The sequence below is a fragment of the Hypomesus nipponensis genome, chromosome 26 (genome assembly GCF_054491055.1).
Source record: "Hypomesus nipponensis isolate SF chromosome 26, ASM5449105v1, whole genome shotgun sequence".
Lineage (NCBI taxonomy): Eukaryota > Metazoa > Chordata > Actinopteri > Osmeriformes > Osmeridae > Hypomesus > Hypomesus nipponensis.
Window position 1 is genome coordinate 7,659,539 of NC_140386.1, and position 138,522 is coordinate 7,798,060.

General features: G+C 51.6%; 10 protein-coding genes and 1 long non-coding RNA gene across 17 annotated transcripts in view; 5 read left to right on the forward strand and 6 right to left on the reverse strand.

Annotated features, from left to right (window-relative positions):
- The window catches only part of LOC146221269 (uncharacterized), a 67,361-nt gene extending 64,751 nt beyond the window's left edge, over positions 1-2,610 (reverse strand). The window contains exons 1-2 of the long non-coding RNA XR_014750771.1: positions 2,550-2,610; positions 1,270-1,390 (exon numbers count right to left, since the gene is read on the reverse strand). This is a non-coding gene — a long non-coding RNA (uncharacterized LOC146221269). The remainder of the gene's footprint in view (positions 1-1,269; positions 1,391-2,549) is intronic.
- Positions 2,611-42,254: 39,644 nt separating this feature from the next.
- Positions 42,255-44,519, reverse strand: foxd2 (forkhead box D2). The gene has a single exon (XM_084693149.1). The coding sequence runs from the start codon at positions 44,089-44,091 to the stop codon at positions 43,015-43,017; it is 1,077 nt and encodes a 358-aa protein (XP_084549275.1). The 5' UTR covers positions 44,092-44,519; the 3' UTR covers positions 42,255-43,014.
- Positions 44,520-48,218: 3,699 nt separating this feature from the next.
- foxe3 (forkhead box E3) lies at positions 48,219-49,545 on the reverse strand. The gene has a single exon (XM_084692878.1). It carries the CDS (start codon positions 49,543-49,545, stop codon positions 48,283-48,285), a length of 1,263 nt encoding a protein of 420 aa, XP_084549004.1. The 3' UTR covers positions 48,219-48,282.
- Positions 49,546-57,309: 7,764 nt separating this feature from the next.
- haus8 (HAUS augmin like complex subunit 8) lies at positions 57,310-60,514 on the forward strand. The gene is made up of 10 exons (XM_084692908.1): positions 57,310-57,458; positions 57,765-57,820; positions 57,901-57,962; positions 58,118-58,244; positions 58,381-58,491; positions 58,781-58,884; positions 59,202-59,360; positions 59,674-59,815; positions 59,934-60,075; positions 60,256-60,514. Exons 1-10 carry the CDS (start codon positions 57,394-57,396, stop codon positions 60,380-60,382), a joined length of 1,095 nt encoding a protein of 364 aa, XP_084549034.1. The 5' UTR covers positions 57,310-57,393; the 3' UTR covers positions 60,383-60,514.
- A 140-nt stretch (positions 60,515-60,654) lies between these two features.
- Positions 60,655-63,061, forward strand: sac3d1 (SAC3 domain containing 1). Of its 2 annotated transcripts, none has more exons than XM_084692884.1 (4): positions 60,655-60,718; positions 61,092-61,479; positions 61,605-61,881; positions 62,339-63,061. In XM_084692884.1, exons 1-4 carry the CDS (start codon positions 60,690-60,692, stop codon positions 62,800-62,802), a joined length of 1,158 nt encoding a protein of 385 aa, XP_084549010.1. In that variant the 5' UTR covers positions 60,655-60,689; the 3' UTR covers positions 62,803-63,061. The 2 variants fall into 2 exon arrangements, with proteins under 2 accessions (XP_084549010.1, XP_084549009.1); XM_084692883.1 differs by lacking the exon at positions 60,655-60,718 and adding an exon at positions 60,732-60,979.
- A 523-nt stretch (positions 63,062-63,584) lies between these two features.
- On the forward strand, positions 63,585-92,686 carry cpamd8 (C3 and PZP like alpha-2-macroglobulin domain containing 8). Its single transcript, XM_084693039.1, has 43 exons — positions 63,585-64,077; positions 65,689-65,840; positions 66,403-66,425; positions 67,217-67,382; positions 67,509-67,561; positions 68,069-68,086; positions 68,224-68,278; positions 68,374-68,487; positions 68,608-68,692; positions 68,790-68,898; positions 69,025-69,252; positions 69,380-69,550; positions 70,127-70,255; positions 70,449-70,635; positions 70,805-70,971; positions 71,109-71,258; positions 71,398-71,559; positions 71,663-71,805; positions 71,893-71,955; positions 73,043-73,274; positions 74,453-74,606; positions 75,189-75,328; positions 75,447-75,498; positions 75,653-75,951; positions 76,880-77,105; positions 77,256-77,432; positions 77,536-77,617; positions 80,473-80,629; positions 80,717-80,791; positions 82,427-82,592; positions 83,026-83,112; positions 83,246-83,382; positions 83,979-84,134; positions 84,847-84,909; positions 85,370-85,617; positions 85,931-86,018; positions 87,909-87,983; positions 88,124-88,229; positions 88,389-88,499; positions 89,190-89,402; positions 90,065-90,139; positions 91,514-91,702; positions 91,814-92,686. Exons 1-42 carry the CDS (start codon positions 63,992-63,994, stop codon positions 91,660-91,662), a joined length of 5,529 nt encoding a protein of 1,842 aa, XP_084549165.1. The 5' UTR covers positions 63,585-63,991; the 3' UTR covers positions 91,663-91,702; positions 91,814-92,686.
- Positions 92,687-93,812: 1,126 nt separating this feature from the next.
- cimap1d (CIMAP1 family member D) lies at positions 93,813-96,012 on the forward strand. 2 transcript variants are annotated; one of them, XM_084693072.1, is made up of 4 exons: positions 93,813-94,094; positions 94,701-94,811; positions 95,055-95,168; positions 95,260-96,012. In XM_084693072.1, exons 1-4 carry the CDS (start codon positions 94,046-94,048, stop codon positions 95,745-95,747), a joined length of 762 nt encoding a protein of 253 aa, XP_084549198.1. In that variant the 5' UTR covers positions 93,813-94,045; the 3' UTR covers positions 95,748-96,012. The 2 variants fall into 2 exon arrangements, with proteins under 2 accessions (XP_084549198.1, XP_084549199.1); XM_084693073.1 differs by having other exon boundaries at positions 94,034-94,094; positions 94,421-94,811; positions 95,260-96,008.
- cks2 (CDC28 protein kinase regulatory subunit 2) lies at positions 95,941-97,623 on the reverse strand. The gene is made up of 3 exons (XM_084693074.1): positions 97,377-97,623; positions 96,740-96,867; positions 95,941-96,490 (listed from the first exon to the last, which is right to left on the reverse strand). Exons 1-3 carry the CDS (start codon positions 97,433-97,435, stop codon positions 96,447-96,449), a joined length of 231 nt encoding a protein of 76 aa, XP_084549200.1. The 5' UTR covers positions 97,436-97,623; the 3' UTR covers positions 95,941-96,446.
- A 703-nt stretch (positions 97,624-98,326) lies between these two features.
- On the forward strand, positions 98,327-112,221 carry shc2 (SHC (Src homology 2 domain containing) transforming protein 2). 4 transcript variants are annotated; one of them, XM_084693080.1, is made up of 13 exons: positions 98,327-98,584; positions 101,105-101,365; positions 104,895-104,965; positions 107,038-107,098; positions 107,259-107,378; positions 107,561-107,614; positions 107,779-107,830; positions 107,948-108,074; positions 108,559-108,736; positions 109,139-109,232; positions 109,511-109,672; positions 109,793-110,151; positions 110,309-112,221. In XM_084693080.1, the coding sequence occupies exons 2-13, from the start codon at positions 101,222-101,224 to the stop codon at positions 110,435-110,437; spliced, it is 1,551 nt and encodes a 516-aa protein (XP_084549206.1). In that variant the 5' UTR covers positions 98,327-98,584; positions 101,105-101,221; the 3' UTR covers positions 110,438-112,221. The 4 variants fall into 4 exon arrangements, with proteins under 4 accessions (XP_084549206.1, XP_084549208.1, XP_084549207.1 ...); XM_084693082.1 differs by having other exon boundaries at positions 98,327-98,580; XM_084693081.1 differs by lacking the exon at positions 98,327-98,584 and adding an exon at positions 99,430-99,820.
- A 122-nt stretch (positions 112,222-112,343) lies between these two features.
- ankrd24 (ankyrin repeat domain 24) lies at positions 112,344-120,824 on the reverse strand. Its single transcript, XM_084693188.1, is given in 22 exon segments — positions 112,344-112,769; positions 112,893-112,958; positions 113,308-113,475; positions 113,821-113,997; positions 114,121-114,354; positions 114,481-114,812; positions 114,969-115,461; positions 115,463-115,664; positions 115,833-115,999; positions 116,490-116,665; positions 116,848-116,977; positions 117,084-117,203; positions 117,473-117,544; positions 117,546-117,565; positions 117,726-117,840; positions 118,984-119,176; positions 119,367-119,473; positions 119,612-119,682; positions 119,828-119,885; positions 119,982-120,046; positions 120,385-120,473; positions 120,567-120,824. Coding segments are annotated over 22 exon segments (3,285 nt in total). The 5' UTR covers positions 120,722-120,824; the 3' UTR covers positions 112,344-112,694.
- A 7,349-nt stretch (positions 120,825-128,173) lies between these two features.
- Positions 128,174-138,522, reverse strand: part of shdb (Src homology 2 domain containing transforming protein D, b) — a 20,667-nt gene continuing 10,318 nt past the window's right edge. Inside the window, exons 5-8 of one of the 2 annotated variants that reach the window (XM_084692964.1) lie at positions 133,124-133,201; positions 132,271-132,442; positions 131,618-131,737; positions 128,174-129,350 (exon numbers count right to left, since the gene is read on the reverse strand). In XM_084692964.1, the coding sequence (XP_084549090.1) occupies positions 129,164-129,350; positions 131,618-131,737; positions 132,271-132,442; positions 133,124-133,201 (557 nt within the window). In that variant the 3' untranslated portion in view covers positions 128,174-129,163. The remainder of the gene's footprint in view (positions 129,351-131,617; positions 131,738-132,270; positions 132,443-133,123; positions 133,202-138,522) is intronic. The other variant, XM_084692963.1, reaches the window with a different exon arrangement.

The following is a 138,522-nucleotide window of genomic DNA, read 5'->3' on the forward strand; positions in this document are numbered from 1 at the left end:
AGAGTCTAACGGGTCACATAATCCACTTGTATTCGGGAATATGATTCTATATGCCTAGAAAAGATGAAGAAGGAAGACTGCAGGATGGCGCTACGCAGAGAGGGAGCGAGGGAGGAGCGAGAGAGGAGCGAGAGAGAGAGAGAAAAAGAGAGAGAGAGAGAGAGAGAGAGAGAGAAGGGGGGGGTTGGGGGGAAACACTCCAGACATATGGATGTGTTTAAGGACCACCAAGGAAGGGAAACTTGTGCATTTTCGCATAAACCCAGATAAACTCCAGATATGTAATTACACGGGGTTTAGGGTTTGTCTGTTGCCGATTCATTCAGGAATTTCTGGTCATGTATTTGAGTGGGGAGAGAACGAAGCGTTTCAACATTCTCGAGTGGAGGATCTAGAAGGTTCTGAGCATCTTAGGTTTGTCCACACACTCGGGGGGGGGGGGGGGGGGGGGGACACCATTGTCGTCCCCCCTCGTTTACAAGGCTGCCCGTGAAAGGAGGGAGGGATGGAGAGAAATACCTCCAGCTACATCAAAAGGAGAAATGATGGCGACTCTCGTAAACTACCTGCAGCACATTTTAAAACTTTCATCGCGTCCAGTATTTATAGTTCTTCGATACCATGTCAGTGTTTGTAGCCAATTTGTTGTGCTCCAATAAACATACCGGCCTATTTATCAGCTGAGCACATGGCAGCCATTTATGGCGTCTAACAAGAGTCAGATGTGTTTGGTGTGTGTTTTCACATGCAGGACGGACGCGTTGACAGAGAAGGACTGATAGCTGGGATGGACAACCCCAGTCTTGACTCCCTGCATTAGCTGTAAACACTTACAGTGATCAGAGCTGAACAAAGAAATCTGGACTTTCCCTCTCTCCCTCTCCCTCTCACAAATGTCACTTATGTAATCCATACTGTGCAAAAACAAAGATGTACAACATTTTTTATAGGGTTTTCGAAATGTTGAACTTTTTGGAGTTTCAGCGTCTCTCTCGTAAAGTGTGTGTTGTTTCTGTATGGGTCATACAGCAAATATACACACACACACACACACACAGAGGAGAGGAGAGGAGAGGAGAGGAGAGGAGAGGAGAGGAGAGGAGAGGAGAGGAGAGGAGAGGAGAGGAGAGGAGAGGAGAGGAGAGGAGAGGAGAGGAGAGGAGAGGAGAGGAGAGGAGAGGAGAGGAGAGAGAGAAAGTGTGTTGAGGACTTTGTGTGAGAGCGAATGTTTCTGTGTCTGTATACATACATGTGTGTGTTGCCAATTACCTCGGCTATAAATACAAGAGCCCCATCCGTCAGAGTGTTTCTGGGTGGTTGCAACGGAGCGCCCTAATTGGTTTCAGCTGGTCCCCACATCCCCGGCCCTCCAGCACGGCCGTCACACAGCCTGTGTGAGAAGAGCCCGCGGGGGAAAGCCAGGCGGGAAGAGAGGAGGGAGAAAAGAAATGAGTGACAGGACAGAAGTAAATACAGAGATAGAGAGAGGGCGGTGGAGGGAGAGGGGGAGAGAGAGAGAGGGAGAGAGAAGGGGAGAGGGACAGAAAGAGAGAGGGGGAGAAAAGAGATGAGTGACAGGACAGAAGTAAATACAGAGAGAGAGAGAGAGAGAGAGAGAGAGAGAGAGAGAGAGAGAGAGAGAGAGAGAGGAGAGAGAGAGAGAAGGTATAAACAAGCAGACACTTAATGTTTCATTTGTTCTGTTTCTAATTCGTTTTTAGAAGAGTGAGGGTGATGATGATTGAGGGGAACTATTGTCAGATTGTTTTTAACAGTTGGAAAACCTTTGGGCCTATCTGTCAAACATTTTCAACAGTTTTTAATGTAATGTTTAATCAACAAAGGAAAAGGGGATTTGCTGAAAAATTATATTATAATCGAATTTAAATGTTTATTTATAATATTTGTTTTAAATATTGTTTTATAATATTTAGTTATATAACCATTTACATTTTATTTTTGAAATTTAATATGAAAACTTAATTTATGTAATTGTATATATCCACTTTGTTATCAATGAGCATAATGATATAGTCAGTCACTATTGGTCCAGAATACAACTGGCATTCTGACCAAGAGGAAGTTTGGCAATGTAAAGATTTTTCTTCAACATTTACTTCTTTTTTTTTCTTTTTCGAGTAGAGATAATTTCCTTGTGAATTTATTTTAGTTTCAGTTTAAGACGACCAACACCGCTGTTTGGCCCACGGGCATAGTTCGGCCCAGGGGACAGGTGATCAATGCTCGTATTACCACCTAATTAGTATTGATCACGGATGGATAGGGCACGATGTCGGGGCATTTGGATTCTACGCTACACACATCTTTAAAAAATCAAAATACAAAAAAAGATCATCGTGAATGTTTTAATGAATTCATACTCGGTTATGTGTGCCTGATCTTAGGTTGGGGTAAATAAGAGTATGAGCGCTGGGGAAACACCTGTAGGCTTACACGAGGCTAGGTCTGACCATGAACTGCCTCTCTGTCTCTCTGCCTCCCTGCCTCTCTGCCTCTATTCAGAAGGTGGGTGTGACGTGGAGGCTTACCAATTAGGGAAGTCTTTGACGAGGCGAGCAGCCCTGCGGAAATTTGCAATCCTAAACTTCTATAAATCCAGTAAATCCCTCTCATTAGAGCACGAGCCTCATTACTGCTTGCCGGGAGGAGGAGGAGCGCGCACGCTGTTTCTCAGCATGCCCTCGGTCGCCTTGCCCTCGTGCACCCTAGCCGCCTGCAGCCATTAGCGCATGCTGTGGCGGTAATTGCGTTACCTTGTTGACAGAAAATCTGAATAAACACCGGATGCTCATTTTAACGCTCAAATAACTCTTTCGGTTTTATAGCCATCCAACATTTTGGAGTTGTATTCACCTATGCGCGTGGTAGCTGTAGCCAATTAAATAAATACATTGATTTGAAAAAAATATATTAAAATTCGAAGTGATTACACACACATTAGCACAGAGGGCACGGCCCCTAGCCTACCGGAATGATTTGTCTTTCCAGTGCAATTACAAATTATTTTCAGGTGTTTAAACGAATTATAGTACAATTGTCTGTCACACATACTAAAAGAGAGGTTTTAACTGACAAAGCAGCGGTCTGCAGATAGCCGTCGGCCAACAACAATCATAAGCACTGGAATCTTTATCAGACTTGCCCACGCAAACACAAGTCAAGAATAGTTTTTTTTTTTTTTTACAGTATTTACCATATTATTAAATTTCCCACAATATTTATGAGGGATATTCATGGTTTTATTATTCATATGTAAGGAATGTACAGGAAGCTAAAATAACACAACAAATGTTTTAACTTTATTGCATATCATACTAGCCTGCTGGAGAACTCCGGTTCACTGTTTAGGAAAAGTGAGTTGTTTCCATAATCTGCTTCCCAACTTGATTTATTGACATATTCATAAATCATTGCGACATGTTAACTTTGTCAGCTGAATCCTATTTATCACGGTACACTCTATACTCTTGGTTGATATGTTGTGTCCAATGTATGCTAGTTTTAGAACCAAGATCAGTCCCTGATGCAAAACAACTTGAGGAGAGAGAAGCAAGCAAAGAGAGGTAGAGAGAGAGAGAGCGAGCGAGAGAGAGTGAAAAGGGGTGAGGAGGGGCAGAGAAATTGAGAGGTGGATGAGCAGAAGAAAGGAGGAGTTCAAGGGAGCACATATAAAAGAGAAGAATAGAGGGTATGAAGATGGGTTTGGAGAGGGGAGACATCAGGCCTGGGAGATCGAGCGAGCGGAGGAGGAAGAGGAGGAAGGATGGAGGAGGATGGAGAGGTGAAAGAGAGGACTGCAGGCACTCCGCTGGAGAGCAGAGAGGGTCTGACGGCTGCCCAGTGGAGAGCAGGTCCTTGTGTAAATGGAGATGTACTAAACCTTTGCTAACCTGTATCCCCCAAGATAAAATATTTATATATGCCATTGTCTAATGGAGCCCTGCCAGAGCACTGCCTTAATTTGTTTTCCTGCCGGGTAAATTAATTCCCTCCCCGTCATCAGCCGGGGTACTGATAGTAATTACAGCCTTCTCTCTTTGGCCTCCTGATATAACAAGCTCTCGAGATGTTTAAATGGTCAAAGTCCACCTTACAATTACGCTTCATCTGAGCCATACATTTCCATAGATTAAAGGTGAAGCGGGAACACTTGAGCTTCACCCGGCCTCTCTTTTTTTATTTTATCTTTCCACATTCGATATACCTCACTTCGGTCTCCTCCTTCATCTTGTTTTCATTTAATTCATCGTCTTGGCTTTGTTCGACGCCATATGTATACGCGTTTAAGGGCCGTAAAACAAAACATTATGATGATTCGTCGACAGTGCATCGCCGATCCGACGACAACAGTTGTTTACCCTTAGATGTATGGGAAACGTTATTTCCCTCGCGTTCGCCGCGAACCCTGAATAGAACATCCACTTCGGGAGGGACGATAAAATGGACGACTACTTTGACAAAGCAGGCTTAGCGGTGCCATACCACGCTCTGTCCAAACAGTATGTAAAACACACAATGACATGAGGCACAAGGAGGCAACTACATCCGTATCCAACACAGATTGACACTGATTGTCATGCCATTACAGACAAATGGCCGCACTCAGGTCAGACTTCGACAGGGATAATCAGGATGGAGTAACCCTGCCGGGGAGAGGGACTGAGGACGGAGATGGGGTGGGGAGAGGGTGGAGGGGTGCCTCTGGCTGGTCCCCTGGCCTGGTTGGAGAGGAGGAGGTGGAGCGCGGTGATAAAGGAGATGGATGTCACTCAGAGCTCAGGGAAGAACTACTTTTTCACCTCATTGAGGCCAATCATGTTGACTTCTACATGTGCATTATTCCAAACTGCCAATCCATCTGTCCTGTTGAAGAGAGACAGAGAGATAGATGGATGAACCTGAGGACTGGAAATCAGAGGCATGTGAGTGTGGTGTTGACAACAGTAGCAGATTATTACCCTTCCATTACCACGGGTGGGTGTCACGGTAAAAGTAATTGCGTTTCCACAATAACCTGTGTGATAGACTGACTTAGTTAACATAGGAAGTCTCCATAACAGAGGAGAGAAATAATAAGCTTTCTCAAAAAACTGATATGAGAATTAAACACTGAGCCAGACTCCGTTGAATTGGACTTAACTGGACACATCGAAAAACAACTTCAAGATTCCACAGGAAGTTGCCAAATGCGAGACACGAAATCTCATACGGAGCACTAAATAATAAACCGAGACTTATATAGCTGGACCATTCCACCTGAACATAAAAACTAATATTGACATGTTATCCGTTCATTCAAAGCGACACAAAAATAGAACACACAGAAAGGGCACGCGAGTCTTTCATCATTTCCTACAGTCCAGTTCCTGGGCACACGTGACTGAGACGTCCTGGACCACAGCCCATCCTTCTCTGGCCTGTCTGCCCCGCGTCCCCGTTCCCCGTCCCCGGAGCAGGGCGTCGAAGACACGGTGTTAAAGGGGCAGGAGGCATCGTTCCTTCCAGCCTGTCTCATAGCATATGCATCCCACGTAGGGTTAGAAGAAGGAGAGGGCTTCATTACCGCAACCTGAGCTCCCCTCTAAATAAACGGAGAGAACCTGTGATGGAAAATCCCTCGATCCCCTTCCTCATCTCTCCGGAGTCGCTCGGCAGATCAAACCCGCCAAGCTTCTGAGCCGCGCTCTGGCCGACGCCCCCGTTTCTTTAATCTTTCAATTATTGTTACTGTTGTTATTCGGCATATTTTCCTAAGGAAATTTTAGAAGTGCCGCTGATGGGGTTTTTCTGTGTGTGAGAGTGTGGATGAATGACCTAATTGATTCATCGTGACACCGATACAGGGGCAAACAGGGGCTGACACCAAGAGTACAGTTAAGGGATACGTGTTTTTTTTTTTTTTTTACCGTTGTCTGGCTCTCTGGCCTTTCAACCCTGCCTCTCTGCATCCACGTCGATCTCTCCCACTCCGTGTCGTTTCATTCCTTTGCTATTCTTGGCTTCGCTGTGCTTCGCTAATCTCTCCTAGCGCTGTCAGGCAATAGACAGAGTGCAAGCTGCTTCCTTCCACGTGAACTCCTGTTATTTTGACGGGCTCCTGAGTCTCTCCCATCGCCGTTGCAGAACTCAGGGGACAGGCTGTTAGCAGGAGAAGTGCACCACGAGCTGTAATGGCCTGGCGGGGCCCATACGATTCGACGTAGACACACAGAGGAACCCCGGCAAACACGTCTCAAAACTCTATATTTCTGCTCTCTCACGGGGCGAGAGTGTATGATGGGGGCATGCGGATGGAGTCTGAAAGGTGTGTGTGTGTGTGTGGGGGGGGGGGGGGGGTGCGGGGGGGGGGGGGGGGGGGGTAAAGAAGAGTGCTGGTGTTATTCCCCGGCAGGGGTTGGTGGGAGTTGGAGAGAATGTAATAGGAAACAGTGAGGATCGCCCCCCTCTCTTGTGTTTTTGCCCCGGCTGCCTATCAAAAACTAATATCCTCAAATTTGACGCTTGTGTTGTCCTTTGAAATGAGAAAGAATCTGTGTCTAATGCTATAAGCCAAACCTGGCTGCCCCCGAACTCCCCCCTCCTCCCCCTCCCTCTGCCCCCCCCCCCTCTCTTCTTCTCCCTTCTCTGTGCTCCCTCTCTCCTCTCCCCTTGGATTCTCTGTCCAGTCTGCAGCTCTGAGACCCCAGGATTTAAAGACCTACAGCAGACCCTCCTAACCTGATGCCCCCCTCCTCCACCTCTCCTCCCAAATCCCCCCCATACCACTCACTCTCTCTACCTTCCCCCTGTGCCCTTTCCCTTTCCCTCTCTTCTGCTCTCCAGTCATTTTTAAATACAGTAACACAATCTGAGGGAAAACTGATATAATCTTTTCAAAACTATAAAAGTCAGTCACCCAGAGAAACATCTGCACGGTCAAATTTAAAACAAACTGTCAGGGGGTCGGGTAACCCATAAAGAGAGCAGAGGAAAGAAGTGAGAGAGGAGAGGGAGTGAAGGAAAGGAAAACAGAATGGGAGAGAGTGAAAGAAAGAGAGAGGGAGTGAGGGGGGGGGGGGGGGAGGTAGAGGAGGAGTTTCAGCTTCACCGAAATTACCTCAGCCCAAACGCAGCCGCGATGCTATAGCTTCTCTGTTTACCCTTTCGAAACTTCCTCACAGCACGCCGGTATAGTTTGCACAACTTTCCCCGACCGCGCCGACATAATTTGGCGAGTTTGACATTCGTGACAAACAATTTGATTCCTGAACACTGAGCACTGCGCCTGCTTTGTCGCAGTCTGTTGTGAGGCTGGCGTTGGGATGGGGTCTAATTGATTTAATGGAGAGAGATTGCGGGATCGGTCACTGGTGGAGAGGTGGGCAGGATGCTTCAGTCAAGTCAAGTGTGTTAGCGGCACCTCAACTCAATCTTAGACGGAGGGTGTCACAGCATGCAATCCACTGACATCAATGATACACACTGGGAAAAGCTCACACACACAAACACACGCATATCAGTATGTATATATACCCGCACACACACGTGCTGTATACACTCATACACGCAAATACACACACCCTCCCTCTAGGACACCATGCTCCCTGCTAATGGTTTGATTAACACCCAAAGGGTTGTGTTGAAGCTGCAGAGGGGGGAGGGGGGGGGGGGGTGTAGGAGGCCGGGGGAAGGGGGGCCTATGTGTGGTGGTTGGAGGGGTGGGGGGGGGGGGGGGTAGTGGCAGTGGATCCTGCTAATGCCACCCTGAATGGCATCTCTAATTACTTGGCCAGGGAGATAGCTTTTAGCTAAATCACACGCCTCGTGAAGAGCCTGTATCAACAGAGACAAGGGCCTGAACAATTACATTAGGCCTGTCCCCATCCCTGGGTCCAGCACTAACAATCACCCTGATTTCCAGGCTTTTCATTGTTATCATCTTTCCGTGACAATGATGTTTTCCCTGTGATTTGGTGTCAGGGCTGGGATGATGGTGGCAGAGAAGAGCCAGGAAGAGCGAGCGAGAGAGAGAGAGACTTGGAGGGGTGAGAGGGGGGCGTCGCTGGAGGGCTTTACTTATGTTAATGTTTTCCCTGTTGGTGAGATCGCTCCGGTGGAGAGCGGGTAAACTGGGTGGGTGCTGAGTGTGGAGTGGGCTGCAGGCTTTAATTGATACTGGAGAGGGGTCGCGGGATTGGTCCACGGCCCACTGCGCTGGCACACGCACACGCACTGAGACACTCACAGGCGCACACACGCACACACACACACATGTACACGTGTACACACCGTCTCTCTCACACACTCTCTCTCTGTCTCTCTCTCTGTCAATCTCTCCCCCCTCTCTTTCTGTCTCCCTCTGTCTCTCTCGTTCACTCTGCATATTTGTCTCTCCCTCCTTCCCCTCCCTCCCCCCCACACTCACCTTCCTTCTCCTCTCCATTTCTCTCTTTCCTCGACTCGCACCCTCCCACACTCTGACACTCACACAACCAAGATAACAGAATGGACTTCAACCCACCTCTTTGCCATTCATTTTTTATATCATTTTACACAACAGCTGTCAAGTCACCGTAAAACACAACATGTGTTTCGAACGTTCCACAGAGATTGGCCAGCCTCGGTAAACAGGAAGCAAGGTTCCTCGCGGAACCCCTCGGCAACCCCTCGGCGGCTCCTGACGACCGCTCCAGAACAGCACACACTGAGGAGAACGTGACGGTGTCTGATTTAGGGTCCTGAAGTGCCACAGGAACACCTAGAACCAGAACACCCATCCCCTCCCCGATGATGACCGAAATGCAGCGTTGTGGTGGTCAGGAGAGGGTAGGACGAGAGAGAGATGCCAGGACGCCAAAAGTGTTTGCCAAATACTGGTAGTTGTAGGTCCAGATTGGAGGAGAGGCTGCTGCCAAATAGGGAGAGGGGACAAGGGAGATTGAGAGGGGGACAAAAAACAGACAGAGAGAGACTATAAGTGGGATATAGAGAGTATATCTGGGGGTGGGGGAAGTGGAGCTAAGTGGGGTTGGATCACTCGACAGCCTGCCCCACCTTATTACCCCCCCCAACTTCCCAACCCCCCCCCCCGCAGCAGGATTTCTATGGGTTTGCCCCACCAGTCAGATACCACTGACACCAGCACTGGTTCGACCCACTCACCCTGGGGGAGGGTGGTGGAAAGAGGGGGGGGGGGAAGGGCAGATTGAGAGGAAGGCTGGTTGGGCCCTCTTCAGCTGAAGGGCCCTGCAATCACTGTGCATATTTTATGGTGGACCGTTCCAGCGTATCAGCCCACGGCTCCCTGTTTCCAGAGGCAAATGTGTGCACATGTTATTGTCCTGGTAAGTGCTAACTGATTCCAGAGGGGGAGGTGGCCACCATCGCTGACACACACACACACGCACACACACACATGCACACACACACATTCATCTCTCAATGGCAAGCGACACCGTTGGGCTGTAACCATGTCAGGGAGAACCCTCAACCACAGCAGAGAGACAGAGAGGGAGAGAGAGAGAAAGTGTGTTGAGGACTGTGTGTGTGTGTGTGTGTGTGTGTGGGGGGGGGGGTCACAGGGTCTCCCTACATTAAGAGGAGGGTTCCCAAAGGTCTAAGACAATGACACCAGTCAACAACCGGACTGGCCTCTCTCTCCCTCTCTTTATCCCTCTCTCCCTCTCTTTATCCCTCTCTCTCCCCTCCACTCTCCTCTTCTAAACAAAGGCTTGTTGGGGGGGATCGCCCAGCAGATTGTGAGAGAACGACATGGCACTTTAATGGAAGACCAGGGGGATGACAGAGAGAGAGAGAGAGAGAGAGAGAGAGAGAGGGGGAGAGAGAGAGAGACAGAGACAGAGAGAGAGCACAGGGGGATGACGGAGAGAGAGAGAGAGAGAGAGAGAGAGAGAGAGCACAGGGGGATGACAGAGAGAGATAGAGAGAGAGAGAGAGAGAGAGAGAGAGAGAGAGAGAGAGAGAGAGAGAGCACAGGGGGATGACAGAGAGAGAGAGAGAGAGAGCACAGGGGGATGACAGAGAGAGAGAGAGAGCACAGGGGCACCAGACAGAGCATCGGTGGTGGAGCGATTCGAGGGGGAAGGGGTGGCTGAATGGTTGCCCTCAATTAGATCCCTGTTCAGAGTAGGTGAGAATGTGCTGGAGAGAGAGGCTGGGGGACAGGGAGAGAGGCTGGAGGAGGGAGGGAGGCTCGGGGACAGGGAGAGAGGCTGGAGGAGGGAGGGAGGCTGGGGGACAGGGAGAGAGGCTGGAGGAGGGAGGGAGGCTGGGGGACAGGGAGAGAGGCTGGAGGAGGGAGGGAGGCTGGGGGACAGGGAGAGAGGCTGGAGGAGGGAGGGAGGGAGGCTGGGGGACAGGCAGAGAGGTTGGAGGAGGGAGGGAGGCTGGGGAACATGGAGAGAGAGGTTGGAGGGAGAGGCTGGGAGAAGAGAGGCTGGAGAAGAAAGGCTCTAAGACCTTTACCATGAGAATAACATTCCGTACCACCAAAGTATATTGTTTACTTTATTGTTGTCTTTAATCACTGTTAGTCTAAACTGAACTGTAATTTTCCACTCTTCACACACACATACAGTAAAGCCACTCTGAAATTACGCTTCAATTAGAGGTAATACCGTAACCACTTCCTGACCAATCACCTGCTAGCACAGGCTGAGTCACCCGGTGACCCTACCCCATAGTTATTTGTTTACAAAGTTGGAAAGTCAGTCTTTCTTTCTTTCTTTCTTCCTTTCATTCTTTCTTTCTTTTCTTTCGTGCTTTCTTGTCAGGTGGGCTTAGGAGAAAATTGTGTCTTTTTATGTCGATGAATGTTAGCTCTTTTGCGGCATTTCCACTAAACAGTAACTGGTGTGGAGACATGCTGTTTCCTGGTAGAACTGAAATAACCCTTCACACACACACCACACACACACACATATACACACACACACACACACACACACACACACACACACACACAGCCACACTATATCACGGCTGAATGAGAGAATACAGTCTCTCCACTGCATAGTGGCCACACGGGGTATAGACTCACTTTATCTTTCCCTCCTGTTTCTCCCCTTCCAACCGACTGTATCCCAGCATGCTTAGCGAGGTCCGCGCAAAGCCCAGGCTGGTATTAGGTCACAGAGGAATGTGCTGGCAGCTCACTTCGCAAGTGAAGCACTCCGAGGTTATCCATTATTGATTTAAAGCTCGAACGGTACACAAAGATGGGCAGGACCGGCCGAGATGGTCTGTCGGGGGGGGCGAGATTTTATGCCGTTAAATCGTCAAAAAAACGGTTGCCTTCATGAGAATCCAGAAATCGGGCCTCGTCGCCTACCTCGGCGGAGGCGACGTGCGACGCGTCGCCCCGAGAGTGTCGGACCTCGCGCCTGCGAGGATCAGCGCCGCTTTCCATCCAAAACATTAGCGGATTGACACTATCACACTGGCAATCCGGCAGAGCCCTTTTTCACACACAATTACCAGCTCTCATTTCCCCCCTCAGAGGGAACAGGTGCAGAGGGAGGGGGGGAAAGAGAATACCCCCGGCCCACTGTCTCCCCCCGGCCCACTGTCTCCCTGGGCTTAGGCCCTCTTCCTGGCTCTGAGAGGGCTGTATTGACGTAGACAGACGGTGAGAGGACGCCAGGCCTCAATAAATCACTGTGAACGTGTAAATGCCACTGCGCCGCATTCCTCCCAAGAACAGGAGGCCAAACTGCTACAAGTTCCTTTCTCTTTCTATTGGTGTTGTTTTAAGGGGTCCACCCCCAGCCTAACCCCCCCCCCCACCCCCCCCCCTGGCCGCACCACCCTCCCACACACACAATCCATGCTTGTTTTCTTTTCTCCCGGCTCTCTCTCACCTCCCGTCCCTCTCTCTCTCTCTCTCTCTCTCTCTCTCTCTCTCTCTCTCTCTCTCTCTCTCTCTCCCTCTCTCCCTCTCTCCCTCTCTCGCTCTCTCTCTCCCTCTCTCTCTCTCTCTCTCTCTCTCTCTCTCTCTCTCTCTCTCTCTCTCTCTCTCTCTCTCTCTCTCTCTCTCTCTCTCTCTCTCTCTCTCTCTCTCTCTCTCTCTCTCTCTCTCTCTCTCTCTCTCTCTCATTCTCTCTCTCTCTCTCTCTCTCTCTCTCTCTCTCTCTCTCTCTCTCTCTCTCTCTCTCTCTCTCTCTCTCTCTCCCTCCCTCCGTCTCCCAGCTCCCCCAAGAAGCTAATAGCTTAATGTGAGGAAGAATGTTCCGGGTTTCCTGTGAATTCCGCCATTAGTCATCGAAATGACCTCTCTGTTTCTCTCCTTTCCCTTCCCTGTCACAAACGGTGTGCACCCTGGAACAACGGCTGCCCTGGGAAGAGGAGGTGAGGAGGGGGTGAGGAGGGAGGGAGAAGGGGAGAAGGGGAGGAGGACAAATAAGAACCAGAGGTGAGGGTTTGGGGGGGTGGTTCATCTGGAAGCCTCTCCACTCAGCAGGGTGCAGGGGTAGAGCCCTGGTACTTAGCCCCTGACACGGAGCGGTTGACTGGGAGGGGGGGGGGGGGTAGGGAGGGGAAAGGGGAGTAGGGAAGGGGGGGGAGGAGGGGGGTAAGTAGGGAGATTCAGTGTCACAAGCAACTGTGGAGCTGGAATACTTGTTTGTTTTCCTTTCAGCACAAATAACCACAGTAATCATTTGCTTTCACAGTACAGTAACCAGCACGGCTATGTCAATAAAGTTTCTCTGAATTGATTAGACATACAGACATGGAATAAGAGGCTGTAATGTCATCGCAGTTGCTACAAATTACTCGCGTAAACATTGTTATCTGGGAAAAGTTGGCCTTTGTGGTGGGGAGCAATTAGCTGCTTTGGGGGAGTGAGAGAGAGGTCACGGTTTGTTTGAAAAACGAAAACAGAAATAGACACATTTAGATCAGAGTGGAGTCATATTATTGGATCCAGGAATAGATTTGGGAATTGCAATTTCCCTTTTATTTGGTTTTAGCCGAGTGGGAACAAAGGGGGCCCTGGTGTTTCTGTAGCTTGGTGACGTTCTCACAGTCCTGGTTATCCTCTCAGGTCTGTTGTGGTGTTCCCGGAGCTCGGACGCCCCACCACCCACAAACCCCCCAGCATGGCCTCGATCGTCTGATCTCCAACCCAGCTGAAATGGCTGGGGCGGGGGCCCATGCTCGCGGTCGCCCCCCTCCAAGCGGAGAGCCGAGAAGGTCTCATGGATGGGACCACACTTAGGCTGGATGAGCGGGGTGAAAAAAAAAGACCTGAAAGGGTTAGAGTTAGGCCCTATCCACTGAAACCACGGAGGAACTTCGTCATTCATCGTTAGCGATTGCGTCTTAACTGAGTCAGCCAGTGATTGTGTGTGTGTGTGTGTGCTCCAGTGGGGTGGAACAGGCTCCTCAGTGGCCCTAGTGAGGTTTTACCTCACTAAACTCCCCCTCAACTCCCCCCCCGGCAACCCCCCCCCCCCACCCCAACCACCATCAAAGACCATCAATCTCCCACAGTACAGGGGGAAAAGCAAATATTTAGAGAAGGACTGAGCCCCCATAAATCTGTTGTGGGAGAGAGAGAGAGGGAGAGCGAGAACATGATACCCCCTACCCTCCCTCCCTCCCCTCCCTCTCTCTCCCCCCCCCCCCCCCACCAACGCATCCCCGCACCCCCGTCCGGCGCCGTCCCCCCCTCCCCCAAGTCCCATGGCAGCCCTTGGAGCTGACATGAGGAGGAAGTGGAGAGGAAGGAGAGAGGAAGGAGAGAGGAAAGAGAAAGGCTCTCTGTGCCAACACCAACGAGGAAGAGGACCGACCCCCCCCCCCCGCCCCCCCCTCCGACGGGCCGTGGACAAAGTGCCCTTCCCAACGCTGAACACACACTCCTGTACAAGCTGCAGCCCACACAAACACACACACCTCTCTCTTACACAGACACACACACCTCTCTCTTACACAGACACACACACCTCTCCCACTCGCACACCAAACACTCCACGCACACACAATACTCGACACATTCTCCACACACACACATGAACACACCTCTCTCTCTCTTATACAGACACACACACACACCTCTCTCTCCCTCTCGACACATTCTCCGCACACACACACACATAAACATGGTGTGGTTGAGACTACCGTCTTGGCCTTTGATTTACTATAACAACTCTCGGTTCCGCTTCAGTTAGACTCCAGAATATTCCAAGAGTATTTATGTCCTTTTTCATCTGAAAACAATATGGCTTTGGGTAATGAAGACAGGAACGCTGAGCTGACAGGTCAGAGGTGAGAGGTCGTAGGGAGAGTAAATTGAGGGCAGATGAGATGCTGAACAAAGCAAGGCCGACGCGCCAGAGAGAGAGAGAGAGAGAGAGAGAGAGAGAGAGAGAGAGAGAGAGAGAGAGAGAGAGAGAGAGAGAGAGAGAGAGAGAGAGAGAGAGAGAGAGAGAGAGAGAGAGAGAGAGAAAGGAGGACCGCTGACACTCTGCCAGTTTCGAACCGGGCTGAACGAAACCTTCACACAGAAACGTGAGGCAGGAAAGCGATTAAAAAAAAAAAAGAAAAGGCAAAGAGAGAGAAAAAACAACAACGAGGAGACAGTAGCTAAATCCTGTCAATAATTGACCACAGAAGCATTGTCTTCATCTCATACACACGTGCACACACACACACACCTACATTCATCTGTCAGGGTGGTGTGAGGGATTTGTGGGGATTTGAAAAGGCTCTGGACACCTCTGTCGGCTGGGGGAGAGGCCCCCAGGGGATTGTGGGATTGATCCCTGAGCGTGGTGGGTCCAGGGAGGGGACGTCCTGACAGACTGCTGGATTGACTGGCCAGGCCCCTCTGAGGGCCACTGGGCCACATTGAGACATGCCTTAACACCAGGGGGAGGATGGGCCGTGCACACACACACACACACACAGGCATGCACACGCACACAAAGGCATGCACACACACATTCACACACACATACACACAGGCATACGCTTAGACAGGCTGTTACACACACACACACACACACACAGAGAGAGAGATAGGCAATGGCACACGAACATGAGCAGCTGCACACACACACGCACACTCGTGCGTACACACACACACCTTCATCCCCACAGCTGCTGTATTCATGAGTGTGAGCGAGGAGGACTGCTACATTTCCATGGGCCTGATCCAGCCTTTGTTCCTGTGCTCGGTTGGCATTCCTCCCCGGCTCCCTCCAAGAAATGTCACGTCCCCGAAGACTCCTGTGTTTTGAGCATCAGTGTAAATAATTAGGAATACGAGACCAAAGCAAGCCAGAGTCAGACTCTTTGCACAAGACCCGCGTTGGTGACTTTATTCTTCACCCCCCCCAAGTCCCCCCCCCTGTCCCCCCCCACACCCCCCTGCCCCAGCCCCTGATCTATCTGGTCCAGAACGAATACCAAACACCAGCAAACCCCATTTGGTTTTGGATTCTGCTTTGGAATCGAGCACGCGTTCAGTGGCCTCCTCTCTCTTCCTCCTCTCTCTTCATCCTCTCTCTTCCTCCTCTCTCTTCCTCCTCTCTTCCTCCTTGATACCTTTGTCATACGCAAGCAGGTACGCCACTGTGTCAAAGTCTCAGGCACACACATTCTGTTTTACATGGATATTGTCTTCAATATTGTTTTGTCTTCTGCAATGTTTTGTTCAGTGTTTTTTTTGTGTGCAATACTTTTGGGCTGGACGGTAAAAACGGTACATATATTGTATATATTTATTCTATACATTTAGTTTATAAAAAATTATATTTTAATATTTTCTATATTTAATTTAGCATCATATTTTCCCTGTCCTGAGGTCATCATGTACTCTGTGGTTGTCCCCTGCTTCTCCATTACAAGCCTCTATACTAACGTGTGTGTGTATGTGTGTGTGTGTGTGTGTGTGTGGAGAGGGGGTGCAGGAGAGAGAAGGGGGCGCAGATCCTTAATTGCTTCATACTGATCCTAATGGCACATCAGAGGGGCGGCTCTTCAGCGGACCTCCGGAGAGATCCGCCAGGTTAGGGAGGTTCATTACCTCCATGACCGCCCAGCTCGCACCCCTCACACACACACACACACACACACACATCATCTCCACACAGACATACACACACACACACACAGAGCATCTCCACACACGCACACACAACATCTCCACACACAAACAGCTCTCTCTCTCTCTCTCTCTACACACACACACACACACACACCTCCTTCCAACCGGCTCCTTCCCCCAGGTCATTGTCTCCGGGGTTTAATTGGAGCGATGTTCCCCATTGTGCGCGTGCTCAATGGCGGTGGAGGGCTCCATTGTGGGCCTGAAAGGGGGCAGGAGTGTTCATTAGGTGGGGCTCTGAATGGAGTCTTCTGGGGTGAGGCACTGAGAGCCAGGGCCCCTCCAGGGACTTCCAGGAGGGGAGACGCTGCACCCTGTCCCCCTCCCCGGGCTCTCCTCAGCGGTCTGACGCTTGGCCCTGAAAGGGGGCCGGCTGCGTTTGTTGGGGGGCCCGGAGGCGCCTTTGTCCAGGCGGGGAGGATGAATCGGAGGAGGGAAAGGGAGGGGGGGGGGGGGGGTGGATCAAAGGATGGGGAGGAGGAGGGGAGATGAGAGGAAGACTCCTCTCTCCAGAGCGAGGGAGGTGTGGGCTGGTACTGTACCTGAGAGGGAGGGGCATTCCTGGGCTGCTGGGGAGTTAGGTCACCAACCCCCCCCCCTGTGCGCTCGTCGCCGGTGGTCGCCTGCTGCACCACTCGTGAGCTCATGAATTCGAAAGCGACGCTTTCGCTCACTCGCACACACCGCCACACGCACAGGGACGCGCACAGACACACAGATACACACACACACACATGGAAGCACACGGGGTTGGACTGGAGGGGATGTGCCATGGGCAAATAGCACTGAATGACTGGGAAGACCGTAGCTATTCAGTTTTGGAGAAGCAAGCTGGGCTCTGGAACCTCACGGCTGGGGAGAAGGAGAGGGTTGAGCCCCAGGTTCAGGCCGAGCTGGAGGGAGTCTGTCCTCTGAACAGTGCATAAGCTTCTGGTTTTAATACATATATATCATGTGGAGGGGAAGAAACAGCTGTGCGTTTATACACACACACAACCCCCGCCCCCCCCCCCCCCCCCCTCCACACACATACACACACACACTCAACCTGGCACGCCTCCAGGATGGCCTGTCGAACCCGAGCCGTCAGACAGGCCAGATGAGTAGATTGCAGATGAAATAGGGCATTCACTGCGATTCAATCACACAAATTGAGCTAATTGCAACAAATCAGTGTTCCTTTCACGAGGCTCTGCCGCCCTGCACGCCCGGCAGCACGTCTGAGGCGGAGGGGGAAGGACTCTCTCCCCGGCTCCTCCGCGTCACAGGAAACTCCTTCTCATGCCTGCGTCGTCTCATGCCCACAGTGTTATGGTGAAACCTTTAAGCTGTTGTTGAGCTGAAAGCGTTTTGGCAGTTGGGCGTGCGACGCTTCCCCCCCGAGCACTGCCAGGCCGCCTCGGCTCCGTCAGCGTGGCGTGCGGTCTGCGTGTGACAGGCCCCGGCTCACACTGACCAGAGCTCCTGGTGCTGCCCGCCGGCCAGCCGCTGCTGTCATCTGCCTCTGCCACACACACTCACATATGCTCTCTCTCTCTCTCTCTCTCTCTCTCTCTCTCTCTCTCTCTCTCTCTCTCTCTCTCTCTCTCTCTCTCTCTCTCTCTCTCTGTCTCTCTCTCTCTCTCTGTGTCTCTCTCTCCCTCTCTTTCTCTCTCTCTCCCTCTCTCTCTCTCTCTCTCTCTCTCTCTCTCTCTCTCTCTCTCTCTCTCTCTCTCTGTCTCTCTCTCTCTCTCTGTGTCTCTCTCTCCCTCTCTTTCTCTCTCCCTCTCTCTCTCTCTCTCTCTCTCTCTCTCTCTCTCTCTCTCTCTCTCTCTCTCTCTCTCTCTGTGTGTCTCTCTCTCCCTCTCCCTCTCTCTCTCTCTCTCTCTGTGCCACAACCTTCCGCTGTTTATAATTCCTTCAGCATCCAAAAACAATGCCAGACATCTTGCTTGCAGTGAGTTCACGCACACACACACACACACACACGAATGGACACACGCATGCACGGGGCGAACACACACGGATGCACACAGCCACACATCACACACACACACACGTAAAAACATACCCTGCTTAATGCTAATCTGACATCATCAGTGAGGTGTCTCCAGTTCCAGCCCTGTGTGTGCACAGGACCCTGTCTGTGGACTGTGTTATTGCCACCACACACAAACACATTATAGCTCTCTAACAAGGCCCCGTTTAGGTTTCAGAGAAGAGATGATTCATCTGTCTACCAGCTCGGAGTTGGAGCTCCCTGACTTCAAACAGACCTATTTTCCTTCCTCCTACCTCTCTCTCTCTCTCTCTCTCTCTCTGACACACACACACACAGTGTTTATTTTTCCGTCTGCACAGCTCAAATAAAGCTTGTGGACAGGACCACGTCTGCCCTCTGCCTGTGCTGAACTGTGTAAAACACGTACACACACACACACACAGACACACACACAGACACACACACCGTAATGAATTATTCAGTGAATGATTCCGTATTCTTTTTTGTTTCTTATTTTTCATGTAATAATGACAAAACTGAGTGAGAGGGCCTCAGTGGTGGGTCCCTGGCAGGTCGGTCCCCTGTGACGATCTCCCGTCCCTTCCTGTTTAGCCTGGGCGTCTGCGGGCTGTAAACACACAGGGGGCCGGGGGCCCCGCCCCAGGCTCCAGGACGGGATGAGCTCCACCACCCCCCCACCCCTCGTCACCCCAACACCTGAGAAAGCCTCCCCAGGAAGGAGGACAGAGGACAGAGGGGCTTTGTTGGTGGCCCCCCGCCCCCCCTGCCCCCCGTCTCTCCCCCCCCCCACGCCCTGTTCTCTGTCTCCTCGCTCACAGTAGATCACAGGAAATGGCTCGCCGTGATAATGAAGTCAAGAGCACCGGTCCACTGGACCCACTGTTTGGCTGTCAGGATGAGGTAAGGGTAGCAGAGAGGGAGGGTGGTTCAGAAGCAGGGAGGTAGGGTGGGGTAGAGAGGCAGGGAGGTAGGGTGGGGTAGAGAGGCAAGGAGGTAGGATGGGGTAGAGAGGCAAGGAGGTAGGGTGGGATAGAGAGGCAAGGAGGTAGGCTGGGGTAGAGAGGCAGGGAGGTAGGGTGGGGTAGAGAGGCAGGGAGGTAGGTTGGGGTAGAGAGGCAGGGAGGTAGGGTGGGGTAGAGAGGCAGGGAGGGGTAGAGAGGCAGGGAGGTAGGGTGGGGTAGAGAGGCAGGGAGGTAGGGTGGGGTAGAGAGGCAGGGAGGGGTAGAGAGGCAGGGAGGTAGGGTGGGGTAGAGAGGCAGGGAGGTAGGGTGGAGTAGAGAGGCAGGGAGGTAGGGTGGGGTAGAGAGGCAGGGAGGTAGGGTGGGGTAGAGAGGCAGGGAGGTATGGTGGGGTAGAGAGGCAGGGAGGTAGGGTGGGATAGAGAGGCAGGGAGGTAGGGTGGGGTAGAGAGGCAGGGAGGTAGGGTGGTGTTGGACAGTGGGAGAGTCTGGGAAGCCGTGGTTGTCTTCCACACCGACCCACCACAGACAGCAGTGATTATAGCAGCTCTGGGGAGGCTGATGTGTGAACGGACAGGCTGGGGGTGGGGGGGGGGCAGGGGGGGGGGCTGGGGGTGGTCGGGGGGCCCTGGGGCCAAGGCTCAGCAGAGGGCCGGCAACAGAGAGGTCTTCTCTGTTCCCTCCCGTTCTCCACTGCTCTCTCTCTCTCTCTCTCTCTCTCTCTCTCTCTGTCTCTCTCTCTCTCTCTCTCTGTCTCTCTCTCTCTCTCTCTCTCTCTCTCTCTCTCTCTCTCTCTCTGTCTCTCTCTCTCTCTCTCTCTGTCTCTCTCTCTCTCTCTGTCTCTCTCTCTCTTCCTCAGGCGGCCATATCCTGACTGCAGCCACATCACACGGGCCCGGGTCATTATACAGGAAGTGGCGCGGGACCCTGGATGCCTTCCTCTGAAGAGCACGGAGGGAGGGAGGGAGCAGGGGGAGGGGGAGTGGATGAATGAATGGCGGAGAGACAGCGAGAGAGAGGGAGACAGAGAGAGAGAGGGAGAGAGAGAGAGAGAGGGAGAGAGAGAGACAGCGAGAGAGAGGGAGACAGAGAGAGAGAGGGAGAGAGAGAGACAAAGAGAGAGAGAGAGAGAGGCAGGAGGGGACATGGAGCGAGCCATCTGGGGCTGAGTGCTGAGAGGGAGAGGAGGAAGGCCAGAGAAAGAAGAGAGGAGGAGGAGGACGATGAGGAGAGGAGGAGAGGAGGAGAGGAGGAGAGGAGGAGAGGAAGAGAGGAGGAGAGGAGGAGAGGAGGAGGAGAGAAGGACGAGGGAAGGAGGAGGAGAGGAGGAGAGGAAGAGAGGAAGAGAGGAGGAGGAGAGGAGAGGAGAAGGACGAGGGAAGGAGGAGGAGAGGAGGAGAGGAAGAGAGGAAGAGAGGAGGAGGAAAGGAGAAGGACGAGGGAAGGAGGAGAGGAGAAGGACGAGGGAAGGAGGAGGAGAGGAGGAGAGGAGGAGGAGAGAAGGACGATGAGGAAAGGAGGAGGAGAGGAGGAGAGGAAGAGAGGAGGAGGAGAGGAGAAGGACGAGGAAAGGAGGAGGAGAGGAGGAGAGGAGGAGGAGAGGAGGAGGAGAGGAGGCCGTGGGCCCGGGGAGAAGGTGGAGTCCAGCTGTGTCCCATTAGGACCCGACCACATGTGCCCCGCGGGGGGCGACGGGCGGGCGGGCGGGGGGCAGGGGGGCAGCGGGGAGGAAGTGCTGAGAGCGATGGACCCAGACCCTGTGAGGCTTTATTAGTCCGGCTGCTCCTCTCGCCGGGGCCCCCCCCTCCTCCTCCGCGCCCCTCTTGCCCTCGGGCACAGCCAGGGCAGAGCGGTATAAAACTATTAGAGAGGCAGAGGCAGGACCGGACCACCCAGAGATCCTCTCCATAATGGCTACCAGGAGGAGGGTCCTACAGGACTGCTGCAGCTGGAGGTGTACACACACACGCACACACACACACACATACACACATACACTCACACACACAGACAAATATACACACACACACACAGACAAATGGACACATACATAGACAAATGGACACGCATATATGGAGACAAACGCACCAACACACACAGACGCAGTAAGAGAAGTAGACAATCACACATGCACCTATACACACACTGTGTGTGTGTGTGTGTGCAGGGAGGCGACGGAGGCGTGGTCGGAGTTGACATGCCTGTAGGGTCTGCTGTCTGTGTCCAGCGCCGCGCCACCGAGAAAGAGGAGGAGGAGGAGGAGGAGGAAACCTCGTCTGGCATCTGAACGCTTCCTGCCGCCCAGCACTGCTTAGCCGCGGGATCTGAAGGCTCCGTCCGAGGGATGATTACCGTCACCGGCTCCCCAGCAGACACATCATGAGCTCTGTGATGTGGAGGGAGGGAGGGAGGGAGGGAGGGAGAGAGGGAGAGAGGGAGAGAGGGAGGGAGGGAGAGAGGGAGAGAGGGAGAGAGGGAGAGAGGGAGGGAGGGAGAGAGAGAGAGAGAGAGAGAGAGAGAGAGAGAGAGAGAGAGAGAGAGAGAGAGAGAGAGAGAGAGAGAGGGGCTGGCGTGTCGGTATTAGCATACCTGGCCTACAGTAGACCAACTGTGTGTGTGTGTGTGTGCGCTGGGACGATGGACGGGGGATGTGTGCGGGCGGAACATAACTGTGCTCCTCTCAGCCTGCCCAGGGCTCAGTGATGTGTCATGTGCCACAGCTGACACCCAATCACCATGGGACACTGTGTGACTCCTTCTCTCCCATCGTAGATAACAGAGGATCTCTTGACATGTGTCGTGTTGTAGTTAACAGTTAGCTGTAACTTTTAGACATCTGATATTGCACTTTTTTACCCTGATAAGCACACAACAGAGATTCCGTTTTTTTTTATGGTTACACCTACCCTGAGTGTGACACGTGGCAATATTTGACCAGTGTTGATGATATGGCCCGCTTCAGAGAATCTGCTTATAATTCATACCAGCATAAAGTACAGTTCACTGTGTGTCAAAGCGTGAAAAGTAGTCATTCACAGGTCATTATCAAACAGAGCAATCCACTCCAACATAAAGATTTACTGAGGTCAGGGTCTCTGCCAAGGTGGAATTGTGTGTGTGGAGATGTGTGTGTGCGTGCGGGTGTTGGACGCGCGTGTGGGTGCAGAGTAAATTTGCCGTTCCCCACACTGTCACACTGAAAAAACTGAGCTGTTTTTCTCCTCCTCCAACCCGGGTCAAGACCACATGCCCCAGAGAAAGACAGAAGTTATGAGATTTAATACCTCAGCCATTCAATCATTAAGGTGTTTTATACAGCCAGTCCCCGGACCTTTCTCACTCGTAAAAAATAATATTTGTCTTTCCAACTGCACTGTGAACCACAAAGTCCTTATGTTTTATTTTAGTCGTCCCAGTAAAACCCTGTTCAAGCTCCCCTCCAGATCCCTGCCATGGGCCATTACCGTGTTCTGTAACAGTACTATGGTGTGAACGTGTGTGTGTGTTCAGAGAGAGAGAGAGAGAGAGAGAGAGAGAGAGAGAGAGAGAGAGAGAGAGAGAGAGAGAGAGAGAGAGATGTGAGAGTGGGGATGTGTGTGCTGTGTGTGTGTTCTGGGCAGCAGGGAAGCAAAGCCCGGGGTGGAGGTCAAGGCTGCTTGAGATTGCAAGCGCAGGTTTTTATGCTCTTTAATTTCCCTGTCGGTCTTGAGGAGAGGAGAGGAAAGGACAGCAGAGGAAAGGAAAAGAAAGGAGAGGAGAGGAGAGGAGAGGAAGGGAGAGGAGAGGAAAGGAGAGGAGAGGAAAGGAAAGGAAAGGAGAGGAGAGGAGAGGAGAGGAGAGGAGAGGAGAGGAGAGGAGAGGAAGGGAGAGGAGAGGAAGGGAGAGGAGAGGAAAGGAAAGGAGAGAGAGGAGAGGAGAGGAGAGGAGAGGAGAGGAGAGGAGAGGAGAGGAGAGGAAAGGAGAGGAAAGGAGAGGAGAGGAGAGGAGAGATTAGAGGAGAGGAGAGGAGAGGAGAGGAGAGGAGAGGAGAGGAAAGGAGAGGAGAGGAGAGATTAGAGGAGAGAGAGGAGAGGAGAGGAGAGGAGAGATTAGAGGAGAGGATAGGAGAGGAGAGGAGAGGAAAGGAGAGGAGAGATTAGAGGAGAGGATAGGAGAGGAGAGGAGAGGAAAGGAGAGGAGAGATTAGAGGAGAGGATAGGAGAGGAGAGGAAAGGAGAGATTAGAGGAGAGGATAGGAGAGGAGAGGAGATTACAGGAGAGGAGAGTGACTGTCTCCACAGGGCTCCAGCCGACCACAGAAGTCCTTGTCCCACACAACCACAAGGAAGCTCCTTCCAGGGTCTGAAGTGTGGGCTGATCAGAGCGTGTGGCCGTCAGGATGACCAGAGGACGGGGGGGGGGGAGCGTAGACATCCAGAGGTGTTGGACTGGAGGGCAGGCCTGGATCTGTGGAGAAGCCTGAGGATCCCCAGAAAGAGAGAGAGAGAGAGAGAGAGAGAGAGAGAGAGAGAGAGAGAGAGAGAGAGAGAGAGAGAGAGAGAGAGAGAGAGAGAGAGAGAGAGAGAGAGAGAGAGAGAGAGAGAGAGAGAGAGAGAGAGAGAGAGAGAGAGAGAGAGAGAGAGAGAGGGAGAGCCACACTGCTGAGTCACAGGACACAGGACAACACAGCGATTCTGCTCCCTCTCGTCGTGACAACACAGGGTCTCAACCCAGAGACCCTCCATGTGCACTACGCCCAACAAAACCCTCAGCAGCCTTCATCCAAAGTGACATACAAACGGCGCGGCAAAAACACTGTGAAAACGTCACATTGGTCCGGCACCCAGCGGCGCAAACGATCGGTCGTCGGTTGTGTTTTGCTGGCAGCGGCAGATACAGTAGCCGTGAAATGGCCTAGAGGGTTATAAGACGGAAGACAAGTGTCCTTTGTCTTTTATGTTTGAAAAGCAAACATTGTGCAGGATGTTTGTGCTGCGTGTGTGACTTTCACAGCGAAGAGACGCTGTAACCGCAGAGGGAAACCGTCGACTCCCGGGTTTCCTCATGCAGTTCTGATTAAACATTAACCCCTGTCCTCATCCCTTCTCGTTTTACTGCCGCGTTCGGGGTGGTAAAAATACCTTCCCTGGCCATGTCTGCCTCCCCTCCTCTCTCGTACCCTCTCTTCCTTCTTCTCCTCCAGGGGATTAGGGTTTGGCTCGGCGGTCAGAGGCTTCGGCCGCGGATCGAGGGGTCACAGGTTCGAACACCCCCCCCCCGTGTTCGTCTGTCGAATGGATGCGTGACTTTGTGACCCTTTGCCGTCCGCCTCTCTGTGGCTGTGACAGGCTGTGGTTCTGCCTGGGACAGAGATAGAGGTGTTGCCTTATCTGACAATGACACTACAAAGAACATCGGATTGCAGCTACTGGGCCATGCCAGGCTGGCAGAGTCAACAGGTTTATCTTGAATGCCGCCTGAACACGCCTACCAGTAAATCAAGAATGTGACTGGGGTTACATTTAGTCATTTAGCAGACGCTCTTATCCAGAGCGACTTACAGTAAGCACAGGGACATTACCTCCGAGGCAAGTAGGGTGAAGTGCCTTGCCCAAGGACACAATGTCATTTTTGGCCCGCCCGGCCGGGAATCGAACAAGCGACCTTCTGATTACTAGCCCGATTCCTTAACTGCTCAGCCACCGGATTACACGGGTTGGCGAGATGTCCCCTGCATGATTGTCCCATGGATAGAGTTGTGTAACAGACCCAGGTCAAGGGTCAGAACGACAGGAATGGAATTCTTCTCTGAACTGAAGACTGTGTTCACCTGTGACGTTCCTGTCACAGAGGAATCTCTCTCTCTCTCTCTCTCTCTCTCTCTCTCTCTCTCTCTCTCTCTCTCTCTCTCTCTCTCTCTCTCTCTCTCTCTATCTCTCTCTCTTCTCTATCTCTCTCTTCTCTATCTCTCTCTCTTCTCTCTCTCTCTCTTTTCTTCTCTCTTATTCTCCTCCCCTCTCTTCCTCTATCTCGACCTCTTTCTTCCTCTCTATCACTCTTCCCTGGCTTGCTCTTTTTCTCCTGCCCTCCCTCTCTCACATGGACAGACAGGGCGATATTCAGTGTCAGGGTTAGGTTTCAGCGCTCAGCGTTGTCAACACTTTCGCTCGTCTCCCTGGCCCCGGCCTTGGCATTGGCTGAGACTGGGAGGTGGGGGGGGGGGTCGGGGGAGGTTCAATGGGGGGGGGCTACAGAATGAGGCCCTCCAGGATTGGGGGTTTACCATCCGAACAGGAGCTGAAGCGGTCCGATGCCAAAACCACTCTGACTCTGCAACACATGGACCTGTGAACACGACACCGGGAGCTGGTGGAAAACAACATGCAGGACCAATTCTGTCACGCCTCCCCCCCCCCGGACCATCTGAAGCGAATGTTCTCGCTCGCCGTAGCCTGACGCTGTTATCCTGCACCCGGGCCCGTCTCCTTTCAGGTTAGAGTTTCCTACGCATTCCTCCGGATGAAAGACACGCTTCCTTGGAACACATTCGAGAAACGTAAATAAACTCCCCCCCCCCCCCCCTCCACCCCGGAATCAAGTTTGGCCAAATTCAATCGATTCCCGGGCCGGTTGTAGAGCAGATGATCTGCGAGGAGCGCGGAGGTGGGGGGGGGGGGGGGTACCCGCCTGGCGTCTCCCAGACGATGACAGCCGGCTCCTCTGGATCGTGGCGGGACGCCGGCCGCAACGCCGCCAGCCCCCGACGTGACTCTCTGGTCTCTGCAAATGCTGCACACTCCCATCTGAGTCAGACCAGGCTCTCCAAAAAAAAAACCCACAACAGCCTGAGCGAACCATGGATGATTCGGTCAATCTGAATGAATTCTGAATGACTCAGGAAGAGAGTGGCCACACTCCATGAATGAATCACTGTTTACTCCGTAAGACGGCGGCTTTGCGTTGGTGAATGAATCCTGGCTGACTCCGTAAGAAGACGGCAGCCACGCACATGTAAATGAATCGCAGTTGACTCCGTAAGAGAAGACCAACACGCAAGTGAACGAATCTCTTTTGACTCGAAGTGAGAGCGATTGAATCATTTATGACTCCTCAACAAATGACCACAAACTACTGACTAACAGAAAAACACATTTCACTGTGGTCAGCGAGAGAAACATGTAGAACTCCTTTGCTTTGGACTAAAAGGAGTCCTATGCGAGGCAACACACACTAAGTATGTAGTGTGTGTGGCGCTTACGTGTGCTGGAGGAGTTATGGTTATGGAAGAATGAAGTGTATTGGCTGAAAACAATCTGTTGTTTTAGGATCAGATGAGCGACTTGATTAAAACAGTCGTTTGGGGCACCAAGTTCTCTCTGCAGTCCATAAAACAAAAACCACAGCAAATGTGCAAATGTTAGCTCTGTGAAGAATAACAATGAACCAAGAATAGAATCAGTGTGTTTCATGAAGAAGAAAAAAAAGGATCGAAATGGAGGATGAAACAGCTTTAAGGGGAACACGAGATCCTTCTGATTATCCCCACAGGTCCACCAGGGGTGTTCTACGCTCTTTCTCTCTCTCTCTCTCTCTCTCTCTCTCTCTCTCTCTCTCTCTCTCTCTCTCTCTCTCTCTCTCTCTCTCTCTCTCTCTCTCTCTCTGTCTCTCTCTCTCTCTCTGTCTCACTCTCTCTCTCTCTCTCTCTCTCTCTCTCTCTCTCTCTCTCTCTCTCTCTCTCTCTCTCTCTCTCTCTCTCTGTCTCACTCTCTCTCTCTCTCTGTCTCACTCTCTCTCTCTCTCTCTCTGTCTCACTCTCTCTCTCTCTCTCTGTCTCGCTCTCTCCGCACATCCTCATCTCTGACCACCCAGCCACTGCCCCCTGCCCCTCACCCCACTCAGGGGCGCTAGAGCTGGGGAAAACTACACCGCTCACTTCCTTTCCCTCCCTCCCTCCCTCCCCCCCCTCCACTCCCCCCCTCCCTCCCTCAGCTCCTCCACTCCCTCCCTCTCTCCACCACCTCCCCCTCCCCCCTCCCCTGCTCCCACTCATGTTGTAACATCTCGTAAAGGAGCGAGACTTTGACCCTCGTTGTAAAACGCCCCCCTCGGCTCCTGCGACGCGGCCGCAGAGATTTTAGCGAGGATTCTCCTCAGATCAGGAATTCATTATCATCTAACTGCAGATCACTACACCCCCCAACGACACCCCCCCCCCCTCCCCCTCCCTCCCGCCCCCACCCCCCAGGGCTAATCTACATCACGTGTGGAGCTGATCCTGGTCCAGTTGGACAGGGATGCAGTCAGAGAGGGCTGGCCGGTTATCTGGATGATCCTGGATAGTCACCAATAAAGATCTGTCCTGTGACTAGTAAACTCGTGTCATCCAGGCTGGTTTTCAGTGGCCCACACACACACATACTCACACACACACACAATCTCATGTTCCTGCGCACAAAACACCCCCACACACACAATCACAAAGCCACATTGTTGTGTCACAAATAAACATTTCCGAAACAATTCCACAGACGCAATCTTATAATAGATTCATGTCCCCAACTGGGCGTCAGACACGCTGATCACAGGGGCGAGTGACTGTGTCTTCAGCCTGGTCGGGTCGCCTATCTGCCAGGTGTTTGTGTAGTGCCGGTCCTGGGGATCTGCTCTGGAGGGGATGCTGCACACAGGGAGAGAGACATGTGTAATGCTGGAGAGAGAGAGAGAGAGAGAGAGAGAGAGAGAGAGATGTGTAGATGCTGGAGAGAGAGAGAGAGAGAGAGAGAGAGAGAGAGAGAGAGAGAGAGAGAGAGAGAGAAAGACATGTGTGCAGCAGTAGCAGGCACAGCGGAGGGGGGGTCGAAGGTCATCCAGGGTTTGGGTTTCCCGCTCTCAGACTGGTGGAGTCCGGTCAGAACCCCTCCGCCCGGCCCATTCCCCCTGCTCCTTCCTCTGGAACAGTAACACTGCAGAAGCAGTATAGGGATGGGGGGTGGGGTGAGGGGGGGAGATAGAGGGGGAAAGGAGGAGATAGAGGGAGAGAGAGCAGCAGAGAGGGCAGAGAGAGGGTGAGAGTGGGAGAGGGGGGGTGTGGGGGGTAGAGAGAGGGGTGGAGGGGGAGGTATGGAGAGGTGGAGAGAAGGAGAGAGAGAGAGGAGGGCGAAAGAGAGAATGAGAGAGAGAGAGAGAGAGAGAGAGAGAGAGAGAGAGAGAGAGAGAGAGAGAGAGAGAGAGAGAGAGAGAGAGAGGGGCTGTGATCGTGTTACAGGGTTCCAGAGAGGCGAGACGCGCCCGCTCACATGTTCACTACTGGACATGCAGGAGCTGCAGCGGACACACACGAACAGACATCTGTGGAGAAGACATGTGAGAGAGCCAGCATCTGTCTATGTATGTTGGTGTATGTGGAGAGAGAGAGAGAGAGAGAGAGAGAGAGAGAGAGAGAGAGAGAGAGAGACAGAGAGAGAGAGAGAGAGAGAGAGAGAGAGAGAGAGAGAGAGAGAGAGAGAGAGAGAGAGAGAGAGAGAGAGAGAGAGAGAGAGAGAGAGAGAGAGACAGAGAGAGAGACAGAGAGAGACAGAGAGAGAGAGGGAGAGAGAGAGACAGAGACAGAGAGAGAGAGAGAGAGAGAGTGTAAAGTGGTGAAGGGCCTATGCTCCCACAGCTGAGCTCTTTATAAACACATCAGTTGGGCTGACAGCACGCAGCAGGGGGGGGCTGAGGGGGGGCTGAGCGCTGGAGAGGGCCAGGACACAGGCCTCATAAAAAATCACTTCTAATTTATTTCCCCCCAAATTGGAAAGTGCACGCTCACACCTGACTAAATCATCATGTGTCGACTGGAGACGACCCCCCACTGCACGCCGAGGAAACCCGATCCCAGCTTTGCAGCCGGGTCCTGAGCCAGCGAGGCAGGGAACACACAGACACGCCGCACCCCCCTTAATGGCTTCTGCAGATGTGCCGGTTCTGATAGTCCACCTCTCCCGACCGGGCCCCCAATATTCAACTGGGCTTTATCACATTTGTCATCCCCTCCTTTTTTTTTTGTGTGTGGCTTGTGTGGCCCCGGCATGCCCCCTCCCTCCCTCTCTCTCTCTCTCTCTCTCTCTCTCTCTCTCTCTCTCTCTCTCCTCCTGTCTTTCTGCTCCTCTCACAGTTATTTCACCCTCCCTCCCTCCTTCGCCCTCCCCTGGTTCTATCTTCATTCCTGCTTCCATCTCCTCTGTCTCTCCCTGCCTCCGTTGTCTGGGAGGCGGGAAGTCTGTGTTCTGCATACCTCTGGAGGAGGAGGAACAAACTCTCTCCCTCCCTCTCTCTCTCTCTCTCTCTCTCTCTCTTTCTCTATCTCACTGTCCCTCTCACTCTTTCTCTCTCTTTCTGCCTCCCCTCCCCACCCCCCTCTCCTTTCCATCTCACCAGTTCTGTCTCTCTGGGGCACCGCCCACGAGCTGTAATGTGGAACACACATGTTATTATTGGGCATTAGACACGGCTATCATAAACTTGACAAACACTAAACAAACAGCGCAGGTGGCCGGCTTGGCCTGGGAGTTTGAGGAGGCTGGGGCCAGAGGGGGCTGGGGGCCAGGGGGGCAGAGGGGGCTAGGGGCCAGGGGGCCAGAGCCCGGGGGCTGGGGGCCAGGGGGCCAGAGGGGGCTGGGGGCCAGGGGGCCAGAGGGGGCTAGGGGCCAGGGGGCCAGAGGGGGCTGGGGGCCAGGGGGCCAGAGGGGGCTGGGGGCCAGGGGGGCAGAGGGGGCTGGGGGCCAGGGGGGCAGAGGGGGCTGGGGGCCAGGGGGCCAGAGGGGGCTGGGGGCCAGGGGGGCAGAGGGGGCTGGGGGCCAGGGGGGCAGAGGGGGCTGGTCTGGCCTGGGTGTCTGTGGAGGCTTGGGGGCGGGGGGTGGGGGGCGGGGGGGGGGGGAGAAGGCTCCCTGGGTTATTATGAGCCCCAGGGGGAAAGTGAGCAGAGTACAGGAACGCCCAACCTCGCCAAGCCCCGGCACAGTTGTATACAGAAGCACAACAGCACAGACAAAGCACTGTCAACCACAGGCTGACAAACGCTGCTGCGGTCCCAGCACACGAGCTCAGCCGAGGAACATGTCCGCACGTCTTCACGCGGCAGAGCAGATCCGCTTCCGCTGAGTTCGCGAGACGTTCTTGACCTTTGCTGACTCACCAAGGGCCTGACCGGCCAGGCGTGCGACGCCCAAACACGTCCCCTCGTCGTCTAATGAAAACCTAGGTGGGGCTTCTAGGAGGGAAACAACACGCAAACATCAACACTCGCACATACGCTGAACCACTATGTGCTGGTCAAACAAAAAACTGAGGAGGGGGGCGGGGGGGGGGGGGGGCGGGGGGGGGGGGGGGTGACGCAGAAGCAGCCACTCGTGCACGAACGGCACGCTCTCACATACACACACGCGCGCACACGCACTCACACACAGGAATCCTCGCAGACCGACAGTGTTCAGTCTTCCCGCTGAGGCGCGAGGAGATCCGAAAACCACGACTCGGACGAGAACCAGAGGGAGGCGCATGGAGCATGGCGTCGAGACAGAGACGACAGCTGCTGAGGTACTTTTTATGTGTATTTTGGAACAGCGCGATCCCAAAGTCATCTGTGTATCGTAATAGACTTCCATATGCAGCTCATAGTTCACCGAGTCGGAGGGGTCCGATCTCAAGATGCCATGTTGGGTGGGGGAGGGGGGTGTTTTATGGCAGGTAGGTGAGATGGAGGGTGAAGGGTGTGTGGGGGGTTGGCGGCGGGGGGGGGAGAGGAGAGATGCCGGGGTCATGTTTGGCTTTCAAAACCCATCCTCCCCATATTTCTGGCTTGAGTAACTCCATCTCCCTGGGTCCTCCCCAGATGTTCAACTCTATGTAACCCACAGCCCGCTAATCCAGACAGGTCCCTCAGCCAGTATCTCCCCTGGCTCCCCTCCCTGGCACATCCACCTCCCACACGAGCCTGCGTGGGGCCCGCCTGCTGTTCCATGCCCTGCAGATAGAGGGCGACGGGGCCTGGAGGGCGACGGGGGGGTGGACACGGATGCAATGCAGAGCCAGCAGCCGTATTCCCTGAGCAGTCGTTTCTGCGTGGAGGTTGTGGCCTGGGGTCTGGGGCCTGGCAGGTGATGCCCTGAGGAGGAGGGGAAGACATCCATCAAGGGATTTCTCTGGGATGGTACTGAACTCTGAACCCGCTGGATGATAGCTCAAGTTAGCGAGGCCGACAGGGAAGTTAGTTGGTGTTTACCCATCATCCTAAATCATCTTGAGGGGGGGGGGGGGGGGGGATCAAATCCCTCTTGTGGTCTGGGGCCTCGGGAAAACGATTCATCATGGCGACAAATTGTTTACAAAGTAAACAATGAAGAAGCCGTCCGCCAAACAAACCCACAAATAAACAAACAAACAAACAGACAGTCAGTTAGCCAGTCCGTCAGCCAGTCAGTCAAGCAAACAGACAGCTTATTCAGCTGGGCGGCTGGCAATGCAGTGATCAATCAGGGTATAGGACGGGGAGAGTGATCGGCGATCGGACGCGGGGTGTGGTGGTGGTGGGGGGGGGGGGGTGGTGGTTGGATAGGGGATGAGAGGTCCGCCATGTCCCCTGGTCAGAGTATGGTTGCTGGCGGGCGTAACCAGAGATGTTGCTGCACACCACGCTCCTCTGTTCAAAGGCCTGTTTGTGTTGTTACAGCTTGCTCAGCTGCCCTGAGCAGACAAACAAGCCCTCGGACCCCCCAGCACACCAAAATATCCCCGGACCCGGAGAGAGACCCTGGACAGCCCCTTAACAGCTGGCCAGGAACACACACACTCACACAGAGAAACAAGTGTCGGTTCAAAAAAGCAGGGAAATTGTGTTTTGCATCCAGTTGTAGCAGATTTCATCTTTCATATATTTTCTGGTAAACGTCTGTGTTTGAAATGGTCTTCTGGTCACACCTCCAAACCGGCTCGTGCCCCAGAGGGCCTGTGCCACACATGCAGAGGTGAGGAGGAGGATGAGGACAGGAAGTGGGCTGTGCTCGACTGCACACACAGCCACACTCACATCCCTCCACCCGCAGTCACACCAGCAAGACCTCCTTACACTCTCCCCTCATACGAACATGGAAATTGTCATCTGAAAAAAGCTCATTTTATCACCTCTCCAACTCTTCCCCCTTTCTGTTACTCTCACTCCCTCTATGCGTCTCAATCTCTCGATCTCAGGTTCTCTCCTGATTCTCTCTCCCTCTCTCTTTCTCTGTCCCTCCTTTCCCACCTCGCTCTCTCTACCTCCCTCTCTGTCCCTCTCTATCTCTCTCTCTCCCTCTATCTCTCACTCTATCTCTCACTCTCCCTCTCTCCCTCTCTCTCTCTCTCTCCCTCTCTCACTCTATCTCTCACTCTCCCTCTCTCCCTCTCTCTCTCTCTCTCTCTCTCTCTCTCTCTCTCTCTCTCTCTCTCTCTCTCTCTCTCTCTCTCTCTCTCTCTCTCTCTCCCTCTCCTCCTTCTCCTCGACTTCTCCTCGTCCCAGCGTGCCTGTATGTAACATCAGTAAAGCTGTCAGCCGGTCCAGCCAAGGTAAACAGCCCAGTGCTAGGTTCAGGGGTGACGGAGGGCTGAGCTGTTTTTCCTAAGGAACCCGGGGACCCCTGGAGGCTCTTGGCCGGGGCCAGGGAGGGGTCGAGGGGGGAAGACGATCCCCTCAATTGCCCCCCACACTAACACTCTGGTCATTCTCTCCCTGCAACTGCATCTGTGTACACAAACCCCCTCTCTGCAGGATCCCTGCGCACGTACACACACACTCACTCATTCATTCACTTACAGGCCTTTTACACACTCACTCATTCATTCACTTACAGGCCTTTCTCCCTAAATCAGCCCCGGCTTCAACACACACGGCACAACACGCACGTGCGCGCGCGCATTGTCATGCGCCGTGGTGAATGTGGCAGAAGGGGTTTCGATGCAAGGCTTCCCGTCTGCTTCACGCGGGCTGATCCTGGTCTGATGTTGTCGTTTGTTGTTTTTCCACAGGTAAGCTGCACACTGGGCTGTCTGGAGGAGGAAGGAGAGAGAGAGAGAGAGAGAGAGAGAGAGAGAGAGAGAGAGAGACAGAGACAGAGACAGAGACAGAGACAGAGACAGAGACAGAGACAGAGACAGAGACAGACAGAGAGAGAGAAAGACAGAGAGAGAGAGAGAGAGAGAGAGAGAGAGAGAGAGAGAGAGAGACAGAGAGAGAGAGGAGAGAGAGAGAGAGAGAGAGAGAGAGAGAGAGAGAGAGAGAGAGAGAGAGAGAGAGAGAGAGAGAGAGAGAGAGAGAGAGAGAGAGAGAGAGAGAGAGAGAGAGAGATATCACTCACCCAGGAGTGACCCCTATCAGCCGCAAAGAGCAGCTCCCTCAGAGGCAGCAGAGAGAGAGAGAGAGAGGGAGAGAGGGAGAACATCCAGGGGCTGCAAATCAGAGGCAGCACTAAAACAACCGCGGGAAAATAGAGAGAGAGATAGATGAAGGGGAGAGGAGACAGAGAGAGAGAAGAAGAGCGGTGAGAAAGAAAGAAAGAAAGAAAGAAAGAGAAGGAGTTGTAGAGAGCGGCGGAGCGAGGTGGGACCTCGGAGAAGAAAAGGAAGAAAGGACCGAGAGACTGGAAAGAAAGAGTTTACAAGAAGAAGGACTGGGCCTGGCCATGCCAAGAAAAGCATGTTGAATTGAATTAGGGGAGAGAGGAAGGGAGCAGCGTGAGGAGGAAGAGGGGGACCATTACCTTCTCCACATCACCCGTTACATCCCCTGAGAAAGTTCAATCTGTTAGAGGGGGGGGAGAGAGAGAGAGAGAGAGAGAGAGAGAGAAATAGAAAAAGAGAGAGAGAAAAAGAGCCTGCACACACAATTTACCCTCCCCAACTACATATATTCTTCCTTACAAATAGAAAAGAAATCCTTAGATGTATCATGAAACTCTCTCACACAGAGAGAGAGAGAGAGAGAGAGAGAGAGAGAGAGAGAGAGAGAGAGAGAGAGAGAGAGAGATTTTATGGAAAAATGATGACTTTCAAATATTCCCAAGCCAATGTTGTAGTCATGAGCTTCCCACCTCAACCCAAGAGCCGACTGAACAGTGAGTAATCAAGCTTCTCTCCATCTGTTTGTCGAAAATGAGCCCGAATCCCATTTTCTCCCTGATGTCTGGTCTGGGGTCTCGGGTACAAGTGGTCAGAGAGAGGAGGACAGGCGCCCCTCCCTTCTCCACCTGCCCAGGAGCTCACTTCCTCTTCCTGTTCCTGTTTTAAGCCCTGGACTTCCTGTACCAGTGCCTCATCAATCCTGCTCCGCCACAATGGTCTGTGACATCGCCGTCGCCATGGCCACGCTAGCCAGACAGGGCTCTCTGGAGGAGGACAAACAGCCACAGACACGCAGCACCCCCCCCCCCCCCCACCACCCACCCACCCAAACACACACCTCCCCTGTCCAGCCATCACCATCCGTCAACCATCACGCTAGCCCCCCCTCCTCTCCCCCCTCTCTCCGCTTCCTCCCCACACACACAGCTCCTGGACAAACTTCCTGTCCCGACCCCAAACACCAGGCCTGCTTTGGAGAGACAGAGAGAGCAAAGTGTGTTGGAGGGAGATAGGAGAGAGAGAAGCGGTGTAGGGGGACCACCTTGGGTGGGCAGAGTTGTCGATCACTGAGAGAAAGAGTTGGAACGCACACGAACACACACACACACACACACACACAGTGGCCAGAGAACAAGGACCATCATAGCAGCCCCGGACTCCATTATCTACCCTGTTCTATCAGACTTTCACATCTTTAATTTAAGTAATCATTGTTCCCCTAACATTCAAAGATCAATCATGCAGCTCTGTGATGTGTCTGTGTGTGTGTGTGTGTGCGCGCGCGTGCGTGCATGTGTCACCACTCAGCATCTGCAGCATCTAAACACCTCCTCTTAACCTCACTTTCTCTACTTACCCCCCCTCCCACACTATCCACCCATCCATTCATCCGTGCCTATGAAATGACTGGGCATCAATAATGAAAAACATTATGACCCCTTCGCCCCCCCCCCCCCCACGCTCACCCGCCCCCCCTCCCTCTCCCGCTCCTGTCAGAGGCCCCCTCCACAAAGCTACTCTTGCTGCAATCTCAAGCCACTTCACCTTGCATCAGCCACTCACAGCTCAAGCCATTGTTTTCTCCCTGGCCTCCATTTCTTTATCTGTAACATTTCTCTCTAGTTAAGTAGCATTAAGGGGGTCCTATTAAGAGGTCTTATCATCATTGCCTCTTTTTCACTCTGCTTTAGCTTTGAACTTGCGGATCTTAGCATCGCAACCCTCATTTACCAGGTGTAATGCTCACACACACACACACACACACAATTTACCCTCCCCAACTCCATATATTCTTCCTTACAAATAGAAAATAAATCCTTAGATGTATCATGAAACTCTCACACACACACACACATAATGGTTTTTCATTTGGCGCCACAGTTATCATTGTGTGCCATATATATTTATATATATCAGTGCAAGATCAATACCAGGTTATTTTGTGTGTGAAGGCTTTAGAGATAATACCACAGAAGAAGCCCCACCCACCTCTATATCCTCCAACTGCCAAGACAAATGGTCGACAAGAATATAGTTCGATCAGACATACAAAAACATTAGATATTGATCCGTGTGTGTGTGTGTGTGTAAGGGTGGCCTGTACTACGATAACTCACACAGGAGTATAATAAGTTGAGCTGAGTTGGATGAAAATTCCACAGGAATACCCTTTCATAAGTTGTTAGAGGTGTTTTGTCTGAATGTATTTTATTTGGTATTCCTCCCAGGTGTTGAACCGCAAAACAGCAGGGAGAGCAAGTCAACACTGAAGATAGAGTGTCATGTGGATCTGCAAGTTTTTCACTTAAGTACATCAGATCTCATCACAAGAGGATTCTGGGCTATTGAGTTATTAATGAGTGTCTCTCTGTTTTGGCCGACCCCCTCCTCTCCCCTCTCCCCTTTTCTCTCCTCTCATTACCTCACCCAAACGCCTCCCATTGAACCGTGCAAGCGGGGGGAGTTCAGTGGAAAGGGGAAAGGTTCTCGAGCGCGGTGGAACATTAAGAGTCTTGAGTCGCTCCGGAGAACTCAACTTCCCTTTGTGCTGTGTGCAGAGGTTCAGGTTGAGCAAGTGCACCCTGGCCGGGCTGCCATGAGAATATGGGGCTGGGGGGAGGGAGGCAGGGAGGCAGGGAGGCAGGGAGGCAGGGAGGCAGGGAGGCAGGGAGGCAGGGAGGCAGGGAGGCAGGGAGGGAGGGAGGCAGGCAGGGATGCAGGGAGGCAGGGAGGCAGGGAGGGAGGGAGGCAGAGAGGGAGGGAGGCAGGGAGGGGAGATGGAGGGAGGGAGGGAGGGAGGGAGGGAGGGAGGGAGGGAGGGAGGGAGGGAGGGAGGGAGGGAGGGAGGGAGGGAGGGAGGGAGGGAGGGAGGGAGGGAGGGAGGGAGGGAGGGAGGGAGGGAGGGAGGGAGGGAGGGAGGGAGGGAGGGAGGGAGGGAGGGAGGGAGGGAGGGTCGCTGTGGACTCTGGGCACAGCCTTCTCCAGCAGGGCACCACGGGCCTCTTCACACGAGAGGCCGAGCCTGTCTGGGCCAGCTGCTGAGCTTGTCCCTGGCTGTCACGTGACATGGGTTCACGTGGAGACAGGTTTACCAACTGCAGAGCTGACAGCGTTGCACGGCTGCCATCTTTGAGAGGCCGTGGGAGGATACAAGTTAAGTCTGTCACAAAGGATGGCGAACATGTTGCAAATGGTATTGGCCTCAACCACAGTAATCATAAATTTAAGCAGAATATTGAATTTAAACAATGTATCATAGTATTGTACTGCAGCTCCAAGCGAACCTCCCTCCCAAACATTATTATATGAAGTTCATCACTGGTATTTTTTTTTTTTTTTATCCAAATATTATATTTTACATGGAGAGAGGGCACGCTGTATATTAAAATAGGTCTGTGTGTGTGTGTGTGTGTGTGTGTGTGTGCTTTCTTCCAGACTAAGGTCCATGTCGGTGGCGAGGTGTGGGCGGTCGAGGGCGCTGGAGGAAAGGGGGGCAAGCATACGTGGAGACGGAGACGGAGCCGTATAGGACAGGGTCTCTGAGATAGACATGGACCACTCGGACACTGTGTCCGATCGCGATTCCAGCTGAGAAAACAAAAATACCATGAACACCACAAATCTGAGGGTGTGGAAAATGTGCGGGTCTCGTGAGGGGTCAGATTCCCCACCGTATCAAATTCAATTTCACAAACTGTATCAAAAATAAATATATAAATAAACACGCAGGGCTCAATGCAATGGCGCGCTCGACGCGTTTCTCACGTGGAATGTGCCTGAACGTTCCGGAAGACCTGACTTGCATGAAAACGAGTCAATCATTTTATCGTTAAGTTGATCGAAAAACATGTGTTTATTGTAACATTTTGCAACGGCAGTCCACGGGCAACTGCGACACAGTAAGCTTCAAGCAGGCGGTAGGTCTGGTCAGCTCTGGTTAAGCGATTAGAGCAGCATTCTAGGGAACGGGGACTAGCATAGACAGCGCTCACTTCTCTAAATAAACATTAGTCTTAAAAAGTTTGGCCCCTCGACCTCAGCATGATCGCATTTCACTCTGGATAGTAAACTTCAATTTTATCGTGAGGTTTATCTCTTCTTTCCGAAAACATACTGTCCAAAAATATATTAATTCACACATAAGCTACTTATGTTCTATACTTTTGTTGAACATTCATACCGAATATAAACCGTTAAAGTGAGTTTGCATTATAGTGGCTAGTAAATGTTAAATATTTGTGTAATAAAAGTAATATATTCGCCATGATTTAAAATCAAAATTGCACTTCAAAAGGTTGAAACAGATATTGGCCATGGCAGATTTGCCTACTGTGCAAAAAAAAAAAAATGGTCAAGATAGTGCTATCATTGTGTAATTTCATAAAACACACATCTTAGATGTAGGGTAAATATTAGGCCTATGTGAATAAGACAATATTTTGCTTTATTGTGAAAAAAAGCCATAAGGGGTTATCCCATTGTTGTAGGCCTATAGAATAGCCTATAGAATTGTAGTTCCAGTAGCCTAAAGAAACAACACTGTAGCGGCAATTAATTTATAACATATTACAATGGTATTTAAAATTAAATCGATTCCCAGAACACACAAATGTACATCAGGCGTAATTTTATGTCTTAAAATCATGCGTTAAACAGTAGGCTCTGAGTATAGGCAACAATAATTTAGCCATCTTCACCCTGGAATAGTCCACGTCTGCTGCGGCGTGTGATAAAGAAGTCTTCCAAAGAAGTATCTAGAATCTCAAGTCAAACCGTGAAGCCAAGATGGGCCCGCTAACTGCCAGTGTCAGACTTCAAACAGATGTGCCTCTCAATCAAAGCCCCATAGCAGGACCGTCACGTGTCAAACCGGTGGGCTACGTTATCAAGCCGCAACTATTCAGAGAAGCCTATTTGGATGAGCAAGGTGGTTGAGAGACCTTATTAGAAACACAAGCCTACCTACATTTATTACACCTTGAGCTCTCAGCGATTTTCAGCGCGGCCCACATACACGACTGATGCACATCACTTGTTTTGTTCGGTAATCAATGCGAAGTTTAATATCCACTGTAATTAATACCCGTTCATTTGTTCTGTGTGTGTGGGATGCCGCCACGGCACCAGGTGTCAGTTAGCGTGTCACACTTTGTCAAAGTCGATGAGGCGAGCACTTCCAAAGTTAATATTTTGCTTCCAGAGATGAGGGGAGTTCACTGTCTCTGCTGTATTTACACATTCTAAATTAATTAAGCCGAGGATTCCTCTGCCCGCTGCAAAAACACGGGGTGAGCGATTTGAAGTGGGGGTCTTGATTTAAGCTTCTGAGTCAGCGCAGGTCAATGTGTTCTCCACGCCAAGGTTCCAATGGACCCAGCAAACGCATTCCACCACTACGTGGGCGCGAGAAGCTCTCATCTTGCTCATCCTACTGTCTCACACTTGATTATGAAAAACAAAAAACTGGAGCTGTGATTAAGTTCAGTTGAAGGACCTCGTGACCTGGTGAACAGTCTCAGACAGGAGATGGGCTAAACCTCGAGCCTAATAGTTTATAATACAGCTTTAAACATTGGTAGGGCGACCTACTAAGTTCAATATAAAGTTTAATGGCAATTTGCAACAAAATCACATTTGTCAAAATGGCTCAATAATAGCCATATTGTGCTCGTGATTCTGCTAAGACTACAAATAACATAGGCTATCTTGTAATAAAAACATCTATACTGATAATTATGATCATTATTATTTATTAGTATTGTGTTTTCTTGTTTTGTTATAAAGGTTGTTATTATTATTTGAAATATGGATATTTACGTTGCAAGCATGGTGGTCAACAAACCAAAAGACTAACAGAACCCATGCAGTCCAGCGCGTGCTGTTGTGATGTGCCCAGGAACGTGCTCAGACTCCATGAAATATAGCTCATTACAGTGGGACGGTCAAAAAAATAACATTTACATTAAGTTAGGATTTTTTTTCAGTGCGGTGAGAGCCTAATTGGCTGTCTCAAATAGCAGGGCCCGTCTTTAAGCTCTCTCTCGCTCTCTCCCCCCCCCCCCCCTCTCTCTCTACCTCTCTCTCTCTCGAGATATCGGATCTTGCAGTGGGCTTCCTGGGGATCCTGATTAAGAAGTCGTTAGTGTCCTTCAAGTCACAACTAGGGACACATTGATTGGCGATACAATTAGCATTTCGTTGGAAGTTGGATGCAGTTTAAGTCTGAACGATTTCATGTAATCCTTGACCACACACTGAGCCAAGTTGAGGTCGTGTTGATTTGTTACAAGGTGACACGATCACAATGTGAAAGATGACTGATTTAAGAGGTTAAAAAAGAAAAGCGTCTTTTCCCAAACTGTTTCTGAGACGCTTAAAATGAAAGCTATTAACTTCAAATTGGTGGTCTTATTTAAAGTGTGCTTCATGACGATTAAGGCTATTCCACCGATGTATCAAATTCTCCCAAACAACTGGTCTAAAATAACTTTGAAGAGGCCTAAATTAAGCCAACCGTTAGGCCCCTTGTTTTGAAATTATGCTCATGTGAACTCATGTTTTGATTGTTTTGTCGTCTTGTTATTAAGTCACTTTGACTCAAAAAAAAATCAACGTATTGTTGTGAACAGTGAAAAACTCTGAGGACAAAACGCGCAGAGGCATATCCAGTCACTTTGGACCAGAGTATGGGTGGTCCACTGGTCCTTGTGTGACAACCACACTGCATGTAAAAAGAAATGCTAGAGGAATGAACGTACCATTATAAACCCCAAGCTATGATAACCCGATAAGTAGTGCATTACAAATTAAAGGGTGTTTGAAAGATTTGTAACATACAACGACCTCTAATTATCTTTGCATGTTGGCTGTTTCGAACAGGGTTTGGACTGATTTTCAAAGCCAGACTTTTTTTTATACGGGCTGTCTCTAAAACCAATCAAATGTGGGATATTCATGATTTAATATGCTGTTTGTTGTATAATTTATATGGTAGCATATTCTTTCATCTTCTACATTTGATATTCAAAAGTAAGAATATTACACGCGAGATCTCACAAGACTGAGGCGGCCTGTTGAATGAAGTCTTATTAAACACACGCCCCATTCAAAGCTGCACACAGTCACACATTTTACGTGAAATTCAAGTTTATAGCCTTTTCTTCGTGTAGGTTACATGCCCTATACTACTCTGCAAAATAATAATACAAATTTCAATTGGGGGATACTCACTTCGTCCATAACGCAATTGAAGATGATCAAGCCTTGCATTCGTGAATGTTCATGAGCATTTGCTTAAGGAAATGTTGGAAGAGACTAATTGCAAATCATAAAGGGAAAAAAAAAGATTGTAAGCAAAACTGTCTGCATTTTCCCAAAAACGATGGGGCCTTCGACTGTGGACAGACACACGCACCCTATCGCGAGACTCGACAAACATCCACATAATTACATCATTTAACAAACAGATAAGGGACTTGTTGACATGTATAAACATGATTCGCCTCACAGGGTCTGAGAAAGTGGAGGGGGGAAAGTGGAGCCGAGTCAGGCCTCCCACCCAGTATCCTTAATAATCATCTGTCAAAACACCCCGCGAAGTAATTCAACTATCAGTTCACATCTACTAAATAAAAGAGGCTTTACACCCCGTCTGCTCGGAACATGTGCTTGGGCAGCCCTGAAACGGGTCTGTTCTCTACGCTATATGATGCGTCCCGCTGTCTCTTTGTATGCGTCCCGGTACAACACAAATGACATGAAAGCGGACAAAACGAGCGCCTTTTGAGAAGATTTCTTTTGAGAGGCAAATATGTGTGTCATGTCTCCCAAGGGGACGGCTTGCTGTGTGCGCATTCAGATCGTGGGCATAGGGTCCTCGGTGACAACATCAACAAACGGGCAAGAAGCCGCATTATAGTGGATTAGGACCCCGATGAAAAATGCTGCTACAAATTAGCAAAGAAACCCCAAGAGATTCTGGGTATCCATGTAGAACGTTCACATTCAATTAAAGGCCTCCAAACAGCGATGTTCCCATTCATTTTGGGCCTTTGTAATCTGCCGGAAAATAGCCCTTGAAAAAAAAAAACATGAACCACACATGGAGAACACAGGTCTCGTGCCTGATCGGATATTTCTGCAGACGTAGAATGTTAAATATTTTGTTCACTTCTCTAACAAGATATCAACTTAAATCGGTAACCCATTACACAATATAAATAGGCTCTTATTATATAGCCTATGCCAGACTTGAATGGATGAATTCCCATGACAAAAATAGTGTCCCCAGCCGTTTAAGAAAGTGCTTCAGAGAATCAACTTCAAAGGGAGCTGTCTAAGTTCAAGCTTGACCTACACACATGGCCAAAGACTGCAGTTTGACCTTGGGTCAACGCAAGATGAATTAAATAAATAGACGTTCAAAGAAGCCACACGTTTTAAAGTGGTGATTGTACATTTTTTACAAGCTGCCAGGGCTTAATATTTGGAGAGATGTCAAATCTAAGGTAGGCCTGAGTGTCGTGAAAAAAAATTACAAGTTAACGAAAAGTGTTTTCAATTTCACAAACATTTATTATTCTTGCCATTACAACAAAATGACCTATGGACATTTAAGTGTCTCTGTCTAAACACATAACATACGTTTCACAGATGTATCTCAGTGAAATAGATAGGAACGTGAGCACGACAGTTAAACAGAGTGAGAGAGGTACTGAGCTTTACACCAAACCACATAGGCTACTTGTCCACTAACAACATGAAATTATTTAATCACAAATTCATCACGATACCGCAGGATCGAAGCCTAGTGGAAAAGGTTATTACCCCTTCTTTGTCTTCATGTGCTTGCTAATATTAAAACCTGAGTTTGCGGTCTCGGTAGCCTATAAACAGTGCTTTATCTCACAACGCACAAAAATATAAAACATTATTAATCATAATAAAATCTCAATTGTAGTTAAGAAAAAAGGAAAAATCGTCCCAACAAGGTAGGTGATAATTAACTTAGGCTATGTGACACGTGTATCTTTTGCTCAAACGGCGGTAGGCCACAAGTCAATGCAGGCCGACAAATATACACGCAGCATTGGATTAGAATCTTTCTGTATTACTTCACGTCTTTTTCATTTATTGTATACATATTTACAAGTCATAAATATACATGTCCTTTCTCAACCAGAAGAAGCAGAGAGAAAAGCAACACAAGATCTTCTTTCACAAAGAATATACTTCGCCTACCTTCACATAAGACGACAGAATCGTAACGGTTTTAAAAGATTTTGTTTTTGACATTGTTTTTTCTTGCCAGTTTAGAAATGGCAGCTGGTAATAGTAGCAGGTTTGCCAGAGAATGTCTGCACCCCAGGTATTATGCTTTCCTGTGAGAGGTTCAAGTGGTTTGAGGCGGAGGCGAGTGCAGGGGTCAACATGGCTAAAATCTGAGCCTGGTTTCCTGCCTGACTGTACGGCGATGCCGTGGAATTGGCAGCACCAATTATATTGTCTATGGAGAAAGAAGGCCGATTTGAAGTGCTGGTGTCCGTCTTCATAGGTGCCAGGCCAGGCAAGGTCGGGCTTAGTTGAGGATAAAATGGCTTTCTCAAATCTGCCCCTAGAAGAGTGGGCAGGGGATGCGGTGTGGGGAATATGGAGGCTGGTGAAGGAAGCGTACAAGGTGTGTTTTGAAAGGGGAACGCGCTGCCCGGGTGATGCGGATGATAAGGGTTGTGTGCGTGAAAGTTCTGCAGTTGGAGGCCGTAGTTGTACCCATAAGGGCCGTATCCGAATCCGGGCAGAAATCCTCCAGTGTCCCTGAGGATCTCGTTGGTTTGATGTCTCTTAAAACGCTTCCTCCTGCGTAAAAAACTCCCATTGTCGAACATGTCGGCGGACTCTGGGTCGAGGGTCCAATAGTTGCCTTTTCCAGGGTTTCCAGGCTCACGTGGTATTTTGACAAAGCAGTCATTCAAAGAGAGATTGTGGCGAATTGAATTTTGCCACGCGGGAAATTTCTCTCTGTAGTACGGGAACCTGTTGCTGATAAACTCACAGATCTCACTGAGAGTGAGGCGTTTCTTGGGACTCTGAAGAATCGCCATAGTTATCAGAGCTATGTAGGAGTAAGGGGGTTTTACGAGTGCGTTTTTGCTAGGCTTGTCTCCTATACTCCCTGCCTCTCCTCCAGCCTGATCGGAGCTGGTGAGACCGGGAGAGGAAACCCTCTCACCCGCATTCTGAGACAAATTATCGTCCGAGTCATTGTCCAAGTGGAACTCGTGATGAAGATATTTCCCGTCTTTGCCGACGGAGAGGTCTCCCCCGACCACATCTATGTCCACATCATCGGACAAAGCAGAGCTGTCGGACATATCCGTCCCAAGTGTCATCCTTGGAGAGACGTTTTCTCGTCCCCTCTCACGTTCCGTGTCGAGTCAGCTTTAGCTCCTACGCCTAGTGAACGCAGTGAGTGCCCAAAGCACTCTCCAGCTCCTTCGAACACCACACCAGACTTTTGTTTACCTCCAAATGCAGCATGGAAACATTATTGTTTATTATAAAATAGAAGAAAAACGCTTTGACCTGTTGAAGGCTCCAAAGCTGGTAGGGCTGAAGACTCTCAACGAGGAAAGAAATTCTTCTGAATTCAAGCGCAGAAATGACTTCGAGCGGTCAGTTATAAATCTTTCCCACAACACCACTAACTTTGCCTCTCTACTCTGCTCTCTTTTCCATTATGTATTCGTGTTTAAGGTCACCCACATACTTCAGAATATCTTTATGAACATCTTTACGCACGGGCACGGCGCAAGTATCCTCTGAGAGACTCATACTACCCCCTTCATTGCTCTCAAAAGCTATTTATTCAGACGTGGATATCACGTGGTCTCCGTGTCACTGTAACCAGGAACTGTCGGAGGTGAGGGAAGAGCTGCAGGGGAAGTAAAGGTAGACGAGAGGTGGAGATGGTAAGTCTGCCATACCCTGTCCTTTATGTTGCTGTCCAATAATGTGAAATGTGATCAGTGCCTTTTTGGATGCAGGTTAGCAATATGTTATGAATCTGATTACTCATTTTAAGTTTACAACACAGACTTTATTGATTAAATGTGTGTACCGATAAATGCATGCATGCAGAGCCATGATGAGGAAATTAATTTTAAAGCCAGGAGGGTTTTAAATGAAAATGCATAAGTATTCCATAAACTGAATCATAATATTTTTTAAATCATGTAAAACAATTTTAATCCACAGTTGTGTTTATTAGTGTAATTAAGGACTAGATTTTATATAATAAAAACAAAAACAAAAAGATTCATACAATAAGAAGTTGACGATTGGTTACAAAAACGAATGTTACTAAAGAACATAAATAAAGGATATAGCCAAATTATAATAATGATAACAACAATAATTACAATGTATTACCCGTGTGTTATGATGTTGTTTTGGTTAACATATTAAAATTAAAATATAAAGAATTTCCTATGAAGACAGTGCGATTTCATTACAAAAAGGACAGTCCACTTGGATGTACATTACAAGCATTTTCCAAATATTTCATGCTTCGAAACAGAATGAGATAGCACCAATTGGAATTCCCCTTTGACAGAAGTTGCATTTCACTTCTCACGGGGTTCATGTTTTACTAGTTAATAATTCAAAACATTATCCACCTACATTTTTTACATAATTCGCATGTAGAAAAACACACATGCATTCCGCTGCAACCTGCTCTAATTAATCTTAGTCAGTAGCGGATGACATGTAGCCTAATGTTCACGGGAGAATGTGTCACGACAGTCGGGGAGCAGTATTTGCATTCCTTTTCATTATATAGAGGAACGATGGCGTTATTGCAATACATCCACATCGTCACCTCATTCGTCTCTGTACTGAATAACCATCTTCCAATCCACAGTTCTGCCTTACCCCTAAAATTACTAATAGGCTCATGTAAACAGGAAAATACCTACAGGCCTGTAAAATTCACTCTCCAAACACACACAACGCAAACCACGTATTTTTGTCATCTATTTTCTGAAGGTTAGGGTAAATTTATATTGTCTTTGTTTTTCTTGTAATGTGAATTTGTTTTTATAATAATAAATGTAATACCCTTCCTAAAACAATACTGTTCTAGAAGACAGTATTGTTATATAATCATAGTATATTAAATACATAACGATATATAATTATTCTTCATTCACTGATCATGTCTGATTGTTCTTGTCAAGATTATCTCCAAATGGTTGAATAATAAATAGCATCTTTGCTCTAACGGACGTTGTCTGACAGTATGATGCTCACGCGGGTTATTAAAGTTCTTTTTTTTTAAGTCAGCCACGGGCTGGCAGTGGACAAAATGTTGTGAGTCGATCCTAGGGTTTATTCGATATGAACGAGCCACTGTCTGGGCTGAGTCAGACCTCTGCCCCGTGCCTTCATCCCCGGGTCGAACCCTCAGCTGCAGCGGCGACATTACTCACATCACTGTTCACAGCAGCTGCGAGGGAGGCTGGCTCCCTCACTTACATTATCCAGCCACATTTTCCAGGTCGAAATGTTTGAAATGTCATAGTGGAGAAAATGTGGCCAGTCGTAACAAACGCTCTTTCTTGCAGACAGGGTCAAGCGTCAGTAAGCTTACGTGGCCAAGCTGAGGGGTAAATGAACCATGAAACGATAATTGAGATGAGAACTAATTGAATGGCATGCTTTGAGTTGATGATATTAGTCATTTATCAATCCTATTATTAAGTAAGTACGCCATTTGCGGTTTTCCCTTTCGTCTATATAATTAGTGTACCAAGAGAACTAGGCCTGTTTTTCGTTGTTTAAAGATTGGACATTTAACGAACCATGACATGGAATTTTATTGTAAACTACAAGACTGCTACATCAATACAAACCTGTAGTGAACACCTATGACAATCATTAGACATCAACATAATCCTTTCCTAACACTTTCTTCTAAGTTTGCTCATTACTCGAATCTATCCAGAATCAGAGGATGCAACTAATATGACCACGAGGTCAGTCGGTAACGGATAGAGGTTGACGTATATAGCCTAATGCCTTAGTGGTTTGAGCGCCTCGCCCACCTCCAACCTGGCGTCGTCTGTGTTGTAGCGCCCTCTCCTGGATGGTGGAGAAAAATCAGACAGCATAACCGATTCAAGAGGAGGCAATTTGGACTGATTCTCAAAATCCCCAAAAGGAAGTCGTTATTCTTAATACTAACATTAACAACTAAACCCAATATCAATCAGTCGTGAATTTAATACTCAATACCGCTAATTGACAGTTAATTTCCCGGAAGAAAGACAGCCAATGACACAGGCTATTTATGGTTATTTAATCGTATGCTGTAATAAAGGGATGTTTCCATGCGCCATCATGGTCCACACCACCTAGTGGAATGAAGCGGATCCGTGTAGCCTAATGACAGTGGAACAGGGGAGGTAATGTGACAGACAAAAGAAGAAAAAGCACAAAAACAGCATTATTCGAAATAATACGTTTCTTCTGGCAATGTGATCATGTATTATTCTCATTAACCGTTTGTTTTCAGTTTCAAAGTCTATCTGTTTCAGTTTCAAAGTCCATCTGTCTCAATTGATTCGATGTTTTTCGATTCTGAGATAGTCATGTGACACTAAGGCCTTAGCCCTCTGGAAAGAGCCTAGTAGGTGTCGTCTTTGGTCAAATTCAGAAGGACAGGAGGGTCACTATGTAAGCAGAAAGCTGTGTTGCATGTGCTTTCGACATGTCAGACCTGCTTTGAAAAGGCTGGTAAAAGGGAATGGTGTGTTTCATAGCGAACAAAAATGTGGTACAACTATGGAGTTAAAGTATAGGGATTCGAGATGAAGCATTGGCCGCAAATTGTTTTGGCAATTGATTTTTATTTTCACCAGGGAAGGTGATGCATAGCTTCTCCAAAAATGGAATCTCTGGACTATTAAAAACGATATTGTCTAATACTTCACAACAAAAAATACATATAAACATGACTTTATTGTGATGATTAGATTGAAATGCTTCTGAATAATACAACCCATTCTTCCATCACATCGCAAGATGTTCTGTACGCCGGTGGAATCCGTACAGTCCATACCTACAGCAGGCGGATGAAAGACTTGTATCTTCAAAAAATGTAATTGGAATGATAACTAAATTATGCAAACAATTTAGAAGAACACAATGTTTATTCAAAATGTATTTATTGGGCTTGTAAAAAGTTGCCTACAATATTTAATTATGCATGTAGGCTATGCATAATTAATTCAAAAACAACAGCAACAAACGAAATATTTACATTGCACAGTATAGCTGTAGGCCTATAATGTTGGAAAGCTGTTGATTCAGTATGCTAATAGCCAGGCTACAAATTAAAGTTGTTTTTAGTGACGGAATCCTGGAACAAAAATTAACACAGGTAATTGGCTGAATTAAAACAACTAAAACTTGTAAATGACCAAACAAAACGAACCAAAGCACAGAGATAATGGAATGTAGTTGCATTTTAAACAGTGAAACGGGCTTCAGATGGATTTCAGACTATTCTTGTTTGGTTTTCACATGTATCGCTCTAGTCCTGACGCAAAGTTGGCTTGTCTCATGTATGAGTTGTTGTAAGAGTTCATCGGACTGGACAGACCCAGAAGTTGGTCCGAATGTTCGGCGCAAGACCCCGAGCGCACAGCCGGCAGGGGCAACCGGTTTCCGGCACAGTACACCTGAGAGCTACCTGGAGAAAAACTGGACTGCGCCATAGAGGGGAGGTGGGGAGGGGAGGCCGAGGAGGGGTACGGATATCCAGAGGTGAGGTTCGAGGGAAGAGACCCACTGCCCCTGCTTAGTATATTTGCCGTGGGATTCATCTGTGTCTGGAAGCAAGCAGATGGGTCGGTACCGGTGACCGAGCAGCTTGCAGACATGGCTCCCAAGTCTCCACTCCCCAACCCCATAGCCTGCGGATTGAGCTCGCCTCCAGGGCCGCCTTGCATCACCGACTGTTGGCTGATAATGTTATCGATGCTGAACATCCGTGGCTGTCCTTGCGCGACCCCGGCTGAGGTCTGGTAATGATGCAGCATGGCGGGATGAGGGGACCCAGCAAGCTGGGAGCCGTAGCTTGATCCTATTCCAGGATACAGCGTGTTGGGGTATGAAGGCCTGCCCATTGGGGTCGGGGTAAAAGCACTGGAGCTCTGCATGTACCCGGGGTAGGTGCTCACATCAGTGCGCTTGAATCGTTTTCTTCTGCGGAGGAAACTGCCGTTGTCGAACATGTCTTCAGCAGCTGGGTCCAGTGTCCAATAGTTGCCCTTCCCAGGCCTCCCGGGCTCCCTAGGAATCTTGACGAAACAGTCGTTTAGTGTAAGGTTGTGGCGTATCGAATTTTGCCATTTCTTGGAATTTTCTCGATAAAATGGAAAACGTTCCATGATGAACTTATAAATACCACCGAGCGTCAACTTTCTTTCGGTAGAGTTAGCAATTGCCATGGCAATGAGAGCGATATAGCTGTACGGCGGTTTCCCTCTCTGGACAGGCCTCTTTCTCCGGCGGCTCCCCGTCGGAAGGTGCTCCTCCGTTTGACCCAGAGCCGCCCCCTCTTCCCTGTCCGTGTTCGGACTGCTTCCCCGAGGCTCGGACTTGATCAAAACCCCGTCTTTTGTCCGGGGCTGTAGCAGCAACGGAGGTGGAGGTAACGGAGAGTCTAAACTCACATTGGGAGACATGACAACAGGACTGGCCGCCTCGGCCGGGGAGAGCTGAGACTCTGCCGTCATGTTACACATGCCCGAGAAGTAAGAATAATTTGCAAGATTCATAAAAAATAACGTGTTAACTATGCTTTAAAAAATGTTATATATATAATGAATGGCACCTGTATATTTGCAGGTACCTTGACGTGACAAACGCTGTTTGGGGTTTGAATTAATTCCCTCCCTCAACAAATCAGTTTACTAGCCCTGTCATCAAAGCACCGTTCCTCTGCCCAGGTGTAAGTGGCGTGGACAGCTTTATAAGCCGCGGAGCAAATGACGACACAAGAATGACGATGGAAACGGCGGGGGTCTCAGTACCCGGCATGTAACGCTCCTGTTGGCCTCAAATAGCACCTAGAAACGATGTTAAGTAACTCTAAATTGCAGTACAACTGTATGTATTAACATAGTGTGCCAAGAGAATAGTCCACCATATTTGTATGTATAAATACAAAGAAGTTTCAAACACTGTTCCTAAACAATGCAGGTGTATAAGAGGTTGGAGGTAATAAAAAAGGTAACTGCTGGTTTACATATATCCCCTGTGTTACACTTTCCAATTTAAGTGTCTAGATTACCATGAGTACAAATCTCAGTTGGGTTTAACGCTTGGGAGTTATTGGTCAGAGCAACAATGTAGTATGAAACTGGAGATTCTGCCACAACTTCGAAAGCACTGTTCAGTATTTGGTCTTATACAGGGACAGGGTTTATTGCTTCCAAACCTCTGCCTCACACAGAACTGCAGTGTCTCTCTCTTCCTCTCCCTTCCTCTGTCATCTCCCCCTTTCCCCCCTTCTCCCTTCTCTCTCTTTCATGCTCTCTCTCCCCCGCTCATCCGTCTCCCCCTTTCCTCCCTCCTCCCTTTCCTCTCTCTCATGCTCTCTGTCCCTCTCTCTCTCTCCCACGATGCGAGTGCCTCTTCCTCTCTCGGTCTCCCTGTGCCTCCGCTAGAGTCTCAGCCTCGGTGGTTTTGCTCAGACTTCGGTGTATATCCAGGCCAGAAACAACAGTCAAACAGCTGAGCCGTGGCGTTCCAGACCCAACGCTCGATCCACCAATTGAAAAATAATAACAGCCCATTAAAAACAAGCACTTGAGCTGTGAAAGCTTTTGGGGAAGAAGAGTAAATATGCCTCCACTTCATTTTCAGTTTTGGAGAATGATGATACAACGATCCGCCAGACACAGAAGACGTGTTATTGTTTGGATTTTGAAGTGAAAACATGGTCGTTTTCACAGTCCCTATGCGGACACACTAGACAAAACACCATGCCATTGATACTTTTGCTAGTTGATAAAACGATCGAACAAACGGCGACAGTTGATCACCTTCTAAAAACAGATCAATGACCACCAAAGGAATTTATGCCCATGCTAAACTGTAGTTATCAATACACAGAAACATCATGCAGGCTCTTACTAAATATGTTCCTGTGAAGAGCATGAGTTTGTTTTTAGGGTGTGGTTTTTAAGCTCATCTACGAGTCTTACTTTTGATTGCTGAATTATTAAAGTAGCAAAAAGCTTAATTTGTCCGAGTCCATGTCTGTGTTGTGTGGTTGCAGCGTAACCGTGTGTGTGTATGTGTGTGTGTGTGTGTGTGTGGGGGGGGGGTCAGTGAGAGAGTATGTACAAAGAGACAGAGAACTCATGTTCAAAGCAAAGGTTAACTAAACACAGCTCTCTCGCTGAGTCGCTCACAGGCTGATAAGCGAGAAACTGAATGTGTCCTGAATCAAACCAGAATCATGTAACGTAACCCCACCCCCCCTCCCCTCATCTACAACTGTCCTCTCCCCTACCCACTAAGCCATTCCTACACAAAGTCCCCCAGCACCCTCACCCCCCCACCCCCAGCTCAGACACATTAAGCCCAGCCGACCACTCACAGCCAGCGGCTAACAGCTTCAGACAGGCGTGGGAGCAGGGGTGCATCCAAGCAGGATCTGCCCCTAGAGCTGCCAGGTCAGGCAGGATAAACAGGGGCCACAGCCAGGAAACAGCCCCCTTTGGCCTGGGGCCTACGGCCTCACACTAATCCCCACACACTCCCACCTCCCCGCACACTCAGACTATCTGAGGCTCTCTCACACACACACGCACGCACTCACACACGTGCGTGAACACACACACTGATTTCTCACCTTTACCATATCGTATTAGTGTACATTATGGTATCTATAACATTTTTTATTTCTGAAATGTTTTAAATTAAGATGCACTGAACTTCCATAAAATTGTATTTTACGATTTAATAATCTATTAATACAGTGCTCTAATGGACATTACAAGCTTCTCTTTTGTTTGAAACAGTTTAATACAAATATTCCCATGCCACAGTATAAACACATTTTGCCCTTTTGTGAAAGTCATGTTTTCGACCACAACTGGTCAAAACTCTTGTCCCCTTCCTGACACAGTGGAGGTCCCTACTGCGTTGTCATGCCTCATCATACTGTACACTGTCACAGACGCATCACACAGAACGGTTTCACATTCTGTCTGTAGTTTACAGTCCATAGTTAGTCTGCAGTGTGTATCAAACCCCCCCAGGGAAAAGACCAGCGAGCCTTTCTCTGTTTCCACGGGGCCGACTGCACACTCATCATCGGCACATCTGGTCATCTGGTTCCCATCCCCTTCACGAGGAGAACAGATGAGAAAGACGAAGAGGAGAGGGGAAAGAGAAAGTTGCTGAATAAACATTCAGGACCCATTCATTCGCACAGTGGCTCCAGGGGACGAAAGGGGGGGGGGGGGGGAGAAGGGAGGGGGTGGTGAGGGGGGGAGGAGGGGGGGGGGGAGGGCATGAGAAAAAATAGGGGGGAACGAAAGAGTGAGAGAGTGAAAGACAAGAGAGGGGAAAAAACGAGCAAGGGAGAGCGCTGCCCCCTTTTCTTGCCCAAGCTCATCAAGTACGGGCCAGGGCTCTTGAAAACCCAGGGATTACCCGGGTGCAGGGGCTCCCTTGGGCCGGCTCTGCACAGCTCACCCCTGCACTGCACGCTACACTGCCCCCTAAAGCACCGCACATGGTTCTCACACACACAAACTCTATGTCTCTCTCTATGTCTCTCTCTCTCGCTCCCCTCACTCACTCGCACACTCACACAATGGTTGTACATAATCAAAACAATCTCCTATGAAATAACTGAATATCGAGCAGAACACCCTCTGTCCACAGAAGGGTGTTGGTTGAGTGAAACACAGATCACCCACCTGTTGACTGTATCAACAGTGACTGTCAGAGCTCGGTCGAGGTGGTACGACAAAAGTGTCTCATTTGGGTATTTGACACCTGAGGAGATAAAACAAATTGTTCTGAAAGTGTTACAGCCTGGACGACCGTGTTGTCTGAGGTTTGGGGCACACAGGAAATCCTTTGACAGGTAGGAGCTTGTTCCTTCAGGCACGACGAGCCTGTGACACCAGCCAAGAAGACAGCCTGTCGCACAGAAGCATGACAATTAAACGATTAGGATGCAAAGCGAGAGACGGACTTGAAGCGATTACAATGTGACAGGTCAAGTGGATTACATATGTTAGGCCAGCAAAGAAACAGACATATAACAAAAAGATACAAAAGGTAGTCATTTGGAAGAAATAAACTTTTCTGGGAGGGGTTGAGGCAGGGGTGTCAAACTCTGGTCTTCGAGGGCCGCTGTCCTGCATGTTTTAGATGTTTCCCTGATCCAGCTCACCTGATTCGAATGAATGGTCGTTATAACAACCCACTTAATTGAATCAAGTGTGTTGGAGCAGGGAAACATCTAAAACCCAGGGAGTCAGATGGCTGAGCGGTGAGGGAGTCGGGCTAGTAATCAGAAGGTTGCCGGATTCCCCGCCATGCCAAATGACGTTGTGTCCTTGGGCAAGGCACTTCACCCTACTTGCCTCGGGGGGAATGTCCCTGTACTTACTGTAAGGTGCTCTGGATATGAGCGTCTGCTAAATGTAAAATGTAAATGCAAAACATGCAGCACAGCGGCCCTCGAGGACCAGGGTTTGACACCCCTGGGTTGAGGGGACAGGGTAGCTGGTCTTCACTGCTCAGTCACATAGAGTCTCACTAATGGCTAGGAGACTCCCCCACCGGTGAGCCACTGTGGCTGGCTTCTCTCTCCCCCACCTGGCTCCTCTTTGTCTCCCCCTCTCTCACCCCTCTCTCACCCCTCTCTCTCCCATCTCTCTCACCCCTCTCTCTCCCCCACCTGGCTCCTCTTTGTCTCCCCATCTCTCTCCCCTCTCTCACCCCTCTCTCTCCCCCACCTGGCTCCTCTTTGTCTCCCCATCTCTCTCCCCTCTCTCACCCCTCTCTCTCCCCCACCTGGCTCCTCTTTGTCTCCCCATCTCTCTCCCCTCTCTCACCCCTCTCTCTCCCCCACCTGGCTCCTCTTTGTCTCCCCATCTCTCTCACCCCTCTCTCACCCCTCTCTCTCCCATCTCTCTCACCGTTGAGGATCAGCTCTGTCTGAGAGCGCGAGCTGAGCCCAGGGAGCTACACGGGTCAGAGTGAGAGGACTGGATCCAGTGGGCTTGATTGGTCAGCAGCATCGTGAGTCAGCAGCAGCAGGCAGGAGATGATTAACGCCACGGATGTCTGAGAAGCCGACGGGAGCTACCAAGCGACCGATCATGCGGGGGTCAACCAAACGCCCACGGCGTTAGCCCTTCCCAGAGTAGGGGAATTTAAAGCATCGTGGAGATGAACCAAGGTATGTCGCCACCTACAACTTACTTTACTAAGGAGATCTAGTGCTAATGGACCGGGAGCCAGAGACTTGTGTTGCCAGCTTAACACACTGCTTCCTGTCAGACAGGAAGTCTGTGATCCACCTGCAAGTGGAATCAGGCACGTTCAGCTGGGAGAGCTTGTCCTGAAGCAGGGCGGGGATTATGGTATTGAAGGCAGAGCTGAAGTCCACAAACAGGATCCTGGCGTAGGATGCTGGGGAGTCCAGATGCTGTAGGGTGAAGTGGAGGGCCATGTTAACGGCATCATCCACAGACCTGTTGGCTCTGTAGGCAAACTGCAGGGGGTCCAGTAGAGGGTCTGTGATGGATTTAAGGTGTGCCAGCACCAGGCGCTCAAAAGACTTCATTACCACAGAGGTCAGAGCAATGGGTCTGTAGTCATTAGGTTTGGTTGGCCTTGGCATTTTGGGCACAGGGATGATGGTGGAGGACTTGAGACAGGCTGGCACGTGGCATGTCTCCAGGAGGGTGAGCTGGTCTGCACAGTGCTTGAGGGTGACTGGAGAGACAAAGTCCGGTCCAGCTGCTTTGCGGGGGTTCTTCCTCTTGAAAAGTCTGTTAACTTCTCCCTCCTGAATGGGGGGGGGGGGGGAGGGATAGTTCAGGACAGTAGTAGCACACTTGTTTAGGTGAACTAAGTGCTTGGCTCTGAACAAACAAAGAGCACTAATATCTTAAAACCGGGAGCTCCTGTCAGACTGGGTGGGTCGTAAATAACAAGAGCAAACAGTGGAGAACAACAGAAGGGGACGTCACAGGTGCCACTGGATGAACCAATCAGGAGACAGGAGTCCTGTTCCACCTCGACAGTAAGTAACAGGAAGGAGAATCTTCTGTGTATCTATATTTTTGAGGTATTTTATTGTTGATTGGATTACAATTTATGTGTGTGTGTGTCTGCCGGCCTGCTTCTCTGTCTGTCTGCCTGTCTGTCTGTCTGTCTGTCTGTCTGTCTGTCTGTCTGTCTGTCTGTCTGTCTGTCTGCCTGTCTGTCTGCCTATGTGTCTGCCTGCAGCATTCCTATAAGCTCTATCTGAGCCAGACTAAAGGGATGAGTAAGGGCTTGTGGTAAGGGTGGAGGGGATGAGGTGTTAGGGTCGGGTGTCTGCGTTCTGTAGAGAGTGTGTGTGTGTGTGTGTGTGTGTGTGTGTGTGTCAATTAGTGAGTGTCTCAGAAGGCCAAACGAGGTACCCGTGTCGTGACGCAGGTAGGCGTGCAGACGTCAGAGTTTCGGCGGATGGAGGGAGACGGGGGAAGATGGGGGAGACGGAGGGAGGCGGGGGGAGATGCTCCGCAGGGTGGGACAAGGCCTCTCATTCAGGCTCTCTGCTGTTCCCGGGGCTATCTTTCACCAGGCACTTCTTCCTTAAATATCTTCAACTCCTTCATCTGAATACCACTCCCTTCGTACCCAGACAGAAGCAGCGGAATTGATACAGCGACAACATTGCTCTGCGCGTCTGTGCGATGTGTTAGTCCGAAAATACAGGAAGATGTTTTTTTTTAATCCAAGGTATAACCGATTGAAGTCATTGAACCAGGACCAATTCATCTGGCTGTTATCACCTATAGATCAGAAGAGCTTGTTCTTCACCTCAAAGCCCCTATTGGTTCAGGCATTGCTTGGTGATGAGAGACAGACAGTCGACAGGCATGCAGGCCCACAGCAGCCCCATGCCTTATTGCAGTGACAGAGAAGAGGTAAGACCCGGCCTTTACAGAGACAGTTACCCGATCAAAACTAGTTACGCACAGACATACAAAAACTGGACCGATATGTACACAAACCTTATGTCTCCTCCTGTCACACACAAGTTTACTCACGCAAGTTTTTAATACAGGTATATCTTACGTGAAAATAGTCTGAAGTCTCTCTCTCTCTCTCTCTCTCTCTCTCTCTCTCTCTCTCTCTCTCTCTCTCTCTCTCTCTCTCTCTCTCTCTCTCTCTCTCTCTCTCTCTCTCTCTCTCTCTCTCTCTCTCTCTCTCTCTCTCTCTCTCTCTCTCTCTCTCTCTCTCTCTCTCTCTCTCTCTCTCTCTCTCTCTCTCTCTCTCTCTCTCTCTCTCTCTCTCTCTCTCTCTCTCTCTCTCTCTCTCTCTCTCTCCAAATGCTCAACCTTTATCGACGTGAAACTTCATTAAAGCCGAAAGGTCACTAGCAAACAAGTTTCACGAGCACCCTACATGCCCTTATGCGCTTCAAACCACATTGCCCTTCCCCTTCTCTCAATCCTCCATTCCCGCGGAAGATTCTGGAAGCAAGAAAGGACAGTCACTGGAGGTGGTCCCTGTTTACGTCACCACGCCCCTCGTCTTCTGGCCCATTGTCCTTCTCAACCCAAACCCAGCTCAGACAGGTGGGATCAGCAGTCATTATGTTTCTGAAGACTTAGGCACACAAATGGCACACACACACACACACACACACACACACACACACACACACACACACACACACGTTCCCCGGGCAACACGTCTCAGTGCCTGAAAACCCATCCAGTGTTCTTCAACCCTGGTCTTCAGGGTGGTTTTACACGTTTCCCTGCTCCAACACACCTGCTTCAAATGAATGGTCATTATCAAGCTTAATTTGAATCAGGTGTGTTGGAGCATGGTTGAATACCACTGTGTCGGCAATATAGAACGTTGTGGGGATTCTAGGCTCCTACAGCAATGTCATTCCACATGCTAGTGTCAAAAGATATTAGCGATTATAGCCCTCTTGTGGTAGCTTTTAGTAACTGTGGTCTTAGTCTTGCATACATTCTCCCCTTTCTGCTGAAATGCATACGTGCTTTCTTGCTTGCTTGCTAAGTATTCTCGATTTATTACGGATAAATGCATGACTGTAGGCTATATACTTATACTTATACTTTTTCATACTGACTGCCAAGGAACTGAATTTATTAGTTAGGTTTATTTTTAGATAATTAAGGCCGCCGGCATCACACCTGAAAAATGATAGTTGCATTCTAGATTTATTGAGAGCGGATTGTGGAGAAGGGCGGAGATGGATACACTCCTGCACAGTAGATGGCGGGGTAGGCACCTTCAAGTTGGCTACAATCCGTCATCCAAATTTAAAGAAGAAGACATTCCCACCCGGACGAGTTTCCACTAGGACACGGAAAGAAAGGCGGTACGCTTAAATCAACATGGCGTCAAGACGAGTGTCGTTTGTACCCAGGAGCCAGAAACCATCTTCCTCTGATACCAAAGGGTACATAGTTGACCGCTTTACTGATACATTTGCGTCTTACCATTCCGTAAAGATATGGCGACGGCTATAAGATTACTAGCGGACTTATTCTGTTTGTAATCATCATGGGAGGAAAGTTCGGAAGATTTATTGTCATTCCTATCCAACTGTTGCTAGCGTTGTTGTTGACAGACCGGCCAAAACATTTTGAAAAGAGCTCCAGTGAGAATTTGCCCAGTCAGTAGGCTATATACTAGGGAGGATTGATTACTTTAATGTGTACATTATTGTGTACCGGCAGTGATGTCTGCTTTGTTTTTGTTGTAGCTCTAAGGTTGGGAGTGAAAACAAAACTAACGGTGGAGCCTCAAAGAAAACTAAAAGTAAGTTCTGATATTTCAATTTCATTCATTGTTTGTGGACGGTGAATAGTAACGTTCTGTATAACTATCGTCATTCTCAGGTGGTGGTGTAACAATAGTGAAATCGCGATACATGCAGTCTGTTGACAAAACATTGTCAAAGGTAGGTAGCTTGTAATACCGTTATTCCCTGTGTGATCTTTCACCATTAATTCAATTGAGTCTTAAACTGAATAGTGACAGTTGTGATAAACGATGTACAATTGTAAATCACCGTAATACAAAACCCCTACAGCGATCCTCCTTATCTTTCCACAGAGCAATTCGCTGACCAATGAGTCCGTTGTTGTGCCTCCGCGCCCTGCCTCACCCAAAGTGGGTGGCGTCAGACCACGAGTCAGTACCCCTCCAAGGCATTCTCTGGCCCCTCAGTCCCTTCCTGCCTGTAAGAGCACACGGAACAGTCGAGCCTCCAGTGAATCTCCTACCCTGTGCTTGTCATGTTCTTCCTCTTTTTTGATTGTGGCTACTCTTGGGAATGTGAATACACCGTCATTGACATCATGCTCTTAATCACACAGCCATGATGCCCAATCATCTCGAGCCCTCGCTACTAGGGAAAAGTATTCTCCAGTCGACCATCCTGGATGGGCACTGTCTGCGTCCAGACTTTGAAATGTCAGCCATTAGAGGTAATTTACCAGACAGATTCATTATACAGATTCATTCATTTGAAATGTGACTCAGGGGAGTCAGATAGCTGAGCGGTGAGGGAATCGGGCTATTAAATCAGAAGGATCGATTCCCCACTGTGCCAAGTGACGTTGTGTCCTCGGTTAAGGCACCCTTGCCTCGGGGGGGGGGAATGTCCCTGTACTTACTGTATGTTGCTCTGGATAAGAGCGTCTGCTAAATGACTAAATGTAATGTAAATGACTCGGAGAGAGGATCCAAACTTCTGAATCTGATCTTGACTGCTAGAAAAGACAGTGTTGGCGAGCACAGCGGAGCCAGAGAAGAACGTGGAACAAGAGAAGAAGATGTTAGAGATGCAAACCCTGCTTTTGACCTATCTCACAGCCAAGGTATGACGACTATAAATATTCTGTGCATTCGTTTGGCAGACGCCTCAAACCAAATCAAACATCCATAAAGCACAGGTGTGCAGATGAAGGACTGGAAGGGCACAGTTCTAACAGTAGGAGAGAGAGAGTGTTGTCTGTCCAGTGATAGTCAGTTGATGTAGTTGATGTTATTACTACCAGAGGATAGACCCCCCCCCCAGATCATTTTTTAGATGCACCATCTGAACACGCTACGAGCAGGTACTGCACTTGCTCACAGCAAGGTAAGGGTTAGGTTTAGCCCGAAACATCTGCTGATGACTGAGGTGTGGTGTCAGATGGAGCACAACACCAGGAAGCTGAAGGCGGAGGCCGAGGGGTGGATCCTGGCCGTGATGGAGGAGGAGGAGCAGCTACGTCAGCAGGTCCAGGAGAAGAAGCGACAGCACCTCCTGCTGGAGAACAACAAGAAAATGCACCAGCTGTTGGATCTGCAGGTCGGTGCTTTCCCCCCACCTTCAGAAATCATGACATTAAATTTACATTTACACTTAGTCATTTAACAGACGCTCTTATCCAGAGCGACTTGGAGTAAGTACAGTGATGCAAGTAGGGTGAAGTGCCTTGCCCAAGGACACAACGTCATTTTGCACGGCTGGGAATCGAACCGGCAACCTTCTGATTCAATAGCCCGATTCCCTAACCGCTCAGCCATCGGACCAAGCACGGAGGAGGCAGCCTCACATTTAACACTTCTAGATGGAGGCACTGATTTGTTCCTTTTGTTTTAATTTGTTTGTTTCTCTTCAGATTGCCGCTTTGACTCCGGTGGCTGACGCAGCCCAGCAGTTCACCGAAGAGTACCGGTCTTTCGCTACGGCCGTGGACACGACCAGACACGAGCTGCCGGTCAAGAACCTCCACATCGAGGGGGACAGGAGAGAGTTCCTGGGTCAGTGGTCCCGGTTCAGTACACTGGGAATGTAGACTGAAAAAATAAGAAAAAAAACCCTGTTGTTTGTCTATGACCCTGGGTGTAAACTCTCGTGGTCTCCTTCGCCTCCGTTCAGTCAGGGCCGAGGCGTGCCTGAAGGACAGCGAGGAGGTGTTGCTGCAGTGCACCCTGGGAGCTCATCAGGACGACCAGGCGTCTGTAGACAGTCTGAAAGAGATAAAGACGGCCACACAGGAAATCAGCAAGCAGTTGACTGGGTGAGGTTCTTTTTGTTTACCGTGCCTGGTGGCAAGAAAACAGACTGTTCCTTGACTGACCGGTGAATTACTGTGAAAACGATATTTCTGATACTTGATCTACTGCAGCTCTTGCTATTTGTTTGCAAAAGATCTGTTACACAATTTTTTTATTTGTATATTTTTCCTTCTTTGACCCAGGGGTTTTTCCGAACTACTGGAACTTTCTTCCTTGGTCAGTCGTCACACCGTGCAAATACAGCAGTCGCTGGAAGAAGAGCAGCTTGGCTTCACCAGAGCTCAGGAGCTCTACTGCCCAAAGTGCTGAAGAACCCAAAAGCATATACTTTATGCTCAATTTCCTTTCACATATTTGTTGCCACTTTTTAATGAATGTAAAATGAACATTTTTTTGTGTAAATAGTTATAGATATTAATAAAATTAATTCAAACCTTCAAACCGCATTATGCGTCCATTAATGCAACGTTAACTTGTTTGCTCATTCGGTTTTTATAAAACACGGGCAATAAAAAGTGTAACGCCAACGAGCCGGATATGACATGTTTGTAACTATAAGCTGCGTCTCTGATTGGCTCGTCGAGTAAGTATCGTTCATTGCAATTGTCGGTAACCAATGAGCACCAGGAGAGCACCCCGTCGCATGTGAGTCGATAAAATCAGTTAGCCAGCATAATTAATTGCAACATATTCACGTTATTTCTGCAAAGTTAGAGCTGGCGGAGTATTAAAAAAAATAGCGTATTGATGAAATTGGTTGTGCATGGCTACTGGAGTACTGTAGACTAGCGTCCGTTAGCTAGCAGGCTAGCAACCTCACCGTCCGTCTTTGCAGCTTGTTGTTGTCTGTCAGTGTCAGAAGTTTGGGATGCACAACTTCGCTATCGATATGATTAATAGGCAACTGTCAGTTTTAACCGTTCTTCTTATGCCTATTATGAATGGCCGTACTTATCAGATACACATGGCTAGATTATGTTAAGAGAGTGAAATAGAAATTGTTTGTTGTCTTGTTTAGTTTCACCTCTCCAAAGAGAGGCCAGCCAGTGGGTAGAAGATGGCGGCTGAACCAGGAGCAACGGCGAGAAGTGCAGGAAGAAAAGGAAGGGGAGAGGAGACATGACGCCGTTCCCCGGGGCACATGCATGTCTATGTGCCCAGCTCGTGAGATCCACGACCGGGAAGCGCAAAGCCGACTGCACCACTTTGAGATGTTGGCTGGCACAGACAGAGATCGCCGGCCAAGGGCAGACCCTTCACGAATGGTGAAGGAGTACTCGAGACCTGCGGCAGGTAAAGACTCCACGCGACCCAGTGACCTCCGCCCGCCAGCCGTTTTGCAGAAGACGGTGGGCTTCCTCATAGACGACATCGCCGCCTCCGGTGACCTGCAGCCGTGGACAGAGGTTAGTCTTATTGTCTTGGCTCTAAAATACATAGGGGTTTACGATCTTAGTCGATGCCTTTGACGATGTAGTTACTAGCGTTTCTGACAGTGCTACACTCCCCCTCCCCCCACCATCCCCGGCAGGTGTACGACTTTATATTTGACCGTCTGCGGAGCGTGCGCCAGGACATGATCATTCAGCGGGTGAGCGGTCGGGACTGCGTGGCGGTGCTGGAGCCCACGGTGCGCTTTCTCCTCTACTCCTCCTACCGCTTGTGCGGAGAGCCGCTGCACCGCTACGACCCGCGCATCAACGATACTCACCTGCAGGAGAGCCTGAGCTGGCTGCTGGACTGCTACGCCAGCGGGCAGCACCCTCACCAGGAAGAGTTCCAGGCCCTCAGCCTGCTGTATAACCTGGGTACGGAGCCTTGTGGACAAACGGCTAGATTTGTCGTATCTGTTAAATGAATACAAATATAGGAGAATGAGTCTAATACGATTCCTAATTGGAACGTTTCGCTAAAGTCGCTAGTTTGGTACGCTAATGTTACAGTGCTGAATTGCACAACAGTCCCGCATTTCTTTGACTAACATGTCTACAGTTTTAAGTAAACTCCATTAGCAGCGAATTTCGTTTAATATCAGTGCATAACACTACTTGCTTTGGAGATATCGGTACGTGCTAGATGACGTACTTGTAACCAAGTGGCGTCCCATTTCTTAGGGATATGTAGCCCTTACCCCTCAGTTTCGAGGGCCAAGGGCTAGGGGTAAACTAAGGACTAGGGGGAAGGGGAAGTATTGGGATTTGGCCTAAATCTTAAACATCCCTTCATTTATCTAGCAAATGGACTTTGTGTGTGTGTGTGTCCCAGGTTCAGCCCGTGCCATGCAGCACAGCTTGGAGCTCCCCGCCCACGTCCGCTCCTCCCCGGCCGTGAGCCTAGCGCTGGCCATCAACCGGGCCTTCCTGGAGCGCAACCCTGTCCGGCTGCTCCGATTGTCCGGTAGGTTGGACTTCCTGCAGAGCTGCGCCCTCCACCGCCACCTGGGGGCGCTGCGACGAGACCTGTTGCTGCTCTACAGCCACGGGCACAGCAGCCGCAACTGCCGCTTCCCCCTCCCCAGGCTGGCCCGCCTCCTGGGCCTGGATGCCGCCCTCGCCTCCCAGCTCTGCCTGGCCTACGGGGTGGAGGTCAGCCAGGACGCGGTGGTCTTCTCCAAGGCCTCCTTCGCGGAGCCCGAGCCCGGGGAGCTGCGATGCCCGCTGTTTCACGGCCTGGTGGAGCTGAAGCAGAGAGAGCGATCGGTTCGTAGCATCATTCACGGTTGCGCCTGAGACGGCCTGAATAGACAGAGTTGCTGCCTGTTGGTTTTAATGTGACGGACACACGGGGATACTCCTGCCATGACTGAATTCAAGTATTATTTTGTTCCTAAAAATGCAGTTTTAAAGTTGATGTTCTGTTTCGTTTTTTTAATGTATGACTGTTACCTGAATGTTGATTGACAAACAATAATGCAGATGCATCTTTAAACTTTTAACTTTGCGTTTCTTTTTCAATAAACAAGCCCTCCAGAGGCAAGCAAATGTGTTACTATTTGTGTACAGACCAATACTTCTGTGACGCAAGCTCAGAAAGGTCGAGGGTTGTATACAGTTGTAGTTAACGCATGTCAACACAAGATGGGGCCAAATAGTTTTCTGAGCTTAGCAGACCTACATTGTGAAGGGGGCCAAACTAAGAAGTTGGTCTACATAGGTATTAACAATCAATTCAAATACATCTCTAAAATGCAGAAACCTTTTGTTCCCCAAGACATACATTTTACCTTGCGTGGAGTGAAAAAAAACGTTGACACTTTTTCTGGTTAATCTTTATGTTTTGGTCGGCAGCAGTAGCATGATTTATTAAGTGAACGTAATTTATATTCCTCTGGAATGGGACGGTCTTAACCCTGGCCAGACCAGGTTACTTATATAGATTATCTGTAGCTTGTTGGTATACATGCTTCAGCGCTGACAGGGGCAGGGTTTTCTGTGAATGAACCGTGTAGACTCGAGCTGTTCTGACTCGCTCCAGTGGGAACAAAAGCCTTGGAACTTCAAAGAGCAGGGGACGCACAGTTGGACATCGGGGAAAGAACAGCCATTCCTCGAGTGAAAAACATTATCAAACTGTTCCTATCACGAAAGGCTACTCAGATGGTGGGCGGACAATTTATAAAGCCGAAATATGAGAGAACTGAACGGTGGCGGGTGATGGCACATGAGAGAAAAAGAGCTGGCAATGCGCGTTGAACTGGAGAAAAAAAATCGAATTGCCTAGAACGGGATTTCTCCAAGTGGGATGATAAAAACTTGATCCTCGTTTGCCGATTCCAGTCAAAACTTCACTGAGCGCGCACACCATCCAGCCATCATGGACAGACCTCTAAACGGAGGGGCTCTTTCAATCTGAACACTTTACTGTACACGGGAATGAGATAATAACCAACATTACGGTTGGTCGAGGGTGCCTTTGAAAATGTTGAGATCCTGGTTTTGTACGCTCAGTCTCTTCTGGACTTTATTCATCTGCACCGTGCATAGATGTTGTGCACAAGAAAAACAGTAAGTTGACCTAATTTAGTAGGTTGTTGTGTTGATTGTTTGCTAGTTTACAGGCTATACATTAACAGTAGGCTGACATTATTATCATGCAAGGGAGGTAATTACAACAGTTTATTGTTATTGACTTAGGATATATTGTATTTTTCCCTGTTTATTTAATAATATGGTATCGATAGTGGTATAACACAGGGACATAATTATTCATGAAGAAATACATTAGAATAATCAAACAATGACTTATTAATGTTTGCTGTTAGCTCCTTAGCAGTGTGTGCAGGTGAATGAAATTGACTTTTGCAATACAGTACTTTCTTGAATGAGCACGTTGTTACGTTCACGAGATTCTTCTCTATGGTACACCATATTATTGTTCAGGATTGTAGAAGGTATAGTATGTGGCCAGGCCGTCGACCAACAACAGCTCTCATCTCCTGACTGAATCCCGAAGCGCTTTACATCTTTTGATAAGGGCTTGTTCTCATAGCTTCTAGACTCTTTCATTCTTCTGGAGAGCGAACGGCTCTTCTCGACTGCGAACGCTTTGAAGGTATCAGGCCAGTCTCTGTCAGGAGTTAGCAGCTTTGCCGCCAAGTGTAAGCAGGAGAGTGAATACTGTAAGAATCAGCTCTGAAAGACACTTGAAACCCCTGTCCTCCTGGAGCCGGAGCTTTCACACGACGCATTTAGGCATCGTGAGGTTGAGTGCATCTACCCATGTGATTGGAGGAAGCATGGTTCTCAGTACCTCATCCAGGTTTTGTCCAGGAGCCGGCTGAAATGGCTGCAGATCAAAAGCCCCAAACTCGATTTCTTCACATTATCTGCCCATTCTCAAAGCTGCTTGTCCGAGGGATTTTGCCATTCCCTCGTGCTCCCAGCCCTGTAATGCCATCCACCTGACCTGGCACTCATCTAAGGATTCTGTGGAGTCCTTGCGTAAGATCACTTAAATTAGTATGAGCAAAAACTCTTGAGTAGATAGTTCTCACTACAATGCACTCCCCTGAATTATTAGTTGTATTTTTTGTATTTAGGCATTTCTAACTCCATTGTAAAGTCAAGAGTCAGTGGTAAAAGTTGAATATGACCTCGTCCTGAGTGTTTATGTGGATCTCATGAACGACCTTCGCCCTTTGACCCCACAACAGCCGCCTTCCCTCAACCTGAAGATCAGAGTGACTGTCAGGAATCTCAGCAGTTGCGTTTCAAAAGCGTTTCAAAAGAGTCTTAGGTCGCCTCCCACGAGCCATACTGCCCACAGAGAACACAAAGAGTACAAAGCTCATTGCCTGGCAGTCACTGTATCCCTGGAAAGCTTTCGATAAAACCTAATCTCACTTAAGGAATGCGTCTGAGTGCGTGTGTGTGGTGTGTGATGGGGTTAGAAGTTGACTCCAGGCAATCGGTCAATCGCGGCGTTTGTTTTCCCCGCCCCATCATGGACGAGCCTGGTGGTGGTGCTGAACAGGGCTGCCGGATGCGAAGGGCTTCACCGGTGTGTTCCGATCTCTAAGAAGCCTTCGGCACCGCCGCCCCGATCTAGCACACACCCACGTCCCTCTCCCACACCCAGGACTCCCCTGATCTGACCCCCGTCTCTCTCACCCCCAGGGGCTACCTGATCGCCGCTCCCTCGGTGTTCCGCGCGGGCGTGGAGGAGGCCTTGAGCGTGACCATCTTCAACACGGCGCAGGAGACCAGGGTCCAGGTGCAGCTGTCCGTGAAGGGCGAGACGGTGGCCTACAGCCACGGCACCGTGCTGGGTGAGGATCCCTCCATCCCCTCCACCCCATCCACCCCTCCACCCCCTTCACCCCCTCCACCCCCTCCACCCCCTTCACCCCCTCCACCCCCTCCACCCCCTCCATCGCCTCCATCCCCTCCACCCCCTCCATCCCCTCCACCCCCTCCACCCCCTCCACCCCCTCCACCCCCCACAGCACTGTATACACACACACACAGCCGGAGTGACCTTTGACCTGCGGTGTGGATGGCGCGCTCGTGACCTCACAGGGCCCGGCGGGTGGCCGTGATTGGGTGGTTTTCGGGGCCGTGCCCCGGGGCCCGCTCTGTTTCCCCGGGCCCGTGTGTATGTTCCTGTCAGAGTTGTTTGACAGCCGGGCGCTGATAGATGGGTGTGTGAGACCTTCCTAGTGGCACCGAGACAGGCCGCAGCTGCTGGGACCCACCAGCCCCACGCCTGCCCCTCCCCCCTCCCCTGCTCCACGCCTCCCCCATCCTCCCACCTCCCCCCTGCCCAGGCACTCTCCACGTTCAAACATCCTGCTCCGTCACTAACATCGTTTTTCTTTTTCTTTTTTCCAGACAAAGGCACGATCAAATTAAAGGTGAGAGAAACCCGCACCTTTTCTACCTTCCAACCTGTTGCTTGAAATGGCTTCGACTCCTGTTCATTTGGCCGTGCAGGCCTCCCGACAGCAACTGTCGTCCCTGGCAGGCATCGAGCAGGCATCGAGGAGGCATGTTGAAATGGCTGTGCGTGCAGCTGCACAGTAGGGAGATCCTCGTCAGGGCTCGAGCATTCCCGGGACAACATGCGAAACAACACAACATTTATTTGTAGTGCAGCGTTTGTCCTTTGCACATTCATTCGGACGAAGGTAACAGGCTGGATGTAATACGCAACAGCTGTTGACGTGCGTCTGCACGGGCCACAGCCCTCGGGGGCTGGAACGGAACAATCCAGAATGCACCACTTGGTTCCTCCCCTCTCTCTCTCTCTCTGTCTCTCTCTCTCTCGCTCGCTCTCTCTCTCGCTCTCTCTCGCTCTCTCTCGCTCTCTCTCTCTCTCTCTCGAACATCTTGAAATGCAGTCTTGTCTTTGGTCGTGTCGAGTTTGTTTACATTCATGCATTTCTGAGACAAGTCAGAGAAATATAACGCTATTTCGGTGGTCAGAGTCATGGAAAGGTCTGCGTTTAACATGGCATGGTAGCCACATCTACCCGTTTAGTGCATCAAAAATAATAAATAAACAACAGTGCAACATAAACAACTGCAGGAGTGCATTGGACAAAGCGGCGAAATCAATGTCATATCGTGTTGTTTTTCACTGGTGCTTCCGGTGTTGGGCTCGTTCCTGTGTCCTGTGAGGGTGAAGACGTCTGTGCTGTTGCAGGTTCCTCCAGGGTTGAGATGCCGAGCCTATCTGAAGGTGTGGGGGAATCGCCACATCACTGAGGGGGGCTACATCTTCCACAACTACACCACAGTCACCGTAGACAGCAAGGGCACAGCAGTGTTCATCCAGACAGACAAGCCCATCTACAAACCCAAACACAAAGGTCTCTCTCTGCACCGACTGGATGTGAACACTGGATCCAGAGTGCTCTTTTTCTTTTCAAATGAGAAAAAAACACCAATGGCATAAACTCGATTCTAAATCAATGTCTTTCGATGTCTTTCTCTAGTGCTCGTCAATGTATACTCAGTCACTCCTGACCTCAGGCCGGCCAATGACAAGGTACCATCCGTAACCACATTATCACCTGTGATCACCATGCTCATCTCCTGCCATTAAGTGCTTCAGAATGACTTAGCATGAAATACTGTTATTTGCCTTGATGCGAAACAGCTGTGCTCTTTTGATGTGAAATCCCTTCCCAGAGAGGCATCCCAAGTATTTAACACAACTTGTTTTCTTAACTTCTCCTCTGAGGGGAATGTGAGGAAGGGTAACCCGGCCCCGAAATGCCCCACAAAACAGTAACAGTAACTTATTTATCGAAAGCGAAGCGGAATGTTAGAAAACGGCTTCAAATAGACACGAGAGTGTGTTTATTGACTGTGAAGGCGAGCCGCTGGCAGAGGCTGGCTCTCGCGTTCACAGACGGATGCCTGTTAGGGGACGAGGGCGAGGGGGAGAAGAAGGGATATTTTCCCATCTGGCTGTTCTGTTTGTCTAACGTGTGCCTTCCTTGCGTCCATCCCTCCCTCCCTCCCTCCTCCTTCTTTTCTTCCCTCTCCGCAGATGGAGGCGTATGTCGTGGTGAGTGGAGGTTGATGGGATTTCCCGGGGTGGGGGTGGGGGGGGGGTTTATAAACCTTTCCCCTAAAGGTCTTCTCAAGAATTACGAAGTAGAGATGATTTTAGACTTTAATAAAGATTATAATCTGACGTTGCAGGATCCGAGAGGATCTCGAATTGTCCAGTGGCACAATCTGAAACCCATCTGCTGTGGTGAGACTTACACACACACACCTATACACACTCACACACACACATACACACACACACACACAGCTGCTGGTTGTGACCCCTTCTTCTGTCATCAGGCATCGTGAACATGAGCTTCCCTCTGTCGGACCAGCCAGTGTTTGGGGAGTGGTTCATCTTTGTGGAGATGCAGGGCCACACCTACAACAAGTCTTTTGAAGTCCAGAAGTACGGTGAGAAGAGCTCATTCATCCAGGCAGAACCGGATGGAACCGGAACATGTGAATATAGGAATATACTGTGAGGAATGTGTGAAGAAGTCGTCTCTCTTCACTCCAAATCCTCGCCCACAGTGTTGCCCAAGTTCGAGCTGGTGATCGAACCCCCTCGCTACATCCGTGACCTGAACACGTGCGAGCAGACCACCGTGACGGCCAGGTGAGTCGCCCCGCGCCGCGCCCGCCAACGACGCGCCACGCCCCGTGGCCCCCACGCGAGCTGTTGACGTTGACGGCGCTCCTCTCCCGCGTCCCAGGTACACGTTCGGGAAGCCGGTGACGGGCAGGCTGACGGTGAACCTGACGGTGAACGGCGTGGGGTACTACCGCCACGAGGTCGGACTTCCTGTGGCCAAGACCATGGAGGTGAGCGGGCCGCGCCCCCCCTAGGTCCTGGAGGTCCGATCGGACGTTGGAAGAGGAAAATCTCTGGGGTCTCAGGAAGAATCACGGGAGAAACTTTTTCTCCCTTCCCTCCCTGTCGTCCGGCAGATCAAAGGCTCCGCCACGTTCAGCCTGTGCGTGAAGGATATGATGCCGCTGGACGTGGCTGACCACTTCCGGGGGACGGTCCACATGTTGGTGACGGTGACCAGCGTGGACGGAGGGAAGCAGACCATGTTCGACGACTCCACCCCGGTTCACAAACAGCTCATCGACATCAAGTACTCCAAGGACACCCGCAAACAGTTTAAGCCCGGCCTGCCGTACAAGGGAAAGGTGAGGGAGGCGAAGAAACCCGGTCACTCATACAACACAGAAGCCCTTGTAGAGGGGCACAGCTGACCGATCTGTCTGTCTCTCTGTCTGCCTGCCCCCTTGCCGCCACCCCTCCCGGCCCCGCCAGGTGGAGGTGACCTATCCAGACGGCAGCCCGGCCGACGGCGTCCGCGTGCGCGTCAAGGCGGAGCTCACCCCCAAAGACAACGTGTACACCAGCGAGCTGACCTCCAGGGAGGGCCAGGCCTCCTTCGAGATCCCCTCCATCCCCAACGCTGCCCAGTACGTCTGGCTGGAGGTCAGTGGACGCCTCACCGCTGGAGCGGGAGAGGAGGAGAGGGAGGGAAGGAGGAGAGGGAGGGGAGGGAGAGGAGGAGAGGGAGGGGAGGGAGAGGAGGAGAGGGAAGGAGGAGAGGGAGGGGACGGAAGGAGGAGAGGGAGAAGAAGAGAGGCGGAGACAGAGAGGAAGAAAGGGTCAGGGCTCTAGGTAGAAGACACAGGGATCAGCTGCATCAGACGCCACAGAGATGTACAGGATGCTGTATCTGGCTCGACCCTGTGTGTGTGCTGTGCCCCAGACCCTGTGCTAGACCCTGTGTGTGTGCTGTGCCCCAGACCCTGTGCTAGACCCTGTGTGTGTGCTGTGCCCCAGACCCTGTGCTAGACCCTGTGTGTGTGCTGTGCCCCAGACCCTGTGCTAGACCCTGTGTGTGTGCTGTGCCCCAGACCCTGTGCTAGACCCTGTGTGTGTGCTGTGCCCCAGACCCTGTGCTAGACCCTGTGTGTGTGCTGTGCCCCAGACCCTGTGCTAGACCCTGTGTGTGTGCTGTGCCCCAGACCCTGTGCTAGACCCTGTGTGTGTGCTGTGCCCCAGACCAAGGTGACAGCCATCCACGGCAGGCCAGCTGGAGACCAGTACCTTCCCAGCTACCTCTCCATCAGCAGCTGGTACTCACCCAGCAAGTGCCACATGCAGATCCAGAGCCCCAACGCTCCTCTCAAGGTACGCACACACATTCTTGTATGAAATGTGCTATAGAAATAGAGTCTTTCTTACTCAAACACACACACACACACACACACTCCTCCAGTAACAACGTGTTACATAGCGATAACTCTCATGAGGAGGGAGAATAGAGTTGAGTCATCTCAGTGTGTGTGTGTGTGTGTGTGTGTGTGTGTGTGTGTGCGTGTAGATTGGCCAGGAGGCTGAGCTGTCTCTCATGTCCACCTGTCCCTGTAACGTCACGCTGCACTACGAGATCGCGTCTCGGGGCAACATCGTCCAGTCCGGCCGGCAGCAGAGTAACTCCACGGCCCACAGAGGCAGGAGGGCGACGGTCACCTTCGACAAGGACGTCCACACCACTCTGCCCCCCTCTGGTCAGCGCCCCCGTCCATCCTCGCAAAAAGACGAAGAAAAGGTCTTAGGTAGCTGCTTCGAACGTCGTGTCAACCCTGTTTTTTTATTCTCTGGCTCTCCATCTGGTCCCCCTCCCCCCCTCCTTCCCTCCCTCCATCTCTCCCTCTCTCCCTCCCTCCCTCCCCTCAGGCCCCTCCTCCCAGGTGGAGATGGACAGCTGCGTGACCTCCCTGCGGTTCCCCGTCACCCCCGCCATGGCCCCCCTCAGCAGGCTGATGGTCTACTACGTGAGGGAGAACGGCGAGGGCGTGACAGACAGCCTGCAGATCCCCGTGCAGCCCAGCTTCGAGAACCAGGTACACACGCTCCCCCACACCGCTAGAACCGGGCTAGCGGCTTTTAGGACTTTTAGCGATTTTTTGCGACTTTAAGCGTTTTTTTGCGACTTTTCACGCCACTGGCGTGCACGTGACCGTGACCTCTGACCCCGCAGGTGTCCGTCTCCCTGTCCACCAACGAGTCCTTGCCGGGAGACCCCGTGCGTGTGCGCGTGCGAGGGGAGCGAGGCTCGTGCGTGTGCGTCGCCAGCGTGGACAAGAGCCTCTACCTCCTCAAGCCGGCCTTCCAGCTCAGCCCAGATAAGGTCGGTCTGCTCAGCCTACTGTCCGGCCTCTGGGCGTTCTGTCTGGTGTGTTCGTGAGGTGTATTGGAGCGTCGACTCGATCGGTCCGTTTGGACGCGCCGTCACAGAAGATGTGTCTTGTGTGCGTTCTGGCGTGTAGGTGTTTAAAGAGCTGGCCGAATTCGACGTGTCGGACGCCTTCGGGGTCCCCAAAGACGACGGGCACTTCTGGTGGCCCGGGCTGTCGTCGAGGCGACGGCGGCGTTCCTCGGTGTTCCCGTGGCACTGGGACATCACCAAAGACGCCGGCTTCGCCTTCACGGTGAGAGCCGTCGGCCAATCGCACGTCCAGGCTGAGTCACCTGACGTGTCCGCTCTTTCAGCCAACGTGCGCGTGCGTGTGTGTGTGTGTGTGTCCCTCACAGGAAACGGGGCTGGTGGTGATGACAGACTTGGTGAGTCTAAACCACAGACAGAGCGGCGGGTTGTACACAGACGAGGCTGTCCCTGCCTTCCAGCCACACACAGCCACACAGCTGGCGGCCGTGCACACACACACTGTGCCCAGGTACGCACACACACACACACACATGGTGATGACCCTCAGACGGGGGCCTGTGTTGATGCCCGGTTTGTGATGTCGTGTGGCTTTCAGAGCGGAGAAACGCAAGCGAACCTTCTTCCCGGAGACTTGGGTGTGGCACTGCCTCAACGTCAGGTACTGAACACCCCCTCATCACGAGCGTGCGTGTGCGAGTGTGTGTGTGTGTGTGTGTGTGTGCTTCTTAGCGTGTCAGTGGATGTTCCTCATATGTGCATGGGCTGTGTTTCTCTCTCTCTGCGTGGGCTGAGGTAGCCTCAGCTGCTACAGATTGTGGGTACTTAAGTGGGATTTGGACCAGGTCCAGGTCTTCAAGTGTGGAGGGGAAGGGGGGGGGGGTAGGAGGGGTGAGGAACCACATATTTGAGAGATGGAGGGAGGGAGAGTGAGAGTGAGAGTGAGAGAGAAAGAGAGAGAGAGAGAGAGAGAGAGAGAGAGAGAGAGAGAGAGAGAGAGAGAGAGAGAGAGAGAGAGAGAGAGAGAGAGAGAGAGAGAGAGAGAGAGAGAGAGAGAGAGAGAGAGAGAGAGAGAGAGAGAGAGAGAGAGAGAGAGAGAGAGAGAGAGAGAGAGAGAGAGAGAGAGAGAGAGGCTGGGTTGGTATTTCACCACTCCAGCGATGTCCAGTGTTTCCTCCCAGTGGGTGTGAATGTGGCTCGGTTAAACGAGGTTGTTTTGGAACAGTCCCTCTCTTTCCCAACAATTCCTTCCATTCATAACCTGCCAGTAGAAATAAAATAGCCATAGATTTTCATATGCTTAACTGCATTGGGCAGGAGTTCAGTTCTGCACAATTTCCTACTCGGTCCGAATGCTTTGATTTCACTTATTGGGTGTATCAACGTGGTTTTAGGGGTGGTTTTGATCAAAAGGAAGGGTGTCTGCTGTTTCCTTGAATGTTTATGGCCTGTGAAAGTTTGCCAAGACTAACGTGAGCCCAGGGCTGCCAGGAATGATCTCAGGCCCGGGGTGTCAGCTGCAGCTTTGGTCTGCACCTGACTGCCTTCTCTCACCTCCACGTTCCCCCTTCCTCTCCACAGAGTCATGCACGGCTGCAGGTGTTCCCCATGTGAAGCGTTTTTGCGTTTTGATCCATCTTGTTTCCTCACAGACGTATCGCTTCTTGTTTTCGTTGATTTGGGATGTGGTGGAGAAAACGTCGAACGTGATGACGTTTTCTTTTTTCTTCTTCTTTTCCCTCCATCAGTGATGTCACCGGGGAGGCCGAGTTACGATTGGACGTCCCGGATTCCATCACCACCTGGGTGACCGAGGCCATTGGCTTGTCGGAGGAGAAGGGGCTGGGCATGGCCACGAGGGCGGAACTTCGTACGTTCAAGCCCTTCTTTGTGGACTTCACCCTGCCCTACAGCGTGGTCAGGGGGGAGCAGACCAAGGTCCCTCTCACTGTCTACAACTACCTGCCCTCCTGCGCCGAGGTGAGGGGTGTGGGGGAGGGGGGAAGGGTGTGGGGGAGGGGAGGGGGGAGGGGTGTGGAGGAGGGATGTGGAGGAGGGGGGGAGGGATGTGGAGGAGGGGTGTGGGGGAGGGGGGGAGGGATGTTGAGGAGGGGTGTGGGGAGGGGGGGAGGGATGTGGGGGAGGGGGGAAGGGTGTGGGGGAGGGGGGGAAGGGTGTGGGGGAGGGGGGGAGGGATGTGGAGGAGGGGTGTGGGGGAGGGGTGAGGGATGTGGGGGAGGGATACAGGGGGTATGGGGGAGGGACACAGGGGATGTGGGGGAGGGACACAGGGGATGTGGGGGAGGGACACAGGGGGGAGGGGGAGGCCTGGGGGACCAGAGGCGGAGGGTTACGCCATGAGGTCAACCAGAGGGAAGTGAGCCAGGGTGTAACCATGGTTACACCGTGAGGTCAGGCAGAGGGAAGTGATCCAGGGTGTAACCATGGTTACGCCGTGAGGTCAGGCAGAGGGAAGTGAGCCAGGGTGTCCAGGGCCAACCAGCCCCGAGGCTGTCTCACGGCTCACAGAGATGACATCATGGCGTTCGCACAAGCCCGTTAAAACGGCTGTGCGTGAGCCCCTTTAATGTCATGTGAGGCGATGACGCGAGGCCGGCCCCTTGATGTTCGCCCCCGGGAACACGTTATCCCCGCCGTCCGGCGCCAAGTTATTTACAACGGGTGGCGTGCGGCTGTAGAGCGGCGATGATCTGAGCGCATCGCCGCACATTAGGAGAAATGTGGAGCGCGGGCGGAGCGGATTCCTTCAGGGAGCGGGGGATGCATGAGTCAGTCAGCATGGAGAATTCCCCGTGTGATTCAACATTCCCCCGCATGCTTTAAGAGCTGGTGAGGAGGTCCGATATGACGCCATAACCTCCTGCCAGAACACATCCATGTTTACTGGTCTTAGAACCTGCAAGTGGCAGCTCGGATCTAAGACGGATTCGAGAGACCGCAGACAGAGTGCGGCTAGTTAGATCAACACGTTATTGTTTTTGTTGATTTTATGTAAAGCACTTTGAGCTGCAATTCTTGTATGAAAAGTGCTATATAAATAAAGTCTTACTTACTTACTTACTTACTGGTGGCTCTCTAATGTAGACCGTGCATTGTTTTCCTGCTTGTGTGTCTCTGTGTTTGTGTGTGCTCTGCAGGTCCATGTCAAAGTGTCAGTTCCCAAGGGGATCAAGTTTGTGGGGCACCCTGGGAAGCATTACCTGACCAGGAAGAAATGCGTCGCACCTGGGGAAGCCACGCCCACATCCATAGTGCTGTCCTTCACTGAGCTGGGAGCTGCCAACATCACAGGTGAGCAAGCACACACACACACACTCGCACGCACACACTCTTTTTCAGTACCTTCCCCAACCATCAAATCTGGCCCAGCAGCATTCCCCTCAAACTCAGCCCCTCAGAGGTCCTCTGCTGGTGAGCGTAGAGGCACCAGGGCCATGCCAAACCGCAAACAGCCAGCCCCGGGGGTTCGTGGGAGGGGGGGAGGCGGGGGGGGGGGGGGCAGAGTCCTGATACTGACGCTCAATGGCATGTGGATGAGTTTCTGGGTCAGTGGGGCCCCTGTGGCCCCTGGCCCCTGGTCTTTCCCTCTCACTACACACGCACAAAGAGGGGGCGCTGGCCCTCCGCCACAGAGCCGTGCTGGGGCCCGCGAAGGGGCACAGCGCGTCCCCCTGCCCCGTCCTGCCCCGGGGTCAGGTGACGTGGGATGTGTGTCGACAGAGCGCTGGCGCTTTCCCGGCGTGCCGTGGTTTCGCGGCAAAAAACCAAATCGTCCTCGTGACGGCAGTGCTTGAAACCATTTGACTGATTTCATGTGTGGCGGTGTGCTAACAGAGCATGCTAAAGGTTGAGAGCCCCTCCCTCCTCTCCTAGCTCGCGCCATAGCCTACAGCGAACCAACCTGCTGCTCAGAAGGCCTCCAGTCGACCAAATCAGGCAAAGTCCCGGACGACCTCGACGACAGGAGGACCCCAGCGGGCTTGGACTACGTCAGGAGGACGGTCATGGTGGAGGTGAAGGCAGAGCAGGGGTGGATAATGATGGGGATGATGATGGGGTGATGATGATGGGGATGATGAGGGCGAGCCACATTAGGGCTGGGTTAACTTTGTCCCCTCTCTCTCCCGGTAGCCCGAGGGCCTGCCTCGGGAGTACACCTACAGCGTCTTCTTCTGCCCCAACGGTGAGCGCAGCCTCGTCCCTGACGCCTCACACCCCATGTGACTCATTCAGCTTGGCGCTAGTATCCAAAGTAACGCCCGTACAAATAGGGCATGTGGAAAGCCTCATGGTCGGCAGTCTCAGTCTCTAACCACGCTGACCTTTCACCCCTCCAGAGCGCATCCACATATCCACCCCCAACAAGTACGAGTACCAGTACGTGAAGAAGCCCTCCAAGATGACCCTCTTCCAGGTGGCCGTGAAGACCCACAACGACGCCCACTTGGCCCTCTCCCCCAGCCCCCACGACAGCGCCGACATGCTGGAGGTGGTGCTGGGCGGCCGGCAGAACACGCGCTCCTGGATCTCCCTGGGGAAGATGGGCGAGGCGCTGGTCAGCGCGCCCACACCGGGCATCCTCTCCTGGGACGAGTTCCGCAGCTTCTGGGTCAGCTGGAAGGGAGGCGTGGTTCAGGTGAGGGGGGTCAAGGGGTCGGGGTCTGGGGAGCTCTGTCCTGGGTAGCCCACAGGACTAGAGCTCCTGATCAGATATCAGATCAGATGTTAGACTCTTCCATGAATCCACAGCCAAGCCACTGTGATCTCCTCCGCTGGTTCAGACTAAATGGATGTTTGATAGTGGGGATCTTTTCAGAGATACTTAAAAGCATTGCTACCTTCCTCCTAGTACAGTACTTTGATGGTCGCTGGGGGTGCGTGGCAAACTTGTGTTGTGGATCGAGTGTGCGTTCAGGGAGAGACCGTGTGTGTGTGTGTGTGTGTGTGGAGGACTGGCGCCACTTTTAATACCGTGTCTCTGAGGTCACCTTGGCTGGCCGGTGTCAGGGAGAACGCTGGCTGATCCGTGTTGGCGTGTCTCTGCCTGGCATCCGCCAACAAGCCTGAGCCCTGCGTTCGATTGGCCGCGCTCACCAAAGGGAGCCGTTAAAATACCGGACACCGTATGGACCAATAAGATTCGTATCTTTTTTCCTAGCGACTGATTGGATTTGAGTTTGATGAGCCGTGTTCAGCTTTGCATGGTCTGTGGTTTAATATGGTTACAAGGAGACTCCCCCCCCCCCCTCATTAGTTCCCCTGGATACGCCCAGTCCAAAAGCAACACCAACCGCTTTCGAAGTCTTATGAGTTTCCAGTGTTGACTTCTTGACTAGCTGTGTCAATGTCTCCTCCTAAGTAGACTACGAAACAAACCTAATGGAGCAAGTTGTTCCACAAACACAGTTTGAAGTGGGTTTACAGCTCACTTAAGAGCAACCACACAACCACACAACTCATAAATAAGAAAAGTTATTATTTATAAATGTTTGGACTTGGTGTCATTGCATGTATACAATACAAACAGGATCCACAGTCTGACATCCGTCCCTGTGATCCGATAGGTCGGACACGGCCTCCAGGCGTCCAATGAGTCTCTGATCCTGCAGTGGGCCGGCCCCCTCCCGGGGCAGGTGCGTCACGTGGGCTTCTCCACTGGCTGGGGCTCGGTGGGTGAGTTCAAGATCTGGAGGAAGGAGGACTCTGACGAGAACCACAACGAGGCCTTCACCCTGGGGGTCCCTCACAACGTGGTGCCCGGCTCCGAGCGAGCCACCGCCTCCATGATCGGTGAGGAGTACTGCCCGCGGCTCCGCCCCCAGCTCCTCCCGCTAGCTCTGGGGCTTTCTCAACCAAACATGCAATGGTGTTAACGTGTCTGTGTGTGTCCATGTGTGTGTGTGTGTGTGTGTGTGTGTGTGTGTGTCTGTGCTGTGTCAGGGGATGTGATGGGCCCCACCCTCAATAACCTGGACAGGCTGCTGCGTCTGCCATTCGGCTGCGGAGAGCAGAACATGATCCACTTTGCTCCCAACGTCTTTGTGCTCAAGTACCTGCAGAAAACCCGCCAGCTCAGCCCCGAGGTGGAGACCGAGGCCACAGACTACCTGCTCCAAGGTAACAAGAGGTAGTCTTGGTAGTCAAGAGGTACCGTATGCACGGCTGTGTTCAGCCTGATTTTCTCTGTGTCACTGACTGTCTTTCCCCTGCCCTGTGATAGGCTACCAGAGACAGCTGACCTACAAGCGGCAGGACGGCTCCTACAGTGCCTTCGGAGAGAGGGATCCGTCCGGGAGTATGTGGTGAGCCATCAGACGATCACCTTTACGTCAGCAGTCCTCTGACTCCATTACACATCGAGAGGTCGCATGTTCAAACCCCCCCCCCCCTCCCTTCAAGTCACCTGGGATAACGTTGTCTGATAAAGGAAAGAGGAATTGAAAAAGAAAGTTAGACGGAACGTCAGCTGTCGGAGACAGGCTGTTTCCTGAACGGTTAAACATTAATGTGTGGTGCTTATTTCCTGTTTACACGCCCCCTGAGGAAGGCAGACAGACATGTAATATTACCATCTAATAACCATATCCTAATATTTGGTATACTGAACTGGCCTCATAAGAGACTCTAGTGTTCTACTCACAAACCCTCGCCAACCGCCCTCCTCTCACAAACCTCAGGGTGATTCATAAGGATATTATGAAATTTAATAGAGCTCAGGCTGTGCAACATAATGATCACATTAACCATAGAGAACCGTTATACACAAATGACTTAATTGGTTCCCTGAGGTAGGTTAGGCACCACTGATTTGTTTGCAGTTAAAAAGTGTTCATATAATCTGTGGAGTCTCCATAGTTTGTTATGACCCGTGATTTTAGCCGTGCCTCCCTGTTCTCCCGGCCCAAGCGCTGTTTTACATCTGGCCTGCACTAAGCTACAGGAATTACCAACGCGGATAAAATCCTTCACTCCACGCAAAACACTTCTTAGACCTTTGACACAGCGCCAGAATGGAACGGGGTGCATTTTGCGTAATGCATTTAGCCTCGATGCTAACGCTAACAGCGTTACGCTCCGCTATGGAAACCTTTGATGTCGGGAGAGGATAAGATGTTCTGTAACTAGAAGGATGATGGTTTCTGAGCTACATGCATCACCATGGCAAAGCAGCAATTGTTGATTCTTCTGTAAACCGACAACAAACATTTCCTGAATGATTCAGCTGTGTGTTTACATGTGAGATCACCACTTCTGTTGAACTGCGTTCATCATTAGCGCAAGTCATTAACTGGCCGCTGAACAACACTCGTTATGCAGTGTTAATGTATTCCAGCTTGTAAAAATGGATCTAAACGGAAATTGCCTGATCCTAATGAAAAGATTACACATAATGACACGGGCAGTAAAGTCATGCCGAGGTCTTCAACTCTGCTCTATTTTACAATGCTCTCAGGATTCAGTATTCAGGGTCTTTTCTTGTGGGTTAAAGAATGATAAGCATTGATTAGTACTGTTTTTTTTTTTACCCTGCATTCAGTATGCTGTGCGTGTGTGTGTGTGTGCGTGTGTGTGTGGACACCAGGATGTCTGTGCTTGGTTTGTGGGGGGTGTTTTGGGAGCCAGACCTGGCAGCCCCTCGTCCTGCATCGCTCGCATACCTGTCCCGTCTGGATCCAATGAGAGCCACATGCTGCTGTAATCTGCCGACCCTCTCCCCCTCTCCTGCTCTCACCCCCCCCCCTCTCTCCCCCTCTCCTGCTGTCCCCCTTCACCCCCTTCACCACCCCCACCCCCCTCTCCTACTCTCTCCCCCATCCCCCCAGCCCCAGATCCCTGTGGCCTACTTACCACCGTGGCCTGGGGGGGGGGGGGGGGGGGGAGCAAGCTGCAGGGCAGGCTGATTGAGGGCTCCTCTCCCTGGGCTTGTGTGGTGAGCCACTCCCGGTGGACGTGTTGAGACTGGAAAGGCATGTGTCTGTGTGGCTGGGTCTGATGTTGCGGGGGTGGGGTGGGGGGGGGGAGGGAGAGCAGATTGAATGCCAGAGATCGAGATCACTGATATGGGCCGTATTAAACTATCTGTTTACCCTCCTACTCCGAACAGGAAGGCTGAAGGGAAAACATAGGAAAAACTCCTGAAGGAATTCAACGTTTTTCACCCATAGATAAACTCTGCTGTCAGACAGACTATTTCTGAAGTGCCTCCATTCAAATCAAAGTTTAGGAGCCTTGTGTGTGTTTGTGGATGGGACGAATGACCGTTCGTCCTCTTGGGCGTCTCCGTGTCTCTCCTTCCTGTCCATCACAGGACACACACCTAAAAGGACGAGCGACAGCTGTCCCGTGTCTCGTTGAAGGGGGCCGGAGAGGGCCGAGCGAGGAAGACGTCGAGTGGCGTTCCCTCCGTCATCTCCAGCCCCCACCCAAGAGCCAGGCATTTAAAGCCGGTGACACAGCATTACGTTTTAAACACTCTGGCCAGTTCGAGGGTCTAATTTCTGCTCCCTCCCCGGTGAAGAATAAGGCAGAGGGCCCGACAGAGCAAGATTTAGTACCCTGTATTTACACGTTTTTTTCTTCTTCCCTGCTCTCTTTTGACTCGTTCTGTGCAGTTACGACCCTTAAATGTATGTTTGGAGGAAAGGAAAACATTTAATTTATTTCCTTAGACTTTTTTTTTTTCTTTTACGGCGAGCAGCTTGCCTCATCTTCTGGCTGTCTTGGGGAAGTCTCAATCAGGCAAGATGGTGTTGTCATGAAGATGGTGTTGTAATGCATTACGTGTCATAAGGCAGATGGTGGGTGTCGCTGAGGTCAGCTGGTGTCCCCCCCCCCCCCCAAAGTGCAGGCTCGTGGTTTCATGTCGCGCACGTCGAGCGAGCGTTTCGTTAGCCTAGCCGTGCCCTCCACAGCGCCGGGTTCTCCGCCTAGCTGGGCGTGGAACTCAGAGCCTCTCGTGCGTTCTCTTTGAATGGCCTGTGCCGTCCTTCTCCCTCGGCTGAGGAGCCGTCGACACACTGAGAGAGCTGACTGAGCTCTGTTCAAAGTTCAGCGCGAGAGCTAAGTGTTTTTCAGGATTTGTCTGCACACGCTTGAAAAAGCACTTCAATCTTTCTCCCCTGGCCCTGGCCCTGGCCCTCTCTTCCTCTCCCCTCAGGCTGACAGCGTTTGTGTTGAAGTCCTTTGCTCAGTCCCGGGGTTTCATCTACATCGACCCTGAGGAGCTGCGCTCGGCCAAGTCCTGGCTCACCGCCCACCAGAGACCCGAGGGCTCCTTTCCTGCCATGGGGCGCATCCTCAACAAGGACCTGCAGGTGTGTGTGTGTGTGTTGAGGGGGAAGGAGGGGGGTGCACTGTGCGTGTGGAGAGTCAAGCTAACCAGTGTCATTTCCCATCTGCAGGGAGGGATCCATGGGAAGATCTCTCTGACGGCCTACGTGGTTGCGGCTCTCCTGGAGACGGGCATCACCACAGAGGTGAGGCCGCCACTGTACCGCCATCCTGAGGCCCATCCTCCACCTCCATCACGCCCGCCTTGCCGCCTACTCTACCTGCGCCCCCACGAGCAAACGTGGTCCAGAATGTGCACCGTGATGATAGCACGTGCTGTATCTAAACACAGCCTTTACATTCAGTCATTTAGCAGACGCTCTTATCCAGAGCGACTTACATGAAGGTCTTACATTCTCCCCCCCAGGCAAAGTGTCTTGCCCAAAAACACAATGTCATGTGCCCCGGCCAGGAATCAAACTGGCAACTTTCAGATGACTAGCCGGATGCTCTAACCGCTCAACCACCTGACACCCAGGTTCCTATGGTCGCGTATTTTTGATGGATCTGTCTCCAGAGGGTACGTTGGGGGACTTGGTCGGTTGGTGTAGCCTGTGGCAGATTCACTTCCCTACTGTGCGGAGCTTCAGTCGTGACGCACCCCAGACAGCCTCGCTGCGAGTCCTGGTCTGGGTGGTGTGTGTGAACTGGGCGCCGCATTCCTACTCGCTCTGAAGATGGAAGTTCTGGCAGCTGGCCCACTCATATTTGTTATGCTCCAGCGCCGGTAATCTAATATCTAATCCTTCCACTACATCAAAAGATTTATGAGAAGGACAGGCAGGGGCTATGAAGCCTGTGAAAGGAACACCTTAGACACATTCCTGTCTCCCTCCTCCTCCCTTTCTCTCCGTTTCTCTCTGAAGCTCTGCCATCTCTGGTTCTGGCTGTGGCTAAGCGGGTAAAGTGTGTACTACGAGGGGCTGAACCCATTCTCGTATCGTCGTCTCGCATCAACCGGGGCTCGAATCCGCCCCGGGGGTCCTTTGCTGCATGTCTTCCCCCTCCTTCTCTCCCTCCCTGCCCTTCCTGGCAACCTCGGAAGTGTCTCATCCAATGAAGGATGACAATGCCACATATACACCTGCATGGAAAAACTTGTGAGAGGAGAGTGACCTGAGAGGCTGGGTGTGAGGCGAGGAAGAAGATATCATCAGTCGTTTTGATCTAGAAGGTTCTGGTGTTACATGGTAACAGTAGCTATGTCGAGATAGACCACCCCTGGTGGTTTTTGACAGGATGGAAGAGATGTCACGTTGACGGGGTTAAAGGAACCTGAGCTGTCTCTTGAGTCCGCCCCTTTTCCTCCTTCCTCCTCTTCCTCCTCCTCCTTCCTCCACGCCCCTCGGTCGTCCTTCAGGCTCTCCTGAGGCTAAAGGCAGCCTCGCAAAGTGTGTGTGTGGCGGGGGGGGGGGCGCCTTGACATCAAAGCGCCGGCTCCTTCCCCCTCCAGATTCGCTTAATTAAAAGATGACTGCGGCGATTACAGTGAGAGGGCTGCCTCGTTCTCTCTGAGGGCTCGGGAAGAGGGCACATCTGGAAGAGATGAAAGCTCTCCTTGCCCTTTTTTTAATGACCAAATGAATGTTTATCCACGTTTTCGATAAGCACATCTGAGCCGGGCGGGTTTGAATTACGGCAGGTCTTTCCCGAGCCGCCCCCCCCCCCCCGGCTCCACTGAAAGACAGATGGGGGGAGAGAGAGAGCGTTTGAGGTTGACGGGGTCCATCGTTTACGGAGGTTTGCTGTGTGTCTGTCCTCTCCTCCTCCACCGCTCCCAGGAGGAGAAGCTGGCAGTGGCCAAGGCCAAGGGATTCCTGGAGAGCAACACCTACTCTGCCGACGACCCCTACACCACCGCCCTGTCTGCCTACGCCCTGGCCCTGCTGAGGAGCCCCTACGCCCCCTTGGCCCTGCGCCGCCTCAACCACATGGCCATCACTCAGGGTAGCTACCGCACACTCCCCTCACTGCTACCCAGGGTTCTCCTGACTTCCTGTTTCCTGAAAGGAAGGCAAAATAGAGGGCCAGGGCTCTTCTGGATTAGATAGAGTCGAGTACAAGTGGTGGTCCTCAATACTCAAGGTTCTCTCTCTTTCTTCTCCTCTTCGTATTTCTTCTCTCCTCTCCTTTCTTTTCATTTTTCTCCTCCTTTCTCTTCCTCTCCTCTCCTCCTCTATCTTCCTCTCCTCTTCCTCTCCTCTTCCTCTCCTCCTCTCCTCTTCCTCTCCTCTTCCTCTCCTCCTCTCCACATCCTCTCCTCATCTCTCCTCATCTCTCCTCATCTCTCCTCCTCTCTCCTCATCTCTCCTCATCTCTCCTCCTCATCTCTCCTCATCTCTCCTCCTCTCTCCTCCTCTCCTCTCGTCATCTCGAGCAGATGGTTTCACCCACTGGAGTCTGACTGGCAGCACAGTGACGGACGAGGACACCTTTATGGGCTTCAGCGACGGCCTCTCTCAGTCAGGTATGAACCGCCCGCTCCCACCCGGCGCGGCCCCCACCACAGAAGAACATCATGGTGATGATGATGATGATTGTGATGATGGAGAAGGATGATAGTGGTGAGACTGATGACGAGGTGTGTCCTGTGGTCTCAGTGGTGTCTGCGGAGGTGGAGATGACGGCCTACGGGCTGCTGACCTACACCCTGCTGGGGGACGTAGCGTCAGCCCTGCCTGTGGTCAAGTGGCTCTCCCAGCAGAGGAACGCCCTCGGGGGCTTCTCCTCCACCCAGGTACCCCTCACATCCACCCAGAAACCCCCCACATCCACCCAGATACCCCCCACATCCACCCAGATAACCCCCACATCCACCCAGAAACCCCCACACCCACCCAGAAGCCCCTCACATCCACCCAGAAACCCCCCACATCCACCCAGATACCCCCCACATCCACCCAGATAACCCCCACACCCACCCAGAAACCCCCCACACCCACCCAGAAACCCCCCACATCCACCCAGATACCCCCCACATCCACCCAGATAACCCCCACATCCACCCAGAAACCCCCACACCCACCCAGAAGCCCCTCACATCCACCCAGAACCCCCCCACACCCACCCAGAAACCCCCCACACCCACCCAGAAACCCCTCACATCCACCCAGAAACCCCCCACATCCACCCAGAAACCCCCCACATCCACCCAGAAACCCCCCACATCCACCCAGAAACCCCCACATCCACCCAGAAACCCCCCACATCCACCCAGAAACCCCTCACATCCACCCATAAACCCCCCACATCCACCCAGAAACCCCTCACATCCACCCACAACCCCCCCCGCCCACTCATGTCCCCCTCACGATCGTGTGCTGGTGCTCCCAGGACACGTGCGTGGCGCTGCAGGCGCTATCGGAGTACGCCATCCTGTCCTACGTGGGCGGAGTCAACCTGACCATCTCCCTGGCCTCCACCAACCTGGACTTCCAAGAGGCCTTCGAGCTGCAGAGAGATAACAAGAAGATCCTGCAGAGGGCCAAGGTAGGAACCAAGGCTGTCCAATGTCTTCGAGTAGTGTTATCTAACATGTTCCCTATGTCTTCTAATAGTGTTCGCTAATGTGTTTTGTCATATTTTTTATGGTTTGTTTTCTGTCTTAGCTTATTGTACAGCACTCTGGGTAATATATGTATATATATATTTAAAAAATATCAATAAATGTCACATGACTTGATCTTCGACCCAGGGCTGTATTTCACAGGCCTGGCAGCTGTAAATCACAGCCACTGTGTGTTTCAGTGTAGTGGTCTGGTTCAGCTGGTTGACGGGTGCGTGTGGTTGGCTGCTCCCCTCAGTCAGGGCAGGGGGACACTAGGTGACTGGACTGCTGTTTCCTCCGCCAAGCATGGAACCCCTTGACCGTGATTAGCCGTGTCGGTTTAATTAGGGTGATTCATCCCCTTTGGTTTGGGTCCAAGGAATGCGTAGTGTTGGGGAATGCTACAGTGGTTGATTCACTAAATATTCCCCCTCTTCTCTCCTTCATGCTCCCCCTCTTTCTCTCTTCTCCTCTCTCTCGTCGTCCTCTTTTCCCCTCACTTTTTCTTTGTCCATCTTCCTGTCTCTCCCCTCTCTCTCTCTCTCTCTCGCTCTCTCTTCTTATCTCCCTCTCGCTCTCTCTCTCTCTCTCTCTCTCTCTCTCTCTTCTTATCTCCCTCTCTCTCATCCCCCTGTCTCTCTTCCCTTCCCGCAGATCCCCAGTATCCCCACTGGGCTGTTTGTCAGTGCTAAAGGAGAGGGCTGCTGTCTCATGCAGGTAATGTATAACCCCAGCCCTGGACCTCTCGACCCCCCCCTAGGCCCTACGTCCTCCTCACGCAGAGACAGCCCGCTGGAGAAGAGCCAGGCTGTTCCCATGCCTGCAGTCACTAATGCCCAGATTCCTGACTGTAAATTGGAATGATCTGGTAAAGCTTAGGCGATTGTTCAGCAGGGACTGTTCGTTCCTCAATTATCCAGCCCCCCTCCAGCCACCCCCCCCCCCCCCGGATAGGATGCTGTTTGTACCTTGTACCTAAAAACAAAAGGCTCTTTCACAACGGGCCGTGTAAACAAGTTTGGCGGGGCCCAGGATGGGGGGGGGGGGGGAAGGGGCTACATGGAGGGAAGTGGGGATTATCTCTTCTGTTGTAGCACACAACATACTCTGCTTTCCACCTCTCCGATGCCGTGTTTTCCAGAAGCTTCTAATGAGAATAGTTTTTCTCTCTTCTCAGATCGACGTGTCCTATAACGTGCCCGACCCCACGGCCAAACCGGCCTTCCAGCTCAAGGTGGACCTGAAGGAGCCCGCGCAGGGCCGCCACCCGCCACACTCCTCCCGCCACACCACGCCTCGCTCACGCTCCCGGGCCGACAACCGCTCCGAGCTCAACCGCAAGCGGAGGGCTACCGCCGACGACGAGGACCCAGCGGCCCACCAAGACAACCTGGACTACCGCATCACGATAGAGGCCTGCGCCAGGTGGACTCACCCTTCTACATCAGGCCAGCCTTTTAGCGTTTAGTTTAACCTGTAGCTTAGCACTTAGTTGATAGCCTAGCTTGTAACTTAGCCTTTAGCTTAGCATCACCTGTGGCTTTAAACAGGGCTCAAAATGTTTCTAAACTTGAAAATATATTTTCAAACCGTTCGAAAATATTTTCAAAACTTTTTTTTAGCTTAGCCTGTAGCTTAGCTAATTAGCTTTTGTTAAGCACTTAGCTTAGCATGTATTTCTTGAATGATTCTATCCAATCATGCTTGTCTCTGTGAACTAATCACCCCTGCTCTGAAGGTGGCTTCACTCAGGCTCCTCCAACATGGCCGTCCTGGAAGTCCCACTACTCTCTGGTTTCCGTGCCGATGTGGAGAGTTTGGAGAGGGTAGGACATTTAACACACACACACAGAGTTTCTGCTTTCCCCATTCTGTGGCTGGTCCCCTCTCTGAATATACACACTCGCTTTCCTGACGTCCTATCACTTACACCCCACATTCGGTAATCTACCTCTTCCCCTAAACAACACTGGCGTCTAGAGCTGCTTTTTAGTGAGCTGTTTATAGCAATGTGTTGGTTATAGTTGGAGAATGTGGACTGTTTACCTGAGGGTCTACCATTGTGCTAGACCTTCTGGCAGAGATGGCCAAAACATTTCCTCCCCTGTACTTTCCCCCTGCACACAAGGTCAGGCTGGATCCAAGCAGAACGAAAGAGAGACAGAGAGAGTGTGTGTGTGTGTGTGTAGCCATTACTAAGAGGGCCTTTTTATGGCAGTGTTTAAGGAGCAGAGCCCAGTTTGGATGAGGGCCATCTTTGCCCCAGTGTCGTTACAGTGTCTCTGGGGCTTCTGGGGGGAGTTGGGGCAGGGGGCACCCACCCTCCCTGGGCTGAGAAACACTGTGGCCAGGGCTGGGGGAGGCCTGGGGGTCGGGTCCCACCCCCCCACCCCCTCAGAGAGATATTGGACGGGGGTTCCAGAGAGGCAGAGGGGGTGGAGAGGCTGGTTGAGGTCACCTCCCAGGCCTCTCATTAAGAGCTTGTCCCTCATTATTGCAGAGTTATGGGCCTCAGTCTCCTTCATAAATCCCTCCTTACCTACGGGCACCTGGGGAGTCACACGAACGCACACTGAAACCCCTCGCCCGCGTCTCCCCGACAGGGCTGCAGAGTGTCAGGGCTGACCCCACGCTGGAGTGACTAACAAGCAACCACCCTTGCTAGCCTCCCTCGATTTTTTTTTATGGCGGGCCCACTGGCCTCGGCCAGCTGCATTCCTGGCTTTACGAGAGCCACAGCCTCGTGGGTTTTGGGGAGGCAGTTTGTACAGTACACGGCCGATCTTGTTGTCAGACGAGGGTCTTCCGCGTCCGGGGCTCCTCTCACCTCGGAGGTAGACGGAAGCGCAGCTCAGGAACTAAGACGGTCACAAACAGGGGCCCCGCCCCAGAGACACGGCACCCTCTTACCTCTCGCCTCCATGGGGTTACCTTTTGAACTACAGGTGACCAGCGATGGTTAAATGTGTATGTGTCAATGTGTGTGTGTGTGTGTGTGTGTCCAAGTGGCGCCAGCTCCAGCTGAGCACCTCATAAACCCCTGCAGTCCGTAGGATACACACCATATAGTGTGTGTGTGTGTGAGAGAGAGAGAGAGAGAGAGAGAGGGAGAGAGGGAGAGAGGGAGGGAGGGAGGGAGGGAGGGAGGGAGGGAGGGAGGGAAGGAGGGAGGGAGGGAGGGAGGGAGGGAGGGAGGGAGGGAGGGAGGGAGGGAGGGAGGGAGGGAGGGAGGGAGGGAGGGAGGCCTGTGGGAAGAACTGACACCTTTGGCTCTTTCCTAGCAACACACACCCCTGCCCCTGACTGAGTGTCTGTCTCCCCCTCTGTCTCCCCCTCTGTCTCCCTCCCTCCCTCTGTCTCCCCCTCTGTCTCCCCCTCTGTCTCCCTCCCTCCCTCTGTCTCCCCCTCTGTCTCCCTCCCTCCCTCTGTCTCCCCCTCTGTCTCCCCCTCTGTCTCCCTCCCTCCCTCTGTCTCCCCCTCTGTCTCCCTCCCTCCCTCTGTCTCCCCCTCTGTCTCCCTCCCTCTGTCTCCCTCCCTCCCTGTGTCTCCCTCCCAAGCCCATCCCCACTGATGCCGTGACCTTGGAATGTGTGTTTTTTTTCCTCTTTGAGAGGAGGCGCTAACTTGTCTGAACCCCTGCCTCTGTCCCCTGCCTCTGTCCCCTGCCTCTGTCCCCTGCCTCTCTCCCCTGCCTCTCTCCCCTGCCTCTATCCCAGCTCCTCCTGGACAAGAGAGTGGGTCTGAAGAGGTACGAGGTGGACGGAATAAAAGTGTTCTTCTACTTCGACGAGGTGAGGGGCGCGGCCGCGCCACACAAAGCAGTCTCTCCGAAATAAACACCCCCACACTGCAGCCTGCAGCGCTCAGGACAGCCAATCAGAGGCCTTCTGTGTGGTCCTAATGGTGGGTTTGCCCCTCCCCCCCTTCACAGATCTCCAGTCAGTGCATGACGTGTGTGGCCTTCCAGGCGATCAGGGAGTACATAGTGGGCAAGACAGCACCTGTTCCTGTCAAGATCTACGACTACTACGAACCAGGTGTGCTCCGACGGTGATTGTTTAGCAGGAAAAAACCCTTGAACTCTCGGTGATTTACCCAACGGGGTTCCTCTTCGAGGAAATTGCCGTTTCTCTGGCGTGCTGGTCGGGAGTGTCATCATTATTTGTCTTTGTGTGTGTCTGTGTGTGTTTGCGTAGCGTTTGAGGCCACTCGCTTCTACAACGTGAGCGAGAGCAGTCCGCTGGCCCGGGAGCTGTGTGATGGGACGACCTGCAACGAGGTGGAGAGTTCAACCAATCAGTGGATAGGTGAGATACCCCCTTCCCTGGCGCACAGACCTCCCAAACCAGAGAGAGAGACACAGAGAGAGAGAGAGAGAGAGTGAGAGAGAGACAGAGACACAGAGACACAGAGAGAGACGGAGAGAGAGCTGCTGCTCACGTATGGGGCTTTGCTTAAAGGAGGTGACTCAGGTTCCCAGAATGCACCTCTGCGTGCCCTGCCAGGGCCTGCCGCCGGGGCTGACAGGAACCAGAGAAGCAGCCCACATAGAAACTGCCCCCGGCCTTGTCATCTGCCAGGGTTTTAGCTTCAGGGAGAGCCACGCACTTGCTCTCATTACAGGGGACCCGTGTTGCTACAACAGATGACTGAGTTTGGCCCCGTCTCCGTGGCGACGAGAGGTGACCCTCGGCGTGTTGACTGTGTGTTTGGCCGAGGGGGGCCAAGACGCAGCTGGCTGCCATGCCCAGGCCCCAGGGCATTCTGGGGGATTACTCAACACACCCCTGAGCGGCCCGGGTCCACACGCTCAGAGACACTCTCTCCTTCCTTTCCCTGCTTGTTTTCCCTCTCTCTCCTCCAAACGTTCCCTCTCTGCCCCTCCTCTCTCTCTCACACACACCATGCGTGCGATGACATCAACATTTTCTCGCTACCTTTTCCCCTCGTTTTTCCCCCTCCGGCTAAAACAACTTTTTTTTTTCCCCTTTCCCCAGGGTTTGTCCAGGGGAACCAATGCAACAACGTGTTTGGCTGTCTGGAGGAGGAGCGGTTTGAGCGTTGCACCTGCTACAGGGACTGCGGTTACGACGGGGAGCCTGTGTGCGGCTCAGACGGCCAGGTGTACCAGAGCCTGTGCCAGATGGAGGTGTCCGCCTGCCGCAATGGGACCCGCATCGAGCAAGTCCCCCTGTCCCAGTGTCCCCAGAGTAAGACCTGCTCTCCGTGTGGGTGGGTGTGTGGGTGGAGGGCACGGCTGTTGAAACAGCTGTTCCACTGATTGCTGGATGGAGCGTGTTTGAGGAGTGCTCCTCCTCCCCCCCTTCCACTCTCTGCCCAGCTCTGCTATATTACAGGGCACCCTCAAATGACAGAGTGCTTTTGTACCAGGCCTTTGAAAAAACGCGGTCACATTCCTTTCCAAACGCACAGACGCGACAACAAAGGAGCATTCTTGCTGCAGAGCGGACAGGGACGAGCCAGAGACCAAACATTTACATTTAGCAGACGCTCCTATCCAGAGCGACTTACAGTAAGTACAGGGACATCCCCCCCCGAGGCAAGAAGGGTGAAGTGCCTTGCCCAAGGACATGTCATTTGGCACGGCGGGGAATCGATCCGGCAACATTCTGATTACTAGCCCGACTCCCTCACCGCTCAGCCATCAGACTCCCAAGCCCCTCTGGGAGGATGGGACTGCCCGGCCCAGTTGGCTATAACACTTTAGATTATTAATAGATGACAGAGATGGAAATATCTAGGGGGACTTATGTGAAGGTTCAATTCAATATTTACAGTGAAAGAAAATTCCAGTCTTTACTCTCTTTGTTAATGACTGTGTGTGTGTGTGTGTGTGTGTGTGTGTGTGCAGTGGAATCTGTGGTGAAGGACAGGGAGCCGGTGACAGACGAGCAAGCAGAAGCCGTTCCCATCTCCATCCACACAGGTACTCTACACAGATGCACCAAGACTTCAGTCATGCAGACTGCTGGTGTGTGTGTGCGTGTGTGTGTGTGTGTGTGTTTGATATGGTTCTGCCTGTGCTGACACGCTCCTCTCCTGCAGCTGTCAGTATTCTTGCCAGAGTTCCTCTCAGTCAAAGGTCTCTCAGGTTCAAAGAGGTGTGCCGGAATACCATTAGAAGATGTCGTTTCACACTCTCCAGTTGGCATGTATAAAGCTAGGTGGTTCCAGTAAATGGACATTGCACAAACTCTGTCACTGTAATCCAAACCACTTTGACATTTCAGAATGATCCTTTTAGAAACATAAAGACAGTGTTAAATTAGATGTCCTGTGCCAACAAGTTGTCAGTTTTTCCAAAGGGCAGAAGAAATGTAGGTCTTAGGCATGTTCCTTCCTAGTGAGGGCATGTTAGATTAACACTGAGTTAGAAACATAAGTATTTCATTTGTGGACAAGGTAAACATGTTTGGAAAGGGGGATGTTTTATAATCACACAGTGACCTCTACTGGCCACTGGGTATAACCAATGGATCTGTTCCACCCAGGAGCATTGCACGATGTGTGTTAATAAATACTTATTTTCGAATTGTGCACGTAATAAATGACACATTTTTGCCTGGAAACATCTGTATAAGGAAGGTGGAACTTCCCCTCTCTTTCGATCTCTCTCTATCCTTGCTCTCCTCCTCTCCTCCCCCATTTTAACCCCCCTCTCCTCCCCTTTCCCCTCTTCCACCCCTCCCCCCCCCCTTGCCCTCTCCCACCCCTTCTCCCTCCCCCATTGCCCTCTTCCTCCCCCTCTCCCACTCCCCCTTTGCCCTCTTCCCCCCTTGCCCTCTTCCTCCCCCTCCCCCTTCCCCTCTCCTCTCCCTCTCCCCCTCCCCCTTCCCCTCTCCTCCCCCATGCCCTCTCCCACCCCCTCTCCTCCCCCTTCCCCTCTCCTCCCCCTCTCCCTCTCCCCCTCCCCCTTCCCCTCTCCTCCCCCTCTCCCCCTCCCCCTTCCCCTCTCCTCCCCCTCTCCCCCTCCCCCTTCCCCTCTCCTCCCCCATGCCCTCTTCCACCCCCTCTCCTCCCCCTCTCCCCCTCCCCCTCCCCCTCTCCCCCTCCCCCTTCCCCTCTCCTCCCCCATGCCCTCTTCCACCCCGTCTCCTCCCCCTCTCCCCCTCCCCCTCTCCCCCTCCCCCTTCCCCTCTCCTCCCCCATGCCCTCTTCCACTCCCTCTCCTCCCCCCTCCCCCTCTCCCTCTCCCCCTCCCCCTTCCCCTCTCCTCCCCCATGCCCTCTCCCCCTCCCCCTTCCCCTCTCCTCCCCCATGCCCTCTCCCTCCCCCTCTCCTGCCCCCCTCTGGGTTCCAGGTGAGGAGGAGCCGGGCTCCATGGCCGAGATGTCCTACTACTCCTACGAGTACGACGCAGACGCCGAGCCCTTCGCCGTGGACGGAGAAGACCATTTTGAGCTGCCAGCGGGGGAGGAGGCAGGAGAGCAGGGGGTGGCCGGCAGATAGCCAGCTGCCCTCGCCGGACGATAGACACCCCTGAGAGATGGTACGGTCCGCCGAAACTCCCGCTCGGGCTGAGATCAGTACACGGCACATCGAATGACACGTGTTCCCCGAGATCCTAACCATGTGTCCTGTCGTCTGTCCTTGTCCACAGAAAGCCCTCCCCTCGCCCAGCTCCATGCCGCCGCTACAAATTGTACATTGTTTGTGAATATGTTAGAGTGAGCCGAGGAAGAAGAGGAGAGTGTCCAGGCCAAAAGGAAGCTATGGTGGGAGTGTGTGTGTACGTGTGTGTACGTGTGTACGTGAGTGTGGTGTGTGTGTGAGTGTGTAGGAGGGTTTTGTTACCTCCAGCCCTCTTTCTTCACCTTTCATATCATCGGTCTATATCATCCCAGTCCTTAAAAACATAGCTTCTTTGTTACCCTGTGTAGTGTCTTTAATCTACTTTTAATAGTCAAGTATTTATGTTTGTAATTACAACTGAGTTAATACGTTTTTGTTTTTTTTGTATCTGTGGTATTTATTTTTAGCTAGCGTATTTGTTTTTTTATTTGCCTTTTTATTTGTCATTGACCTTTGCCCCCTTACACCCACTCACTGTCTTATAGCATGTCAAATATGACAAGATATATGGAGCACATTTATCTAATCGGAGAAAGAAACAATATATTTCTGTACGTTTATTATAGTGTTAAGATGCTGGAAAGAAAAAGACCGATTACTATTAGTTTTTCCTTGAGACAGATAAGCTCAAATACTTTTTCATTCCACACTACCAAGCTACAATCATCTACATATAACACAGGGATAATATTATACAGCTGTAACTTTACTGAGCATACAGGGATTTGATTGTGCAGTACATAAGCTATTTTGTTTTTGTAATACGTTTACCCATGAAGCGATTCTCCCTTAAGTAAGAATAAAGTTTGGAATTCCTGTAAATGTACCAAATTTGATGTAGCCAATCCCCCCCATCCTTTACAGAGCTTTTGAAAAATACAAGAATAAACTGTGTATACTATCATTGTCTCTGTTGTCTGTGGTATGCTTCTGTCTACAGCAAAAAGTATTTTGTTGAGCAGAAGTTTACTGTATTTCCTACTGTGTGTATGTGTGTGCGTGTCCCAAACATACATATAGCCCCCCTGTTTGTCCACTGCCTTGACAGTAGTTTACCCTGGAGGTCATTTCCTGTTTGCTGTTTGCCTGTTTGCAGAGGCTGACTCCTTGACCCCCGGGCAAGACTCTGTGTGGTGGGCTGGCGCGTGTGTGTGTTTGTGTGTATGTTCGTGTGTGTGTTTGTCCCTGTTAACGACAGACTCAGGTTACTTAAGCAGCGGCCAGCAGAGAGTTAGAGCCGGTTAATGTTTAATGTTTGTTTTCTAGTCAGGGCACTTGTCAGTGCTCCATATCCTTTGGAAACATGCACTGCATGTTTTAGTTGGACTAGCTGGTCCAAAATACTTTGGCTAAGAAGGTTGTTGAATGGGTCTCATGTTGTCGTACCTCACGCCATACGGCCCACGCAACTGTGTACCACAACACTGAAATACAAAGTAGCTGGTTTGATGGGAGTTTATTCGGTTTGATGGAGTAGTTTAGGAACCCATTAAGGGACAGAGGAGGTATTAGCCAAGCTCAGGAAACCATGTGGGAGGTCTGTCTCCTGGAACCGTATATCCAGGATTGTCTCCCTGGCAACAGCCTGCATGGTTGAAGAGTGATATTGTGTCGCCACACAGCGATGAACAGAGAGAGTGAAAAGAGAAAGGGGGTAGAGAGGGGGATCTTGGTTTCATGGATTGCTGTGAGGAGATAGCGTTACATGAGAGTGAATCGGAGGGGTGACATTGTCACAGCAGCACATCAAGGAACATCTTTGGCAGGGGAGCTCTTCCGAAAAGGCAAGCGGGAGATCTGGTTGAGGTGAACCGACAGGTGAAAGGTTACACATTTTGGGGGTGATCGAGCTCAAAATACCAACGCAGGGATCTAGTCGAGGTACCTAATCATCAGAGACAGAAACTAGGATGGTTTCCAGATTTAGGGCTGAAGACTCTCTATCTCTAATACGGAGATGAGCTTAACTACCTAAGGAGTTAAAGGACCTGTCGGCCAACATTAGTTTACAGCCTGTGTAGTCATCTATACCGTAGTTGCTACTCTGTGATTTCATCCAATTCCTTTTTATTAGTGAAATTGTGCTGGAAAATGTGGCTTGATCTTGATAGTCGTGTTTAGATTGACACCTTTCTGTGAAGTGTAGATTGCTTGTGTTGCTGTTCTGGTCTGGTTCACATTTCCAATGCGTGCTGCGAAGTGAATGCTTGTGGATTTTTTTAAGTAGGTCCAGGGATTCAAGTTCACAACCTCCTTGACCATGGGGGAAGTGGAAAAAAAGCGCCCCATCATTGCTGGAAAAGAGAAAGGTGAGGAGATTAAGTCTTGCAAAGGAAACTACTGTTTTAAACATTTCTCAAGATTGTGTGCAGAGAGAAAAAACTGCTCCTTATTCAGTTATTCAGTGATAATTCATCATTCTCATTTAGTGGCCATTACAGTAGCTGTTAACAATGTTCACTGCAAAAAGGAAGCACTGACTGATAGGACATGATCCTTTTCTCAGGGCTTGAGTTATTTAGTGTAAAAACTCCTGACCCACAAGTGGCAGTGTGTATGCATTGACAACTGAGTATCTGAATGTTGATGTCATGTCATTCCCCAATGCCTTGGTGACTTGGTGAATTCCCCATAGCCGTTTTTTTCTGTTGCCGTGGCGGCGCCAGCTGTCAGGAACATCCGGCCAATCCAGCTGGGCAGATCTACTGCAGCTACATGAACATTTTTCATTTCTCCAGAGACAAAAGTGAAAGACAGTTATAAGCTTTACATTTTTCAGCTCCCTCATCACTACACTGGCTGTACCACACACCTAAATTCATCAAAGTATTTGTATGGACTAAATCTTCTCTTTAGTGCATTTCATGTGGGTGTGAACACCTGTCTGCGAGGTATTTAGCATATCGTCTCCACAGGACCCGGGCCTGGCCGATATGCACTGCCACCAACCATTGGCTTCATTGGTCATGACTTTACCAAGCCAACAAGCCCTGCTTACTCCTTCCACACCAGGATGAGCAATAACCGTAAGTTCAGGAGAGTCAGAACTCCTCGAATCCTCACAAGACAGTCATCACCAAGGTGTAATCCTTCGTGAAATGATGATACTGTAGAAGGCTGCAGTACCTAGTATCCCTACCTGTATCTACATGATTTTGTTATATCAAATGATATCCTTTGGAGGGAGACAAATCTCAAAATCAGGATCATATATAGTCCGACAATGTTGTATGCATTTTTTTTAAGCGCTTCCTCTTTTGCTTTGACAGTGTACAGTGTCGACTCCAGTCCTGGGCCGCAGTATTACATAGACGCCAAAATGACTCGCTTCGGAAGGGACGGCAACCCTGCATACTCCATGTTAGGCAGAGTGAGGGGACCAAGTAAGTTCACGCCACCCGCAGCGTAGCGGAAGCTTGGAAGACTGAGCTCATCAGCAGCCTGACACACAAACCCATTTTCTTCCCCCCCCAGAGAGAGTGTTCCAGACTCCCGGCCCAGGCGCCTACAGCCCTGAGAACGCTCCTCCGTGTAACAGTCAGCGCAGACCTCCATCTTACACCATGGGATGCCGCACGCGTTATCGCACCGTGGACCCTGTGCCGGCCCCTAACAAATACTCTCTCCCCGCCCTGATGGGGCCCCAGGTCCCGACCAAGCAAGCCAGCGCCAGCTACACCATCTCGGGGCGGTGTAAGTCTGGGGGTCCCTCGGAGGACTTGTCAAAGACCCCCGGTCCCGGGAGGTACAACAGCACGGATCCCAGCGTCTACCTCCCCCGACAGCCGGCGTTCTCCATGCTCGGTCGCCACGGCTTCCCCGCGGACGCCACGGTGAAACCAGGGCCCGGAACACACAACCCAGAGAAGGTGGTCGTTCACAAGCCCCGGGCGCCAGCCTTCTCCCTGGGGATGAGACACTCTGAGTTTGTCACTCCGCTGGTGGTCAATGCAGCTGACTAAGCAGACACATCTTCATAGAAGTCTGACCTGCGGTTGAATGGAATTCCACTTTGATATTCAATAGACGTGAGCAAATGTGATTCAATCGATGCAGAGGTCTTAAGGAATGAATAAACGTAGAATTAGAATGTAAACAGTATGTAGAGCAATACGTTTTATTTGTACTGTTCAGAAATAACAGTACTGTCTAAGAATCAACAAAAACTTTACACATTTATCAAAATGTATGTTCTGTAAGAATATATAAATATTCACACAGTAAATAAAAAAGTAAAATACTGAACATCTCTTTTCGACTGGATCATATGCTCCATAAAACATAACTCCATTGGTCCATGGGTTGCAAATAAAGCTAATCTTGACAAGTAACTTAACATCAAAGAAACACATGTTATCCAGACGAGGTCAAATCTCCCACGAGAAATCCCATCTTCATACTGTTGCAAGACTTAATCAAACCAATCACAGCAGAACTGCTCGCCACCTATTAAATGGGGCAGTATTTCCTGTCCTGAGCTCTCCTTGGCTGCCTCCATCTTAAATCACCTCCACAATTTAAGGGAAGGAGTTTTTCGGAAAAACTGCAATTAAGGGATCTATACTAAACACCGACACACGTGGAGAGATGCACATTGTGTATTGTCAACAAAGACTACAGTATACAAATCAACAAAGGCGGTTTTCCTCGACTGTTCCATCTCAGTCTTTAGGAAGGGGTCTTCTGAAGAGCAGTATGTGAGGTTCTGGGGAAAGAAGCACAAAGAAATGTCACTAGTCTTCATGCGATCGAGTACAATTTGAATCGGTTTTCAAAATCCAGATAGCTTTGGGTGAAATCTTTTCACATCAACATTCGCTAGATAAGATGTCAAGCGATGAGTATTTCGATGTTGCATGTGTAACCTGCCACGCCTGCCAAAAGGACATTTCCACCTGTGTGGCCCATGATGTCATATTTACTGAACGTGACATCTCAGCCGGCGGTTTCTCACCTGGCTTGTGGATCATGTAATGGATCCATCCTTGGCTCTGCTGAACCCCCAGCCCCCTCCACTCCTCCTCTGTCATCAAATGGGACGAGGGCACCAGTTTTGACAACTGCTTTGGAAGCATAACGTGCCTGAAACAGAACAAACATCTCAGACCATAGCTGGATAACTAGCCAACTAGCGTTGTTCATGACATGATTAGTTACCTGAAGTCATTCAAATGTGACATTGACAGTTCAAAGCTTAGCAGTGTCCTGTAGCAGTTCAAGGACTAACTAATAAATAAGGATAACAAGCATTATATCTTACTAGATACAGTAATGCATTATTTATTAATTGTATTAGCTAGCTAACTAAAGTGGCTGGCAACAGTACAGTAGCTCTTCTGTAGCTAGTCTAGTATTATGTAATAGCTCCAACTGTTTTATCGCTAAGTTACTGTATCTGTAGAGCTACAAACAACGTTAGTCAGGCCGCCTAGCTAGATACTATCTTCTGTATACGTGTTTAGTTTGGTTAACCAAGCGACTGTACTGCTTATTGGTAGTCTAGCTAAGCTAGTATCTAGCTAACAAACACTGCAAGATATGTCAGTGCACTGCAGTGCTGGCACATTGCTCAACGTCAAACATAAACCAACCTGTACTCGAACTCTTCATCCGTGTACTTGTCAGAATAGTAGATTTGTTTTTTTGACATGTTTAACAGAATATAACACAGCTTGCTGAGTTGTATCCCTCTAGTTCTGTTTTAAACGTTAGCTAATGGATATCAAACAGCTGTCGGTGTTCAGTTTGAACGGGAATGGGCGCTAGTCGTCATCTGGCGGTGGCAGTGCTGCACATTTCAAACTCAACGGTCCCTCGCTTTGCACGGATTGGTGAAGCCGCGCGCGCACACAGGAATTGACGTCCCTGGCTCTCACGTGCTGACGTGCGCGGCGCTCAGAGTCTTATCGTGTTACAAACAAATGTTTGTTTGTAAATCTTCAACTGGGTTGAGGTAGAGGACTTGATAGATAATTCCATTCTCTCACAATGCAATCTAAATACATGCAATCTACTTGTTTACCAGAACAATCCAGGGACCCACCAACTGACTGATCTTTTAATGACTTATTTGTTGCGTCCTATCAACGTATGCCTTTGAATTGTTTGAGTTAGCTATGCACATTTGCCAAATGTCAAATTTTCGATCACATTGAGGTCTAACCACATTGGTTCCTGTCACGTTCGAGCGCAGATATGCAACTTTTCGCTTTTTCTTAAGCCTCGTCCTACTAGCTTACTGGTGATATTTTACTGCTCATGTGCTTTGAGCAGGTGAATACTAAAGTGCTGTGTTTTGTGTAAAGATATGTTTAATCAAAATGCCTAGATTGATAAAAAGTCAAAATGTAGTATTTTAATTTTGAATACATACTGTATGCGTGTTAATGCCTTAGTAAACCACACGATAATATTGTATTGTTATATCTCATGTACTGATATATAGATGATGTAGACAATTATACATTGTTTTAAAGTTTTGAAGACATTTATCTTTCTTTAATTTAGTTATATTAGTGGGCTAGGCTACAGGGCAGAGTGACCCTACCAGAGGGTTATTTTACCTTTGATAGCTTTCTAATACTCCTTTGAACAAGTTAAGGATGTGATTGGTTGTTTGAAGGGGGAGGAGGAGGTGGTGTGTGTGTGTGTGTTTGTGTGTGACTTGCCTAAGAGGCGTACAGGTTAGTGGTAACAGAGACTTAATAGCTAAATGTCACTATGTTGAAACTTGGGTTCATTCTGTCAATCTCCTGAAACTGTGGAACCAAACTCAGATATCAACACCTTTGATGTGTAGGTGAGTTCTGGCACACTTTTATTAGCTGCACTGCATATTGAGCCACAGCATGAAAATGTCATATTTTCTATCTGTAGTCAGGATCTGTTTGCACAAACTGTCTATCTGGCACAAGCAAAGTTTCTTGTCACGCACAGGCATTTTACTGTCGCATCAGCCTTTCTCAGCCTCGACAGTTTCAATCGCTGACCTTTTTAAAAAAAAGAAGCGTGACATGTCTTGGGCATTTCTCAAAAGCCTTTTTGATGGCAGAAAAGAGATGTTATTAGGGTGTGTTTATCACTCTGCCAAGTGATCCCATGAATTCATCCATCTGCAGTGCAGTCATAAAACACACGTCGTATGACCTGTGTCTTCAGAGGACTGGAGTCAAAAAACGTTTATGGGCTCACAAATCTTCTTTTCTCTCTAACCCTATATCACAGCAGATATCAGTCTGCTAGGATCCTGCATGCTATACGTCTTCCTTTTGTCAGGCCCGACCTTGTGTTTTGATTATCTCCTGCGACGAAGGGCATACAGTGTAACAACGTGAATCCTGGGTCTGCTTCCCCGAAAGGTGGACCTATCAAATCCCTGCTTAACCCATTTTCCGCTTCTCTTCGGCAGTCAGAGAGTAAGAGGTTGAACTGTGGAGGGGGAAAATGCCTGGCTTCTCTCGATGATGGCCTGTACAGCTCTCTGGGGAGTGGGGGTTTGAAGCAAGGGGGCTGGGGGGGTTTAATGGGGAGAGAGGGAGGGGGAGGGGGGGGTGGGGTTGCAGTGGGAGGGTAGTGGAAGACTTGAGAGGGGGAGGACTCAGACCGATGGAGTGGGTTTGAATCTTTGTTTTCTTGTCTGTGGTGCAGCATCATTAGTGGTCGGTCACTGGGTACTAGTTACTTTTTTTTGTGTTGTTTCAAATTAAGTCTACGGTCACAAACAACACAAAACACGCACACACACAACACACACACACCCCTCTGTATTTGCTCTGTCCGATGACAATATCATGAAGCTTCAGAGCAGGTCTAAAAACAGTATTTCCTGTTTTTTTTGCATCGTTGAGGCAGTACTAAGATTGGCTATATCACTGGCAGTAGAGCATGCATGGCTCATGTCGCAAGAGGCCTCTGATGAGTTAATAAACAGATGAAAGGTTTCCACTGGTGTCATGAAAAGGATGTGGCACCTTCCATTGGTTTCACTCCACGCTAACAATCTAACCTATAGATTACAAAGCTGAGACGGGAGAAGGTAATGTACATTTATTTCAAAATCATTCTGCTCTTACTTTGTAATCAGATCAGCCCGTAATTATAACACCCGGTTCATATCTTTGTTTCCTTCCCCTGTTTTGAGGTTCACGTTATTCACAGCTCAATTCAGTACAAGAAAGAGGGGAGGGGGAAAGAATGCTGCGTTTGTATTTGTCTTTTAAAACGTTGGAGTTGGAATTCCTCCTCCCTTGTAGGTCGTAGTGTCTTAACGTGCGGCGAAGCAGTGGCTGTCGTCTCCATGGCGCTGTGGCCGTGTCGTCGTCGTCGTGGTGTTGAGTGCAGCTCTGCCGTGGAACTCTCCCTGTGTCTTGTATGTGGGTGTGTGTGCAGAGGGAGGACGAACGAGGCCGACGTGCTTTAGCTAATGCTGCCTGAGAGCAGCTGGGCAGGGCAGGGCTAATAGACGAGCAATAACACGATGACATCACCCAGAGAGAGAGGGAGAGAGAGAGAGCGAGCATGGGGGGGGGGGGGGTGGAGTGCGCGAGAAAGCTGTGCAGAGCAGCAGACTGAGGGCCAGCTCAGAACACAGGGAGCCGCGAGCGCTGTGAGGAGAGACCGCGTGTGACTGGGAGAAGACCGGACAGGACAACCTCCCTCCCCCACACCCCAGACAGGGACACGGCTCTTTCCGGAAGGATCGGCAGATTTTCCCGTCCTTTTCTTCCATCACACCCTCCCTCCCTACCCCATCCCGTTTCCCCTCATCCTCTGTCAGTGGACCCCCCCCCCCCCCCCGTCCTCACGGCCCCTGCTTCGGTAGGCCTCGCCGGGCATGCTACTTAAGCCAAAGTATGGCCGCTTCCGCAACGACTCTGTGACCTCCTCCGACGACCTGATGCAGAGCTTAGCCATGAGCGGCAAAGTGGTGGCCAGCCCGGTCATCCCCTCCTCCGCCCCCCCCAGCCTGCCGCTGCCTCCCCTACCGCCCCTGGAGCCTTCCCCCCGGCCCCCCTCCTCCGCAGCCCCGGCCCTGGCCGACTCCCCCTGCCTGGACGGGGAGCAGGAGAGGACCACCACCTTCTGCATGCTCATCCCCAGGATGCCCCAGTGGAAGTTCTCCAACGCCCTGCTCAGCCGGAGCCCCTCCAACTCCAGCTCCAGCTCCTCCTCCAGCAAGGACTCTGGCAAGGCGGCGGCGGCCCCCTCCCATGCCTCCTCCCACGGGTCCGGCGGGGCCTCGGTCAGCGGTCCCGTAGCCAGCCTGGCTGCAGTGCTGAACTCCTGTGACCCTGTGTGTGTCACCCCCTGTTCCCTACAGGCCATCGGTCGCCTCAGAGCAGCGGCCGTCTCCAGCAGCCCAGGAGGCCACGGTTTGGGGGCCGCAGAGGCGGGAGGGAGCCCCGGAGGTCCCAGCATCCCCGGCTCCAGGTCAGGGATGAGCCGCAGGACCAGGGTGGAGGGGATGTGGCTGGGAGGAGAGGACTTCAATCAGAAGGGCAGCTTCATGCACAAGCCCTCCCAGGGCTGGCTGCACCCAGACAAGAAGATCACGGGAACGGGAGCCTCCTATATTGTCAGGGTGAGTGTGGAGGCACCTAGCGTCTCTGTATGTCTCTCTGTATGTTCTCAGTGAATGTCTCTGTGTCTCTGCCTGTCTGCATGGCCCTTGTGCCTCCATTGCCCCTGTTTGTTTTCCAGTTTTCAGTAATTCATTCACTTTAAATAGTAGGTCATTCTACCTCTGGCTGGCCTCATTCCAGTTCATTAGGGAATTGGTGTTCCTTGTAAACTGGCCGGAGGCAGTTGACCGTTTAAACCGCTTCTCAGAGGTACAAGCGAGTGCTGGAATAGCAGGCGGTGTGCTATGCAGCTAATATGGCGGGGCCAAGCTTTAGGAATACATCATTTAATCCGAAGGGATGTGGACTGTGGGGCTGCCTGCCACGCTGTGTGTGCCAGCCTCTCTGCTCCACAGTGTGGAGGTAAATAATCAAATGATTAGTCGTCAGGGGCGCTGTATAATCCAGCGTCGGGGACAAAAGAAATTGGAGTCAATGAGTGGTGAATAAATGAATGGTCAGCTGACCGCTATTAATGGCGATGAATAATGGAATGAGGGCTGTGTTGTGCATGGCTTTTTGTCGCGTTGGGGTGCGTAAACATGCGCGTGGGAGTGGCTTTCCTCGCGAGTCCGATCGTTTATTTGGATTTGATAATGCTTAATCAATACGGTTTCATTTCGCCTATGAACATTTGCATGAACGTAAGCCGTCTTTATAATGACACCGTCCCCCGCAACACCCTTCCAATGACAAATGCACCGTAGATGATTGTAAATGTGTTTATTTCCCGAAGATACATAAGAAACCGACAAAATATGGGTACATCCTTTTTGTGCCGCACAGTAGCGTCGGCCTACAATGTCCCCCACGTGCCACATCAGTAGTGGTGACACTTTCTCCTTCGGAGAAATGCCTCAGGCTCACCAAGGGTTACCATCCCAGGCAGACCGTGTGACGTCAATGTCAATGATCTCCCCTCAGCGATCTCCTCCAGTCCCACCCCCCACCCGCCCTCCACACACACACACACACACACACACAGCCTCGACCTCAACGAAGCGACGTGGCTCTCGATTAGCAGCGCCCGGGCCCCAGCACGCTTTCTAACCACGTTACACAGGCACCCTTCATTATTCAATTACATTTTAATCACAGTCGTCATGTGATGGAAGAGGAAGAGGGCCGCATTAGCCGCCTGGACGGCCGTGACCTGCAGGGAGGCTTCCCCCGCCATCCACCAGCGTCCCTCCGCTCTCACACACCCCCACCTCGAACCGTAGACCGGAGGCTTTCTGCCTTCCCCGGCCAAGCAGACAAACAAAACAACAATGTTTTGAGCCTGGTGTCGTCTTTGGGGTAAACGCTCACATGCAGACTGCTGTGTGGTTTTGTCTCCCAGCCCAGCAGAAAAACATTGACAGACATCAGAATGGCAGTTAGCCTCCTCGTCACGTAGCCTCCCCTAGCGCAGGCCAACAGAGACAGGCAGCCTCAGCAAACACTGTGTTTCACTTCCTTCCTGCCACTTCCTGTCTGCCCACGCAGCCCCTCTGAACAGCCCCTGCCAGCAGCCGCGGTTGGCCTGCACGTGCCGCTCTGACAGGGCACCGCACTGCATGCTGGGAAAGCAATCCCCTGCAGCTGCTGAATCAGTCAGATAGTCATGGTGAAGCAGTCAGTCAACCATCCTACCGAAGCAGTCAGCCAGCCATTGTGCCTAACCAGTCAGAGGAACATGAACCCAGGCAGGCTGGGCCTCCATCCCTCCCTCCATCCCTCCCTCCATCCCTCCCTCCATCTCTCCCTCCATCTCTCCCTCCATCCTTCCCGCTATCCCTGGTTCTGCATCTGGCCTGACCAAGCTGACATTAGATAATAAACTCTTGAGTCGTACAGGATGTTCCGTGTGCCAATGAGAGAGCAGCTAGATTGGCTAACACGATAAGATATCCTTCACTCGAATCCACTTCCTTCGAGGCAACGTAATAAGAGAGAAATGACCCCTTTCTGAGGCACATTTTCTGCATATCTGAAGAAAGTTTCTTGGAAATTCTGCTTGCCTAGTTTCAGGAATAGACTCGTAACAACTGAGATCGAGGGAGAGATAGAGGGAGGGGAGAGGGAGGGAGGGCAGAAGGAAGAAGAGTTAGAGGGAGTGATAGAGAGAGAGATAGAGGGAGAGAGAGGACAGATGGGGGGGGGGGGCGGAGGGTATGGTTGCAGTGCGTCGTGAAGGAGAGGGAGGGTGACAATGAAAGCATTGAAAAGACAGAGGGAGAGAGGGAAAGAGAGAGGAGGAAAAGACCAATGATTGATCCCCCCCCGTTTCCTAATCTGGTTAGGATGTCTGTGTAGCTCTCAGGCAGACTAGTTAGCTGGGAGAGTCATGGTCTGCTTTCGCTCCAGACAGCCACAGGAAGTCTCGCCGACGAGCCATCTATCAGTACATCCTGGTTTGTTTTAAGTCAAATTAGGATAATACAGCAGGATAGTATGGTGGAGTCGGCCTCGGACGTCGTTTAGAGAGGATGACTTGCTCGCATGCGGCTGATATCGGGCTTGTTTTCCTTGAGGAAGAGGAACACTGCTATCAGTAGAGGAATACAAATATGTTCTTGGGTGGACGGTATCTGCACTTCAGCAGAAACGGCCCAACCCCCACACACACACACGCACACACATGCACACACACGCACACACATGCACACACACGCACACACATGCACACACATGCACACACACGCACACACATGCACACACATGCACACACACGCACGCACATGCACACACATGCACACACACACATGCACACGCACACACAGCGAGATGTGCGCACAGAACACCCACCTGCCAATGCGCACCCGCAGATGCGAAATAACCCCCCACACACCCAAACACGCATGAACAACCACGCTCACGCAAACAAACACACCCACGCGTACAAAACAAGCGCACAAACACACACCTCCCTCTTGCCTCGGAGCTCTTAGTGCCACTAATCAACTCCGAGGGCCATTACCACCTCAACCTAGCCATTACCCTGCCACTCTCACAGTCTGCAAACCACCAGGGCTCAGTCTAAAGGGACACGTCCAGCACTATTAGCCTGTCGTGCATTTGAATAAGTAATCACAAGACGGCCATGTTACCGAGGAGGGCTTATCTGGCCCTGTAAGAACTAGACTCAGAGGACATTGGCACGAGGCTAGCTAGTTAGTAATGGCTAGATAGTTTTAGCTACCAGTTGGAAAACCAAAAAGGAAGTTTGATGTGTATGTGAATGGTTTGTGCAAAACCTCAAAAGAAAATACATTCAATCGACCACCAACAACCCTAACCCAACCGCTGCACAGTGTCCGATCCTGCATGTGAAGTGAGCCCAGGATGTCCTGCATCAGGGTTGACCCCACGCCTGACCTACAGCACTCCTGCATATTACGCTCTGATTGGATTCATGTGGGGACATGGATCCTCTGATAAATCAATGCATTTTTAGGAATCTGTCAAAGCTGTGAGTCATGGTGGGTCATGTTTGTGTCATTGCAGTACATGGGCTGCATCGAGGTACTGAAGTCTATGCGTTCCCTGGATTTCAACACCCGGACCCAGGTGACAAGGTAAGCTGGGGGGCTGGACTGGGCTGGACTGGGCTAGGCAGGGCTGGGCTTATATTTTTGCAAAGGCGAGCAGTTTTTCTACATAGCCAGATGGATGTCAGGGTTAGTTTGGTTGTGACTGTGTTTCTATGTCGTTGAAAATGGAGGTTGGGCTTACCTCGTAGTCCCTCCCTCTCTCTCTCTCTCTCTCTCTCTCTCTCTCTCTCTCTCTCTCTCTCTCTCTCTCTCTCTCTCTCTCTCTCTCTGTCTCTCTCTCTCTCTGTCTCTCTGTCTCTCTCTCTCTCTCTCTCTCTCTCTCTCTCTCCATCTATCTCCCTTCCTCTCTCTATCTCTCTCTATCTCTTTCTCTGTGTGTGTCTCTCTCTCTCTCTCTCTCGCTCTCTCTCTGTCTCTCTCCCTCTTCCATGATCGATAGGATGAAATCCAACCCCCCCCCGACTCAGGGCTTAAGTGCACATGGAGCGAGGCAGAGATGGAGTGATGGAGATCCATTATTGATGATGTTCGCTAATGACTGTGGAAAGCTGCAGCAGTCCTCACGAGTACACCCCCCATGCCCCCCCCCCCCGGTCCTCACACTCTCCCCTGCCCCCCCCTCACCCCACCCCCACCAAACAAGGACAAGGTCCGTGGGGGTCAGAGGAGGTACCCGTCACCAACCAAATTAGAGACAGCACCTTGTTTACGTGTCTGTGTGGAGAGAGGATTTAGACATAGTAGTCGACTGTACTCTTGAGTTTATGGGAAGTCATTTGTTTTCCAATTCAGGCCCACATTTGTAAACAAATCTGTTGTGATGACCAATTATGGAGATTAATCTGCTTACGTGGATGATCAAGATCAGTTTAGTCTGAACTGCGACCAATTCAGAAGTCTTATATTAGATTCAATTTGAATGAGTTTGCTCAGTGTGTTCAGTGCTTTGTCACTGGCTGTCAACCCAAAGATTGTTACACAGGCATGAACTCAACATCTGTGAGTACAACGAAAATGAACCTTGCGACTCCACCCTGGTCCCTGTGCTACTGACCACAGACTCAAACGCCAAACCAGCCGTCCTGAGACGCTGTCCTTCCGGGACCGCGCCAGCGCTGTTGTCAGACAGCCAGTCACGCGCAGAGCTGTTTGAAAAAACAAACTAAAATCTCTGCGATGACAGCGAGACTGTCCCTGCTTTTTAAATATTTACGAGTCATTCGATAGGGGCAGGGTCCTCTGGCCCCACCTCCTGTTATCCTGCCTGTCCACAAGCCCAGGCAGACCCACTGCACCCTGCCTGTCTTCTGGCCCAGGCAGACCCACTGCACCCTGCCTGTCTTCTGGCCCAGGCAGGGACACGATAACATCATAACAATAACAAAGTGTTCATTTTGCAGGCGCCTTTTCCAAAGCAACAAACAGGGAGGGGGGGCGGGGGGGGATTTGAACCTGTTATGTCTTATCTACAGGGAAATTCTCTTATCACAAAGCTATATTCGTCCTATTCCCATATAAACTCCTTACAGCCACCAGACTGCGACAGCTTGAATCTTAAACAGCTAGTTTCCACTAGTCGTTTATTTAAGCAGGTTCCTAATTCATTCTGGTTGTAAGTGCTGTCATTTATATGCTTTGCCCCCTAGCGGTACAACCCAACAATTGAATGTGATTACTGACACGTCACATAAACTCCAAAGAGTGCAATCACCCCTGGCTACCAGAACGTTCCAACCCTCTGTTGTTTGAGGATTGATACTTTGAACTGAAAGAAACTCAAACAAGGTCCATTCAGACAGATTGACGAGGCTGTGCACCATGGGAAATCCCTAATTGTGGGTCTCAGACTTCCAGAAATCCTTGTGCTCCACCAAACCACCTGGCTTCCAGGATTCTCCCACCCTTAGGGACTCACCCTTTGCTGGTTGGACTTGCCGTGACCTTTGCCCCGAGATGGTTCACTGACTTGACCTTTGACCTAAGCCCGAGGTAGTCGCACAGAGCTGCTATTGATCAGCTTGCAAAATGTTTTACCATGACGAAGACGATGACGGTGGCTGATGATGATGATGATGATGCACCATTGTCTCTCCTAGGGACGCCATTAACAGACTGTGTGAAGCCGTTCCCGGGGTCAAGGGAGCTTGGAGGAAGAAGGTAATAAAAAACCTCTTTCAAGGTACCATGAGCAGTTGTAATGGGCAGACGATGTACAGTATTCGCCCCTACAGAATGCCGGGTCTTTAGGTGCTTCGCTGAGCACGTTGTGGACGTGTGCTGACGAAAACACGGGTCCTCTCATGTCTCTCCTCTGCAGACGGTGAACAAGGCCCTGAACTCCATCATGGGAAAGAGCAACTTGCGCTTCGCTGGCATGAGCATCGCCGTCAAGATCTCCATCGAGGGTCTGAGTCTCCTCATCCCCACCACGCGACAGGTGAACACACACACACGCGCGCTCTCACACACACACACGCTCTCACACACACACACGCTCTCACACTGGCCACCAGCAGGCGCACTCAACGCTCAACGTTTGCCGTGCTCGCTAGATGCACCTGAATGGACGCCTCTCCCTTTCTCTCTTCCCCCATCTCTCTCTCTCTCGTCCTCTCCCAGGTGATCGCACACCATCCTATGCAGTCCATCTCCTTTGCTTCGGGGGGAGACACAGTGAGTTCATCTCCTCCTCAGATTCCCTTCTGTCCTTCCTCCTCCTTCGTTTGGGGGAATGGACCGACTGCCAGGCAGCACATATCTAGCTTGACTGTATTTCCAGGATCTCTGAGTTAGGTTCTGATGAATCTGTCTTTATTACGTTTGTCCCTTTGTTGCAGGACACACCTGATTATGTAGCGTATGTGGCAAAAGACCCAGTCAATCAGAGAGGTATTTCCTTTCTGGTTATGTTTCTTGTTGATAAAGTGACGTTAAATGTCCCTTTTTATTTTTGACTTATTATGTTTGACCTAACCAGGAAGTGACTCGTGTGTTTTCCCCCCTCAGCATGTCATATCCTGGAGTGCGGTGACGGCCTGGCCCAGAATGTAATCAGCACCATCGGACAGGCCTTTGAGCTGCAGTTCAAGCAGTACCTCCACAGCCCACCTAAAGCCATCCCTACTATGGAGAGGTAAGACAACGACAAACACACACACACACACACACACACAGCAAGGACCAGGGTCGGATATAATGACATTTTCCACAAGGATTCACCTCGGTATGAAACTAGTGGTCATGTGATAGTCATGTGACACACCAGGCTATCTTCTCAGGCTTGTGATACCCCTCCTCCCTCCTTTGGTCACAACAATTAGAAGGTCCATTTAAAGCAGGGTGTCATCTGAGCGCCTGCCTCCCTGTCGGCGTGGAGACGGGAAGTCTCCAGAGATGACCTGTTCCGCTCTGGTTTCGCATAAATCTCCGACAATAGCTTCCCAGGGGCCCCTCGGCTTTCATATCTCATTTCTGTCCGTTCGTGTCGGATGCGGAGGTGTGTCACCAGATCTTCTCTCTCTCTCTCTCTCTCTCTCTCTCTCTCTCTCTCTCTCTCTCTCTCTCCCCCCCCCCCTCCCGGATCCGTCTTAACCGTGTGTCGCCCCCCGTGTCCTCAGATCCATCAGGACGGACGAGTCGGCCTGGGGCGACGACGAGGACTCCTCCGAGCACGACTACTACAACAGCATCCCCGGGAAGGCGCCCCCTGTCGGGGGGGTGGTGGACTCGAGGCTGAGGCCCTGCCAGGGCGCGCTGGGCCACGTCCACAGCCAGCCGCAGAGCAAGGCAGCACAGGTGAACCTCCGGCCTCATCCGGCCCCGGCTCCCTTTGATGTTTGTCCCGAGACGGATGACTGACGGCCCTGGCCCGTCCCTGCCTCGTATTGTTTACACGCAGGAAGGCTCTGGGAACGCGACAGGCAGCCCAATAACTGTCGACTAGATGGACCTGCTGTATAATTGCCAGATATAGATATGCTCGGAGATTGAAAACAGGCCCCTCTTGTGTTGCTTAATGGGTGAGAGAAATCCAGCATCTTCTCTGCAGCCGAGGCCTCGAACGTCGAAATCGTATTACAAGAGGCCGGATTTACAGTGTGGGGGGGGAGGGGGGGCATAGAGGTCTCAAACAAGCGCAAGTTCATTATCTTTGGCAACGGTTGTTTATGGCTGTTCTTGTGTGGTGTCTGTTTTCAGATTGGCTCCCCTGCTCGTAGAGACACGGCGTCCTATCCCTCAGGTCAACTGTGCTACGAGTTGCACTGGGACACGGACCATAACGGAGGCTCAGGTGAGACACCGTGTGGCCAGAGATGGAACTGCGGGTCATTTTTGTTCTGCAAGTCACGATGTTGGAAATTGCCAGGGGGTCATATCAATCTCAATCTCGTAGATTTCATGTTTGCGTGTGTGCGACAAGCTGTAAAATAGGGTGTTATGGTGCCAGGGGGAAATCAAACACGAGTCAATCGGTCATCATTTGCTCTTTTGTAGAATTTCCTTAATTTGAGACATGTTTCTGTTCATACACCCCAGCATGCACTGATCACATGTGAATTGGCTCGACAGGTTTGACGTCAGATGGCTACCTCTGTGCGGACGGCCACCCCTCAGGGAGCCGGGACTACGAGGAGCACCTGTACGTGAACACCCAGACCCTGGAGGCCCTGGAGCAGGGGGCCGGGGGGGCCCGGGTCCCCGAGAGCCCCAAGAAGGACATCTTCGACATGAGTGAGTCTCCTTAACCCTCCACGACCGCTCGAAAGCGTGCGTACGTGTGTCGACATCGCGACATGTCTTGTCTGGAGCGTGTGTGTGACGCGAGGTGCGTTTTTGCTGTGTGAGCGGCAGGGCCGTTTGAGGATGCTCTGAAGCTGCACGAAGCTGGGGGGAGCGGAGCGGCTTCTGCCGGGCCCGGGCCCGGGCCCGGGCCTGCTTCCGGGGCTGTTTCCATGGGCGGTGTGATGGTGCTGGAGGACCAGTGGCCCAGCCCCCCGCGGCGCCGCGCCCCTGTCGCCCCCACCGAGGAGCAGCTGCGCGGGGAAGCCTGGTACCACGGCCGCATGAGCCGCCGCGACGCCGAGAAGCTGCTGGTCCGAGACGGGGACTTCCTGGTGCGGGATAGCGCCACCAACCCGGGCCAGTACGTGCTGACCGGCATGCACTGCGGCCTGCCCAAGCACCTGCTGCTGGTGGACCCAGAGGGAGTGGTGAGCAGCAACCCTCCTTGCATTTCCCGTCGCTCGTCCCTTCGCTATCCAAATCGGGGGAAAATTCTCGAAAAAGATCTCGATAGGGCATTTGAGTACCGCGCAAAAGGTCTGAGGTTCAAATCCCCCCCCCCCCCTTCTGCCTGTTGTCCCTTAGGTTCGCACCAAGGACATGCTGTTCGACAGCATCAGCCACCTGATCGCCTACCACCTGAAGAACGAGCTGCCCATCGTGGCGGCCGAGAGTGAGCTCCACCTGAAACAGGTGGTCCGGCGGAAACAGTGACCCCCACCAACCCCACCCTCCCTCCCTGACCCTGCCGGACCCTGCCCGAACTGGTGGGTGTGGTGAGCGACAGAGGCCTGGCGCCGCGGGGAAAAAACGGCTTGCTGTCTAGCGTCGAAAACGTCCATTTTGTTGTTCATTTCTGCTCCCTCGGTCAGGATCTAGAGAAGGTCGCCCACGTTTCTGTGCGAGCTCCAGAGAGGAGGGGGCCTCCACGTCGCCATACCCCCAGAACCGGAGCTTTCTCTGGGGGAAGCTGGACAGCGGAGACCCCCGTCTGCCTGGAGAGAGAGGGCTACCTCCCGCAGCTTAGCCACAGTGTTCACGGTCTTCACTCCCCGCCTCAGCCGTCAGCTTACAGTCATTAACTAAGCTAACCCGCAACACCTCAGACAGGAAGTCCAGCCCACTGAGCCCAGTCTGACCAATCCCGGGGCTGGAAATCCTGAGTTCTCAAAGGGTCAAGGACATCACCAGCCTTCATCACAGCTGCGTTACGCTCATTTGTCCCAGAAGCGTGAGATGATGCACAAAGCGCAGGATGAGAGATGGTTAGAAGCTTCTCCTTGGTTTCATCCACAGCTACTGACGAGCATATCCTATTCCCGTGGCTCCTGGTCCTGTACGAACAATTCTTAGAGAGAACAGACTGTACCGTCATAATACGTTTGAAAACACATCGGCCAAGCTTCATGTGTCCCCTCCCCCCCCCCCCCGGAACCTTTCAGTCTAACTCGAAAATAAACGGCCACCATTGACAGGGAGACGCCACTCTCAATCTGAATGATGATGAAGGTGAAGGACAGTTTGTATCTCTTTGCTCGGATCGTCGTAGCCGTCCGCGTCGCACCAATCAGGGTGATCGCTGTTAGCTAACCGCTAACCGATTAGCCTCGCGGTGCCACACAGTCCCAGCTGCACGATCCCGCCCTTTGCCTATAGGAGATGTCGGACAACGGTTTGATTGACAGCTCTCCACGCCCCGAAGCAAAGACGACGAGCACGACGCAACCCTGAGGTGATGTCGAGGATGAGCGTCCGTCGTTGTTTCACCAGCGACCGGTTTGTAACGGGGGGTTGCCCACCTGTAGTCCTCACGTGTTGTGTGTCATCACACGAGAGAGAAAGAGAGAGAGACAGAGACACAGAGAGAGAACGAAGGGAATAAAAAGCTTGGTTCTTTCCCCCTGTTGAATGTGTTGATATCGATCTGGTCTGGTTGTGACTAGATGTAAACCATATTTTATCCATATACCGAGAGCCCGTCAAAGTTCAGTGCCTTAATATATCACGTGTTTTGTCTTTTCAAAGATGACTGCTCAGATTACACATGACCCACAGGAAAGAGGATTGTTTTGTGTTCGGTACAGTGTGTGTAGGGTGCGCTGTCGTTTTCCATAATGCCAAACCTTACTTTAACAAAGCAAATCAACGAACAACATCAAATGGAGGTAAAATCCCAACCTGCTATCGTGAATTCCGTTTTATGCTGCTGGTTTGTAGGAGTTGTTAAGGGTTTGAACGTTGTTTAAATCCCACATCATTCTGAAAGACTGACCTATTTCACTTTGCTTACCACAATATCAGTTGTCAAATAAATGATTTCGGAGCCGTTTGGAATTGAGTGGTGCCATCAGTGATGTATAACAGGTCTTTGCTGTCCTATTTAGGCAGGCGTCTCTGTCACCCTGATTTAAGCTTCCCAGATCTTCCACTTTGCTTTCTCAGGTCTTTTCTTGTATCTCGTCTTCTGTAATGCATTTTGTCAATAAAATTCAAACCGATGTTCCAGTGTTGTGCTTGACTTCACAGGTCCTGCGCTACAGCACGTCAATATGTAGAACAACCAAGCACCAGATACCGTGTCACTCAAGAGCAATCATTGATTTTGTAAATCCGACACATCTTCGAGGTTCGTACTTATTTTATTGTAAGAATATCATACAAAATCTGTGGGCTCCACACACTGTTGACACGAGACTAAATCTAGCTGACGTCACAAGCTAGCTGGACCCGGGGAGCGGCTATCCTCCAAGTCTGACCGGTTAAACAGCGTGAAGCATAATCGACCGCATGCATCTACCTCCGCAGTCATTTGAGTTGAGTGTACGTGAGTTGCTTGAGCTACTGTAGGCCCAGGGCAGGACAGCGGCCCCCAGGGAAGGAGGGGGGGGGGGGGGGGGTGGGGCCTGGTCTCCGGTCCAGGACGAGGGGGATGAGGGTTGAGACGAGGTCTCGCGTCTGAGGGATGGCCGGGTCAATGGCCCTGGTCCTTGTGTGTCATCCGCAGGATCTGTAATAGCAAGGCCTGGACGCCCTCATCCATCTGGCCCTGGGGGTACACACACACACACACACACACACGCACACAGATTATCAGTCAGATTCATGGGATGAATCCCAGCTGCATGTAACACAGGTGTGACGGCGCTGTGCGAGTGGGCGTTCTCCCTACCTGTACAGCAGCCAGCAGGTGCGAGCGGTACACCGTTACTACCTGTCGGTGCTTCCTCTCCCAGTCCTGCACAGAGAACAGCCATCGTATTCCGAGCCCAAAACACAAGGACAAGGTTGACGTGACATTTGACCTTTACAAATGCTTATAGCCAATACAGCTTAAGATCAAGGATCAGAAGTGCACAGTTCTACAGTTCTACAGTATTTCGGTGGCCAGAGTCAAGAAACAGTCTGTATTTACTAGCCGCATAGCAGAATAACGTCACAGCTATATTGCCAGGCATGGCTAGCGAAAAACTACGACATTTCGGTTACAGTAGCTAGCCAAACCATGTAGGGTGAACAAAATATCGACAATACCACAGTTGAAAAGACAGATTTGAACGTGGTGAAAGGAGTTTCTCTGGGCTGACCTGGAGCTGCTGGGTGAGGGCCGACACCCGGTTCTGCAGTGCCATCTGCTGTCCGGGGTTGACCTGGGGCGAGGAGGTGGAGGAGGAGGTGGAGGACAGGCCCAGGGGTGGAGACAGAGCGCCCAGGGCCTCCTTCAGACGAAACACCTCCTTGGACAGCTCGGTTATCTGCAAGGGGTCAAACACACATTCACCTCCTGTCCCGTGCATGTTTTGGAGATGTGGGCATCTCATTTCTTCCCTCCCTCCCCCCTCCCTTCACCCCCCCTCCCTTCTCCTCCCTCCCTCCCTCCCTTCACCCCCCCCTCCCTTCACCCCCCCTCCCTTCTCCTCCCTCCCTCCCTCCCCCCTCCCTTCACCTCCCCTCCCTTCCCCTCCCTCCCTCCCTCCCTCCCTCCCTCCCTCCCTCCCTCCCTCCCTCCCTCCCTCCCTCCCTCCCTCCCTCCCTCCCTCCCTCCCTCCCTCCCTCCCTCCCTCCCTCCCTTGCCTCCCCTCCCCTCCCCTGTGAGCCACCTTGCGGTCCTTCTCCTTGACCAGGCCCTGGGAGTCCTGCATGTCTTTGTGCAGCTGCTGAACGTGGCTGGACTGGGCCTGCAGGTCCTCCAGCTTCCGCTGCACGGCCGCCAGCTGGGCCTCGGCCACCTGGCGCTCGCTCTTGTTGAACAGGGCCTCGCGCTGCACCTGGAACACCTGGAGAGGGAGGGAGGGGGGAGGGAGGGGGGGGAGGGACAAAAAGAGAGAACCAAAGGCATGTGAAGGGATAGAGCACCACGCGCTCGGAAACCCCACGTCGGGAAACGCCCTTGCCCGCACCTCGGTGCAGGTCTTCTCGTGTTTGCGCGTGAGGTCGTTGAAGCTGGCGCTGATGGTGTTGATCTCGGCCTGCAGGGCCAGGCGCTGGCCCTCGTGGTCCTCCTTGGAGACCACGCCCTGTTCCGCGGCCTTCTGGGAACGCAGCTCCCTCAGCTCCGCCTCCTTGTCGCTCAGGGCGTCGCGGGCGGCCGCCGCGCTGCTCTCGCTGGCCTCCAGGGAGCGCTGGAGCTCAGCCTGACGGCACAGCACAACACGCAACCACAGAGTCGGCGCCGGGTATTTATGTTTGTCCATCCATCTATCCATCCATCCATCCATTTATCTATCCATCCATCTATCCATGTCATCATGGTGTCTGACCTTGACCTTCTCATGCTCCTCCCTGGGTATGGAGTCCTGCAGGGCCTGGAGCTGTGCCCCCAGCCTGGCAGCCTCGGCCTCGGCCCCCTCCCTCAGGGCCGCCTCCCCCTGCAGCTCCTGCACCGTCTGGGCCAGCTGCTGGGACACGGCCTTCAGCGCCTCCTGGTGCTGGGACAGCGGTACCGCGCCCTTCCACTGGAGGGCGTCCTGCGCCCGGCCCTCCCTCTCGGCACACAGGCAGTCCAGGGCCTGCGCCGCGTCCTGCCTGGCCACCTCCAGCTCCTGCCTCATCGCCGCCGGGGAGCGACCGTGGCGGAGCCTCAGGGAGCGCTCTGATTGGTCAATGGCGCATAATGAAAAAGAAACGCTATAATTCGACTGATGAGTCTACGATGCCAAACTGAAAAACACCTCAAATACATTTTAGTGCAAACGTAGAATATTTTAGATGGCCGTGTGAGATTAAAGATTCTTCTGCAGGAGCTCACCTGAGGTCATGGAAGGTTCCGACCCCTCCGAGCGCTCCTCCTCCTCATCCTCCTCCTCTTCCTCCTCCTCCTCCTCCTCCTCCACCTGGCGCAGGGCGGGCGGCCTCACCCTCTCCAGCTCCAGCAGGGCCTTGTTCAGCCTGGCCGCAGCCTCCGCCCTCTCCCTGGCCAGCTGCTCGCACTGCAGCCCCAGAGTGACCCGCACCTCGTCCAGCTCAGAGCGCCGCACGCTCTCCTTCAGCGCCGCCTCCAGCTCGCTCACCTTCGCCTTCAGGGCCCTGGCCGTCTCGCCCTCGCCCCGGTCCTCCTCCTCCTCCTCCTGCCTCGCTCCCCTGGCCGCCTCCTTCTCCTCCAACGCCGCCTCCAGCTCCTTCACCCTCTCCCTCAGCTGCTGCGCCACCTCGCCGCCGTCGGCGCTCTGCCCCTCCCCCTGGCCCCGCCTCTCCGCCAGCTCCGCCTCCAGCTCCTTCACCCGCTGCCTCAGCTGCAGGGCCCCCCCCCTCCTCCTCCTCCCCGGCCCCAGGCCCCTCCCCCTCCTCCTCCCCAGCCCCAGGCCCCTCGCCCACGGAGAACACGCCCAGGCGCATCTGCTCCCTCAGCTCCTCCAGCTCCGTCTGGGAGGAGGCCAGCTGCCCCTCCAGCCCTGCCAGCCTCTCCTTCAACACCTCCACGCCCCCCTCCGCATCCTCCTCACACCTGGAGCAAGGACAGACGCCGTCGGAAAGAAAACGACCGACGGGAGATTTTGTCGTCTCAGGTCGAGTTTCCTCGGGGGGGGGGGGTGCCACTGGTTAAACCCCAGTGCCCCAGTGGACAAAATGACACATGACACTCATGGGTTTTGCGAGTCGCTGCGTTGCTCACCCCTCCTCTCCCGCCGTGCTGGAGGCCTCGGCTGAGGCCTGGGACTGGGAGTAGCGCTCCTGCAGGGCTTCAAACTCCTTCCTCAGGCACTCGTACTGGGCCATGGGGACGAAGTCGGAGCTGGAGCTCTGCATGTCAGTGTCGTCCTTCTCAAACATCTCCAGCATCTGACGATCACATGACACACAGGACGTGACGTCACAAAGGAAGTGGCCGGGAACTCGACACACTCCAGTGTCCCTCTGGATTGAAATACTAGTTGTAGTCGGTTAAAAACACAAATGTATACTCTGTAATTAAGACAATGGGAAGATGACATCCAGATTGTGAAGTTACTGTCGTGATAAACGGCCTAGCACAGGTCGTGTACCAGATCCAGTCCCCAAAGACCGCTACTGTGACTGTGTACAACACATGACCCACTTAGCAGAGAATGTTTCTCTGCCCCAGATCCCCTCTCCTCCGTGCCAGTCTATTTATACCTGGATGGCGTCTGCATCGTGGACCTGAAGTCGTTATGACTAATGGTCCAATAGGATGGTGCTGAGCCAGGCGCTGACTCGGAACTTCTCTGGACACGCCCCCCCAATGAGCTCATCTGTTTCAATTGTTTAACGACGCCTGGCAGTGTGCGTGTGTGCGTGTGTGCGAGCGCACCTGCACTTTGAGAGTCAGCTCCGTGTTCTGTGAGGTCAGCTCGTCTACTTGTCTGCGTAGGTCCCCCAGAGCGCCGGCGTCTGCAGGGCCTGAGGGGGGCCTGGGGCAGTCCGCTTCCCCCTGGGAGGCGCCCTCGTCCGGCTCTCTAGACCTCCTGGAGAGCAGCATCTCAGCGCCTGGGGAGGGAGGGGAGACATCAACCGACATATCACCCACGGATCAAACAAGCCCCAAAAACACGAGACGCATACGAATATACGAATACGAGTAAGAAACAAACTCGATTTAACGAAGCGATGAAACGAGCGGATGATCACAGAATCGCAGCCAGGTTTCCCTCACACACACACACACACACCTGGGAAGTCCAGCATCTCGTCCATGTCCTCCGTGCCGTCTGATTGGCCGGCCCTGAGCTCCTCCAGCTCCGCCTGCAGGCGGTCTCGCTCCGCCTCCGTCCGCTGGAGACGCTCCTTCACCTGGCACAGCTGAAGCGGAGCAGAGGTCACAGGTCGTCTGTTAGTCACGGCTGGAGGGGGGAGTGGCTGGTGGAGGGAGAGGGGAGGGGGGGAGGGGTCGTGTTGCCTGCAGTACCTCCTCCTGGGCAGAGAGGGCGCTCTGCTGCAGCTGCTCCAGCCCCTTGATCTTTTGAAGGAGGCGTCCTCTCTCCAGGCGCAGGCGTCTGATCTCCTCAAACACCTCCTCGTCCTCCGTCTCCCGCGGCGACACAGCGAGGATACACACACAGTCGGGATACACACACACACACACACACACAGTTGGGAAAAAACACACACATTCAGACAGGACACACACACCCAGCGACACAGTCAGGATACACGCGCACAGCAGCAGTAAACAGCCAAAACAATGCCCCTGGACAGATGTGTGTCTATGTAAGTAAGACAGCGTATCCCTGCGTGTCCATATCCACAGTGTGGGGGGGGGGCTAGACTACGGGGCTGAGGACTCACAGGGCTGGCCTGGGCAGGGTGCTGCGTGCCTGGGGACCAGGGAAGGGGAGAGGGGCTCTGGGCAGGGGGCTCCGGGGACTCGTCCGGCCGGGGCAGGCTACCCTGGAACACGTCACAAAGTTCTCAGGTGTTTATGAATGATCGTACGTTGTTGCGCTTAGCCACAAGGGTGGTGGTCAGATCTCATGGTGTACGGCTGTATAGAGGTTTGTTTGATGGCAAATCGAATGAGTCGTTATTGAAATGTAAAAAAAAAAAAAACATGTGCTTTGTCCCCGAGGGAGGTTCTGTACCTGGGGAGGGGAGCGGGGGGGAGGGGGGGCCTTCCTCTTGCGTGGGGTGGTGCCCCCGGTCGGGGGTGGGGGGGCGGGGGGCTCCTAGGGGCAGACATGCACATGGGTGACATTCCCAGGAAAAGGGGGCATACGAGAGGAAGGGGGGAGGGGGGGGGTAGCAAAAGAAAAAAGCCAAGCAAGCAGAAAACAGACTTGTGTGTTATGTGTCATGGGGTGTACAGTGGCGTGTGTTCAGTAGTGTGTGTTGAGTATTGTGTGTCCAGTGGTGTGTGTTGTGTAGTGTGTGTGTAGTGTGTGTTCAGTAGTGTGTGTTGAGTATTGTGTGTCCAGTGGTGTGTGTTGTGTAGTGTGTGTTCAGTAGTGTGTGTTCAGTAGTGTGTGTTGAGTAGAGTGTGTTCAGCAGTGTGTGTTCAGTAGTGTGTGTTGAGTATTGTGTGTCCAGTGGTGTGTGTTGTGTAGTGTGTGTTCAGTAGTGTGTGTTCAGTAGTGTGTGTTCAGTAGTGTGTGTTGTGTAGTGTGTGTTCAGTAGTGTGTGTTCAGTAGTGTGTGTTCAGTAGTGTGTGTTCAGCAGTGTGTGTTCAGCAGTGTGTGTTCAGCAGTGTGTGTTCAGTAGTGTGTGTAGTGTGTGAGGTGACTGAGAGATGGGTTACCTCTCTGACAGAAGCCTCAGTGGCTACGTATGCATAAGGAGAGACAAACAACAATATGGTTTAAGCTCCGCCTCACTGAGATGTAAAACACACACCCACCCACACACATTCAATCACCCACATGCAAGCTAACGCACACATACACTACACTGATTTATCAGTTCAGTCATGATTAAGAAGCACACCCACATTAAACCTAACTATATCATACTCCCACAGTAGACTAGAATAGATGATGTGTACATCCCACAGCTGCCCCCTGACAGTCCATCTACCACACCCCCTCCATCACCCCCTCCATCACCCCCTCCATCACCCCCTCCATCATCCCCTTCCACTTCAAACGCTACCACATCTGTTTTTCATAAATCACCAAGCCTTTGTTTGAAGATCAAAGGCCAGTGAACTCTTGTCAAGCTCTTTATTCCAGACTTGACAATCACCCCCAGCTGTCCTCTAAATCCAGGCCCTTCAGAATGGAGTCATGTCCCAGGGGAACCAGAGAGTAGCCAGGCACCAGACCACCACAGCCCCAGAGAGGAGCTCCGGACTGGGCCTTAAGAGCGCCGCCAGCCTGGTAAGACCCCCAGGGCTTACCTGGACCTCCGTTCTGCAGCATCTGTGCGATCCGCTGATTGGCTGTGGCTGGGCTGTAGTGGGCGGCGTCTTGCCCGAGGGCGTCGACCAGCTGGGGATTGGCTCCGCCCCTTAGCAACACTTCCACCGTCTCGGCACTGTCACTCTCGCAGGCCAGCATCAGGGCTGACCTGCGGCGCCACGGCAACACAGAACACGTCACGCACCGACGCCACAACATCACGCAACAACACTGACGACAACCAGCACAACGCAGCACCACACTCTCCGTGAAACTGGCGAAGGCTCAGCCTTCCAAAACTACAAAGATGGCGGCGTGTATATTTCTTTGCTTTGTGCCAGCACAGAAATGCCCCCTACCTGCCCTGGCTGTCCTGTACGTTGGCGCTGACCCCCCGGTCCAGCAGAAAGGCGCACAGCTCCACCCTGCTCATCTGCGCCCCCAGAATCAGAGGCGTCGCTCCATCCTGACACAAAGGCAGCACCCTGAGCTTTCAGCAGGCTAGCATCCCTCTAGCGCCATCCCCCATTGATCCCAATGTACTTATGTAGCATTACAGCTAACAGGAAGTGCATTGCAGCCACCCCTGGCCCACACCACCTACCCCATCCTGGACGTCCAGGCTGGCCTTGAAGTCCCACAGGGTTTCTGTGCAGTTGAGGCAGCCACTCACAGCTGCAGAGGAAGGGAGACACCATGTGGACGCAGCGTAGCATCGTTAACATAGCATCGTTAGCGTAGCATTGTTAGCATAGCATCGTTAGCTTAGTATGGTTAGCGTAGCGTGCCTTTCTGGGCCAAACTCCGCCGGCGTACTCACCAGCATGGTGCAGGGCTGTCCTACCACTGCTGTCTGTGCAATCTACCGGTATTCTCTCCTGTCAGGATTCAACAAGAGATAACGGCATCACGCGAGTTGTTCGAATCCTAGAAACTACTTTGTGTGTCTCACTACGTCACGTGTGGCTCCCCACCTGTAACAGTCTTTTCAAGCAGTCCGCATGGCCGTTCTTAGCTGCCAGGTGAAGGGCGCTGTAACCTTGAGGTTGATCCAGACCATTGAGAACGAGTGAAAGAGAGAGAGAGAGGGTGATAAAGTCAGTTAATTAGACAACAACAAAGACTTGGAGCTCGGCGCAGGGAAACCAGACCTCGGCTGTATTGTAGTTAGGATTCTGAAAGGGAGTGCGGACCCAAACACGGGTCGGATCAATAGCAGTGACCAGATTACCGGCCTTGACCAACTGACTGAGCGTGCGACCAGCCTTGACCGATGGGACTGAGCGTACAACCAGCCTTGACCAATGGGACTGAGTGTACAACCAGCCTTGACCAATGGGACTGAGCGTACGACCATCCTTGACCAATGAGACCCACCTGCTCCGTCCGGCAGTGTGGCGTCCACACCGTGAGAGAGGATGACCTCCAGGCAGTCCAGTCGACCCCGGGACGCGCAAGCGTGGAACCTGGACGTGTAAACAACAACAACAACAACAGGAAGTGAGACACGATCAGACGCGCGATGCGGAGCAGCTGTTGTCCCGCGGCGTCCTACTCACGAGGACCTCCCCTCCGCGTCCAGCTTGGTGGGACACAGCCCCTTCTTGCTGATCAGGGCCGCCACCTTCTCGGGCTCGTTCTGCTCCACCGCCTGGAGCAGACGCTCATCACTCTTACTCCAGTCCTGGCTCTGGAGGACACATACAACACACATGGGTTGCCATTCACCTTCAGAGTACTGGTCTGCACACTGGCCTCTGTAACTCGACGACACAGCCCAGATCTGATAGCATACAGTAACAGTACAATACAGTATGATACAGTACGATAGGGAACAGTGCAGTCCAATACTGCACAGTAGAGTACGTCCAGGTAAGGATTAGACATGCAGACAACACTGCTAACCATCGCCAAACTTGTTCACGTTACAAGTACGCAAAAACACAGCAAAGTTCACAACAACTATATTTCCCATCGGCCGTGACATAAATACAAGCACAGCAGGACGGGTGAATTACAGCGGGCTATTTTTAGGCTGGAGGACAGAGAGGACGACCTTACCGGCTGTGGTCTGAGGCAGGGACAGAGGCAGGTCACCAGCTTCAACAGAGGCTGGGGATCCATGAGTCCAGAGCAGCAGGGACACAACCCACCGGGGTGACGAGCCTGACTACCCGGCGCACACCCGACGCTCGAAACAAACCGACACCCGGCTATCGCCACACATCGCTGTCATACCTCAGGTTCTTGTGACTCTACTGGTGAAGCTAAGCTACTGCGATAACAATATTGGTCCACTGTTCGCTACATGCTCGACAAAAGTTAGAGAAATGAAACATCCGGACACAGACTGTGCGGACTCACCGACCCTCACAAAGACATCTCCCTGCTCATCCTGCTCTCGACAAACACAAACACCTTCTGTCCTGCCCTGTAAGTACTTTCAGAGATCTGCTCAGTCTGGAAACCTTGCGTACATACACACGTAAACACACACACACCTACACACACACACCTACACACACACACCTACACACACACACCTACACACACACACCTACACACACACACCTACACACCATTCCCCTCCGTGCCCTCCTTTTCCTCAACCTAACCCAGTCCTGTCTCTTTTCCTCCTATACTCTGCTCCCCTGTTCATTAGTTTCTGTCAGATCTCCTCCCTTCCTCTGTCCTTACCTCCATCCCTCCCTCCCTCCCCCCCCCCCACTCCTCCCTCTCCCCCTCCCTCCCTCCGTCCCTCCCTCTATCCTTACCTCAATCCCTCCCTCTATCCTTACCTCAATCCCTCCCTTCCCCCCATCCCTCCCTCTCCGATACACCTCTCCACCCCTCCCTCCCCACCCCTCCCTCCCTCCATCCCTCCCTCTATCCTTACCTCAATCCCTCCCTCCCCCACCCCTCCCTCTCCCATACATCTCTCCCTCCCTCCCTCCCTCCCCACCCCTCCCTCCCTCCCCCACCCCTCTCCCTCCCTCCCTCCCCCACCCCTCCCTCCCCCACCCCTCCCTCTCCCTCCCTCCCTCCCTCCCTGTGCTGAGGCAGTGGAGCTCTGCAGCCGGCACAGGCCTGTCAGGAAGTGAGTGTTCAGCAGAACGAGGGGAGAGAAACTGGCCCCGCTGGCAGAGGGGCGGGCAGGAAGTGACACGCTGGCACACTGAACTCGCATCATGTGACCCGGGCATCAGCACCAGCAGGAAAGCGTATACGGTCTGTGCACACACACCGAGGTCAAACAATCACATTAACACACAGTATAGAGATTTATTGAGGTGTTTTCTTAGTTCTGTGTGCAGGCATGGTAGCAAAGCAGGATGGCCTGGAGTGATTCCTGGGAGAGAGTTGTATACAGTGTAGCCCGACTACGAATGTGTATCATGCTGAGCTTCTAGGACATCATGATACAGCATCGGCCTCTCTCTCTCTTTCACGCTCTCTCGCTTTCTCTGTATATATATATATATATATATATATATATATATACCCCTCTCTTTCACTCTCTCTGTCTCTTTACCTCTCTCTCTATACCCCTCTCTCTCTGCCTCTCTCACTCTCTCTTTCACTCTCTACTTCGCTCTCACTCTCTTCCGGAACCCTCACGTCTTTCTGAACAAAAGCCCGATCACTTTCGGCAGTGAAAGGTTACGTCTGAGGGCAATTAATAACTTACCCTACCCTCTCTCTCTCAACCTATCAGTAGGAGACTGGTCAAGTCAGCCATCATCTGCATCTCTCACTGCGGTGCAGGCTAATGTTTCTACTCAGAGCAAAGTGCATCATGGGACATATCAGCCGCTACCATGGAAGACATAGATCCCATTTGGACATATTAGTGCACACCATCTCATCACATGCATCCTGGGGGATGAGGGCAACAGCAGGAAATTGGGGACTCTTTGCAGGTGTGTGTGTGTGTGCGCGTGTGTGTGTGTGAATAATTAAAAAGGCTACCTGATGGGTTTGGTTACAGCAGTAGTCTACAGACTGGCCTGCTCTCCTGCTGCTAGTGACACTGAATCCCAGCCTGGTGCCCCCCACACACACACACACACACACACACACACACACACATACACACACATACACACACATACACACACACACATACACACACACACACACACACACATACACACACACACACACATATACACACACATACACACACACACATACACACACACACGTGAGCACACCTGACAAAGAACCGCCTACAACTGGGTGAAGAGTTCAATATCATGTTGGAAGTTATCAATAGAATCGTCTGCGTTGTTGACATAGTAACGATATTTCATCATTTGTGTCTCCATAGCTTCCACAGTAGACCAGGTCGGTGGTGGAAAACATCTTCAGTTATTAATCCTTACCTCATTCTTTTTGAATTTTGCCTTCAGACTCCACATGGTTTGCTGGGGGCTATTGGTGCTCTGCCAAAACGCAGGCTCTGAAATAGAAATAGTTCATGTCAAAGATACGAGATAGCCTAGTATTACACATAAGTTTCATTCATTCCCTGTTCAGTTCATATCGACATTGTGTTGAGACGACATAACATGCATTCATACAGGTGTCCCCACATGCCCAGCCGACTAATATGTCTCCTCTACCAGCCATTAAGTGCATAACATTAACAGGAGCTGCGACAGAACAGCAGATATCAAAAACATGAGATATGTAGGCTATTTGCTACAACTGACAAGCACGCTGTTAAAAGATTGTTAAATACCATCAGCAGCAACGTATAGCAATATCCACGAGTCAGTAAGACATACCTGTAGTAAGAGGTTATAGCAGGGAGGGGGGGGGGTTCTCGGTCCCATGAGCCGGTAACGGCAGCAGTTTCACTGATGCCTGTCCGGTTTGGAGAGGTACTTGCCCCTACTGCAGAACCACCAATCAATTATGCGCAAGTCGCCGGATCAGTTAATGATTGGCTAAGGTGAAGTGACACATTACGTACCGAATGAATTCTGAGTACGAGTATTTTATATGAACTGGACAATGTCCGAGCTCATCTAAGACTACAGGATTGGTCGTCACAAAAGTGACGTTCGATGTTTTTGGACTGTGTCTCTCGGTTATCGGCGGTATGGCGTCACAGCGTCCCGCATTTTAACAAGGCACGTAACCAAACACTGTAACGTCAGAACTTCTGCGTTTACTGTATATTCAGCCAATCAAATCATTGGATGTAAAGCATTAACCTAGAAGCTATATTTAATCCAATAGCAATCTTTTAGACTGATACATGTGACACTTTTATAAATGACAATCATTACATTTGCGAGGATAAGGAGCTAATGACTAGATTCCATGCCAAACCAAGACTACAACCTACCCAGTTTTAAGTCAAAGTGTGAGAAACCGTTCCTTTCGTAATATTCTATCACTTTAATCATCAACAAGAGAAGAAGACCACTACTGACTGATAAGGCGTGCTTATGTTTTGGAAGGAAAACTTGAATGGTTTGTACTATGCATGATAAACTTTTTGGGATGCAGTCCACTTATCCATCACTTGAGGGCAGTGAAGGACCGGAAATGAATATGGTGTAGTACCGTTTGACTCGTGGATTTGGTGAGTAGCCTACGCTAAACGAGACACGTTTTCATTTTCACAATCATGGCTGGTGCAATGTGGGCCGTGAAAGAACACAGGGGCTAACTGTTTTCGGAATCAAATTGACTGAGGATGATTAATTGAGATGTAGGATAATATTGTAGCTGTCAGGCTGGCATTTCAGGCCGCTAGATATGACCCTAACTAACCCAAACAACAACATCTTGCATTTCTACCCATCTCTTGTGAAAGAAGCCTGGAACACAAGTAAATTGAAGATTTAGGGAAAGATCAGTACTTAATGTTTATAATGTGCCTGTCTGCACATAGGTGTAAGTAATCTGTTTATGGACACTACATTGGATGTTTGAGCATAGCCAGGAAGAAAATAGAATAGCAGTAGAAGGAAATTACAAATTACGTTTGATTTAAAACTATGACATTATAATTGCGCATACTTTTTTTTTAACAAAAAAACGGGACCATTCATGTCCTGGGGGCAAAACACGGGTGGCCACTAATGCTTTCCCAAAATTAATGATTAATGATTTGTTTTTGTGTATAAAAAAAACGTGCCCCAAAACTGTGCGAGCGTTTTTACAGCATTGACACGTGCGCCGCATGACAGTCAAGATATCTCTCTGTGACAGCTTCACTCTTGCGGTATCCTCACTGAAAAACGAACTGGATCACACAGTATGTTACATAACCCAGCCAACACCGGTCTGTCAGATCCCAGACAGGGAGAACATCTTCCTCTGTGCATATGATTAGCATGTGACTGATGTCAACAAGATGTCTAACAAGAGAAGCTCCCTCTCCCGTGTCTCCACCCCCCCCCCCCCCCCCCCCCCTCGTCCTCTGGTCTTCAGCCCAGCACACAGGCCTCTCTGTCAGGGAAGACAAAGACCATCTGGTCCTCTCACCTCACAATGTGCCAGTGAGGACATTGTCGGGTGCTCCCCGGATCACAAATCCTTTTCTTAGTAGCCGCAGGACAGAGAGAGAGAGAGGGAGAGAGAGACACACAGAGAAAGAGAGAGATAGAGAGAGGAAGGGAGATAGATGGAGAGAGAGAGAGAGAGGAAGGGAGATAGATGGAGAGGGAGAGAGAGAGAGAGAGAGAGAGAGAGAGAGAGAGAGAGATTCACCCAACACTCACCCCATGCTTTTCATTCCTCCTCTCACGACCGCATTTCCCCAGAAGACACGCATGCATATAAGTGTGATCATCCCTCCACACGCCCATGCCCCTCGCTCCAGTCCAGTGGAATTGCATCTGGAACCATGCGGACTGAGAACCAGGCAGCCAGGCTTTAGTGATAATCTCCCCGGGATCAGGAGCTTTATCTGGGGAGCAGCTGGGAGCAGCCAGGGGGTGGAGGGTCAACCTTCCTCCTGTGGGAGGCTGGAAGCTTGAGGGCTACGTTGCCACTGTACTCCCCTAAACCACAGCTCCTCCATGCGCCGGTCACAAACACAGCTCTCATACCCCCAGGAAAGATGCCCTACGCTGGAATAATATTATGTCATCAGCACATGCTTTGGGGACTTCTAATTCCTCAGAACATTTGTTGGAGCAGCCCATCCGTGTGTTATGGGCATTGGTCTATGGAGTAGATCCAATTAAAAAAGCGTCTATAAAATGTAAGCGTCGTTTAATCCAGTGGTCCGTGAGTGTCCATGATCATGGGGCCTTGATGCTGTATACCGAGAGAGAGAGACAGAGAGAGAGGGGGGGGGGGAGACAGAGAGAGAGAGAGAACAAGAGAGAAAGAGAGAGGGAGGGAGGGAGGGAGAGAGGGAGGGAGAGGGGGGAGAGAGAAAGAGAGGAAGGGAGAGAGAGGGGGAGAGAGAGGGAGAGAGAAAGAGAGAGGGAGGGAGAGACTGTAAGACTGTAATGAGGAACATAAACCTCCCCCCTGTCCTCAACACCGTGAGCACCCCCCCCCCCCCCTCACTCCACCCCGCTGCCTCTCTTTGTGACCCATCTCTGATTGCTGAGTCTCTCAGCCTCGACTGCACGCTCACACCTGCCCAGACAACCCCCCCCCCCACAACTGCAGGGATTACTGTGTCTGGCTCTGCCCAGCCAGCAGCCTGGGCCACGGCCTGACATGCGTGGCCCATACTTGTGGCACTGTGTGTGTGCACAGCTGGGTATTTCCCTGGCTGTCTCCACTCGCAGGGGTCTGTGTTAGTGGGGGTGGCATCCATGACTTGTTGTGTGTGTGTGTCTCTGTGTGTGTGTCTCTGTGTGTGTGTGTGTCTGTGTTTGAGGGTTGTGAGGGGGGGGCATGATGGCAGAAGATGGAAAAGGGTGCTTAGTTGGAATATTATTGATGGGGGACGCATGTCTGACTGTTTCTTTCTCTTTGTGTGTGTGTGTGTGTGTTCTGTGTGTGTGTGTGTGTTCTGTGTGTGTGTTCTGTGTGTGTGTGTTCTGTGTGTGTGTGTGTTCTGTGTGTGTGTGTTCTGTGTGTGTGTGTGTGTTCTGTGTGTGTGTGTTCTGTGTGTGTGTGTTCTGTGTGTGTTCTGTGTGTGTTCTGTGTGTGTGTGTTCTGTGTGTGTGTGTGTGTTCTGTGTGTGTGTGTTCTGTGTGTGTGTGTGTGTTCTGTGTGTGTGTGTGTGTTCTGGCTCCACAGTGATCACAGGTGTCAGCTCCCCACAGCTCGACTAATAGATTACCAGCTGCCATTCTCACATCATCGTGGACACACACCACCCGCTTCATGTTACACACATTCTGATAAGACAGCTGGCTACCCAGTTACTGTGTGAAACTGCACCCACACACTTACACACACACTCTTACACACACACACACACCCACACAGAGCCATATTCAAACACAGCGTCATGTAAATCCTCTAAGCTGATCAGGAGCTGATCTAACCCTTTGAAAAGCAAAGAGCCGTTTTGAAGGTAAAAGGTGAAGTAAGTACAAAGATGATACAGGGTGTAAAATTAGATCGTTTATTTTATTATTTTTTATCACACTGCTTCAATCTTTCCACATGTTCGCATCGCCATTGATTTTCCTCCCCGGGGGATCCTTGTGTCTGAGGACAAGAATGCAGACACTATCTCTGCTCCTGTCTGTTTCCCTCCTTTCTTAATCTCACCTCTCTCCTGTCGCTCTCTTCACTTGCCGTTTCCCTCGCTCTGATTTTCTCTCCTCTCTCTCCCTTTCGCTCTCTCAGAGGGTCCTCCCCCTCGTCCCCCTCGTCCCCCCCTCCCCCTCGTCCCCCTCCCCTCTCCTTCACCACACTGGTAATCGGCCGGCACTCTTTCATTTGGCTCCGTAATGAAAGCAATCCCAGAGCTCGCTCACTCCAGCACACCTTCAGTAATGAGGCCCATCTCACCCTCCAACGCTCTCCCCCCCCCCCACCAGCCCCCCCACCCCCATCCCTCACCCCTCCTCACGTCTCTCAGCTCCCCCACCCCCATCCCTCACCCCTCCTCACGTCTCTCAGCTCCCCCCGTGTGTGGATCGTGGCGGGTTAAGACGTTCAGTTCTGGGCGCCGGGAGGCGAGTGGCAAACGAAACGCTGGGAATGTCCAAAGACATGACAGGGGACAGGATGTTTAGAAACAGCTTTAATACAGTACCACCGATGCTTCAGCACAGCTAGTAGAGAGACAGCACTGTCGTCCCCAGCGCCCTAATCAGAGACAACAAACAATCACACCGATTATAACACCGCCAGGCAAACAAAACTGATAACCCCCCCGAACTAACCCCTTCAGCGTGGCTCTCTGGGGAGTTATCTTCTAACCCTTTGGCTCCTCGCAGGAACACCGCTGTCAGCTGCCCGACGCCTCTGCCACGCAGGAACACGCACGGCTACGACGAGCACACACACACACACACACACAGCCTCGCGGTGCTACAGGACAGCGGGGCGGGCAGCCTATATGTGACACGGGGGGGGGGGGAGTTGACGGAACCAGCGAGCTTCTTGACACGGGACAGCGCTTCTCGACATGGCTACTCGACAAGACCGCAGAGTCAAATCAACAGTTACAATTGGCACATGGTTCAAGTCATCCCACGGCTGACCAGGTATGTTTGTGTGAAAGTCCAGTTGTGATTGGTTTAGCCAGTGTTGAACAGTACAGTACAGTACAGGGAACTTCTCTGATCCGGTATGGAGTTGACTGGTGCAGCTAGTTCACTGAGAAAACAATACAAAAATAATAACCTACTCCGTTTACCAAGGAGACACACAGGTGCAGACTTGAACCTGGTATCTCTTGGTGTGTAGTCAAGTGCTCTAACCACTGAGCCATACAGAGATGCCCCCTACTAGAGACCAGGTGCAACAGGAATTGCTGCTCAGGTGAATCTATTCCCAGACAAGGGAGAGTTGGCACAAGCGAAACGTGTGTGTGTGTGTGTGTGTGTGTGAGATCGAGGGCTCTGACAGGAAGCAAGCTGCTTCACAGACATAAATCCCCAGTCAAATGCCAGCACAGATGGTCTATTGGGTAGATCCCATAAACATTCAAGTCAATCAAGTCCAACGTCCAATTGTGATGCGATACAGGATTCTGGAACAGCGTCCCGGCCAATCAGAGAGTCTGCACCAGCACAGGGAAGAGGAGGGACAGGTGCTCGGCTCCTCTGATTGGTAGCTTGTGTGTGGTGTAGAAGTGGATGACCTCAGGAATGGTGTCGAAGGGAGGGCTGTTTTGGCCAAGGACGTATTTTCCATCCTTACACTGGGTGAACTTCATGTGCATGAACCCCTGACAGCTCCTGAGAGAGAGAGAGAGAGAGAGACAGAGAGAGAGACACAGAGAGAGAGACACAGAGAAACAGAGACACAGAGAGATAGAGAGAAGTAGAGAGAAGTAGAGGGAGAGAGCAAGACAGATGCACAAGATACATTACACATCATGGTCGCATAACTAAACGATAAAAAATGACAAGTCTGGAAATATAGCCTGCTTATTCCCACAAATTGGAAGGCGGAAGGATGGGAAGGAAGGGGGGGGGGTGGGGGGGAGTGATATGGAACGAGGGAGGGGAGTGATATGGATGGATGGGTGATGTAATAGCATGCCAGAGGAAAGACAAAGACAGCGATTAGATGGAGGGATGGGAGGTGGAGAGAGAGGGAGAGAGCGGGAGAGGGAAACAGAGCGCGTGCAGTAGGAGACGGAGCGCTGCACCTCCCCTTTAAGACCTGACAGCCCCTCATGATATATGTCTAATTATAGAAACAGAGGGAAAGACCGGGCGTTTAATTGGTTCACTAGGGCTACTAGGGTATTACAGAAAGTCAGATCGAAGAGTGGTCAAATCCCCAACACTTGCACCCCAAATAGTTACCATACACTATCTTTCTCTGTAGGTAAACAACAAGCCTTATCTGATTCACTTCCTGGTTCACTTCCTCATGTCAACAACCCGCTGTTGTTACTACGGAGGGGGCATCGACCAGGGCAGAGAAGTGTGGGTATTCCTCAGTGTAGATATTGTTGATGCAGGACTGGTCTGTGACTCTGCTTGGGTGGGTGCTGACTCACTCTGCCCGAGACGCTAGCTGTCACTTTGATTTGATCTCCATTCAACCATCTCCTGTGAGCTTCCCTCTCAGTCATTCAACACCAGGCCGCCTCTTTGTGGACACCACGGCTCTGCTTCCCCCCGGCCCCCTGGCCCTGCTTCCCCCCGGCCCCCTGGCCCCTCCACAGCAGCGCGGTCGCCGCAGTGCATGTCTGCCCATCTCGGCGCTCTGTCGACATCAAACTCGGTGTGTTCTGCTGTGCCAACCAGGATCTGCGACCGGGGGGGGGGGGGGCTGTGGAATTGTGCCTCTGTGTTGGTGGTGCACGCCAACTGAATCTCTCTGTCTCCCCTGCACCCCCATCCTCTCTCTCTCTCTCTCTCTGTCTCTCTCTCTCTCTCTGTCTCTCTCTCTCTCTCTCTGTCTCTCTCTCTCTCTGTCTCTGTCTCTCTCCCTGCCTCCCTCTCTGTCCCCTCTCTCGCTGTGTGTGGTCAAAACAGAAGGTGATTCATATTCATTAGTGATAATAGGGAGGCAGGCTGGCACTGTACTCTACCTGTCTGATTACAGAGAGCTAGGGAGGGAGGGAGGGGGGGGGAGAGGAGGGAGTGGGGAGGGAGGAAGGGAGGGAGGAAGGGGAGGAGGGAGTGGGGAGGGAGGGAGGGAGGGAGGGAGGGAGGGAGGGAGGGAGGGAGGGAGGGAGGGAGGGAGGGAGGGAGGGAGGGAGGGAGGGAGGGAGGGAGGGAGGGAGGGAGGGAGGGAGGGAGGGAGGGAGGGGGGTCACGGGAGACGTGGGGGGGGGGTTATGGATCACGATAGTAATTAGAAAGGATAGATTTGACCAGATAAGCAGTATTAAGGCGGGTGAAAGAGTATGGAGAGATAAATCAGTGTGCCAATGATCGAGGGAGGGAGGGGAGGAGAGGAGAGGAGAGGAGAGGAGAGGAGAGGAGAGGAGAGGAAGGGAGGGGAGGGGTAAGGGGAGGGGAGGGGAGGGGAGGGGAGGGGAGGGGAGGGGAGGGGAGGGGAGGGGAGGGGAGGGGAGGGGAGGGGAGGGGAGGGGAGGGGAGGGGAGGGGAGGGGAGAGACAGATGGGGACCGGAATATGTTACGGAGGGTCTTGTGGAAGCTTCAAAACAAGCACACACACACAGATCCGCAGGAAACATACAGAGTGCATTCAATCGAACCATAAAGTGGTTGATCCTTGAATGATTTAGACAATGCTCTACCATCTGACCTCTGTAAAGCTGTCTGGAAGTGCATTGCTGTTCAAGAGTGTGTGTGTGTGTGTGTGTGTGTGAGAGAGAGAGAGAGAGAGAGAGAGAAAGAAAGAGAGAGAGAGAGACAGAGGGAGAGAGGGGGAGAGTGGGAGATTGGGAGCTAGATTGAAGACGTGTGAGGGAATGAAAATCTATTTGTGTATGCAGATGGATGTCACGCTACCAGCAGCAGCTGTGTGCAGAAGATGCTAGATCTTTCATCCAGAGTCAGAGAGTGTGTGTCCTCCTACCGTAGAGACAGGGAGTAGTCTGAGCGGCTGGTCTCGCTGTTCCTCACCAGGTAGCTGCACTCCTTACACAGCGTCAGCAGGGCCTCAGCCTCAGAGCGAGACAGAGCCCCATGGTACCACCTGCCAACACAGCACCCAGAGAGAGAGAGAGAGGGGGAGAGAGAGAGGGAGAGAGAGAGGCGGGGTTTACTCTCCTCGTCATTTCCTGTGAGCTCTGAGAGGGCAAGGCCAGTGTCTGCTTCATCAACTCTCACCAAAGCTTAGTGAGGCTGTGGGCCCATTAGTGAGGCTGTGGCCCCATAAGGGCCCTTCAGAGAGCCTCACCAGGAAGTAATTAAGTAGGTTAACGAAGTAGGATGGTGAAGTAATGAAGTAGGTTGATGAAGTAGGATATTGAAGTAACAAAGTAGGTTGATGAAGTAGGATATTGAAGTAACAAAGTAGGTTGATGAAGTAGGATATTGAATCAGCATAATGGGATGGACCCGCTATAGTAATCCGGCGGTCTATAATCCAGCAAACATGAACATTTCTCCTCGAAGACAAAACGCCACTGTCTCAGAAGCCAGATATTCTGGAGACTGGAACCTGGATGCTTGCATCCCCATTAAGATCCCACAACAGGCTTGACCTGAATGGACTTGATTACATACACCTGTTTCTCCAATGCCAGAGTGGCGTCCACTCTCTCGCCCAGCAGGGGGTTGTGGGGGTCGGAGGGCAGGCGGAACTTCCCCCCTCCTCCCTCCAGGGGGCAGGACCTGGGGGGGCGCAACCTCTCTGTAGGAGACGAAGACCTGTCCCACTCTGCTCCTTCAAACTGCACTGTTCACACACACACGGGGAAAGAGGAAGACGGAGAACGAGTCAAGTATAGTGTTTACATGTGTGTGATTGCAGGGCAGCGCTCGGAGCGGAGCAGGGTAAGCAGTGGTGGGGCAGACGGAGGGCAGCCGTGCTGGAGGGCGGGGCAGGGCAGGGTAGGTCGCTCTCTAAGGGGGAGACGCTGGGGAGAGCAGGTCCTCATCTGACATCATCATCATCGTCGTCATCATCATCCTGTTGCAGTGTGTGGCTCCAGGGTAGATGTGCAGGGTGACCTAACACAGAGAGGCAAGGGAGCTGTAGCCATGGAGCACCCCGGGTTTCTGGGTAATGGCAGACTGAGGGCCCTGAGGGTGACAACTACGGCGCTAGAGAGAGAGAGAGAGAGAGAGATATGGAGAGAGAGAGAGGGTAGGACAGAGAGAGGGTTGGAGAGAGAGGGAGAGCTAAAGGGTGAAAGAGAGAGATGGAGAGAGAGAGATATGGAGAGAGACATGGAGAGAGATAACTGGAGAGAGAGAAGAGAGCTGGGGAGGGAGAGCGCCTGCCAGGGGTCAGGGAGGGGTCAGGGAGGGGTCAGGACCGCTGCAGGTCCCTGAGGGGGTCACGTCAGGCTGGGGAGAGGAGGAGGGGGGGGAGGGGGCGAGCGGTCGTTCAGGGCGAGAGAGGGTCAGAGGTCACCTGGCTCTCTCAGGGAGGGGTCGTCCTCCAGCTGGCCCACAGGGGGGGGCCACGGCAGCTCGGCCTGCTCCGTCATCTCTGGGGCCAGAGCGAGACGGGGCCCACGGGGGGGAGACAAGAGCGGAGGGACGTTAGAGGAGAGGGTGGGAGAACGTGCCCGAGCACCCGTAGAACCACAGATAGTTATTGAGGGAGTGGAGAGCGAGCGAGAGAGACAGAGAGACCCAAAAAACAGGAGAAGAGAGAGGGAGAAAGAGAGAGGAGACACATACCAAGAGACAGAAATAGAGGGAGAGAGAGTGGCCGTGGGGGAGGAAGGAGGAGAGGCGTCGAGATGGTCACGGAAACAGGACCTGCCCAGTCTCCCAGAGAGGAACCCACTGATTAGCCACCACAGAGTGCCTACTACTCCTTACACACACACACACACTATTACACACCCATACCAGAGGACAGACAGACACACACACACACACACACTATTACACACCCATACCAGAGGACAGACAGACACACACACACACACACTCACACACCCATACCAGAGGACAGACAGACACACACACACACACTCACACGCCCATACCAGAGGACTTACAAACACACACACACACTATCACACACCCATACCAGAGGACAGACAGACACACACACACACACACTCACACGCCCATACCAGAGGACTTACAAACACACACACACACTATCACACACCCATACCAGAGGACAGACAGACACACACACACACACACTCACACACCCATACCAGAGGACTTACAAACACACACACACACTATCACACACCCATACCAGAGGACTTACAAACACACACACACACTATCACACACCCATACCAGAGGACAGACAGACACACACACACACACTCACTATTACACACCCATACCAGAGGACAGACACACACACACACACTATCACACACCCATACAAAAGGACGGACAGACACACACACACACACTCACTATCACACACCCATACCAGAGGACAGACAGACACACACACACACACTCACTATTACACACCCATACCAGAGGACAGACAGACACACACACACACTATCACACACCCATACCAGAGGACTTACAAACACACACACACACTCACACACCCATACCAGAGGACAGACAGACACACACACACACACTCACACACCCATACAAAAGGACGGACACACACACACACATTGGAAAAGGGATTACAAAACAAATAAAAGGAGAGGAGGGAAGACATCTTAATGAGCTGACAAATCCAAAGACCCCCCAGGTCTGTGACATCAAAGGGCGAGTGAACGAACGTTTGGAGAGAGCCCCCCCCCCCCCCCCCCCTGGTTAATTATTGAGCAGGCAGACACACTCCGCCACTTTCTCCGGCACGCCGTGAATTATTGATGGGTGGTGCAGCACAATGGCCCCATCTGGAGCACCTTCGCCCTTCTGAAGCCACGATTAAAGAAATGACCCCGCTCCCCCCTCACACGCACACACGTCACCCAGGATCACAGGCTCACTGACCTCACACACACACACACACACAGAGAGGTGGGAGAGAGTGGTGTAAAGAGGGAGGAAACAGAGGAGAGGGAGGAGGGAGCGGAAGGAAGGAAGGAGGGAGAGATGGAGCTGGGTGCCGTGACTTTGAGTTCACAGTTAACCGGAAAATTCCGACAGAATTCCTGCGTTTTATCTCCTCAGTTTACCAGACTGTCTCCGAGGCCAAGGACGTAATCCAACAATATTTAAGCAAAGTGTGTGCGTGTGTGAGAGAGAGAGAGAGAGAGACAGGGAGACAGACAGGAAGAGAGAAAAAGAGAGAGACAGGGAGAGAGACAGGGAGAGACAAAGAGAGACAGAGACAGACAGGGAGAGACAGAGAGAGACAGGGAGAGAGACAGAGAGAGACAGGGAGAGACAGGGAGAGAGACAGGGAGAGAGACAGGGAGAGAGACAGGGAGAGACAGGGAGAGACAGAGAGAGACAGGGAAAGAGACAGAGAGAGACAGGGAAAGAGACAGAGAGAGACAGGGAGAGAGAGCTCCAAGTGCTCTTTGTGAAACAAGTGCTCTTCCAGCGTGTCCGAGCAGCGTGCGCTTCCATCTGTGTGTTTGCGAGCTGCTTCTGTCGACGGTGAAACACTAACGCTGAACACACTGCATTGCAACCCCCTCCTGACATCACCTCAGCCTCCCACCTCGCATGTCAGCACTCGTCACGGTGACAAAGGGCAGGAAATGACCCCCCCTGGCCCAACTGACCCCCCACTGGGCCCTGCACACACACACACACACACACCCACAGGGGTAACATCTGGGCTCTATTTCATTGTAACAGGAACCTGTGGCTCAGATCAGAGCAAAACCTTCCCCCTCTCCCGTTCACGGAGAAGTCTGAAACAAGCCCTAGTCTGACAGAGGGGGAGAAAGATGGAGACAAAGAAAAGATGGATAGGGGCACAACGACATACAAAAGAATATACCGGAAAAAGGGCTGCAAAGCCTGGATTAGCATAATGAGAGCGCTGCTTTATAAACTCGAGCCTCAATTTGGAAGCAGTTGGCAACAGGTGCAAGCAATCAAATAATTAGAGGTCTGGTAAAATCCCAATATTCCAAGTACAGCACTTAACAGAAATTAATTTATGTTTCTGTGGGGGGGGGGAAAAATCCTATTTACATTTCATCTGAAATATAGACTGGCGGTGTTCCCAAGAAGGAAGCCATTATTCTCCTTCAATAGACTTAACTATCCTTAAATGAATCAGGAAGAATGAGACCCAGTGAGCGTGTTTAGGAAGACATCTGCCTGTCTCCCCCTGTCTCCCCCGGTCTCCCCTTGTCTTCCCCGGTCTCCCCCTGTCTCCCCCGGTCTTCCCCGGACACAAAGCCCCTCTGTTGTTGCAACCAGCTCCCCTACAGCCAGAGACAATTAACACCTTCTGTCAGTGAGACACACACCCATTCACACAGGCCTTGTACCCTCAGATGGGTTTACAACCAGTCAGACCGCAGGAAGGACCCCGGCGTCGCTCGAGGCTGCTGCTCTTGGTATTCCTATTGTGTCGATGAACACGCACGTCTGATCATTTTTACCATTGTTCATTTTTAAAAGCTTGAAATTTCCCTTCCCTTCCTCTTCAGAGCCGTGGCTGTTTGTCGAGGGCCGTGCATCTCTCTCTCTCTCTCCACCTCTTTCTTTCGACCACCCTCTCTCCCCCCCCCCCACTCCTTGTAAGTGGGGCATTATCTCGCCCTCCGCTGCTTCCCTCCTCCCCTCCTCGCACTCTCTCCCTTCCCTCCTCGCCCCTCTCTCCCTTCCCCTCTCCCCTCCATCCAGCTCACTTCAGGGAGAGCAATTCGCTGAGGACGTGTCTTTTCATTAGCGTCGGTCATGCTTCACACGGAGAGAGGGGCGAGAGAGAGAGGTGAGGATAGAGAGAGAGAGAGAGAGAGAGAGAGAGAGAGAGAGAGAGAGAGAGAGAGAGAGAGAGAGAGAGAGAGAGAGAGAGACAGAGAGAGACAGAGAGAGAGAGAGAGAGAGAGAGAGAGAGAGAGAGAGAGAGAGAGAGAGAGAGAGAGAGAGAGAGAGAGAGAGAGAGAGAGAGAGAGAGAGAGAGAGAGTGAATAATTGGAAATGTCCCCACAGCCAGTAAATTGATGGAGAGGCCCGTCAGGTACCCCCAGGGTCTGCTTCCAGACCAGGGGCACGCCAGCCCCAGAAACATCCTCTCCAGCAGCCCTCACGCTCAGGAGCCCACACGGAGAGGGAACAAAGACACCAGGCTGAAGCCAGCACAGTGTCCCAGACAATGGGCCTCTGTTCACGTGAGGGAAAAGATCTTACACGACCCCTGCCTGAAAATGGAGCTCATCACAAAACACTCACGACAATGACCAACGCTCAGTCTTGTCAGTCACTTTGATCAAAGATGCGCGGTGGCTCATGTAAAACCCACTCATCTACTCATTAGACAGCGGCTGGCAGTGGGCAAATGGCACTTCTCCTTTCATTAGCTCAGTAATTGGTGTTGAACGGCTTCAGGGCCTATCTCTGACTGTAGGCCGGGTCAATAGTCTCTAGGAATTGATGGCAGCTGGGACTGGGTGGAGGACGGTATCGTGAAAGCTTTTGTAGTGTTCTAATGAGAACCTGCTGGACCGAAGGAGAGGGTGTGTGGGGGGATGGTGGGTGGGGGGGGAGGTTGGGTTACCAGGCTACAGGTCCGTGAAGCTGCCTTCATATTGTTTATCGTCTCGTCACACACCGATCTCTTTCCCCCCCTCGGAGACAGGGAGAGAGAGAGAGACAGGGAAAGAGACAGGGAGAGAGAGAGAGACAGGGAAAGAGACAGGGAGAGAGAGAGAGACAGGGAAAGAGACAGGGAGAGAGAGAGAGACAGGGAAAGAGACAAGGAGAGAGAGAGAGACAGGGAAAGAGACAGGGAGAGAGACAGGGAGAGAGAGACAGAGAGAGAGAGACAGGGGGAAGAGGGGGAGAGAGAGACAGGGAGAGAAACAGAGAGAGACAGGGAGAGAGACAGAGAGACAGGGAGAGAGACAGGGAAAGAGACAGAGAGACAGGGAGAGAAAGAGAGAGACAGGGAGAGACAGAGACAGGGAGAGAGAGAGACAGGGAGAGAGACAGTGCGCTAGCCGCAATGCCAAGTCACAGCGGCGCCTCCCACCCAGTGTAGAATCTCTAATCCTCCTAATTGTTTGCGAGGGATTTTAGGGGGATTAGAATTAGCACCCACAACATGAGGAAGACAGCCATTGTGGAGTACTCAGTGGTAGACACACAGCCATACTCACATTCATGTGCTCTCTCTGTCTCTCTCTCTCTCTCTCTCTCTCTCTCTCTCTCTCTCTCTCTCTCTCTGTCTCTCTCTCTCTCTCTCTCTCTCTCTCTCTCTCTCTCTCTCTCTGTCTCTGTCTCTCTCTCTGTCTCTCTGTCTCTCTTTCTCTCTCTGTCTCTCTCTTTCTCTGTCTCTCTCTCACACACACACACACAGACACACAAACACACATCCTCCTCTCACTGCTCTGTGAGGTGGCTGTTAATAATGAGCCTGGAGGGGTGATGATGGGGTAGTGGGGGGGGGGGGGGTGAGAGGTGTGTGTATGGGGTGTGTTTGAGAGCTGAGTGTGTGATGTGTGTGTGTGTGGGGTGAGCGTGTAAGGGGGTCGGCTATGAGGTGTGTGTGTGTGTGTGTGTTGTGTGTGTGAAATGTGTGATGTGTGTGTGTGGAGGATGGAGCGGAGGGGCTGTTGACAGAACATGATGGAGCCCCGCCCCCTAGGGTGGTTTATCTGAGCGTGTGTCACATCGGCAGGGGTGGGGGGGGGGGGGGGGTGAGGGGAGGGGAGGGAGGGGAGGGGGCAGCCCTGT

Coding starts and splice junctions, on each gene's coding strand:
- foxd2 (XM_084693149.1), bottom strand. CDS start 44,091: ATGACACTTGGGACGGATATGTCCGACAGCTCTGCTTTGTCCGATGAT.
- foxe3 (XM_084692878.1), bottom strand. CDS start 49,545: ATGAATCTTGCAAATTATTCTTACTTCTCGGGCATGTGTAACATGACG.
- haus8 (XM_084692908.1), top strand. CDS start 57,394: ATGGCGTCAAGACGAGTGTCGTTTGTACCCAGGAGCCAGAAACCATCT. Junction 57,821..57,900: donor AGCCTCAAAGAAAACTAAAA/GTAAGTTCTGAT, acceptor CGTCATTCTCAG/GTGGTGGTGTAACAATAGTG. Junction 57,963..58,117: donor TTGACAAAACATTGTCAAAG/GTAGGTAGCTTG, acceptor ATCTTTCCACAG/AGCAATTCGCTGACCAATGA.
- sac3d1 (XM_084692883.1), top strand. CDS start 60,942: ATGCACAACTTCGCTATCGATATGATTAATAGGCAACT. Junction 60,980..61,091: donor GATATGATTAATAGGCAACT/GTCAGTTTTAAC, acceptor TGTCTTGTTTAG/TTTCACCTCTCCAAAGAGAG. Junction 61,882..62,338: donor CAGCCTGCTGTATAACCTGG/GTACGGAGCCTT, acceptor TGTGTGTCCCAG/GTTCAGCCCGTGCCATGCAG.
- cpamd8 (XM_084693039.1), top strand. CDS start 63,992: ATGTTGAGATCCTGGTTTTGTACGCTCAGTCTCTTCTGGACTTTATTC. Junction 80,630..80,716: donor TCCTCAACAAGGACCTGCAG/GTGTGTGTGTGT, acceptor TCCCATCTGCAG/GGAGGGATCCATGGGAAGAT. Junction 87,984..88,123: donor TGTTCTTCTACTTCGACGAG/GTGAGGGGCGCG, acceptor CCCCCTTCACAG/ATCTCCAGTCAGTGCATGAC.
- cimap1d (XM_084693072.1), top strand. CDS start 94,046: ATGGGGGAAGTGGAAAAAAAGCGCCCCATCATTGCTGGAAAAGAGAAA. Junction 94,095..94,700: donor CATTGCTGGAAAAGAGAAAG/GTGAGGAGATTA, acceptor TCGTCTCCACAG/GACCCGGGCCTGGCCGATAT. Junction 95,169..95,259: donor AGGCAGAGTGAGGGGACCAA/GTAAGTTCACGC, acceptor TTCCCCCCCCAG/AGAGAGTGTTCCAGACTCCC.
- cks2 (XM_084693074.1), bottom strand. CDS start 97,435: ATGTCAAAAAAACAAATCTACTATTCTGACAAGTACACGGATGAAGAG. Junction 96,868..97,376: donor GATGAAGAGTTCGAGTACAG/GTTGGTTTATGT, acceptor GTTCTGTTTCAG/GCACGTTATGCTTCCAAAGC. Junction 96,491..96,739: donor TTACATGATCCACAAGCCAG/GTGAGAAACCGC, acceptor TTCTTTCCCCAG/AACCTCACATACTGCTCTTC.
- shc2 (XM_084693079.1), top strand. CDS start 100,619: ATGCTACTTAAGCCAAAGTATGGCCGCTTCCGCAACGACTCTGTGACC. Junction 107,615..107,778: donor TTGCTTCGGGGGGAGACACA/GTGAGTTCATCT, acceptor CCTTTGTTGCAG/GACACACCTGATTATGTAGC. Junction 107,831..107,947: donor AGACCCAGTCAATCAGAGAG/GTATTTCCTTTC, acceptor TTCCCCCCTCAG/CATGTCATATCCTGGAGTGC.